The 144179-nt window shown below is 38.5% G+C and overlaps 4 protein-coding genes, 1 long non-coding RNA gene and 2 pseudogenes across 6 annotated transcripts; 3 read left to right on the forward strand and 4 right to left on the reverse strand.

Moving 5' to 3' along the window:
* The first annotated feature begins 2898 nt into the window (after positions 1-2898).
* On the forward strand, positions 2899-61503 carry LOC128738211 (dmX-like protein 2). 2 transcript variants are annotated; one of them, XM_053833176.1, is made up of 18 exons: positions 2899-3126; positions 20661-20878; positions 20940-21085; positions 21149-21349; positions 21485-25647; positions 26226-26312; positions 33376-33501; positions 33562-36862; positions 36947-37216; positions 37271-37387; positions 37450-38014; positions 39176-39275; positions 42814-43083; positions 43143-43212; positions 43272-43346; positions 43400-43533; positions 49059-49142; positions 60199-61503. In XM_053833176.1, the coding sequence occupies exons 1-18, from the start codon at positions 3040-3042 to the stop codon at positions 60397-60399; spliced, it is 10215 nt and encodes a 3404-aa protein (XP_053689151.1). In that variant the 5' UTR covers positions 2899-3039; the 3' UTR covers positions 60400-61503. The 2 variants fall into 2 exon arrangements, with proteins under 2 accessions (XP_053689151.1, XP_053689152.1); XM_053833177.1 differs by lacking the exon at positions 26226-26312.
* A 1517-nt stretch (positions 61504-63020) lies between these two features.
* On the reverse strand, positions 63021-66654 carry LOC128735809 (RNA cytidine acetyltransferase). Its single transcript, XM_053830295.1, has 6 exons — positions 66369-66654; positions 65207-66308; positions 64629-65150; positions 63891-64398; positions 63200-63755; positions 63021-63141 (listed from the first exon to the last, which is right to left on the reverse strand). The coding sequence occupies exons 1-6, from the start codon at positions 66569-66571 to the stop codon at positions 63021-63023; spliced, it is 3012 nt and encodes a 1003-aa protein (XP_053686270.1). The 5' UTR covers positions 66572-66654.
* A 4893-nt stretch (positions 66655-71547) lies between these two features.
* On the forward strand, positions 71548-72610 carry LOC128735810 (uncharacterized; annotated as a pseudogene).
* Positions 72611-72691: 81 nt separating this feature from the next.
* Positions 72692-79003, reverse strand: LOC128735811 (uncharacterized; annotated as a pseudogene).
* Positions 79004-82369: 3366 nt separating this feature from the next.
* On the forward strand, positions 82370-85120 carry LOC128738951 (asparagine synthetase domain-containing protein CG17486). The gene is made up of 6 exons (XM_053834450.1): positions 82370-82460; positions 82521-82917; positions 82970-83157; positions 83212-83648; positions 83703-83883; positions 83950-85120. The coding sequence occupies exons 1-6, from the start codon at positions 82401-82403 to the stop codon at positions 84412-84414; spliced, it is 1728 nt and encodes a 575-aa protein (XP_053690425.1). The 5' UTR covers positions 82370-82400; the 3' UTR covers positions 84415-85120.
* On the reverse strand, positions 84747-86583 carry LOC128738952 (transcription initiation factor TFIID subunit 7). The gene is made up of 4 exons (XM_053834451.1): positions 86369-86583; positions 86099-86314; positions 85181-86047; positions 84747-85119 (listed from the first exon to the last, which is right to left on the reverse strand). Exons 1-4 carry the CDS (start codon positions 86447-86449, stop codon positions 85096-85098), a joined length of 1188 nt encoding a protein of 395 aa, XP_053690426.1. The 5' UTR covers positions 86450-86583; the 3' UTR covers positions 84747-85095.
* Positions 86584-96871: 10288 nt separating this feature from the next.
* LOC128737982 (uncharacterized) lies at positions 96872-97677 on the reverse strand. Its single transcript, XR_008412065.1, has 3 exons — positions 97612-97677; positions 96984-97551; positions 96872-96928 (listed from the first exon to the last, which is right to left on the reverse strand). It is a non-coding gene; the product is annotated as an uncharacterized LOC128737982 (long non-coding RNA).
* Positions 97678-144179: the final 46502 nt, after the last annotated feature.

Consider the following 144179-nt stretch of genomic DNA (forward strand, 5'->3'; position numbering starts at 1 on the left):
ACTTTAAAAGCTCATTGATGTGACGAAAGTTTGATACTGTGTTGCTGCTTTTTCGGAAATCGCTAGTTCAACGAAATATGTGAGCAACCAAATATCTATTAACTAATTCCAAATTATACATTGGTCGCTTTTATGAACACGTAATGATCGATATGATCAGTTAAATTTATTTTCCATTAGCAATTATGTTTTGCTGAGCGTTTATTAATACATAGCAGATCGATAAATTGAATTACAAATTTTAGGAAATTATAACAGCGCTGGAAGCACTGATTACGTGGCGAAAGTGTACTCTGCCAATACAGATGCATTTTAAGGTGCAAAACAATACATGCTTCGAATGGTAGCCATTTACCCAGCCATCTTTGAGCCACTTTCGGTTTCCCCTTAAGAAAAAATATATACCTGGAAAAACATGAAATAATTTCGTGAAAAAATTGCAGGCATTGACAAAAAAACTGTTTTGAAGAACATAACCACATTTAAAAATGGTGAAGTGGAATTATAGTTTTTTCAATTTTTCTTTGGAGTTTTCCATCACTGGAAAATTTTGTATAACATCTTTCCAAATTATATTTTTTCTGGATTGCCAATAAAATTTACTTAAAAATATATGCTCTAATACATGCTTGGTTGCGTGCTTGAATTATCGAAGTAGTACAGGAGATCTCCGAATAAGGCGATGGGTAATGCTGTCCATACACCGGGATTTCTCAGCTAGCTATCGACCAACAAAACTGATTTTTGATATATTGCTAGAGCTCGTTATAAGCTTTTTAACTACCAAAAACCCACCAATTTGACTAAAAGAAAACTGATAAAATGCAGTGGGCATGATAGCACCACTCACCACCTTATTCGGGGGACTGCTGTTTATAAATATTTTATGAATTCGACTTTTTTGGTCATCACTCAGAAATAACACTATCGTGAAATTTTAATCCCTAACAAGCACACAGTTATCAGCTTGTGAAACAAGAAAGAATTATTTTGGAAATGTTCCATAAGGTAGAGTATAGTTTTTCTAAGTTTACTTTGAAATTTTTCGCTTCCATGGAAAATTTTGTGAAAAACTGTTTTCCAGATAATAATTTTGCTGGAAAACTTTGTTACATTTTCATATTTCTTCAAAGATGCTTGGTTCAAGACTTATGAATTTTCAAAATAATGTATGTGATGTATAAGTGAAGTAAATAAATCGAAAATTTTTTCTTGATATTTTCTGAGATTATAGGTGATCGCAAGTTTTTGAAATATTGATTTATTTTATGAGTCCTTTAACCGTGCCCACGTACAAAAGTTTATGAAGTTTTGAGACTCTTCGATCCAGATCTATGGGTAATATTGATAGATTATTGACACATTCCAGCGTTACGTGAAACCATCCCTACTATGTAAATCAGTTGCTATTTCATCAAATCACTGGAATTCAAGTGGAAGATCATGTCTTCTTTAATCAACTATTTTACAAGGTATTAGCCAAAAAGCTGGTGAAACAGGAAGCATTTCTCACAGTAAAAATGGGTACTAATTGTGTCCCGTGACGCTGAAATGTGTCAATTGCTCTAAAAAAAATTTAGGAAATTCATATTTCACAATTTTCCTTTTGCTAAAAAAAAGTTAGCGGTTTATTTAGCGGTACATAAATTTAGCGGAAGCTAACGAAAACGCTAACGGTTTTAGAAATTAGCGAAAACGCTAACCGCTAACCAAAATGTTAGCTGAGCTAATTAGCTGTTAGCGGATTAGCGGAATTGTGCCCACCTCTGATTACGGCGGATAAATCCAAGCATGGCAAAAGCCTTAGAAGTTGTCGCATTTATGTGCTCGTTAAAACATAGTTTGTAGTTCATTATCACACCAAAGTCTTTGATCGACGTAACTCGATCCATGCTGAAACTGTTTACTCTGTAATCGTATTTTAGCGGCGTCCGTGCTTTAGTAAAACTTACCTATAATTACCTTGCACTTCGTTGCGTTCATCTCCATTCCATTGACGGCACACCAACTGACTACGATGATTCCAAAACGTCCAATTCTTCTTGCATAAGGCTACAGTCACACCGTTTCTCAGGCGGAATGTATATGGCGCCAATGAATATACTGTTTATTGTAGTGGATATTTTGACCCACACTGCTTCAAGAGAGTCAGAAACATTCTCGGTGATTAACACTCCACCTCCTCGTTTGTCCACGCTGTTTTTCGAATTTCGGTCGGTATCGGTACGACAGACAGTGAAAGCACAGACAAACAGACGAGACACTCGCGTTAATTCCATCGTCCAATCGAAAACCACTTATTTTTCGCTTCGAGTTTTCACTATGAAACCATACAAATGTAAAAGCCCTTCAGCATAAAACCCTGCAAATGCAAGCTACTCCGCAACATGCATAACAGAGGGTGCTATAGTGTGCAAGCAAAATGTGTTGGACGATGGTTTTTACAGGATTTTCTTCTATGTGTCCTGTCAGTTCGTCAGTGGTCACTCTAATATTAATTATCGATCTTTTCGCGTGCATAATGGCGGCTAGTGGGTACAACTTTCGGAAAACGTTAGCATTTACTTTATTCACGTCAAGTTTATATTTCCATCCTTAATTGTTGTTTGTAAAACTTTCAAGCATACGTGAGCGGAGTTCCCAAAGCAAATAAACATTGTCAAAAACTGTACTCGCTCTAGCCGCCAGCAGGCACGCCAAAAGGTGGATTAGTTTCTGTCGAATTTGTAGGGCTTTAAAAACTTTCGAAATTCATGCACATTTTTAGTTTTCGAGCAGTTGCTGTAAAATCTGACACTTCAGTCAGGCACAGACCTATTGATCCCTAAATGATCTGGCAACTCTGGCTCCAATGTCAATTAATACTTTGACAGCTTTTATAAAAAGTGAAAAAGATTAGTAAAATTATTGAGTTCATCGTTTATCAGGGTGAAAATTTAGTTGAATTGTGCTAATTTGTGCGTAAAAATGCGAAATCATCTTGAAATAGTGGAGTAATATGATAAACTGCACAGAACGTGTATAATCAACATTTAAAAAATGAATTGCCATCAGATACTTAGTGGAGCCTGCAATGCTGGGGATCGTTGTTTTGCAGTTGGTTCCGTCGAAGGGGTTCCATTCACTGTATGTTTGTTAACTATTGTTCCTTTATCCTAGTTTAATTAGACACACCTGAGCAGGTAGTTTTCAAATTTTCTTCCATTCATTATAATATCAATTTTGCTACTTGAAACAAGCGCTTCACGATTAGCAATATAATAAAACTTTGTGTACTTAAATGAAAAAAAAAGTTTAGTGAACGCCTACGTACCTTTATTTTTTGAGTTGCACATACTTCACATAAATTATGGAATTTATTTATCCATTTCAATACGCAAATATATAATTGCGATGTTTTCAGATCTTATCAATAGTCTGAAAGAGTCACTTGACTGATTTTAACTGGTTTAGTACATTTATGCAAACCAATACACTGACATAAGTTGCAGTCTTGTACTTATACAAAAAAAAGTCCAATGGTATCCTTATGATTTTCCAATAAAATGTTAAATAAAAACTGAATTCAAGTAGGTATATCTTTTTTGTGTGATATTAACGTCATTCCGTATATAAAAGGCATATTTTAAAAAGATCTATGCTTATTCAAGACCATAAATGTACCAAAAGTTGAAAATGCTTTGTAATCATCTAAAATAATTTAACATGCAACAATGAAAAGGAATATAAATAAATGCCTATAAATGATATATTTGGAAGGAGATAAAGCATAAGATGAAAAACGTGAAAAAAAATATCTTGTTTTTGAAAAAGTCTATGTCAAATCTTAATTAAAAACGTGATAGAAACATTTGAAATGTTTGTTTAACGGTAATTGATTTTTCAGTTATCTCATTTCAAATTAGATTTATTTCTACAGATATAAATATCAGTTTAGAACAAAAATAACCAATTTTCTTCACTCTCTTTCAAATGCAAATGTTTAATATTTCTTTTAAAAAGTGGTTTCGAATCCAGTTTATCATAACAAATGTGGTGAAATAACAGTACAGTTTTTAGTATTATATTTTACTGTTCTAATGTTCGATCAATAATGATTTACTTTTTTTCTATGCACCGCCCAGCTAGCTTCGAAGTACGATGCTGGTCTAACAAGCCAGTCGTCGTATGTTCGCATATCGACTGAGCGGTGCTTGCTAGATAGAGTCAATACGATCGTTCCACTACCCCTTAATTGTCCTGCACTGTAATAACTGGCTGCGAAGTCTGTCGATAAAGAAGGGTCAAGTCTTAGAAAAAAGTTTAGGCCCAAGGCTTTTATTTTTATCTATGGAGGAAGTTCGATGAAATTCAACAACTGTTTTGAGAAATATTTAAAAAATTTAGCGTGCCTGCACTATAATTAAAACTGTGCCTAATTCTAGACAGATGCAGATTTTTCTTAAATATTGATAAAACTCTAGCTGATTAAACCATTTTAATCATCAGACGTAATAAATAATCGGATTTAAATAGTTTAAACTTTGTCAGTATTCAAGAAAAATCTGATTTAATTAGGATCGATCGGATCTGACTTCAGTTAGGATACCAAGACTGATCATTTTCTTTCACAATCATCGCTTGGATGATTTTGTAGTCGTCTATATTGCCTTTGACGACGTTGCGCTCTCGTCTTATTTTTCTGATTTGTGGTGCTGTCATTCACGATTGCTGCATATTTATTGGTCACGAAGCTCTTTACATTGGATATTTGGCTGCGTATTCTTGGATCAATATATCTTTCGCCAATAGGTAAGTAATTAATTAGTGAAGTCCGTCTCAATAAAGTTTGTGTTTTGCCGCTAAACTGGCCTCCACATATTGTATCCTTGGGTTGTCGTCTACCGGTACCACCAGTCCTTGACGCTTGCTACTCCCCACTCCAACTACCTCGTCTTGGCTCTTTTAGCATTGAGCCCCGTTGGTATCTTGCGCAGGGATGGTAAAAAATCGCCTATAGGGATCAAGGCATGAATATCGCTGTATTGTTCCTTGGTACGGTCCATCCTGGAATACAGCTCGTCCGTCTGGAATCCTAGCTACAACAATAGTGCTGAGAGAATTGAATCAGTTCAACGTCGTTTCTTCGATTCGCTCTGCGAAAGCTGCCCGTTTCGTCTTCCCAGCTACGAAAGTCGCTGTCGACTGATCGACTTAGATCCTCTTCGTGTACGTAGAGCTGCGTCCAGAGTTTTGTTTATTGCTGATTGCCTGCAGGGTAGAATAGACTGTCCCGCACTTCTGGAGCAGATCAACTTGAACGTGCAACCACGAGCTCTACGTAACCATGCAATGCTGAGATTACCACTTCGTCGTACTAACTACAGCATGAACGGTGCCATCGATGGTTTGCAGCGTGCATTTAATCAAGTTTCGTCTTTATTCGATTTCCATCTTCCTCGACGGATATTATGCAGAATATTTACCTACTTTTTGGCGACGAGGGAAAAATTTGACAAAATGTAGAAGGGAAAATCAATCTTCACTGCTTGGTGTTTCAAAATCGGAATGACAATATTTATTCCGTATTAGTTACAGGGAGTCAAGGATACCTAATGCTATACAGTTTACTACGATCCTACAATCTCTCCCCCTTTGCATGAACGAGATGGCTTACCTTTTTTTGCAGTGTAATGTCAAAATAACCAAGAGCTTTTCGGACTTATAAATCATTCTGGTATAACGGAATCTTACGCAGAGGTTATTTTTTTTTCTGCTCAACCTCATTATGGAAGTCAATATCCATAACTCTTAGCATCTTGCTTATAGTTTTGCTAAACCTCATTATAGAACCCAATATCCATAACTCTTGGTATCTTGCGTATATTGCTTATGATTCCATCGATCGAGAAAGGGCTTACCGAAGCAAGAGTATCGACTGAAGTTGACCTCTTCAACTTTAGTAATCGCAACCGCTCTTCTACGACCATGGCTCATGAGATTTGTTGCAAAATCTCACTTTTCTTTAAGTCATGCATTCCGCATTCCGGGTTCTGGTAATTCAAATTCAATTATCACACTGGCCTAGAGCAATAATGATATTTGTGACCAGAAATCAACCCTAAGAACACCAGGTACCCAATGGAAACAACCTTGCGTTCCGTTATACCAATTATGCCGAATTAACATTATACTCACCATTTGTCAAGCCATTGTATTATACTTTTTCAAATTTTTCCCTCGTCGCCAAAATGTAGAAGGGAAAATCAATCTTCACTGCTTGGTGTTTCAAAATCGGAATGACAATATTATTTATTCCGTATTAGTTACAGGGAGTCAAGGATATCTAATGCTATAAGTTTACTACGATCCTACACAGGTTATAAAAAAGACTGTAAAAGATAACCTAGCGAGGGGTTTGAGCCCTTTTGTGTAGATTTCTTCGGATATATTGATAGTGAGCTTAAGGTGGGCATCTTGCCCCGTGCTACCCTACAGACGATTGGTTGTGTGCAGCTTATGGATATCAATACAAGCAACGCGAGTAACCTTTTTTCTAGCAGCTAGGTAAGACTGTCTAGAGAACAAAATCTTGTGATTAATGCACTGTTTATCATGTTTGTCATGTATCAAAATCACTGGTCTTGCGCGACACATCGCTCATCGTTGACTTTCGTGGACACCCTGGATGTATATAAAAATATCACTTCTTAATTACTAACCGGCAATCGCACTCCATTTTTTGAGTTCTAAGAAAGCACATCTGCTGCGCTCATTTATTGTACCGGGTGGCGGATCGCGAGCTAGTTTACAACTTGTTTTGACGGGTGAAATTTCCAAAAAAAAGACGTTCAATCAGAGAAAACGTAATTATTGAAACTGCTTTTTCACTAATATTCTGTTTATATCTAGGTATGCCCGTTTTGTTTGTCGTTTTTCCAAATATTTTACTTTTGTTTATACTCGCTTGAAACTATTCCTTTTATTATAACTGGTAACCGCACTTTGCAAAAATAAAGTCTATTGATTTATATTTTTTATTTCTAGCCTCTTTTTCAAGCATCAATTCAAGTGATGCATCAATTAATGTTTTCATAGGCTATTTAGTTGGCGGAATATTTTGGACATTTTCTTATATATTCATTTCCCAGGGATAATTTTAATTTTTCCCCTTGCTTGTTATATTTTTTTTTTTTTGTTATTATTAATTGTTCTTTGTTTTTGTCATTATTATTATGTTTCCGTTCTTTTTTTTAGTGTAATTATCTTGTTTAATGGTTTTAAATTTTCATAGTTTAGTTTAATTTTCGTGGTTTAGCCCTTCGCATTGTATCATAGCGATTTAGCGATTAGAAATTAGATTCGTGATTAGAATTTTTTCTATGATTATTTCGCGCTTCGTTTTCCTTCACTAATCTGCTTACTTATTTTGGTTTTAGTGTGCGCCGCTTCGGGCATCCGTAATTTTTTCCCAAAATATTCCCTTTTTTTTCGACTTTCCCACTTTAGTTATGTAGTGTCTGCAACTGCTCCCCCTCTGTAGGTGCGTCCACCTATTCTGAGCATTCTGGCAATCAGATACCACCGCTCTCACCACCTGTAGGGTGTGTGTGTGTCATTCCGTGATAGGAGTGCATGTAAATCTCTGAAGCAGCAAATTTAATTTATATGGATAGAACTAAGTGTAAACTCGATTATCTGAACAACCTCTGCAGGTAAAATTGAGAGGACATGAACGGCTAAAAATTTTGAAAAAATTATTTCTTTATTTCAGATTTTGATTCTGCAATCTTTTCCGCTTATTTTGATACTAAATTTGTAATGATCCGACCACGGAAAGTGGCTGAAAAACCATCATACATATAAGCATTCCAGTGCGGCGTGGAACAACTTCGGCGGAATAAAACGCCGCTCCTGGAAAACCACGATTTTCAAACTTTATGTACCTTTTTCTCAGAAACTACCCAACATATTGGAACAAACTTTTTTTTTTGTTTTGTTGGTAGTAGCTTGGCAAAGACTTTTATAACTTTTGAGGTTTGTAAACGAAACACAGCCAGAGAAAAAAGAAAAAGAAGACAAAATTTTATTTTTTCAACCATCTTTTCTTCTTCGTTTTTGTTTTTACAAGCTGTGTTTTATTTATGACACTCAAAAGTTATAAAAGTCTTTGCCAAACTACTACCAACAAAACAAAAAAAGTTGCAAAGGCAGGGTCCGATTTTCCGCTTAAATGCGCCACTGGAACTCCTTACTAGTGTTGTTGCCCATAATCACTAGCGATCCCAAATACACGAACTCATCTGTCACTTCTCACTTCTAGCTTGTCGCCGTCAACAGTTACCGTCCGTGGGAGGCACGTGTTTGGTTTTTTGAAACTTTTTCTTTCATGTATTTGAGCTTCGACGCACTTATGTTTACCCCATCTTCCTAGACTCCGTTTTCGTCGGATAACCCCCTCAAGAGCGATGTTGAATAGCATGCAAGAAAGATGCGAAAATGTCCCCGATTTATGTAAATAAATAAATACAGTATATTTATTGAAATACCTCACTCGATCCAATGTAGTTCTGATCAGTTTGGTCAGTTTGCCCGGAAAACCGTGTTCGTGCATTATCTGCCATAGTTGGCCTCGATTGAGTGCATCGTATGGTGCTTTGAAATCAATCAAGATGTGATGCATAGGCACATTGTACTCCCGATATTTCTGCAAGATCTGTCGGATGGTAAACATCTGATCCGTAATTGCGCGGGCTCTCATTAAGCCCGCCTGGGTTTTCCCTACAAAACCCAGTACTCTCGGTGCTAGCCGGCGTAACAGGATCGTAATGAATTTTTTTTTTGGAAGGCACCCCCTAGGCCCCCTCCAGAGAAGTTACCTAGCTACGCCAATGGAAATAGGTCATACAGAATTTAGATGATCCTACAAAGTAGAAGTTAGGCAGGAAAATATTTATTTCAATTAATATTTTTTTGAAACGGTAGTTCTTTTACAATTAATGTAGAAGAAAATAATGGAATTTCAGAGTGCAGGAGAAATAGCAGAAAAGTGAGAGGGAGGAGGATTATTAGTAGCTACGCTTAACAAGTAGTCCTGTCCAAAAGATTTTTACCACCGCCAATAGCAGTCGCACAAACTCCTGACGGGCTACGGGAAGCCAAGTGCAATCTTTCCCCTCTGTTGCATGCGCAAACAGAATTCTAGGCTCTATAGACTTTATTTGTTGTCTTTTTCTGGTTCACTTTTATCGGCACCAGCTCACATATATAAGATGCACAGCCTCACAACTTACACACAGTCGAAATCATAATTTGCTACCGATAAATCCACTCTGATGGAATAAATAGTTTTAGTCGAGATGCATTGTTCCTCATTACACCGAAAAGCCAAGCAGCAGCCAGTGACGAATTAGTTTTCTTATACAGTCCACAACCTTTAGTCAGTTTGGTTTATCTGAGGAGAGTATCCAGGCGCGGACATTTCTTAGTCCTTCGAGCCGGATATATTATCTGGCTTCGAAGACAGTTCGATCGCGCGATCGAAATTACCACCACCGCATCGCTTTGGGATCAGTTTGGTTTGCTGGTACCCAAACCCTCACCTTCCCGCTCAACGGAGCAGCCGATTGGAATCGGCACAGTGATACTGTGTGTTACTTGATGGCTTGATGGATTTGGAACAGTGCGTCCGAATCCTAAGAAAAAGTGAAAAATTGTGTGTGACTTTGAACAAACAAATGATCGATTGTGCAAAAAACTACTTGAAAATTAAAAAGCTTATTGAAAGTGACGTAATATTGAACTCATTCTATCGGTTCACGGGTAAGCCAAAAAAACCCACCCGTTCTCCTGCTACCAAGTGGTTCCTGCGTTTCCACGGGTTTGTCGTGAAAACTCGTCTGCGTTTCATCGGATTTATCGTGAAAATTCGGTTCCGTTTCCTAAGGTATGGCGTGAAACCCTGTAGTTAAAAGTGCATACTGCCACGTGGTTTGGTTGTGAGATTGGTTCGGCAATGCTGGGAAAAATTAATTGTACGGCGAAGAGCTATCGGATTCTGAGTGCAGGAGTGATTAGCATTGTTTTCGGTGGTTAGTAGAACAGATTCAACATTTTCGTTCTCGATCCGTAATTATCATGTCGAAGCTACGGGAACAGTCGAAGGCCCTGACTGTCACCACAAATTCTATTCTTCTTATTGAACAATTTATACTCAGTTTTGATGCACAACGGGATTGTGATAAAATAGAATCGCGTTTCCTACGCCTCGATCAGCTTTTTGATCGCAATATGACCACATCGATCAGTGTTGAGGTGCTAGCAAATGAAGATGCCGAAAATAAACTTGATCTCACTAAACAAAGGGATGAGATGGAGAAGAAGTATTACTCCTTACGTGATTTTTTGCTATCTCGTAAGCAAGCTCAGGCACCGGCCGCAATTGTGCAAATTCCCAGCCCCGCATGTTCATCTGTCGTGCGATTACCTAAAATCGATTTGCCTGTGTTCGATGGTGATATGAACAATTGGATTCCGTTTCGAGATGCGTACGCAATAACGATGAGCTTGCACCAGTCGATAAATTCCATTTGATGGCTGCTTTGAAAGGACCTGTGAAGAAGCTTATGGATGCAACGAGTGACCGAGTGTCACTACTGATAATTATAAGATCGCATGGAATTTACTCATGGCCGGCGCTATCCAATTTGTCGCTCCACGCAAATTCTCAAAATGGCGCCCCCAAAACAAACGAAAAACAGCCGGCGTTGCTGTTGGCATTTTACTACCTACACACTCGCAAACGCACAGTCTCGTAGCGTCTTTCTGCATAACCACTCACGAGGCAAACAACTCGTGAGCAGCCAGCTGCCCATGAGGGCTTCAGATGTTGCATTACTTTTTGCTTTCTTCTTCATCTTACGCTCTCGATTCTACACGCGGGTGGGTGTGCGAGTCCTCACGAGTGATCGGTATCAGTTGCTCAGGCTGCAATGACGTGCGAGAGTGACGACCGAGGCTGTTAGCTAAATACACACTCGCAAAAGTCGTTGTAGTGCATGAATAAACAAGAGCGGGGGTTCGAAAGGAATGCTTATGCCGGCGTGTTCATTAGAACGAGTACGCGTGGGCTTCGCAACACTGGTCCCAGTCATCCACCATTTCTTTTGAGTAATTGTCGGTTTCTTGAAACCCATTATTAGAAAGATAAACCCACTTATTTATTTAATGCTACAGTTTTTTTAATGTAGGCAAAGTGACGCTCCAAGCAGCTGCTTATTTTCCTTAAGGGAAGCGCCGGCCCTGCATTTACGGGAAGGACGGTTTAACAATAAAAGATTGCTGATAAAGAACCATATTGCTGTGCTGTTTGCAATCGAACCAGTTCGGCGGGAATCATCTGATGCGATTTTAACTCTTGTTGATCAAGTTGAGGGTCACGTGAAAATTCTAACGACATTGGGGGAATCTACTGTATCTTGGAACTTGCTTTTAGTGCATATGATATGCAGTCGATTAGTCGAAATTACTTTACGTGAATGGGAACGTTCAACGGGAGCCGTTACTGATACAATTTGAACTTATGCTGATTTGATACGTTTTCTCCATGTGCAATCTAGAACTTTGCTTTCACTAGGCAATAATACGGTAGCTGTATATCCCACAACATAGGAAAGGCCTCATCTCACAGATGAAGTGTTGCTCACACTTCATCTGTGTCACTGGCTAGTAGTATTCGCTGTGCGGCTTGCAACCAGTTACATCGTATATACGATTGTGAAACTTTTAAATGTATGGCACTCGATGAAAAACAAGATATTGTGCGCAAGAAAAGACTTTGTTGGAATTGTCTCTCGTTCAGTCACATTAGTCGCGATTGTTTATCAAAGCCTTGTTGGAAATGTAACGAGAAGCACCACAGTTTGTTGCACCCCACCTCCACCAGTGGTCGATATGCACGATCACAAGTACAATTTGATACCGTGGATTCACCATCCTTCACCATGAACAGTGCACCCGAAAGTACCGTAACACATCTCAAGCCTGCTGTTCATAGTGTCACCTCCATCACCGCCCTCTCGGCATCTCTAGTTACTGACGCTGTGTATTTCACCAACACGCTCTCTACTGCCGTAGTCAAAGTTTACGGACCTAATGGAACGGTCCCACTCGTCCGAACACTGCTTGATTCCCGTTCTGAAGCAAATTTTATCACTGAGAGAATAGTTCAAGTACTTTGAACTTTGAAGTTCAAGGATTGAACCGATCCAGAAAATCATCGATAATTTCCGGAATGGGATGGGTGTTTCTACCGTAGACAGTACCCACTATACGGTTTCCACATTCAGCGCTGTTGACTCGTCGTTTGCAGAGACGCTCACTTTCAGTATTCTACCCAAGATCACGAGCGATTTGCCTGCAAAGCCAGTTGATATCACTCATTGGAACATTTCATATATTTGTAATATTAAAGCTTGTAAATTAGAATTGTAAGCTTGAATTTTCTAAAATATTATATCAGTTAGTTCAATTTGAATAGAATTAGAATTCCATTGGTGGCCGGTATGTTGCGTGCGCAAACAAAATTCTAGGCTCTATAGATTTTATTTGTTATCTTTTTCTGGTTCACTTTTATCGGCACCAGCTCACCTATATAAGAGGCGCCGCCTCACAACTTACACACAGTCGAAATCATAATTTAACAGTCGAACTTTACATCGAATTTAACAGTCGAAATCATAATCATAATTTTATCATAATTTATTTTCTAAAATATCGAGGAGAGTGTCCAGGCGCGGACACCCTCGATATTTTAATTTTAGTTTTTTATTTTATTTGGGCTGAATTCAATCGATGAATACAAATAATCATACCGAAGGTTTTAAGGTTCTTCCGTATAGCCTATACTGTCCCTTATTCAAAAGTTCCCTGAAAGAGAGAGTTTGTGTCACTTGCGGACCCTATTTCGCATTTCAGGTAATGTAGAATGATCGCAAAATCCGTCAGAAAAGTTCTTCCAACCGGATCAGACGAATTTGAGTGGGTGGATGAAAATTCCGTGGATATGCGCGAAACATTAATCGACGACACATCACCGACTACTGAAGCGTACCCAAAAGCAATTCGAAGCCATTTTTGAAATCCGGGGATCGATGACGAAAAAAATTTCGTTTTTTTTTATTTGTAGAAGTTCATTTTTGGTATTGTGTATTGTATTGTAGAATGATAACTTCAAATAAAAACACGAATTAATCCACCTAGTGGTGTGACCTAGCCTTTCTACTTCGACAATAGCTATTTCTTAATTTCTCAGCAACATCTAAAATTAAGTGTGCTATGTTTTCAAATATCAGTTCCTTATTCCCCAAAATCCTTATTTAACAGTGAAATTCACAAGTCCCTACTGCGTGCAATAATTACCTTTTCTTTCTAAGGGTGCGTAAATATTTGTAATCGTCATTTGATTTACTTTATCAACACCTTATTTTATCTATTTATTTAGTTATCATATTTACTTAATGCCATATATAAAATAATGCCAAATTCTGCTGGGAATTCGTCACACGAATTCGTTTTTGGTTCACTGTGAGCAAACGCGACACCCAACGCGCGCAGAGCTTCTTCATGCCCAAAACTAAATGCACGATATCTCCCATGCGTTACAATGACATGCCTACAGCATTAGCTAGCTCTCTCAATTTCACTTTGGGATCATTCAACATCATATCATGGATTTTTTCGACGTTTTCTGGTGTAGTGACCTCTTTTGGGCGCCCAGATCGTTCAGCATCAACTGTGCTCGTACGGCCACAACGAAACTCGGTAAACCACTTATTAATCGTTCCAATCGACGGTGCAGAGTCCGGGTAATACTTATCCCGCTTGGCCTTGGTCTCGAATATCGTTTTCTAGCGTAGATAGTAGTGTTTGATCCAAACTCGAAACTCAGACTTTACCATATTACAAAAACTCGGAAGTTAGTCGATTCTCAGTGCTGTAACTCGTAAATGCGTAAACATAAATGGCTGAAATTTTAACAGGCGTCATTTGAAGGATCAAGCACAGACTAACAGACGTAACACTGAAGCTCCATTCCATCGCCAATAAAAACGACCATTTCAAATTTTCACTTAAGCCAAGACTCAAACAACAGTCGCTGCGCGAGAACGCCGCTCCCCTGCGCTGACGCTGTCGTCAGCTAATATACAAGTAAATTTATAGCGGCCTGCTCTGCGTAGCCCGAAGACTACACCAGGTGATGCTAGTGTTTTTTCCAAGTTTTAGGGATGTCAATGAAACAGTGTTTTGTTAGAAAATTTGTTCAAAGTGTTACGTCTGTTAGTCTGTGGATCAAGCTCGACAAAAATGGTTCACATTAGTGAATACTAATGCCATCTCTTAGAATTTTCAGGTACTTAGCAGACTGCCTAGTATGATCGATATGATTTCCAGTGCTTGTCATTTTCGATGGCATGAGCGGTCTCATATTTATTTATTAAAACATGATACATGACATTAGACTTCTGTCTTTTGAAGTGTTACTAAGAAAACAAATCGCATAAAATAACTAGCAACCTAAGACTGTCGCAGTGGCCTTTTAACCCAATGCCCTTCTGGCATACAAAAAAAAAAAAAACTAGCAACCTTTTCTTCCTATGTTTCATGTGAAATTTCTAAGCTCTAGCATCTATTGATTGGAAGAAGCAAATATTGATGCATAAAATTTATTTCTAGTTAAATTGCGAGTAATAGTAAGTGAAGAAAATAACCCTTTAAGGGTTATGTTTCTCACTTTTCTTGTATTTCAATGCAAATTTCAAAATGCGAATTGTAAACACATACACAAAGACATCCATGCATACATACATACATACATACATACATACATACATACATACATACATACATACATACATACATACATACATACATACATACATACATACTTCACACATACCATATAGCATATCAGTACAAGAGAAATAAGACATCAATCTGATGTGTGTGTGTGAGAGAGAGAGACAGTGTGTGTGTGTGTGTGTGTGCGTGTGTGTGTGTGTGTGTGTGTGCGTGTGTGTGTGTGTGTGCGTGTGTGTGTGTGTGTGTGTGTGTGTGTGTGTGTGTGTGTGTGAGAGAGAGAGAGAGATAATCTCAGTTTTTGTTATTTCATCTGTATTTTCAACAGTGCAAAGTTGTGTTAAATGGCGGAAAAAAAGTTGAAAAAATGGCGAAAAAAACTTTGTCTCCAAAACGCATGAAAAAGTCTACATTTTGCGACGAAACATTACCTGAAATATAAAATGGTATTTATATGAAAAGTCTATCACAAAAGTCGCTAAAAATATGTAAACAACATTGTAATTTGTTTGTTTAAAACTGAGCGCATGAAATATAAAACCTGCGATATTTTGGCCTTGAAACCGTTCCAAATGACGATTTTGAAGTTCCCGTCACGTTCGAGCTATAATATAATGGATTACACAGATTCACTTCGTTTGGTCCAAATTTAGGTATACCCGGGTCATAATGGGTTACACACACACAAGCACACACACACACACGCGCACACACGCACACGCACACACATAAACGAAAATGCTCAGTTTTCGAAACTGAGTCGAATGGTCTATGACATTCGGCCCGCAGGACCTTCTTTCCATTTCCGGTTTTCCGAGTGATTTCTATACCTTTATCTATACCTATAAAGAAGGATTTCTGTCTGTCTGTCTGTCCGTATGTTCCTTATAGAATCGAAAACTACTGAACCAATCGGCATGAAAATATGCATGTAGAGGTTTTTTGGGGCCAGAAAAGGTTTTAGTGATGGTTAGAAACCCCTCCCCCCACTAAGAGGGGGAACTCCCATACAAATGAAACACAAATTTCTGCATAACTCGACAACTAATCAAGCAAATAGAACCAAATTTGGCAAGTGGGTGTTTTCGGTGACAAGAATTTATTCTATGGTAAATTGAGACCCCTCCCTTCTTTATAAGGGGAATTATAACTCCTCTCCTCTTTAAAAGGGGGGGGCTTCCATACAAATTTCCTCATAACTCGAGAATTAATCAAGCAAATGGAACCAAATTTGGCATGTGAAGGTTTTCGAGGGCAAGAATATTTTCTATAGTAAATTAGGACCACTCCCCACTTTAAGAGGGGGGGCTCCTGTACCAAAGAAACACAATTTTCCTCATAACTCGAGAAGTAATTAAACAAATGGAACCAAATTTGGCATGTGGGTGTTTTTGGAGACAAAAATTTTTTCTATGATGAATTGGAACCCCTCCCCGTTTTAGGAGGGGGGGACCCTATACACATGAAATACAAATTTCCTCATAACTGAAGAACTAATCAAGCAAATGGAACAAAATTTGGCATGTGAAAGTTTTCGAGGGCAAGAATATTTTCTATGGTAAATAAGGACCCCTCCCCACTTTAAGAGGGGGGGGGGCTCCTATACAAACGAAATACAAATTTCCTCATAACTTGAGAACTAATCAAGCAAATGGAACAAAATTTGGCACGTGGGTGTTTTTGGAGACAAATTTTTTTTCTATGATGAATTGGGACCCCTCCCCACTTTAGGAAGGGGGGCTCCTATACAAATGAAATGCAAATTTCCTCATAACTCGAGAATTAATCAAGCAAATGGAACCAAATTTGGCATGTGAAAGTTTTCTAGGGCATGAATATTTTCTGTGGTGAATTAGAACCCCTCCCCACTTTAAGAGGGGGGGCTCCTATACAAACGAAATACAAATTTCCTCATAACTCGAGAACTAATCAAGCAAATGGAACCAAATCTGACACGTGGGTGTTTTTGGAGACAAAATTTTTTTCTATGATGAACTGGGACCCCTCCTCACTTTAGGAGGGGGGCTCCTATACAAACGAAATACAAATTTCCTCATAACTGGAGAACTAATCAAGCAAATGGAACCAAATTTATCATGTGGGTGTTTTTGTAGGCAAGAATATTTTCTATGGTATATTTTCTAAGGATTTCCCCACTTTAAGAGGGGGGGGGGGGCTCCTATACAAATGAAAAACAAATTTCCTCATAACTCGAGAACTAATCAATCAAATGGAACCAAATTTGGCATGTGGGAGTTTTAGATGGCAGAAATTTTTTCTGTGGTGAATTACGACCCCTTCCCCTTTTAAGAGGGGAGCTCCCATACAAATGAAATTCAAATTTCCTTATAACTTGAGAACTAATCAAGCAAATGGAACCAAATTTGGCATGTGGGAGATTTTGGAGTCTTGAATTTATTTTACGATAGTTAGAGACCTCTCACCCCTGTGGTAGGGGGATATGGACTCTCATACAAATAAAACAGAAATTTTTGCGAAACTCAAAAACTAATCGAACTCGAGAAATTCGACACTCTTCCATAAAACATTAGTCAATACAAGACCACAAAAACTATCTATAGTAACACTAGATCATTCAGGACGAGACGGTCGCGAGTGTTGCCGGTGACCCACCGTCGGAAGCGCCGCCCACTAGGGGGGCTTGCAAAACTCGAGATTGTGACAAAGATCATCCGAGATTCATGATTTATGTACGACACAGGTTAATTTGTGGCAATACGAAGTTTGTCGGGTCAGCTAGTACTATATATTTATACTAGCTGACCCGACAAACTTCGTATTGCCACAAATTAACCTGTGTCGTACATAAATCATGAATCTCGGATGATCTTTGTCACAATCTCGAGTTTTGCAAGCCCCCCTAGTGGGCGGCGCTTCCGACGGTGGGTCACCGGCAACACTCGCGACCGTCTCGTCCTGAATGATCTAGTGTTACTATAGATAGTTTTTGTGGTCTTGTATTGACTAATGTTTTATGGAAGAGTGTCGAATTTCTCGAGTTCGATTAGTTTTTGAGTTTCGCAAAAATTTCTGTTTTATTTGTATGAGAGTCCATATCCCCCTACCACAGGGGTGAGAGGTCTCTAACTATCGTAAAATAAATTCAAGACTCCAAAATCTCCCACATGCCAAATTTGGTTCCATTTGCTTGATTAGTTCTCAAGTTATAAGGAAATTTGAATTTCATTTGTATGGGAGCTCCCCTCTTAAAAGGGGAAGGGGTCGTAATTCACCACAGAAAAAATTTCTGCCATCTAAAACTCCCACATGCCAAATTTGGTTCCATTTGATTGATTAGTTCTCGAGTTATGAGGAAATTTGTTTTTCATTTGTATAGGAGCCCCCCCCCCCCTCTTAAAGTGGGGAAATCCTTAGAAAATATACCATAGAAAATATTCTTGCCTACAAAAACACCCACATGATAAATTTGGTTCCATTTGCTTGATTAGTTCTCCAGTTATGAGGAAATTTGTATTTCGTTTGTATAGGAGCCCCCCTCCTAAAGTGAGGAGGGGTCCCAGTTCATCATAGAAAAAAAATTTGTCTCCAAAAACACCCACGTGTCAGATTTGGTTCCATTTGCTTGATTAGTTCTCGAGTTATGAGGAAATTTGTATTTCGTTTGTATAGGAGCCCCCCCTCTTAAAGTGGGGAGGGGTTCTAATTCACCACAGAAAATATTCATGCCCTAGAAAACTTTCACATGCCAAATTTGGTTCCATTTGCTTGATTAATTCTCGAGTTATGAGGAAATTTGCATTTCATTTGTATAGGAGCCCCCCTTCCTAAAGTGGGGAGGGGTCCCAATTCACCATAGAAAAAAAATTTGTCTCCAAAAACACCCACGTGCCAAATTTTGTTCCATTTGCTTGATTAGTTCTCAAGTTATGAGGAAATTTGTATTTCGTTTGTATAGGAGCCCCCCCCCCTCTTAAAGTGGGGAGGGGTCCTTATTTACCATAGAAAATATTCTTGCCCTCGAAAACTTTCACATGCCAAATTTTGTTCCATTTGCTTGATTAGTTCTTCAGTTATGAGGAAATTTGTATTTCATGTGTATAGGGTCCCCCCCTCCTAAAACGGGGAGGGGTTCCAATTCATCATAGAAAAAATTTTTGTCTCCAAAAACACCCACATGCCAAATTTGGTTCCATTTGTTTAATTACTTCTCGAGTTATGAGGAAAATTGTGTTTCTTTGGTACAGGAGCCCCCCCTCTTAAAGTGGGGAGTGGTCCTAATTTACTATAGAAAATATTCTTGCCCTCGAAAACCTTCACATGCCAAATTTGGTTCCATTTGCTTGATTAATTCTCGAGTTATGAGGAAATTTGTATGGAAGCCCCCCCCTTTTAAAGAGGAGAGGAGTTATAATTCCCCTTATAAAGAGGGGAGGGGTCTCAATTTACCATAGAATAAATTCTTGTCACCGAAAACACCCACTTGCCAAATTTGGTTCTATTTGCTTGATTAGTTGTCGAGTTATGCAGAAATTTGTGTTTCATTTGTATGGGAGCCCCCCCTCTTAGTGGGGGGAGGGGTTTCTAACCATCACTAAAACCTTTTCTGGCCCCAAAAAACCTCTACATGCATATTTTCATGCCGATTGGTTCAGTAGTTTTCGATTCTATAAGGAACATACGGACAGACAGACAGAAATCCTTCTTTATAGGTATAGATAGTAGAAAGGCAAAAGGTTAGAATGTATTTTTAACTCTTTTGTTGTGAAGAGGGGGGGATTGACGTAATGTGACGTGATGATCCCCTGGTCATAAAGGTGTGACAAAATGTGACATAGGGGGAGGGGGGTTGATTTTGGTCGAAATGTGCGTGACTTAATGGATGTCGCCTTAGGTGATATTAAAACAGCAATAGGACTCCACACGAACCGTAGCTTTTCAAGAGTTGGCGCTTTTTTAGTGGTAGTAAAATCAAAATTTCTCACTTATCTATGTTTACCTACCTGAAAAACAATCACTAATCATATTTTATTTGTGGTTACTCTGTTATACTTGATTTTCATGACTTCTACTTAATTTTGATAAAAAATACATTTTTCCTATACCTCTCCATAGCATCTTACTATTGACTATTGATGACTATTTTGGATTTAGTATTAGTCCCATAAAGTGACTTCAGAGCGGCTTGGCTCTCAGAACCGAATATCTTCTCTATCAGTTCTTTCTGAAGCTCAAACTGAGTAACAAAACAGTTTGAGTAACAGAAATCTAATTTCGAGAAAAACAAAGTCAAAGTTTGCTACTCTGTGTTGTTTAAAGTTATTAACCGTTCGGAATCATTTCATATATCTGGCTTTTTGTAACATTTATGTAATCTGATTAAAGTAAAATGTAGTTTAAGAAGTTCTTGATCGTCTGCCTGCTATCAATAACTCATTTTGCGACTTGATCTGGTCTGACTTAACACCGACTATGTAGCCTGACAACCACTCCTCTCTAGGAGGAAAGTTACTTGAGAAAGTCCTATAGGGAAAAGTTAGGGAATGCTCCCGGTTGTGAAACACGTTTTGTTTTTTGGTCATAGCTTTTGATCGGATTAGCCAATTTTAAATTTTTTTAAAGCATTTGAAAGATAGAATTCTTACGAATCTTTTTACGAAAGACAATATATAGGTATATTTCGCTAGGAGCAAAACCAAACTTGTTCTCTGCTGCTTTCCACAGACTTCCAAACATTCAAAAATTGCATCTAATGGAGAAACAAGTACCTACCTGCTCAAACTTGTCCCAACATTTTTCATTATCTATACAAGTTTATAACGGATTATTTCAAATAATTCAAACAGGCTTATGCTGCGGGATGCAACATCGTTATATTGGCTAGTAATTTCGAACGCGTTCAGATCATACCAGGAGCTGTTCATAATTACATTAGAATTTCCGCACTTGACTGCAGTACTGATACGGGCAAGATAGCTGCAGCATACGAGGATAAAGTATGTATTTTCGAGCCCACACCATTGATCCATAATGACCGATCTTCTACGCATGGACTGGAGTACAAGTATTTTTAACTATAGATTTCCTAATTGTATGGATTCTTTAAGCATTGGTTTATTTTTCAGGTGGGTTCAAACCGGTAGCTTACAGGCTACTTCAAATATCAGTTCATTGTCTTGGAACCTAGAGGGAACACGCTTACTAACTGGCGGAACAGTTCTACAATTGTGGCATGAGCGTCTATCAAACCAAGATGACGATGAACCTGCTAGTACGTTTTAATCTGCATAAATATATAATTAATCCACTTTTCTATCAATGTCTTATTTTTAAGCTGTCAAGTTCGAAATCGGTGGGGATCGTGACCCCAAAACTCCAACAAATGACGAGGATTCTGACGCATCATGGGACTGTGTTTGGAAATGTCACACTGCATCACCTGTCCATCATATGGCATTCAGCCCTGACGGAACGCTTTTTGCTACATCCGGAAAAAGCGATCGCTTGGTGAAGGTGTGGTACGAGAATAAGCACAGTAAGTATAATTAAAGTTCAGATTAGACTCATTTGCCGGGCATAAAATAATCAATTTGATAATATGCCTTCCAAATGATGTAACAACAATGACAATAATAGTGCAGCGGTGAACTAACGTAATGCATCTTTACAGTTTTGTTCCCGAACAAAAGTTTCGACCAAAACCAGTCACAAAGTTTTAATGGAATTCCGGAAGCCAGCTATGGTTTTGTCTATGTTGCCCATCCTCGAGCCGTAACACATCTTTCCTGGCGGAAAACAAGTAAATATATGCCAAAGGGATCCGTATCGAATATGTTGGTAACTTCCTGCTTGGACAACATATGCCGAGTATGGGTAGAAACTGTTTTGCCGGATGATGGGCTTGTCAATATGAATCAATTCGATCCGTTAGCCTCGCAGAATCCAAAGTTTAGAACCCACAGACACAAACATCGTTTTATGCAGCGATTAAAGCACATGAAAACATGCTTTCATATAAGACGTCATGCTAAGCACAACGGTACTACTGGTTTCAATGGAATGGGAGCAGGATTCGGTGGGCCGGGTGCAAGTGCCGGCTTTGGAAATGCTCCAATACCAACGTTGCCGTCAACATATAGTGTACACGACTTCCATTCCTATGGGTATCATGGAACTGGTATGACGCCAGGATTACATTTTCACCTAGCTGCGTCTATAAATGCAGAAACCGATATTCCGTTGGTGCCGTCAATGCAAACTAACGATCCTTCCACGCAGCCCAACTTTATTTTACACTGGCTTAACAACAAGGAGATGCATTTCTCACTGCAGGCAGAAGCAATTTTACAAGAAATGACGAGGAAAGTGATTGAAAAAGAAGATTTAATATCTGGACCAAACAGCGAAGGCCATTCAGAGGGATTACATGAAGATGAACAAGTTATTGATGAAAATAAACGACGGGCGAAAATAAAAACCACATTATCGCAAGAAGAAAGCAATAGCGATGAGCATCCACCTTACTCAGCTAATCGCTCACATTCTGTAGGTGGAGCTTCGCATGCAGGACTTCCCAATCAACATTCGTTATCAAACACAACGTCAATCAACTCGCTTGTTAACGATAGTAACATTCACGTTACCGATTCACTGGATATGAAAATCGACTGTCTTTTGCGAGACTGGCATCATAATCCAGATTTACTCTATTCTATTCATCCGATCGATGGAAGTTATCTGATATGGGTTGTTGAATGGTTAGATGAATACCATCCCGGCTCATTTCGACAAGCACAAGTGTCGTTTTCTACCAGGATTCCATCAGCGTTTCCGTTGGGCGATGCAATGTCCATGTCGACTACCGTTGCTCTTTATAACACTAGTGGAAACCTTGGTTTTCGCGATATGATTGTACGTGGACCTAAACCGACTAATAGCACAGCAAGTAATCCGCCAGATGTTGGTAGTGACATTGTGACTTCCCTTCCAAGTGTTCAAGAAGAAAATGAGATAAATGAAGAAGACAATGAAGCAGATGCCAATGAAACACAGCATAATGCAGCTAATAAAATCGGTACTGAATCTATAGGAAATGAACATGTAGGTGAGCAAACTGACATTCTCACCGCTCCACCGTCTCCAACGATATCTATGGTTACAAAGCATTCAAATGGTACATTGAATCTGTGGCAGCTGACATTTGCCGATAAAAGTAAATTTTCGCAAGTTCTAAGTATTGGGCACGCTTCGCGCGCTTCCGGTCATCGGTTTCGTGTGAACGACATAACATGCCATCCAGTATTGCCGTTGCTACTGACAACATCACATCACAATATACCAGACATCCCCAATACACCCATTGGATATCCCGGTAAACGCACCGTAAACGGTTCGGATCAAAAGTTGCATCGCCCAAAAGATGTCTGCACACCGTCTGGCTTCTGCTCGGAGTTAATTCTTTGGCGTGTCGATGCAGTTGGTCCACTGTCCCAATCTGGAGGTGTGAGTGAATTAGCGCGAATCAACTCTCCAGAAATTTCAGCCTTCAGCAACGTAGCTTGGATACCTACATTGCTACCCAGTACAACATTGGGAAATTTGAGCAACTCTCCATCTGCCTGTTTCGTTGCTAGTGATGGTGAAAGTCTTCGTGTATATCAAGCAGTTATTGATGCCAGAACTTTGCTGGCAGAGATATCTACTTCAGAACGACGTTTTCGACGATTGGATTCAATGGTGTCCCTTTCGACGGAATCATCACTGGATCAAGCCCCAGATCATTCGGCCTTGCATGATAAAATAAAGATCGTGTCGCAACAATCAACAGCTCGCCCAGGATGCATAATTCAGCTGGATGCGATTGACGATGCATCTCACGACTGGCAAAACACCCAACTGTTGCATGTTTTTCAAGAGCAACTGATTACCGGTGAACGGTCAGAGGAACCAATCATTGTTGGGCATGATAATAAACATTCTGGTTTAATGGATGGACAGATGGGTGCTATGGTTGATCTACAGAGAAATGCACAGTTTGAAGAGCCATTTTATTTGGTTGTACTGGAGCGCACACAAAACGGAACTACGGTCCACATGTGGCGAATTGTCATTGCTTCCCAACCTGCTGTTCCTGATGAGATGAGTAGCAGCATGATGTATGTTCCGGATAGTAATATTGTGCAAGATTTGGACGATCCAGAATTAATCCACAGAGCTTCGATGGCAGGTATACAAATGCCGGACGATATAAAAATACCGGTTGATCATAGCCCACATGTGAATATTTCAACAACGAAAGTTTGTACCCAGGAGTTGCCTCTGCCGGACGGCGTCGATGTTATTCATGCTGCTCCAGCGGCAGGTCATCTCAGCTCATCATCGATTTACCCAGCTTGTTTTGCCCCATACATAATTGTGACCGCTTGTTCAGATTCTACCGTTCGTTTTTGGAAGTGCAAAGTTTTGAAAGAAAAAAGAGAAAATGAGAAAAACCGTCTGAACTACGAGTGGTGCGAATGGGAAATGATACGGAAAGATCAAGAGTCAAATATCGATGTAAATGGACAATTACTGCACATCAGCGCTGCTTACTCAGGGAGAATAGCGTGTGCTTATAAATATGGAAAATCTTTTACCAGACCAACGAAAAGCAGTGATCCTGAGACGCGCTATGTGAATCTGTGCGTAGCCATTTATGAGTGCGAAAGTACTGGCGGTAGTGAATGGGTTCTTGAAGATACAATACATCTGAAGAATATTCATTTACCTAGAATACAAGTAGATCCGCACCTGGATTTAAGCTACTTGTATGACAACAGAACACTACAGAAAAAACAGAGGCTAAATCAAATGTTACAGACATTATCTCATGACGATAATCGTTCTACACGTAATGGCGATGTTACTCCTGAGGGCCATGCCAAATCTGGTTCTAGTCTTCTTGCAGTTCCGAGCTTCAGCACTCTTCAATCGTTAAGAAAAAGTATTACAGAACATGGTAATACTTGTCCGTTAACTCAAAAACATTTAGTTCAGCTCGACTGGGTCTCTCAGGAGGATGGATCACACATTTTGACGGTCGCAGTTGGCAGCAAAATTATGCTTTTTACTCCCGTTTCTAGTGATTTAGCTCAATCTAACATGAAAGCAATGAAAGAATCACAATCAACAAATCGTCCTTTGTTACGCAAAGCGAGTTCATTAGCGCAACCGCATTTCAATGACGAAATAAGATGGATGAAGCTACGCCAGATCGAGCTACGCACAGCGGACAGTTTGCCTCCGTTGCCTATGCAGATTTCCTGGGTTCGCGATGGTATTTTTGTAGCCGGTATGGATTCAGAAATGCATGTATACTCGCAGTGGAAACCACAATTAAACGCAATCAATCACATGGACATAGAGGATCTTTATGACAATCGTTATCTGAAGGATGAAGATCTGCGCTCGCTTGCTCATGAAAATACCCAAAGGCGTCTGGCAAATGTCTCATCGATGCCGGTTCTATCACGAGTTAGTTCCATCAATCTGCAAATGTTGTCAAACGATGGCAAAAAGAGAAAATCAGGATCACACAGTACCGGTCAAATAGTCAGCGGTGCGAACGACCAACAACAACCAATTCACGATTATATGACCGACTATGGACTTTTCGAGGCATCTCGTATCGCGTGCCCTGTTTTGCCACAATACCATCCGAAACAATTGATGGAATTGCTCAACTCGGGTAAGATACGCTGGGTAAAGGCGATTTTGGCACATCTGGTGCGTTGCATCAGTGGTTCGTACAGCGTGCGTGGTGGTGGCTGCGATGAAGAGAGTCTCAACAGACAGGTATATTATGATCCTACATATCTCATCTGATAATATAGTAGCAGTGAGTTTGCTCTAGAGACTTACACATAGCCAAACGTGTGTGGTTTAATATACATCACCTTTTTCCTGTTTTTTTCCTGTTGTGCACATGTTGGACTTTATCTTATTCAAGTTACCATTCTGTTCTAATCGATTTGGCAGCTCATTCATATCGCGCATTTTAACCCTTTTCATTACGAATATGCAATGAGTTCATAGTTTTATTCTATATCCTCTTATTTTCTTTTTATATTGAAGCCTTGCTCATCGCAAGCAGATAAAAGCGATTTTTGATAGTTTTATTTTTTCAATGCATTATCATATGATTATGTTTGATATCAATCAATTCTGTATTACAAATAAAATTCGATGCTTCTAATAAATTCAACATGCCATCAGGAAAACAACTGATCATTTCCATCCACAGAAATTTGCACACGTTTTATGTTGCAATGATTCGATGAGATTATAACTCCGTATATGAAAAAATCATAATTTATCATTATCACTTCATCACTTCGTGTACTATCTACTCTTTTTTGGTTACGTGTTTACAGCGTGGTTGGTCTAGATCTCGCACACTTTCTGTTAGCTGTCCGGCAGGCACTGTTAGTCCTCTTGAACCGAGAGGATCGACGACACAGGTGCGGATTAATCTTATTTTTGCCTATTTCAATCTACATTCATTTTTCTTTTTAAATTGTAATCTATTCTTTTTCCACTATGTAACTTTTTGCTTCATGGCTTATATAATTTCCTTAAATCGATGATACCACTTACCACTATAAATACGTTTTTACATGGAAGATTGCCATGGACAATTGCAATAATAGACGATAGCCTCTCATTTATAAGTACTATTCTACTACCCATGAGTGTCATTGTTCGATTGTTGATCACCTCATAAAATATTCCAAAACTTTTAAGCTTCCTTATGTTAGATCTGAAAGGGAGTATGCAAATTAAACAGCCATGTCGTATCAACTGCTACTGTCACTGTTAATTTAGCGAGATGAAGCAGTTTGCAATGGTCAGAGAAAATAATAAAGCGATACGAATACTAAACGAATGTTTGGAATTTGTTGTTTTTATTGCTCCCAATGCAATGTAAACAGCAAGCTCCCAATCCCAACTACTGTTAAAATATATCGTTGTATGTGATATGATTCGCCCTGTCATAAACTATTTGTTCTGAAGGTAATTTTTAAACAACCGTACATAAGAAGTAGCGGCCAAAATTACCAATTTCACCGGGTGAGAGCTCGTTTCCCGTGGTTCCCCCGCAAAAAATAACTCTTACTCGGTTTGTTTGCATTTGGGTGACTGGTCCTTTTCACACGTTTGTCGAAATACGTTAGGGATAAAATATTCTAGGATAGGACGTCACGTGACTCGTGGCTTCTTATTCTTCTTCCTTTTGTTTTGGTGATTCCTTTTCAAAATTTATTATGGTAACGAAGTGTTTCCAAGAATAACGGGAAAGTATTTTCAGCCTAATAAGCGATGGCATCTGTTTTTCGACCTATGACCTAGTTCTAGTGGAAGAGCAGGTGGTTTTGACGTTCTTTGAATAAAAAATAGTAGATTATTTATAGTCTTGAGAGAATAAGAATAGTAATAACATATTAAAATTGTATGTTGGCAAAGTATATTTATTGGCGAAAGAAAAGGCAAATAGGCTGAATTTAGAAACCTGCTGAAAATACCCTCCCGTACCTACTTAAATTTTAGCTGTGTTTTTCGGTACAACGTGTCATATTCTGTCCAAGAATAACATTCATTTTAGCTATCAGATATTATTGGTTACGTCTATTGCGGCAATCCTACATTATGGCAATCATCTTTCTAGCAATCTTATGTATATGTATGGTTGGCTTTATGGTTGTATTCAAAGAACTAATGAACACGAGCATCATCATTTGTACAGTAATGTTTTACACCGTTTCATCGAAAATCATTCTCCAGAAACTCAAAAGATATTATTCCAACCTACTTCCACTTTCCACTACCGAGAACGTACTATTCCCGAGAAACTATTTTGATTTGATGAAATGCACTACTGTGCTGGGAGTTGACCAAATGTCTTTTTTTCTTCTATGCCATAGAAGCGACATACCTTACATCATCTTGAAGTCAGATGATAGCGGCTCGCACAATGTCTGCTTAAATTTTTCTTTAAAAGCTCCAGAATTTTGCGAGGCATAGAAATGTTTGGGAAGATAAATCGTTTCGATTACCTAGCAATGAAAGTTATTTCAATTTGATTCCACTTTCGTACATTCCTATGCTTTCAACACTAGTTTTAACGCAGAAGCAGATAAGTCACGGTAGGGCTCAGGTCCTACAAATTGATGAGATGATCCGAGTCTTGCAAGCGCATTAACTCTTTCATTTCCATCAATTCCACAGTGACCTTGGACTAAGTTGACTTGATTACCACAAGACAGTTTGTGAAGTGATTGAATACATTTCCAGGCGTGTCGCCAACTTTAAAGTATTTTTTATAATCTCATTTATTTGATTTGGCTCGTTTGTGGTAGCTTAGAGGAGCCGTAAGGCTTTTATAAAAATATTACACGAGGAGCACTGCTTCATCTATGTTAGAAGGTATGATCGATACACCCGATTTTCTAATGTTAGCAGGTATTTACAGCTTTCTTAATATGTAGGGTGGCTGGGAACTTTAAAGTATTTAGAGCTGCTTGAACATGATGCATATATTTGCATGTCTATAGTTCCTGCGTAAGCATACTGTAGAACACTTCAAATTTGCTTGAATTTCAGCTTGGAACACAGTCATGTGATATTATTATCTCAATTTAGAAAAACATGGCCTATTATTTTTCATTTACGGGCAGTATATGAATGTGAGTTTCCTTTTTTTACCAGAGGTAATAGGGTAACCAATGTATTTTGGACCCCATCAGCAGCTTTACATAATTTGGACACTTATGGCAAAATCAAATGGAAGTGTCCAAATTATGTACAGCTGCTGATGAGGTCCAAAATAGGTTAGTTACCCTAATATAATTTATTTCTGGGAATGGTTCTTGTTTAACCTAAAAATAAAAAATAAGAAAACTTATCCAATTTAATTCTACTATGTGTATTTTATTCACGACAGATACGTATTTCGCCTACGACTTGCAGGTTTCCTCAGTGTCTGTTTTCGAACACAGACTGTTCACAGACTGTCTGTTCGAAAACAGACACTGAGGAAGCCTGCAAGTCGTAGGCGAAATACGTATCTGTCGTGAATAAAATACACATAGTAGAATTAAATTGGATAAGTTTTCTTATTTTTTATTTTTAGATTTCGTATTCTACTAAGACGCTCCAAAAACTTCAGTCAATGGTTCTTGTTACAGGGAATGGTACATTCTGGGAAGCGGTCTTTGGGGAATGGTACCTTCTAGAAGATGGTACATTCTGGACAATGTGTTTCTGAGGAATAGTATACAATCGTATAATATTTTGTTTATTTTGTCATAGAATAGTAATTAACAATAGATCACGTTAAATGCGTTTGACATAGTATAAAAGATATGTATGTTGTAATAGTACTAAATTCTTACATATTAACTCCCGATAATCATTTTCCAGACAGCTTGGTATCTCTTTACGTTTACACGTTTACAGCTATTATCACTATTAAAAACTGATCTGAACTAATATTCAAAACAGATTATTTTCCGCTACTTATTTCAAAATATAACTCAACTTGACAAAACTTATAAAAATGTAACAACTCTTTTGTATTTTGATTCGCCTGGTTCGCCCCTATATAAAAATGTAATTTATGGGTCATTTTTAGAAAGATCACTAAATACTCATGAAGCATATCTGTCCCATGCTAGAAAACACGAAAAAGAGACAATCGCACTCAAAGTTGAAATATTGATTTTTGAAATTATTTAGTTTTAATGTCATTATTTGTCCCTCTTTGAGAAAATGTTGAAAAACTTGCATCGATTTTGTGTACATTCATTCATTCATTCCTGTCAGTCGAGAGCCGGGGTGGCTCTCGCCATATCAAGAATTCCTCTCCATTGTACTCGTCCCTGGGCTACTCGTCGTTAATTCATTGCGCGTCTCGACGCACGTAAGTCGGTTTCAACCTAGTCGAGCCTTCTAGCACCTGGTCCCTTTATTCCTGGTACCGGTGGGATTCTTGAAGAAAACGGATTTCATTACATAGTCATCCCGGTGTCCCGGTTTCACTGCATAGTCGTGCATAGTGACTTTCGCCAGGTGTACGTTGGGAATCTCTACAAGCAGTGCCTCGTAGCTCGTGATTCATACGCCTCCGCCACTCTCCGCTTTCCGTTTGCACTCCGCCAAAAATAGTCCGCAACCGTCTTTCGTAAGCAAAGTTACTGTCTCAAGTCCGTAGAGGACTACCGGTCTGATTAGCGTTTTGTACATCGTCAGCTTTGTGCGGTAGCGTACGCTCCTAGGATTTACAGCTTGAATGCGGTGTTAAATCTCCTTACTCATATTATTGTCGGTGGTGACCAGAGATCCCAAATATACGAACTCGTCAACCACTTCCAGTTCTTCGCCGTCGGTCGATAGTCACTGTCCGTAGGAGGCAAACATTGTTTTCCCTGGAGCCCGGTCGACGGATCACACCTTCAATAGCGATATTGAATAAAATACAGGACAGTCCATCCCCTTGCCGCAGCCCTCTCCGTGATTCGAAAGGACTCGAGAGTGCCCTAGAAACGCGCACGTAGCACATCACTCGCTCTAGGGTGGCTTTGATCAGCCACGTCAATTTGTCCGTAAAACCGTACTCGTGCATTAGCTGCCATAGCTGTTCGCGCAACTGTATCGAATGCTGCTCTGAAATCCATGAGAATATGATGCGTGGGCATGTTGCACTCTCAACATTTCTGGAGGACATGTCGGAAAGTAACAATTTGCTCCGTAGCAGCACGGGCCTCCATAAAGCCCGCCTGATACTGTTCTACGAATTCTCTTGCTATTGGGGATAGACGACGCAACAAAATCTGGGAGAACATCTTGTAGGTGGCGTTGACCAACGTGATGCCGCGTTAATTACAGCAATCGAGCCTGTCGCCCTTTTTGTAGATGGGACAGAGCACACCTTCAATCCACTCCAGTAGTTTCTTCTCCCCCCAAATTTTCGAAATTACCCAATGAAGTATTGTTGCTAGCGGTGCTTAGTCATTTTTTTAATTTCGCCGGGAGTTGGTCATTTCCAGCGGCTCTATTGTTCTTCAGCTAACGGATTTCTCGCCGGATCTCTTCAAGATCGGAACCGGCACAATGTTATCGTTTGTAGGCATTCCAAGGTTAACTTCCGTTGTGTCTCCTTCTGTTATATCGCCGTTGATATGCTCATCATGCACTGCTTCCACCTGTCGATCACCTTGCACTCGTTTGTGATTACAGGGTCCCTCAAATGTCAGATTTAGGTGTGTAGCCCTTACGAGTTTGGTTCATCTTCTTGTAAAACTTGCGCGTGTCATTAGCTCGGAATAGTTGTTCCAGCTCCTCACGATCTCTGTCCTCATTCTGACGCTTTTTTATCCTCACGATCGTGGTCAACTCATTCCGCGCTCGTCGATACTTCTCTCTCGTGTATATGCCTAGATAGTATTTCCAAGCTCTTTTCCTCTCTATCGCTTGTTGGCATTCCCCGTCAAACCAATCATTTCGTGCACTCGAGGTTTCCATTCCTAGCACCACGGTTGCGGCTTTGTTGACGGCCGAGCGTATAATACTCCATCCGTTTTCGAAAGTTGAAGCATCTGGCTACATAGAGGACGACAAAGCTTCATCCAGCACGCCCACGTAGGCAACTGGCGGGTTGTTTAATTGCCGAATGTTAAACCGAGGAGGGTGGATTTGTAGCAAGGTATAAACCGTCGATAGTTTTGAGCGCCATTGTACTGCTACTAGGTAATGGCCCGAGTCGATATCCGCACTCCGTAGGAAGCATATGTTGGTGATGTTCGAGAAAAACCGCCCTCGATGAGAATATGGTCGATTTGGTTCGAGGTCCGTTGGTCAGGTGCTTCTGATCACCAAGCCTCGGGAAGCTGAACCCTGTCGCCACCACGAAATTTAGCGATCTGCCATTCCAGGTATCAAGTCTCCATTCCATGTCGTTAGTTCGTTGCGTTTGTCCATACCGAATGGTTATTGGTCCGAGTAGAATTTTCTTGACTTTTTAGTGTTCTGTTTTTAGATAAGTACCCGTACTAGGGCTTACGCTGCCGAGTCTCGTGATGCCTGTGCCTCCTTTTCTGTTGGTATACGGCCTTAGCTACCACCAGGGTTGGTTACCCGATCTCTTCTAAAGTTGCTCATATTCCGGCTGGTACCACGTGCAGGTAGGAATAGGAGTTGCTGGATACGAGGCTAAGGACCACTATGGGGTCTGTTTTACGCATTATCCAACCATTTATCAACCAATTTTGTATACAGATTGAAACTATTTTATAAAAAATGATATATGCAGTAAAACAAATATGCGTGTATTTTTTCAGCGGGACAAATTGTTTTCAAATTTTTTCGAGTTTTTCTAGTATGCCATGTTTTCATTTCGTATTTTAAGGTGAAATTAGTCGTCATTAATTTTGCAAATTTCAAAAGCAGTTATTTTGTTTGAAACAAAAATATTGTTCATGAACATATATTCGCTGTGTTCAGATTGGCAAGAATAATGCAGTGAACGCATTTCTGTAAACAAAACCCCGTTTTTGGGCTAAAAAACTGCTTCTGAAATTGGGCTCTCCGAGGAAAAGTTAATGACTGCTAATTTCCCGTTAAAAATAAGAATAAATTTTTCGAAGACAACAAAATATCGAAAATAACAAAATGTAACATGGGACAGTTTTACTTCCACCGGCAGCATATACATAGTTCCTTGGAGAAAACTGGTCTGATCTCCTTCGAATAAAAATAACAAATCTCTTTTCATGATTTATAGTAAATAATATACATATAAATGAATTTACGGTTAATTTTTTTTAATTTATTGTCCATTATGATGTGTAGTGATTTTTGCCTGGAAAATGAGATCTCGGGAATATTGTATCGTCATAAATGTTTTATTTTTGATGTACGGTGAATATATGTTTTAGCATCTCCCTTTGAATCCCTTTCTATTTGCGCTCTGGGAAAAGAAACTTTGAATTTCACTATTGCAGATGAAAAATACAACTGTAGCTTTATAAAGGGCGTTACGATCAAAATTTGGTCAAATAAAAATGTGTGTAAATTGATTAAGATACTTTCATATGCTTGAAAACGTCTGCCACCTTCCCCCCTCCGGCTGTGATATATAACTCCTGCTCAATAAGCTGGCTTCTTTTAACAATTTCGCTAACCTGTCGTGCTAGGTGTCCGGATTTTCGCAGTGCGCGAACAAAATTTGGCTTGAAAGCTATTTTATTAACTAAAATGTCAAAATCAAAGTAGAGGCATAGTTTTTTAGATGCTCGCCTAAAAGAAATGCGTCAGGCTTAAGGCGTCTAAATTTTGATCATAACACCCTTCATAGGTATACAAATCGGGAGAGAGTTATTCTCCTTTAGACAGAGGGCATAGAATAATAAGCTAATTCGCTTTTTTTTAATTTTTGTAAATACGTTGTTTTGTTTTGTATACAGTTAATTGCATAGGTTAATGTAGATATGTAGACTGCACTGATTTTACATAGTATATTGCATTTAGATTCCAGAGGAACTGACTTTGGATTATGCCGAAATAACTTCGATTCCGCCGTTACCGCTATGGACATTACTGGCTGCTGATAAAGAGACGGTCGGAATAACTGCTCAGCAGAGCGAAGAAGTAAAGGTAATGAATGATTGTTGTAATTGGGCTTCAAATCATTTTTAAAGTAAATTTTAATTGCAGGACTATAATGAGCTCTTCGAGAGCAATGTCGTCGATGAATCTTTAGACGAATTGTTGGAAGAAGAACCAGATATAAGCCGACACACTGATCGACGGTCATCTTTGCCTGAAAAACACTATCTGTCGCATTTTGGTCCCAGGCAGGGCCAGTTACTGTCACGTCTTTTGACCCATACTCATCTTCCAGGTCTTTCATCGCTGGATCAGATGCATTTGCTGGCTTTAGCTGATACCGTTTCTACCTGCAACACCGATTTTGCTGAACGATTTGCTATTGATGCAGCCAAAACAGCAATCGCCAAGGAAAATTTAACTGGTGTTCCAAGTACTGAAAACGTTTCTGCTGACTCTTTGGACGATTGCGGGTTGAGATTTTTGCTTGCAATGAAACATTATAATTACTTGCTCCGTTGTTTACCAATCATTCAGAGGCAATCGTTTCAAAGACAAGGAGTCGGTACAGCAAATATTGTATGGGCTTTCCATTCAGAGAGCGAAGAGGAACTGTTAAATTTGATTCCGTCTTACGCTAAAGGTCAACCAAAATGGCATGTGCTTAAAGAACTTGGTGTTGGTTGGTGGCTGAGAAACAATAGCTTGTTGAGGCAGTGTATTGAGCGGTTGGCAAAGGCTTCATTCCAAGCAAATCAAGATCCACTGGATGCAGCATTATATTATATGGCCATGAAAAAGAAGTCAGTTGTTTGGGGTTTATTTAGATCCCAAAAGGATGAGAAAATGACTCAATTTTTTGCGAATAATTTCTCCGAAGACCGATGGAGAAAAGCAGCTCTAAAGAATGCTTTTGCGCTGTTAGGAAAGCAGCGTTTCGAACACGCTGTCGCTTTCTTTCTGCTAGCTAGCTCGTTGAATGATGCTCTGGAGGTTTGCCTTACAAAACTTCAAGATCTTCAATTAGCGTTAGTCATAACTCGATTGTACGAAGGAGAACATGATCCAACCCCTCCAAGTTTCAAAAGGCTGCTATACGAGGAAGTCTTGGGCTGTGACAAAAATGGCGATAATCAAGATCTCAGCCGTGCGCACCCCGATCCTTTTCTGCGCTCAATGTCTCTTTGGATTCTAAAGGATTATTCCGGCAGCCTAAGTACTTTGCTGAACAGTAATATCGGTAGTATGCATCCTCAGTTTGATGAAGACAATTCGACTTTTCATGGAGAAGGGTCTCACTCTACCAACCCAAACGTGTTCAATTTTTATGTTTATCTAAGGACTCATCCGTTGCTTATTCGTCAGCACATTGCTTCTTCAGCTCAGGATAAAAAACGTACACAAGTAGTTTTAGCTGGTTTCAGTTATGGAGCAGAAGCTGCATCGGTTACTAAACCTAGTCTAGCAACGGACAAACAGATCCAGCTAGAGGATTCTATAACTCCATTAGAACGTCAGTTATATTTCACTACGGCCCATGCACACTTCAAAGCGGGATGTCCGGCATTGGCTTTGGATGTTCTCAGCAAATTACCGTCAAAGGTAATTGATCAGGATTCCACTAGTCAGTTACAAAGCCCTAACGATGCTAAAGATCAGTGTAATTCAATTGCCACTGGCATTCTAGACTGGAGCAGAGGTAGCCAGAATGATTCTGGTAAGGAACGAACTAGTTCAATTGATTGGGGTGCTCCAGCTTCGTCAACTGCAGTTGATTGGAGTACAGCAGGTTCAGGCGGGTTTGATTGGGGTGCACCAGTAACATCGCAACTTTCAAATGGACCAGACGAGTTTAAAATTGAGTGGGATGATGACGATAAACAAGACAATGAAGATGAGGACAGTGATGAAGGTATTCAAATAAAAAATTCCGTTCAGGAAAGAAGTGAAAGTGAAATACAAGACGAAGTTGATTCGAAAGGCACATTGGATATAATGGCACAGCAACTTAAGTTTATTGCATGCTTAAAAATTTTGATGGAAGAGCTATCCACTTTAGCTACTGGATTTGAAGTTGATGGTGGTCAATTGCGATACCAGCTGTACGTCTGGTTAGAACGCGAAGTTGAAGCGCTGAAACAGCTTTGCAATTATAGCAGTGGAGATTCGGATAATACTGCGATTGAGGACAATAATAATGTTGATGCAATAGATAAAGATACACCAGTGCTTTCAAATAAGTTTCCGCATGATAAACCGACCCTTCATGAGATTCTTATACAGGAGAAGCAAGATTTTGAAGCTAAAGTGCAGCGAGCTGCTAGAAGGAAACGTTGGCTTAAAGCCAATGAGACACTATTGAGAACTTTACTTAGCTATTGCTCGCTACATGGTGCAAGTGGAGGAGGATTAGCATCAGTCCGTATGGAACTTGTTCTACTGCTACAAGAACTGCAACAAGAAAAAACACAACAACAACTACTCAGTCCGTTGCCGTTCCCGACAACCCTTCCACTTTTAAGTGCCTGCGTGGCCGGAAATAAAACAGTGATAGCTGATCCGTTGCGTTATTTGCAGTCCCATACGCATGACATGCTGCAAACCATAGTTGATATGCGCAGTCCACCACACGCTCTGCGGACGGGATTTCCGAATGAAATTTTTGTGCTTAGGGACTTAGGTGTGGCCTTATCTGCTTGTATTTATCAGTCTTTGTGTGATTCAGATACCTTCAGCGTTAAACAATTAACCGTAACGGAGGGGTGCCACAGTCCAGGAATGGAAACCATAGCAAAACTTAACGCTAGTTGTCAGAGTACCCACTTGATGGCTAATGCTACAGCGCATCAAAGGCGTAGAAAGTATTCGACTGACGAACCACTCGCTGTAAGTACTCCTCCCTCAAAATGGCCAGGTGTAACCAATCTTCGGGCGCTTCTAGCCCGTGAAAAAGATGACGACACGCCACGATTGAATGTTTTACTGTGCGAATCATTTGCTGCTACCTATATGGCACTGTTTGTATACGCACTAACGACCTGCGACTGTCACATACTATTTCGGCTTGCCGGTCAAAACTTTACTGATTACACATGGTCCACGCTGTACGGCGGAGGTGTAAAAAAGCTTCTCCGTAAAGCAACGTCACATGTACAGGCGGCACAACAGGTAGTGCAAGCGCAGGTTCAACAGGAAAATCTTGATAGTCCAATGGCTGATGGAAGCGTCTGGGGTGCGGTTACTTCACTAACAAAACAGCGAGTGAAACTAAATATGAAGTTACTTGGACATTTCGCTGGACCACAAGGTCCAGCGAACATGAAGGAGGATAAACCAACTTATCGCGAGCAGTTCGTTCCGCCTGAGATGTCGATGGTATCCTATTTCCTTACTAAACCAGTACCAAAGGGTAAGTGTGTTATTTGTTTCTGTTAGTTACAAAACATAAACGGTTAGATTGAAACAAAATGTAAAATATAAATTAACTATACAGGAGATCCCGACGAAGACGATTATGATTCAGCGGACTCGGCAGTGTCTGATTTGGATGATGATGAAGATGACGAAGACGTGTTCAACGATCCGTTGAATAACGATCCGAAAGCGCACCAGGCTTCTGCTGCTGCTCGAAAGCATCGTCGTGAAAATACTGAGCACTCCAATCCCAACTCCTATTCGTGGTGCATTCTTCGCTTGGCACTTATCCGGGTTTCTCAGCACCAGTTGCAAACATTCATCAACATAGCAGGAATTGAAATGCAAGGTAAATGAATTTCATAGAATGCTGGTCTTGTCTTATAAACTGAATCATTTTCAGAACTGCCAGTATGTAGCCCTTTGATTCATGCTGTTCTAAGGTCCCTATCATCATGGCAAGAATTGTTAAAAGAAGAGTTGGAAAATCGAGGACCCGCTTCTGTTGATTACATTCCAGGTATTAAATTTAATAACGGAATTTTTAATTGAAATTTGATGAACTTGCAATTCAATTCATAGGTTGTTTCGTTGAATCCGAGGCAAAAGGTCCCGCAATCTTGAAATATCGCTCGTTACTGGAGAAATCGAACACTCCGTTTTCTCCATGTCTTTCTTCCGCCGCACCTGCTCGGCGTTTATGGAACTATCTTGTCCGGAACGAAAACGTTCAAGATATTTTCATTCGTGCAGTATTTGGTAAGAAAAAACCGACATCCAATACGATTGATACGGCAGTTGGATCGGTGAGCAATTCAGTAAACGATTCTGGCACACCAATCGGGAATGAATCAGCCGCTGTTGCTGGCGCTAGTGGGGTTCAAAACTGCATGCAAAACATTCCAGAACCCGTTAGAATTATCCATAAAGACCAAGAGCAAATTTCAGCATTCTGTTTGAACTTGGTTAACTCAGGGTTGCTAGCACTGGCAACACCAAGAGAAGTACAGGAAATGGATATCTCATTATTGCTGGAATCACCAAATTGGATGGAGGATGAGTGCGAAATGGATATAATGAACCTTACAAAGGATATCGAAACGATACCTTCCAGCAATTTCCTAGTGATACAAACGAGTACCGATAAGTAAGTGTTTGTGATATTTTATTATTGAAAATTATTTACTGAATGATGGTAAAATTTATGTGTAGTTTCGGTTTTAATAATTTTACCACAAACCATTGTTAAGCGTGTAGAGCGCTATATCTCTGCATATTAGCATTGATAGGAGGAAATGGTTATCAACTTAAGGACTATATTGGCTTGTTTCATTATGCTTGATTTTTGTTTTCAGGTATAAGTTCAAATTTGTCACGAGGTTTTCGAGTCACTTTAAATCTCGCATATAAATTGTCAAATTATGGTTGATTGTGTAGTACCGTTACCATTATATTAAATTTATAAAAAAAATGTGATCTTCATTTTCGTGGTACTGGCTTTACAAGAAAAGTTTCGAATATCTGGGTTAGTCTCATACTTACATCTCAAGCCTCTTTGTACACTTTTTTACGATTTTCGAATTATTCCGGGTTTTATGACAATTTTGGAGTTAACATGGTTTTATGACCATTTTTAAATTAACGCGGTTTGTTTACATCATCGAATTGACGCGGTTTTTCCGCGATTTTTGAATTTGAGCGGTTTTTCGACGACTTTGAATCAACACGGTCTGTTTTGTGACGATTTTCAATTAACGTGGTTTGTTTTTACAACATATTTTGTATTCCGGTTTTTTGTAAATATTATAGGACAAGAGTGAACAGAATCATCACTCTATGGGAAATGAAAGATGCGCAGTAGAAAGGTTAAAATAATGCGCTTATAAAAAATCAAGAAAGCATGTATATGGGTGGATTTTTTTAGATCCAAATTTCATTATCAGATGCATTTCATATTAATGCTATTGCAAAAGAGTCAAAAAGGGTTCGGCTGGTTCACCCCGGCTGGATCGGCTGGATCCCCCGCTTGTAATGTAGTCAATTTTGATGTATTAGCTTTAACCAACGTGATGGCTTGTTTAGTAAAAATTCGCGTCTCATAAGTATCAGACAGGACATCGGTTAACACTCCTGTCCATCATCCAGTGCTACACTCATATGTATTTTATTCGAACAATAGAAATGTTGGCTTAGTCGATGTAACTTCACGGTACTTTAAAACAGTGATGTGATTTAGCAAACTAAAAGGAGTGAAAACGTCAATTGCAGAGAAATATACTATAATTATTTAACTAACATTTGTTTGTAGGCATTCACTGAGCGCAAGCCTAAATGCTGCACAAAACTTTGGAACACCGGCTAGTCCACAACCTGGCATTGCCGGACAATCTGGTCGTGGGGCATCTGTGGTAAGTTTCAATAGTATATAACGCGTATATCTGTTATATGTATATTCACACTGACAATATATCATCTGGTCACATTTTGTAAAATAATCACAATGAACATAACTCTCACTTTATTCTTGTTATTAAAAATTCACAACGTAAGTTTTAAAGATTGAATCCGTTAAAAGGTAGCGCAAAACCCAAGCATTACAAATTGTACTTTGAGTCTTCTACGTTGAGCAACTGATATCTAAAAAATGCAGTTCACCCTATGAATTAAAATGCGCTATCTGAAATGTATATTAGCGGACTATCCTATATTGTAACCGACAAAAATGACTAACAAACGAGTACGTTAAAAAAAGGAAACGCGAAACTTCTCTTGATACATATAATGTCATCTTCATTTAGTATTAACAACATATGTGTGATTATTTTATTTCTAATATAACGAATTCATTGTCATGCCACTTTGCCATCAGATCAAAGGAGCAACGTTTCCCGGGAGTCAATGTCCACGCTTCTGCAAACTAGTCATTGAGCGTTCAAAACACTTATTGAAACCGGTACTAATCACTTATTTCCCCCCATTTTGGATGATTATTAGAAATTCTGGTTCCCTTTCGTTTCGGATTATTCATAAAGATATATATATATATATAATTTCATATAATATTAATTTTATGTATGTACGAAATATTTCTTTTGGTGTTACATTTTAAATGGTAGGTATGAATTACTGAACCATTCTAACTAAAGTCACATTTTACGCGATTTTTTACACAACTATTTTTACGTGTTCTACGCGAATTCTGGATTAAACACGGAACTTATGCTTCGCATAAAAAGCGACTAGAGTTTTGGCTAACTCGATCAGAATAGGCATATATTTTGAAAACTGAAACTTCTCGAACTTTAGACTGGCCTTAATTTCATGCAAACCGTAACGTACTAATCCTCTCTGTCCAATGGTAGCGCATGTGATCCAATACTAAAATCCGCAAATATAATTTATAAGACTGATTTCAAAACGTAGTTCAAGCATTGTTCTACAAGTCCTATAGTTATTTAAACGAAGTAAATGACCGTTGTAAAAATTACTTTATTATCTGTTTGTAGAGTATTTTAATACTCTTAAGTTTTAAAGATTGAATTATCGGCCTATCGGTTTATCTATCTGCCTTTGAAGAATTATCGGCCTATTTTTGATATTCATACATGTTTCCATTAAAACAAGCTGAGTTTTGCATAAATCCGTCTTCCGTACCTTTCTTCATCTTTCTACTGTTTGACGGAAGCGATCGCACGATTGTAAGCAAACGATCGCTTGCTTTTCTGGAGGCTAACTCATCAGTAATGTCATACCAAAAGGATTTTTCGATATCGAATCCCGTTGAAAAATTACAGCAAGAACTTTGGGGTCACCTCAAGCGAAGCGTGTCGCTGCCCGAAATTTTAAATGCGTTTTTCTCGCAGCCCTTTTTTTTCGTTGGCGGTACGTGTATCTCAGAATCAAGTAGACATATTTGGCTGCATGTAACAATTTAGGTATTGACCTAAAGCTTCAAAATCATTGTTGAAATCCTTTCTCCGATACTTTGTCGTTTCCCGGCACGTACCGCCAGCAAGAAACTGTTATCTAGCGAGCATTAAAGCGTAATAATCACTATTTTTAAAATACAAAATACATCTTCAAATATACCTTATCCAATAATCAAAACACTCTGAAAATCTGTAAATTTTCGTCCCAAATTAAATTTCTCGTGAATTATCCATGAATTCTGCCAAGACGCTCGAAAATAATTTATAATTATTCTGACGAATCATTTCCTTAATGGTTTTGAGATATTCAACATCTTCAACATTCGGGTAGTCGAATCACATTGATCACATTGATTTTATGGCCAGTCTAATGATTTTACGGCTTCTTCCATTTAACTCTTTGAGGCATGGTGGAACAAAAAGTGTCCCATGAAATATGCTCCACTTCAAAGAGTTAATTATGTATAATGCATCCGCTTTATGTAAGGTCTAATTTATTTTTATTGTGTAGATTTTCTAGCTATTAGTGCGAGTAATCCAAGTTGATAAAAAAAACTTCAGATTTTAGTACGACTCTCTCGAATTGTTTATAAAATTTCATGCACATGCTTACAAGTTTTCGTAAGATAACAATGCCAAAAGATGTAATCGCATTCTCCATTACTACTTTAATTAGGTATTTTTTGCCGTAAGAAAAATATGCATTCAACATATTCTTGGCAAAAATTATGCGACAATATTACGGCAATAATGGCATGTTTATTTGGTTCTGGTTGGCAAGCAGAACGCACCGAATTTCCAGAATAGAATTAAAGGGTGTTATGCTCAAAATTTAATCAAAATATTTTTCTTTTTGAAACATTATTAGTATGTAATACAGAAGAAATATCCGTATTGCCTGACTTTTAACTACTGTCGCCATGTTCTGTACAGCATCCTCGTCTACTTTATTTACCGCAGAACGCTAGTTTCGCCTAAGCTGCTTCTCGTTTTCAAAAGCTTTTTTTTGTGTCTCCTGATTCCGCTGGACTGATAGCTCAATATCTCGATTCGGCAAAGTTCAGACGTATTGGGAAGGTTTCTGTCCTTGGGCACCACTCGCACGTTGTTGGCGGAATACCGTAATAGCAGAATGACGAATCCGGCCAAAAGAATACGGAACAATAGTGTTCCTTCAGAAAAGGCAGAAGACGTTTTTCCAAACATTCGTTCACGTAAATTTCCTGGTTGGCGTTTCTGCTTGCAATGAAAATGTCACTTTTAAAGCCAATGGTACAGATTCCCTGGCAAACCAGATATTTCTTAGCGAACTTCGACATTTTCATATAGTTGAAAATATCTGTCAGCTTTCCTCTTCCGGTTGCTGGACAAAACATCAACCCTGGAAGCTGTTTTATGTTTCATTCATCATCGATTCGTCAGTATTGTCAGTCATGTACTGCTACGAAAGTTCAAAATAATGAAAGTAGTCAACATTCTCCAACATTAGAAAAAATTGTTGCTTCCAAGACCGTATTTTTTGGCTGTCTTATTTGGTCGTGATTTGGATTAACTAACACTGCTCTAACAACCAAGTCGTCGTATGTACGAATCTCAGTTGGGAGAAGTTGTTAGAGTCAATAGGATCGCTGTCAGTTTGGAAAACGGAATGTAGCACCTAGGTTTTGCTTTAGGGGTCTGAGAAAGCCCCAAATTAAATACAAAAGTATACGTTCTCCATAGCTATTAACTTTACGCCGATTGAACTGTTTCTTTTTAGACTTCAAACCAAAATAAGATAAATACCTAGTTAAAATCTTATTTGTTTTTCTCTGACACATCATGCATTTGGTCAAATTTTTCATCGGATAACGAGAGGGTCGTGCTAATTGTTTTTGAAATTGAAATAGAATTGCTCGTGCCTTTTAAAGAATTATCCTGTTAAGTTTTTTCGTTTGTATAAATTGTTGATAATTTTGAATGAAAAAACTCTGTATGATTCTATTTATTCTTTTGTTTGTTCTTCTCAATTGTCAAGGTGCTCAAACATAAAGTCGACAATATCAAACGTATGAGTGCTCATCCACTGATGCCGCTCTATCTCACCGGTGGTCAAGATGGTTCAGTCCAGTTGTGGGAATGGGGACACCAACAAGTAGTATGTACTCCAAGGCCTCCGGGAACTTTTGCCAAAGTAACACGCTGTCGCTTTTCACAACATGGTAACAAATTCGGCATTGCTGACGGAGACGGTAACTTGAGTCTTTGGCAAGTGGGACTAGCTAGCCAGAGTAATAGACCATTCTTTGTAAGTTCACGTCCATCTAATTGCAACAAACATCCTATCATATTAGTTTTTTTTTTCAGACATACCAATGCCACAATAAGGGAATAACAGATTTCGTTTTCCTTGGATCCTGCAGCTTGGTGGCGACATGTAAGTTCTAACAAACAAAAAATAATAGTATTTAATATTCACGGTCGTAATATTTATAGCTGGGCATAGTTCTGAAAGTAAAAATGTTGCGATTTGGGACACTTTATTGCCCCAGAAGAAAGCACTAGTATCAGGTATGTTACAATTCTTATGCAAATTATAGAAAGGTAATAGACTTTTTTTATAGCATTCAATTGTCATGATCAGGGAGCATCTAGTCTGGCATATGCCCCTCAGCATCAATTGCTTATATCGGCTGGCAAAAAGGGAGATGTGTGCATATTTGACGTACGTCAACGCGTACTTAGACACCGTTTCCAGGTTAGATATGCAGTTTTAGTTATTTGAAAAGTTCCGAGTGTTGTAAAATGCACAAACATAGAATACTAGCTGACCCGACAAACTTCGTATTGCCACAAATTAACCGGTGTTGTACATAAATCATGAATCTCGGATGAACTTTGTCACAATCTCGAGTTTTGCAAGTTTCTGAGGAGTTCAACCTTAGATGATTCATTTTGGCAGTTACGTAACTATGAAATTATCCCAGGTAACCAATAAGCATCACCAATGCTATTCAAATGCAGGTCAATAAGCCTTAAATGCTATTTTGGTAAAATATACAACTACTTTACTGATAATCTTAACTTATAGTGCTGACAATGCTAATTTACAGCTAATTTACCGACACGAAGAATTTGAATACAAATTGGGATGCCAATTTACAACACCTATGCAATCAAAAAGCTAATATACAACAACCTGTAGTATAAAATGCCAGATATGCTGATTTGCTGCTTATGTTAATGCTTATTAGTTACCAGGAATGAGTAGTTTAATATACAAATTTGCAATTTTTCCTCACAGTAAAGTGAAAAACAACTCCCCTGTCCCATAGCCAGAAAGCGGATAGTAATATTCGCCATGATTGTACAACATTTCGCCGAATACCATTTTGCGAAAAACCTTAAACGGAATGTACCATTTCACGGAAAACTTTTTCGTGGAAAGTACCATTTCACGGAAAACTTTTTCGTGGAAAGTACCATTTCGCGATCCTTTCCTTATTGCTGTCGCTCGTTCCAGGAAATCCAGGTAGACCTAGGAAAACAAATAAACCTAGACAGTACAGTGGACCCCCGTTCGTTTGAACGATTGCTCATGCAAACTAACGGGGTTAGTTTTTAATTTGAACAACTGGCAACTCTACATATGCTGGAACTTGTGTGATCTAGTCGCCCTACTCTTTCCCAAGTAGCACACGTTGTCACAATTGAGTCGCAGCGGCTGATATGCGACAAATTTAAATGTAAAACTTCGGTTACAGTAACCTAAAATATAACAGTTGTGTAACCGAAATAGCGCAACTTTTGTAACTAAATCTGGTTGCATTAACGGTTACTCAATAACCAATATGTAACATGTATAGTTACAAAATGGTTACTATTGAAGTTACACATAAACTGTAAATTGACTTTCAATTGGTGGCAAATTAGTTATCTTGTAACTTTTATTGCATAGCGAAAATGTAGCAGGTTTATTATTTCAATCTATGGCTGTCAACGTCAAGCAGTAAATTTAACTGTTGAATATAGAAGAGTGTATAAATTATTATTTCAACACAAATTTTAATGCAGTTTCAAATTTATGGTGAAATGCATGATTCTACCTTTGAAAAATTCACGCGCTCTTATTTAATATAGCTTTTCGTTACTTACTTCTTTGAAAAATTGATGTTTTGTAAATCAAATATAAAAATTTAAATTTTAATTTTCTGATTTTTTAAATTTATTCTTAGCAATAATGAATTAGTGGAGCATTCACCTAGAAACCATTAAAAATCAAGTTGTTTTCGCTATCACTTCTATCACAGTAAAATTCATAGCCATTTTGCCTTTGGTTCTAACTACTACACCATCGTCCTTGAAGTTTTGTTTCGTTTTCGGCATATTGCATGAAATGATTTTTGCAGCCATTGTTCATTGTTCACATTGTTGATATCGGGAAAAGGTATTTTTAGTGATTGTTGTGAAAAGAAAGTGTTAATTTAATATCAAAGAATAGTTTCAGTTTGAATAAAACAGCTACCACCAGTGTTAATCATAGAAGGTTACATTTCAGTTACATTCTAGTTGTACATAACCTTAGCCTTCGACCTGGTTACGGTATCGGTTATACGGTAACCAATATTAAATCTGTTGTAGTCACTTATTTCTTATGTCGTCATTTCTAAGTTACACTGTAACCTATTTTCATTGCCGGTTTCGTTTCGATGTAACTTGATCGTTTTGACGTTTGAGAATAATCATCATTTGTTTACTTAATACCAATGTCTGGGCGGAGAAGATTCCAAGTACCATCAATTAAGTAAATAAACGCATTTACAAGAGCATTTCACAACCCGTGTACCAATTGTTTATCTTTACCATTAGCAATAATCTTCAGGTCTAGTTTTTCCTTAATCCGTTGTGTTTACAAGGAACAGTGAACAAATTGTTGCGAAAATGTTACATAACCGACTTTTTTTGACTTCGTAACTGCTCGTAACGGAAAATTAACTGTTTTGCGACTAGCAAGTTGATGACAGTTTGGAAAAAGGTTTCATTTGTGTCACTTGATAACTATTTGGTAACTCGTAACTGAAAGGTGACTGTTTTGCGACGACCAAATTGTTGACAGTTCGAAAAAAAGGTTTCAATTTGGTCATTTGGTAACTACCTGGTAACTTTTTGAGATTTTTGTCACTAGAAAACTAAAAAGTAACTATTTTTAATTTTATGTAACCTAATTCGTTACAAGTATCCTAAATGTAACTGCTGTGCAACCTTTTTGTATTTTTTTATTTTTATGATTAGTTACAAGTGCTACTTGGGTTGTTATTGTTTTGGTGGTTTGATTCAGTTGGAAGTTGGAAGCAGCGAATATTTCATTATCCGATCGAATTTCTATCATAATCGTTGGGAAAACGCAATGTGAAACAGATTAAACACACGAGATCAGGACAAACAAATCGCGTATATGCGCATTGTCTGCATAAGCAAATGATGTCATGTTGAGAATGACATTTGATTCATTTTTAATTTGCACGTTGTGCAAACCAACGGGATGCAAATTGAAAAGTGTTCAGATTAAAAGCGGTCAAACGAACGGGGGTCCACGGTAGTGATTTCTGCGGGGAGTTGCCTCCCCCCGGTGGGCGGCGCTTCCGACGGCGGGTCGCCGGTAACACTCGCGGCCGTCTCGTCCTGAATGATCTGGTGTTACTATAGATAGTTTTTGTGGTCTTGTCATTGACAAATGTTTTATGGAAGAGTCTCGAATTTCTCGAGTTCGATTAGTTCTTGAGTTTCGCAAAAAATTCTGTTTTATTTGTATGAGAGTCCATATCCCCCTACCACATGGGTAAGAGGTCTCTAAATATCATAAAATAAATTCAAGACTCCAAAATCTCCCACATGCCATATTTGGTTCCATTTGCTTGATAAGTTCTCGAGATAAAAGGAAATTTGCATTTCATTTGTATGGAAGCCCACCGTCTTAGAGGGGAGATGGGTCATAACTCGCTTTCTAAAGGAGAGGGGTCTCAATTCACCATAGAAAAAAATCTTGCCTCCAAAACCACTTACATGTCAAATTTGGTTCCATTTGATTGATTAATTCTCGAGTTATGAGGAAATTTGTATTTCATTTGTACAGGAGCCCCCTCCTAAAGTGGGGAGGGGTCCTAATTCACTATAGAAAATATTCTTGCCTACAAAAACACTCACATGCTAAATTTGGTTCCATTTGCTTGATTAGTTCTAGAGTTATGAGGAAATTTATATTTCGTTTGTATGGGAGCCCCCCTCCTGAAAAGGTACGGGGTCCTAATTTATCATAGAAAAAATTGTTGTCTCCAAAAACACCCACATGCCAAATATGGGTCTATTTGCTTGATTAGTTCTCGAATTATGGGCAAATTTGTATTTCATTTGTGTAGAATCCCCCCTCTTAAAGCGGGGAGGGGTCCTAATTCACCATAAAAAATATTTTTGCCTCCAAAACCCTCCGCATGCCAAATTTGGTTCCATTTGCTTGATTAGTTCTCGAGCTATGAGGAAATTTGTATTTCATTTGTATAAGAGCCCCCCCTCTTAAAGTAGGGAGGGGTCCCAATTCATCATAGAAAAAAATTTTGTCTCCGAAAACACCCACATGCCAAATTTGGTTTCATTTGCTTGATTAGTTCTCGAGTTATGAGGAAATTTGTTTTTCATTTGTACAGGAGCCCCCCCTCTTAAAGTGGGGAGGGGTCCCAATTCACCATAGAAAATATTCTTGCCGTCGAAAACCTTCACATGCCAAATTTGGTTCTATTTGCTTGATTAGTTCTCGAGTTATGAGGAATATTGTATTTCATTTGTATAGGACCCCCCCTCCTAAAGTGGGGAGGGGTCCTAATTCATCATAGAAAAAATTCTTGCCTCCAAAAACACCTACATGCCAAATTTGGTTCCATTTGCTCGATTAGTTGAGGAGTCATAATTCCCCTTCTAAAGAGGGGAGGGGTCTCAATTTACCATAGAATAAATTCTTGTCACCAAAAACACCCACATGCCAAATGTTGTTCTGTTTGCTTGATTAGTTCTCGAGTTATGCAGAAATTTGTGTTTCATTTGTATGGGAGCCCCCCTCTTAGTGGGGGGAGGGGTCTCTAACCATCATTAAAACCTTTCCTGTCCCCAAAAACTTCTGCATGCAAATTTTCATACCGATTGGTTCAGTAGTTTTTGATGCTACAACGAACATCCCGACAGACAGACAGAAATCCATTTTTATATATAAGATTGTTCTTAAACGTCGTTTAAAAAAATTTCGTTATATATTCGTTACAAATTATTTTTCCTGGCTTTTCAAATGCATTTGAACACATGTATCCCGCATTTTGCACCTTACTGGACACCGCAGTCTAAAAGTGCGACTGGCACAAAAAGTGCGACAATGCGAATGCTGTGAGTGAGAAAGAGAAAGAGTGACAACTGCTATGTTGCTGTTTTGTTTTGTCATATACATTGGCATTAGAGAAAATAATCTGGATTAATCCAGGTACAGCTGCAAAGCACAATAATACTTTTTGCATATATCGGCGAAAATTTGCGTTGAACTTTTCGTTGGAGTGTTCCAACGCCGTGGAAATTTCGTGACAAATTTTTCCCAAACGACACTTACGTTTTGAGAAAATGTGCTTATGTTTTAGTAAAAAATCCTTGTTCTACGATTCTCCATTAATGAGATATGAAATTTTGAAATGGGCAAATGAGGAAAAACGAGTATTCCAATCATAACTCTGGAACAACAAAAAACGCTATTGTAAATTTTTTATTATTAGAGATTATGAATGCACAGATTGATAAATAAAAACATATTTTGGAAATTTTCCACGATTTAAAACATAGCGCAGTGACCACACTAGCAATTAACGGCGAGTGTATAAAAAAATTGTGTTGATATTATTTTTACTGCAAACAGCTTCAGCGCTGGCCCCAGCTTATGTCCAAAGTTTATCGAGTGGATTACTTCATGGGTACACGAGTGCCACTATTATACTTGTCTACGGTTTATGAGGTGTGTTGAAGCACTTACTAAATGATTATTGTGGTAGCTGGTAGTAAACTCTCAAGAATAGTTTGATAAAATATATTCTAAGTTCTAAAAATTGACTGATTGATTTGGCTAAAACTACAACCTCCTACGCCTCTATCTAACTATTTTTAACCATTATACAACATTGGAGGTACGACTCATATCGCTAAGACTCTTTTTCTCATTTGAATAATTCCATCTAAAACTTGTATTTATTTTTATAGGCCCATGAAAATCCGATCAAATGCCTAGCTATAGATCCCCACGAAGAACACTTTGTGACAGGTTCGGCAGACGGCGATGTGAAGGTGAGTAATAATATTGCGATTATTATCTAAAATTTTTCTTTCGTCGGTTTAGTTGTGCGCCTAACAGTTGCGCGCAGCTCTGTTCTGGTTGCTCGCAGTCAAAGTATCTCTTCTACACTCTTACGAAATCTCGTGAGAAACTGTCAACGCAAGAGTGATGAGAAAAACAACAATATTTCTCTCTCGCTCATCAGCTGAATGCTAGGGTAGCTTGCTTCGTGTTTGCCCGTTCAAACATGGCCAAATTTTTCACAAACGCAACCAGCATTTAAATTTTATCATTTTCGGTTAACGTAAGACATTGTAACTGTGTTGTTTGTAAGTCTGTACGTAAAAGGACAAAACAAATGTTATCTAAGCAAAGAATAAGAGCATAAACATAAAAAACTTACACGTGCTTACACTGTCAATAATAGAGTAGGGCGGGGCATAAGTGCGATGTTTGAAGTTGTCATCAATTTTCGCGAGATATAAAGAAGAACAACAACAAAATATATTTTACAGTGATGCAGCAACTCAATGTCTTTACATTCAACTATAAATCATCTGGAATAATAGTGTTATTGAAAATAAATTCTTCATTCTTCTGAACAAGTGCCGATTCGCACTTTTACCCCACTAGCGGGGTAAAAGTTCGATTACCGCGGGGCAAAAGCGCGAAGCTCGAATCCATGAAATTAGCACAGCAGTAGCTAACAAAACCATATTATCGTCAATCTGCGGTATGTTTCGGTAAGGAATATTCTCAATTTACACCTTTCCTATTTTTCGCTGGTGTATTGCAGCCTCCGACAGATCGAAACTTTCCCAAACGTTTGTTTTATGTTTCATCAGCGGAAAAACATTGTTTTCCTTCGACCAACATCTGTAGAACACAGTTTTCTGCAGATCTTCCATTTCTAGTATCTGTAATATAGTGCCAAAAGCTGTATATAAGCTATACATTTTTGCCCCGTCCGTGAGTCGCACCTTTACTCCGCTAGGCGCTTGACGGGGTTTGATTAAATTATGGAAAAGCGAAACTGTTATTTTCTTGATTCAAATAGAATTTCGTTTCGAAACAAAAATATTTTTAGGTTGTTATAAAAATTTCGTTTGAAACAAACGAATTTTTTCGCTCCGTGATAGAACTAGAACTCCTTTCCCGAACAACCCCGTTGAGAATCGCGGCTATAACGCTGACGGACGAGCAGCGTCGCCCGCAGTACCTTACAAGTCGCAAGGACTTGCATAGTGTTGTCGTCCCGTCAGTAAAATGAGTTAGATTCTCGATCCATGAATCGAACTTTTACCCCGTCAATAAATCGAACTTTTGCCCCGCTAGGCGCTTGACGGGGTTTGATTAAATTATGGAAAAGCAACATATATTTTGTAAATTCTTCTCACCGCAATTTCAAGAGAGATATCTGAGTGATGTAAAACGCTGTTACAATTTGTGAATTAGTAATATCCTCCTGTTGATATCGTATTTGCCGTACAACGAAATATTATATCAAAACCGTTCTAAAATAACTTTTACCCATAACTCAGCAACTATGATTCGTAAACAACAAATGTTTATGATGGATTTAAGCTGTCAAAGTACTCACCCATCCATGCCAATGTAGTCAATTTACTCGGAATCCGCACTGATAAATCATTGAATCGCACTTTTACCCGCATCGTACTTTTACCCCTCCTTACTCTATATGATTTACCTTTGCGCACAACTATATTAAACTGGCAAACGAAATATTTTCTCGGGAAGCACAATATTAACGGGAAATTAGCAGTCATTAACTTTTCATCGGAGCGCCCAATTTCGAAAGCAGTTTTATGCCCAAAACCGGGGTTCTGTTTATAGAAATGTATTCACTGCATTCTTCTTGCCAATCTGAACACTGCGAATATAATTTCATGAACAGATTTTTTTTCCAAACAAAAAAATTGCTTTTAAAATTTGCAGAATCCATGACGATTAATTTCACCTTAAGAATCAATATGTTACATCTCTTAAAAAGAGAATATATTCAAACGAGATTTACTACATCACATAATAAGAAAAAAATATGAAGGTCTGTCACATAATAAAAAAACTATGAAGCTATGTATGCGTGACATTTTACAAATGTTCTCTATGTCATTTCTGTTCGTTCGTTAGAGTTAGTCAGGTTTAAATATTCTAAATGCTGTGCATATCATATTTATTAGCTTCTTAGAGTTTGTAGTTACACTGAGTTAAACCATGTCTGCTGTCCTATTACCTTACAGAAATCAAGAATTGTATTTATTACCAACACTTCCCCCCGTAGAAGACAATTTACAAATTCGATTCCTTTTTATCAGTAGAACATTTTCTTTTCATTACTCTTTTAATGAAATGGTAAACGTGCGCACTGCGCTTACATAAAGAAACATATTATCGAACACTACACTACCGCTACTCGCATAACAGTCTCAATTATATAGGCAACTCCATGGAAAATTGGACTGTAGCGCACTTTTTCCACACAGATATCAAATTCGCTTAGGTTTAATCGTTTCACCGTGATAAACTTGCGATCTGTTGGGTCAACAGACTTTTGTCATTTTTTTATCACACTTCCCTTACACAGACATCAAACTGGTCAAGGTTCAATCGCGGTCGTTTATAAACATTGTGTTGGTTGTTGGATCGTGGAGACTATTCCACCCTTTCTGACGTGCTTCCCAAGCAAAGACTTAAATTGGACTAGGTTCAATCGCGGTGTTAAGAAACCTTGTTGAGAAAAGGAGACTTTGTCATTTGTTTTGATATACTTCCCAAGCACAGATATCAGATTAGGCTAGGTTAAATCGTCGCAAAGAATCTTAAGACTTGTTGGGATGGGAAGACTTTGCCAGTTTATGTTTTTTCTAAAAACACGTTAAGGGGGCATAGTAGTACTTTTTCAATTCCAAAAAATCGTATTTTTTTATTAATTAATTCGAAAGATTAACATTTGAATAATATGTTGTTGAAGCCGTTTGGATGAATTCTGAAAATTGACAAAGTTATAGCTATTTGTACCGCGCATGTTCGGAACGATTGCACTGCGAATAAAAATTTCAATGCCGTTTTTCTCGAAACCAGGTTTTCAAAGTCGGTACCATAAATATCTCAAGAACGGTGAATGATATTGTATCGGCTCATTCGATTGAGAAGTTCCAATCTAGGATAATCTTGTGTATTCATTGCCGAAAAATTTTGAAGTTCTGGTAATTCTTCTTCCGCTATAGCAATCGGTTCGTCAAAATATCCATCGGGACATCGAAGAATTGATGGGCCATTCCTCCACAAATCATGCGTTATCAAGTTTCCTGGCTGCATGCATACCTCTGCAAATCGTATCGGCAGAATTAAATTTAGAAGGAATGTATTTCCAGTGGAATCGTTCCGTGAGCTGTTGAATTTCTTGAGCTCTGTTCCCGACGTAAGCAGTAAGAGAGTCGGGAGGGTTACGTAACCAACACAGGACTATCTGTGAATAGCTCCAAAGCACCACGGAATCGAATCTGACATCAAGAGCATCCATTTGTATCACTGTAAGCCTTGAAAGAAGCTGAGCTGCTAAGAGTTCCGCTCGCGGCGTGGTTATCTCCTTCTGTTTACCCTTTTTTCTTGGAAGAATCTTGGACTTACTACAGATCAATTTCATGACCGTCATCTTTCACTAATCTGGTGAATAGACAGGCGTCGTATGCCAAATCTGACTCGTCTGCAAATCCGTGGAGCGTTATAATGCATGTTTCGTTAGACAAAATCCATCTCGGTATCGTGAATTCATTTAAGGAGCGTAACGGTTTTCGAAAATCTATCCAGAGATTCGCCATTTCAGTGGGGACAGGTTGATCCCAATCTAGATTGAGACCCACAAAACCCAACGGATCAAAAATCTTCGTGATTTGACTGAGTATCAACCGCTTCGTGAATGCATCATGTTCTCCAAATACAACCTCTGGAACAACAAACGTGAAACAATCCTCCTGTGGACGCCAGGCTACACCTAAGGTTTTGATTACTGTGTTTATGGTGGGATCCTGGAAGTCTATACTACATTCTCGCATTACTTTCGGTACATCTTCCAGTAACGCTTGTGAATTTGAACAGAATTTGTGGATACTGAAGCAACCTTTCTCTAGTAATGCGATAATCTGATTTCTGAGATCTATCCACCTTTTCGCGTGCTTAATGGCGGATAGTGGGCGCAACTTTTGGAAAATATTTCAATGCTTTTGGCAACTTTGCTAACGTACGCTTGACAGTTTTGCAAGCAGAAAATGTCAACTTGACGTGAGCAGAGTTGCCAAAAGCATGTTATTTTTTCCGATAGTTGTACCCACAAGCCGTAAAGCCATATAAATGTATATCTTTATAGGGCTTTAATTAACCGCCATTAGGCACGTGAAAAGGTCGATTGCTTCTTCCATTGTTTTTGCTCCAGTCAGTACGTCATCGATATAAAAACACTTCTTGACTACAGAGACCGCAAGAGGAAACTGCTGCTCCTCATCGTTCGCCAACTGGAGTAGCACCATCGTAGCCAAGAACGGTGACGATGCCAACCCGTATGTTACCGTTTGTAAATCATACGTCCGAAGGGGCTGATATCTATCATACCTGTTGACAATCTTCTTCTGGTATCGTGTATCATCTCGATGTATCCGAACTTGACAATACATCTTAAGTAGACGTACTTGAACACCCTGAAATTCGACACTATGCTCATCAAATCATTCTGTACTGTAGGCCCGATCATCTGAGTTTGTTTAATGGAAATACCAGTGTTCGATTCAGCAGATCCATCGAACACTACTCGAAGTTTTGTTGTAGTACTGCTAGGCTTCAAGACATAATGATGTGGAAGATAAAACACCGAATTTGGATCTTCATTAGTCGTGTCATTGTTCAATTTAAGGTGCCCAAGATTCTCATATTCTCGTAGAAATGCCATGTATTGCTCTTTTAGCTCTGGGACTATTTAACCTCTTCTCGAGTGACAAAAAACGTCTTGTAGCCATCGTTCGTGAGTCACCTAGTTGGGATTTCAAGTCGTTAAACGGAAGACGAACAACAAATCGCCCCTCTGTAGTCCGCTCATGAGTTTTACGAAAATAATTTAAACAAGCTTCTTCAGTCGTCTCAATTCGCTTTTCAGAATCACTCAATGTCTCAATTTCCCAAAATCGCCTGACAAGTTTATCAATATCTTCTTCAGCTCATGTGCAAAACGAACTAGGGGATCCTTTGCCTTCTTTAACAGGTACTGAACCGCTGAGAACCCATCCAAATTGGGTATCTTGAAGCACTGCTGAACAATTCGACAAATGTAGACGTCCTGATTTCAACTCGTAGAATATTTCAGCACCTAAAAACATATCGATCCTATCTGGAGTCCCAAAATACGGATTAGCCAACTGCACGTCCCTAGGAATCGTTAGCGATTTGGAATCAATTTTGGTAACTGGGAGCTCTCCTGTTATTTTCGGTACCACAAGCAATTCTAGGCAAGTAGTGTAATCAGTTATTCTGGATTACAATTTTGTGTGTATCTTAAATCGTACCTTCGTTTGCGTTCCGTTTAACCCACCAATCGAACAGTTAGCAGGTTGTTTTTTCAATCCCAATAACGTAGCAATGTGTTCCGAAACGAAGCTGATGTGCGAACCGGAATCGAGCAGTACTCTGCATGGGAACGGTTCGCTCGCTTTCCCATACACAAGAACCACAGCTGTTGAGAGTAATATTTATTTACCCGTCTTTGGCCGAGTACAAAAATTAGATTGCCGTTCTTCTTTACTGGTTTCAGGACTTGAAGTACTTGGTTCAGTCGATGTACCACGGTCTTGCCCAAGTAACAATTTCAGGCTACACAGGATGTACAATACGTTAGAAGTACCAGGCAAAGAAACAACTCAACAATTCGTGACAATTCCCTATGTTGCCGGTTTAGGTGAAAAGTTAGGCAGATATTTAAGACAATTTAAGATTAATGTTGCTTACAGACCAACCGACAAAGTAAAAAACGTATTATTTACAAAAACCAAAGACAAAATTATAAGAGATAAAAACACAAACGTCGTTTATGAAGTAAATTGTGGTCAGTGTCAAAAGTCGTACGTAGGAGAAACAAGCCAATTTTTACATAAACGAATGGAACAACATAAATATAGCATCAAAGCAAAAACAGTTGGTGGTACAGGTTTAACCCAACACACCATTGAAACAGGTCATGTTTTTAAATTTGACGAAGCCAAAATCATAGAGAAAATAACTAAACATAACACTAGACTAATAGCGGAAACATTTTACATTAAAATTAAAGGTGAGAACAATGTTGTGAATAGGCAAGTAGATTCCGCAACGTTCAAAGCTGCATATGACCCTGTAATCAAAAAACTTGGGGGAAAGAGAAATAGAAAGTAAGACATAGCAAAGAGAAAGATAAACGAAGTAGAACCTAATGGACGAAAAAGTGTAAGTTAAGAATTTGTAATATGTTTTATGTTGTAAATGTGCCTAATATAGTGTTTTAGTGTCCGCAGATGATGAGCGAAGACCAGTAGTAGCTCGAAACGTCCGGACTAACTGGTAATTTAAATCTTCATACTTATTTCGCCGAAAAACGTCGATTAAATCGAACAAAGAAAATTTTCAGGCTGACCAAACGCTTTTATAGCTGATTTTATTCAACCTGTGGCTGATCTATGGTTTAGGTTTAGAAATAGTAACCTTTTTTCAGCTCTTAAACATCTAAATCTGGTGATTTTATCAAGCTTCAGGCTAATTAATAGCTGCTTTCGAAGCTGCAATGAAGCTTAATAGAAACTTTTTTGCCCTTTTAAATAGCCAATTTGCGCAATGCTGTCAATTCTATTTTTAGAACGAGAAATAGTTTTGCAATCTGCTTTTCCAGTCGCTTAATCAACGCTTCGTCAACCTTTATGCAGCCAAAAAAAATCTATTTTTAAATTTAAAAAAATGGAACGCGGCCTTTTTTATTTTGCTGTGAACATGTTTCGAACGCGATATTTTTAATTTCGAATATAACTTTAATTCGAATAATTAGGGCTAGCTAATTAAAAATGCATGTCTTTTTTCCGGGAATTGAACCGCCATCTTTTGATCCATAAGCGCTCATCGTATGATCCTCCCCATTTGCATCTGGAGAAGAGACAGTGAGAATATCTTTACACCTGAAGCCTAGCGTGAAGCAGTCGATAATGTCGATACCTGACAAACTTTTGCTGTCAGCCAAATTGCGAAATTCTATGATCTGACAGTATGTGTGCTGTGAGCCGAAAGAAAACTTGGTAGAAGTTTGTAAAACCACTTTAACACCTTTAAGCAGCCTTAAAGCAGTTTGAAAGCTGTGAGCCTAATGAAAGCTTCCACTCTACACTTTAACACTTTTAAGCAGCCGTAAAACGGTTTGATGTTTATGGCTGTTTATAAGCAGATTTTGTAGTAGAAAACTCCGCTATTAAGCTTGTTCGTCAGCTTTTGTGAGAGAACTCGTTTGCAAAACTTAAAGTAGCTTAAGCATCGCTTATTTAAACACCATTTAGGTGCTTACTTTAAGCAGCTTTGATCGCCTTAAACCAACCCATAAACAACCATTGCTCTTGCAAATCAGCTACCGTTGTTACTTGGGTGGTTCTGCTGATCGTTTTTTGAATTCGTCGATGCTATGGATAAAGTTTCATTTCTTTTTGTGGAAGGCTCATTCGGGTGCAGGAAGATATGATGCCTTTTCTTGCACTTCTTGCATGCGTGTTCTGATGAACATTCTACTGTTCGGTGTCCCTTTTGAAGGCAGTTAAAGCACGCTCCGATACGGCGAAGGGTACTGTACCGATCCGAGAGACTTGCTTTCTTAAAAACGTCACATTTCCATAATTCATGGCTATTCGAACACTGTGGACATTTTTCGGCAGTGGCAACTAAAAGAAAGTTTTGAAAGTCTTAATGGTGCGTTGGATTTTGCGATGCGCCTCTTTTCCAACATTCGACATCTGTCTTTCAGAAATTCCATAGTTGTTTCATAATCTGGTATATCGTTGGCCGCTTGATTTAATTCCCAAGCTTTGCGTGTTTCGTCGTCTAACTTTTTAGCGATTCGATTAATCAGCATACTCTCTCCTAATCCCTGTACTGGGAGCTCGAGATTTTTAAGAGCATCAACATTTCTCGAATAGACGTCTATCAATTTTCGTAAATCAGTTGCATTCTCACTCATCATCTTTGGAAGATCGAACAGATTATCAACATGCTTATCAATGATTAACCGTCTGTCCTCGAATCGTTCAGTTAATGTCGCCCACGCCGCGGCATAATCGTTATTATTAATTATCTCGTCATCAATTATTCCTGCTGCCTTGCCTACTAGGGAATTGCGAAGGTGGTACAGTTTAATCGCTGGAGATTTAGACTGATAGCGGTTCATAATAGTTTCGAACATCGATTTGAAAGCGAACCAGTTCTCATATGTCATTTGTCATTTATATGCCATCAAAGGAAGCCAAGGGCACCCTGAGCGGAAGTAAACGCATCGATACAGCATCAGCTACTGGAAACGACGATACTGGATTTAGTGCTGTTACTCCCGGAACATTTTCACTTTTGACGATATCATCCAGCAATTTAGTAATAAAAACGTATAACTCACCATGTTGCTGCTCAAATTGGACTTACATCACCTCCGATTCTTCGCGAGCATCATCGCTTACGTCCAAACTGTAGAGACGCTGCTGATATGCGTTGTATCCACTTAACGCCTCTTCAATCGTTTTCAGCTGCAATTGCAAAAAATGCCTACTTCTCAAATTTATATTCGGTTCTTCGGCATTCACTTCGAGGGCTATATGCACCCTATTCAATTTTCTTCTTATTGCATCCAATTGGATTTTGATCACTTTTAGTTCTTCATTAATTTTCTTCTTTTTTCTTTTGTTTTTTCTTTCGCGTAGGTTTGTTCGAATATACAGTCCACAATTCTTTCCCGTGTTGTGCAAGAACATTTCTGGTCCTCAAACCGGATTTTAGTGATTATCGGGAAGTTGACCAACTTTCGTGCTAAGATAGTTGGATTTCGTGAGTGTACCGGACGTTTCCGGGAAATCGCCTAATGTAAAAGGCAGAACCGCTTCTAGAAAGTGACGCCATTTTATCCGGTTCGAAGGACCAGAAATGTTCTTGCACAACACGGGAAAGAATTGTGGATTGTATATTCGAACAAACCTACGCGAAAGAAAAACAATCTCGTCTGTTCTCTTCAACGGTACAAAATCAACTATTTTTATTTCTTTTTCTTACATCGTGGAATTCTCTCTCTCTCTTACAAATCGACAGTGTTACGGCATATTTTGTTACGTTCAACAAACGGCTCAAGCAATTCTCTAGCTTCTTTTTTTGTTTCAAAGCTAACAAAATTATCTAGTGTTTGACCCATCCTTTTTTCGATATTGCAATTTATGTATTTTTTGGAAATGTTTAAAGTCAATTTTTTCGACTAAAAACCTGACCTTTCAAATTCAAAAGGCTAAAATGTCAAAAAAGCCAAAAAAAAACGAAAGACAGAAAAATCATATTAGGTTAAAATTTGTTATTCGATGTTTCATTCATTCCACTATTTGAATTATTTGGTCACATTAGTCTGAGTAACTAGTATTGTTACCGTTTGCATGGACTCGATAGTACCTAAGGCAGGGTCCCCTGCCTTATATCGGAGGATAACTCGGGATCGAAAATTTTTACCTCGATATAGGCTATATGACTAAATATGACTAAACATCCCCTGACATAGGCTGACTAGACTAGTGTCCAGCATTGATTAAACTTTTTTATCCTGCCAGTTGAATGTTGAAACTCTCAGAAAAAGCTACAGATAACTTCTAAGAGATTCTCTAGGAAGAAGTTCTCTCTTTACGAAATATTGTTGAAACTAGTGTATTTAACTGAAAAAAATATATAATTTTGAATTATTTATCCCTAAATAAATATGTTATATACATACTAAAAAAACAATTTAGCAAATAACACATTCAATATGTTCAGGCAGTCATCTCCATTAAATTCGATCTTGAGCCACTCGGCGCCAATTTTTAAGGTGGCTCAGAAGTCAAAAATTGCCTTCGACCTGGTCGAGCTATCTTGCACGTTCCAAGCTGTAACTGTAGCTTGTGATTCGTACGTGTTAGAGGTAATAGAATATGAGGTAATAGAAACGTGGGCACTTTCTCGTGAATGTTCTGTAACAATATATGAGCGGCAGTGTTGCCGATTTATGGATTACACAGCATTCACTACTCCGCTTCCAGTTTGCGCTCCGCCAATTATCGTCTGCAGTGTCTTCCGTTCGAACACGTCTAGGGCGGGAATGTCCTTGTGAACCGCGTGATAGCTTCAAGTTCATAAAAAAAACTGACGGTCTAATAAGGCTTTTGTACAATGTCAGTTTCCTACGGCGGGGTATGATGGTTGTTGATCGTAGCGTTTGAAAGCAGGTTAAGTAGGTCCGATTTCCCACTTGAATACACCGCTGGATCTCGTGTTTTTTTCCTTTAAACGGAGCAACGCGTTTGTCTCCTTTAAGCCTCTTCTGATTATATATTTGGTCTTCGACGCATTTTGTTTTACCCCATTGCTCCTAAACTCCGCTTTCAGTCTGGCATAAATTACCTTCGCCGTTCCAAATTTCTCCAGAAAAAATCTGGTCACTTTACTCTGGCATATTTCCCGACAATAGTCGAGTTAGAGTTCATCTCGAAAAAGACTTCTATCAACGATAATGCCGCTGCGCACAGTCCCAAGTAGCCTACTTTGATGATAAGAAGGTTTTCAACGTTCCAGGTGTATGGTTTGTTTTGTTTTACTTAATTGCAGCATCTATTGCATTTCAAATTTCGATGATAGAAGCCAATAATGGTTGCCTGTATTTATAACTTTCTATCATATAGTTTTCACCTAAGTTTCTATGCAATTAATAAGCTACCTTATGGGGCAGATACGATAAGTAATATCTACAACAAATTTATTCTTTAAACACCTTTTTTTCAGGTCTGGGGACTAACGGTGCACACATTGCTTTACAGTTTTATGGGCGACCATGCGCGTAGCAGCTTCTTCAAGCACATCGGTCAAGGTGTGACACAATTGCAGATCGATCAATGTGGTCGTCTTTTCTCATGTGGTGCCGATGGTTCCATGAAAGTTCGGCAACTTCCGGATAGAGAATCGATAATTCATTCGTTGTATTAAAAACATGGCCGTATTAAGACAGATAAAAAATGTCATTACGAGGTAGATGCTGTCGAGAAAAATCCTATCCTGAGGAATACGTTATATATATATAGAGCAATAGGATATTCTGTGGCTAAATTCAGCATGGTAATAAAAACAAAGTAGCTTGACAGTAAGTGTTATTACTATTATAAACAATATGAGGATAAGCCACTCATGTAAGCGCAATATCAATGGGTTTTATCTATGAAAAACGAGTTGCATTCGAAAACATTAACATAAATAAAACAGACATCTTTCAACCCCAACCTCAATTCTAACACTATTATTCTCAAAGTTAATGAAGCATCAACTAAAATTAGATAAATCACTTACCGCTGACAATACCCAAATTATGACATATTATCTTATTAACGTTAACGAAAATACCAAAACAAAATAGGCATAAAATATACATAATGAAACTATTTAAAGACAAATGTGATTGAGCAGTGTAGTCAAACAGAAAGAAAATAAACGATTGTTTTATTACGGAACGAATAGATAAAGGAAAGATGATATTCTCTATTCAGATGTTTACCCTTTGTAAGTGAATATATTAATTATTTAATATTGATATTTTGTGGTTTGCGGATTGGGTTATTTCTGTAATCTATTTCTAATATGTATTACGAAAATGTTTTTCATTGCTATACAATTCAACTAGTTTATACCTGATTAAAATATCTATTTGCTTATCCGGGTTTTCTTCTTTGCCTTGCTTTCAAAGTTATTTACTATGATTTCGATTGATAAAAAGCGTAATAGAAAGTGAGTGCACGCCATGTCCTTGAGATTTGTTGTTATAGTGTTGTTGACCATAAACGTAGATTAAATAATCGAATAAAAAATCAAAGTCAAATCCAGCACACCCCAATAATTCAAATCTATCGTAACCCTTCTATGCAAATGTAAAATATACACCTGCAAATTTCAGTGATAGATGGATAAAAAGGCGTAAAGATTCCACCTATTTACAGTAACTACTAGTTATCGATGATCATGTAGAGAATGATCACAATATGGTAAAATATAACGTGCATCATATATAAATATGCAAACGAAGAATGCAACACATAAAATTTAGGAAAAATTTTATTTATTTATAAATAAATGTTATTCGTTGACTCCAGATTTATTAATATGAGAAAACTTTCCCACAATTGTATATTTCTAGTAATATTTACTGTTTACTGACTTACTTATTGGTGCATGTCGGCCGGTCCAGCAGAACAAAGGGATGAAATTAGAGATCTCCACTACCGACGGTTATCCGCCATGGCAAAAGGTACTGGTTCCATGAGCCTCTGATTCTACAGAGCTCGTTCGCTCCTTTCAAGGTGTGCCCGGTCCACGTTCACGAATTTTTGTTGCTATCGGCCGTTGAAGATATCGACGATAGAGTTCCTCATTGGATATCCAGTTGCCAAGCCACCAAGCACGAATGATATATCGCAGGCAGCGATTAATAAATATCTGCAGTTTAAGCTCCGGTGAGACCTACCACGTTTCGCAAGCATACAGCAACCCGGATTTAACGTTAGAGTTGAAAATTCTGGGTTTAGTATGCACAGTGATTTGGTTTGAGCGTCATATGTGATTAGTAGAGTGTCCCAAAATAGCACTGTCAGAAAACCCGGGGGCAGACCCGTCAAATGATAGCTTAGGGTGTCATAACAAAACTTTTATATGACGTCAACATTGGTTGACGCGATTTAGGAGTCGCTCATTTGAGTTTTATGAAAAAATGGCATTTTTCAGGAGTAAATTCAGAAATTTTTAGAATATTTTTAGAAATGTTAAAGTAGGTGAAACAGGGTAGTTAACTATTTTTTTCACAATCATTGAGATCTGATACATTCATAAAAAAGTTATGGTGGCATGTCTGGAGTCATATTTGGTTACATAATTTATTGAATTCGGTAAAAATTTAAAATTATCGAAATTTCATTTAAATAAACGTTAAAACAATATCGAACAGTGTCTCAGAGTAACGTAGCTATACTGTATAGATTGGAAATTTTATGACGAACAACTTTGCCGAAGAAAGTATGGACGTATGTTCAAATCGCGCTGAGGTATTTTCGTTTTTCTGAAGGCGGAACAAAACATACTTTCGCAATTTTTAAATTTTAGCAGTTCCACGTGAAAAAGGTAAATGATAAAACTTGAACTATTTATTCTAAACCTCACTTACGTTTTTGATAAGAGGAAATATGCACCTTCCAAAGAATTTGACACATTTGAATTCCCAAAAATCGATGAAGTTTTGCTTGTGAATATTAAATATACACGAGCAAAACTTTCCTCGATTTTTGGGAATTTCACCAACCTGCGGGGCAAGATGACCATCCTTTCCAAAAGCTATTAAACCTTCACCAATCAACATTTGAAGAGCAAGAGTTATTTTTTGCTGGAGCAGCATAGCAAAATGAACTCTCACTCGTTCTGTTTGACAGTTGGCTTATCCGTCCTTTTCAAATGTTGATCGACATTTGATATGTGTTATAACTTTTAGCACCCTTCGGATATATTGATAGTGAGCTGTATGCAGTATGCAGAATTTTATTTTCATAAAATTATCATTCGCACACTTGCGTTTATTTTTTACTTTTAGCATATTTATGTTTTTTCGCAAAAGCATGCTTTGCTTTCTTACTGGGACGATTCGGTTCAACACCAGAAGGTTGACTATTATCCTCAATCATTCTTTTTTCACCACTGAAATCGAATCAAATTTTAAACATCAATTTAAAAACAAAAAATTGTAACATACTACCTCTTGATGGATATAATTGTAGGTTTACTTGTTTTCAAAACATTTTTCCACTCTTCGTCTGTACCTTTGATCGCATATTCTTTCATGTCTTCTCTTTTTAATCGTGCAAGATCCTTCTTTTGTTTCTTTCGTAGTTGTTTCACGTCGTCAGCTAACTCGTCGTTTATTGTTTTATCTAACATCACCAAGTCAGTACCAGTGTTTAATTCACTTTCATTGACCATCGTACTTTCTATGTTGCGCTCAATAGTCGAATTAATATATTTAGTAAGCTTTTTTATGCAATCATAAAATTTTGCCAATACTTGACTGTTCGGCATATTGAACTCCTCGGCTAGTTTTTCAATGCTTTTGTGTTGCAGACCAACTCCTAATAGAATAGCTTTTTGTAGCGGATCTATTTTGGCACCTGCCATTTTTGCTTGGAAGAAAAGTAATGCCAAATCTGAGGTCAAATCCATGATCAGTTTATATTCAACTTGGTTGCGGGAATACATTTCAAGTCGCTGAATGTCGTGCGGTAAAAAGTATTCATCTATAGTTTTTTGTGTTAGCTCTAGAACACGTGTATACAATAAAAATAATAAAAAAAGCAACACATTAGTATTTAGGAACAATATTTCAAAATGTTCAGTAGAAATCAACTGAGTCGAATTCCTTTTTCTTTATTAATTGAAGAAAACGAACATACCTTGTCCACTGATTGCCGAAGCTCTGTTATCCAATAACGAGAGGCACATACCCGTACCGAATTGTTTGAACGACTTGCCGAAAAGTTTAACGATTCGTCTTCGAAAATCTGCAAAATATTGATTCAACCAGTCACTGGTTTCCAATTTTTCTAGATTTTTATGAATAAGTGAAATCATTATACAGGAATGCTCGCCCGTTAAATCATTTTCTTTTTGACTGAGATAAACTGGTACATATCTCTGGCTTTTCCAAAACTTGAGCAATTCGCTGGTAAGACCAAAGGAGACTCCCAAATAATCTAAATGTTCAGGCTGACGTTCGCAAAGGCGTTTCAGCAGCGTCGGAACATTGCTTCTCGGTTCGATTAGTTCTTTCAACAAATCCACTTCTTCATCGTCGATACTTTGAATACCATTGTCTTCTTCGTTTTGTTCGTCTGAAAACGAAGTAAACTCTCCTTCATAATATTTCCTCAATAATTGGAGAGCACGTTTACCGTAGCCCATCTGAGAACAAAAGCAAGCTATTAGTAAAAATATTTGCAAAGACAAAAAGACTACAAATTTCAACTTTAAGCACCACTTTCATAAATTCGTTTGGCACTATAAATTATACTGTTGATATACCGAAATACCTCCCCTGGAATAGTGTAATAACAGGTGACGAAAAAATCAAAGCTATGACAAGGTTTTTCTACGTATATAGTCTTGAATAATATTGTGTTGAAAAAACCTACCCTTTGATAATTGGGATGCGTAGCGATCCTCACAATCCTAGCTCCACTTAGCTTAGGAAAGTGGCTATCACCATACTGTTCAGCGATGTTCCACGGAATCAGATCGCCGGCGGACTTCATTCCACGAGCCAAGGAATTTTGTACTGACTGAAAAGATATCTGTCCTTCGAGGCATAGCTGTATCACTACCAGTATTTCCGGCAGCTCGTCTTTTTTGGTAATAGGACCAAGCAGACAGAACAGGTTATGAGCTGGAGCATCGCTCATCATCTGCAAATCGTTGGGACTATTTTTGTAGTGTGATGAAACACATACAGACACGATGCGCTGTAAAAATGCTTCTGCTGCGCGGTGATAGGAAAACAGGGCATCTCGGTCGATGTAGTACAGTTCGCATGCTTCGGGTGTTGGACATCCAGATATAAGATTAGGAACCACGGCTGCATCCAAACAAAGAAGGGCAGTAAGCCAAGATTCTACAGGATCATGCGGCCGGTATCGAATTGACTCATCCAAGCTAATCTGTATTAAATGTATGTAATATTATAAGAGCATTTTATAACATAATCATATCCTACCGGTGGAGGAGCCTTGCTATCTTTTTGAATTTGTGATATCAATTTTAAACTCAAAGATCGTCCGGTTCCCTCGTACCCGTTGATAGTGGATGCCATAAACACAAGATATGGGCCAAGCATAGCTTTTACTAATGGTAAAGGGATAGCAGCAGCCTCATCAATAATTAACAAATCAGCAGCGTTCAGCAAATGCGCATCCGATGGCGATATGTATTGGATAGTTTGACGATTATTGCGAGTTATGTTAATTCTTATAATAGCTTTATTAAAATCCGGATTTGTTGACCGTATGATAGTATAATCCGTGTGTTCCTGATATTCAAGAGCATCAAACCCAATCATAACGAACTCGAACAAAGTTACCAAATTTTCCGGAGACGGTGAAGTCACATATATGTTAACATACCCAAAGGCTACTGCTGCGGAAATAGCTAGCCCCATAGCGGCCGATTTACCACGACCTCGCCCAGCGGTTAGAGAAGTTGGCGGTTTCAGTTGCTTTTCTGCTAACGCATCAATAAACTGAGCTACTGCTTTTGCCTGATCGTATGTTTTACATAAATTTACGATGGGTCCGGCCGGCGGAGTATCAGACAAACTATGCTTCAGCTCTTCCAACATTTCATCGTTGGTACTCTTTTTTATACACCCGGTCTCTACGGGCTTCACCTCCGCTGTTCGCGATGACAGAGGTAAGACAGTTAAATCGTCGTTGACTAAAAGACACCGCGAGCAATCTGCTAAAGATAGTATTAATCTTTCGTTGAACCTACACGTTACATTTTGATGAGCCTCGGTACGGTATCTTTTATGAACATCCATGCTCATTGTGTACAACTGCTTCAAGGAAGATAAAGTTTTCAACAAAAGAATAATCAAACCACCACCTTCTACAGTTTCAATTGTTCTTGCAAGCAAGTTTGGTGTCAAGGCTTCAAAGTCCTGCAGGACACAAACACCATAAGTTTTGCCAAGAATAGTGTGGGTATCCTTATAGTAACGTCCGTGAATTGTTGTAGATATTCTGAAGAGATCAAACAAATCCGATTCGTTGATATCAATTTTCCCCGCCTGAATTTTTTTGGCACGTTTTTTTCCATGGCTAAAAGAATAAAAATAAATCAAAAACGCAGAAACCAATTAATTTCCAGAAGTAACATACTTTGAAATAGCTTCATCCTTGTTTTTATAGCACCATAGCACTGTGGGTCGTGCTTTTACAGAGGCCTTCGTAAGTATGTCATACAAAATCGGTACCTGATCACGACCCTTATCACCGACAATCACGAACATGGTTCGATGGCCAAGTTTAACACCATTTTCGATCATAACCCGGATTCGATTGTCTATTTTCTTCTTCGTCATGATTATTGGAAGTGAATAACCGTAACGTACAAAATTAAATGTTATTTACAGAAGACTAGCTTAACAAAACAAACGCACGTGTTGCTACACGGCACCTTTAGCTTTATAATGATAATGAATGAAAATAAATTGAAATTATTTGCGAGCCGGTAAGGCGGTAAGCAGCAATGTAATATTCATGCAGGTGTGGCAATGTTGGTTAAGTGCCCCATAAAAAGTTTGACAGATGAAGATAGCATTAACAAAAGGGCGAATGTCGCAAATATAAACAAAACGGGTGAGAGTTATTTTTTGCTGGACCATCAGCATAGGAAAATCAACCCTCACTCGGTTTGTTTACGCTTGCGACATTCGCCCTTTTGTTAATTCTATCTTCAATTTTACGCGTCTACCGACGAGGGTGCTTGACATCTAGGACAGGACGTGCCAAGTGTCAACCGCGGCGTTGACTCAAAATTGACCCAATTTCTGATTGGCTGAAAGTAACGAGCAACCGTTGACTGGAAAATATAACGCGGTATCGCTTTCAGTGTTGCTGAAACTCATTAATGGGAATACGTCAATAAGTTATTATTTCCGAATTTTAATTTCTTTTGTATTCTGTAGTTCTATGCTTGGTTTAATATTAGTTTTGTTTGTAAACGAATTTTAATATTCAAAATAAAATGCAAAACATGATTTTGGTCGCATTAACTGTGGCGTATTCGGGAGCTGATTATCGGCAAACGAAGTTATTTTTAAAACAATATGTGCAGGCAACAGTGGTGCAGAGTGTACAAAGAATATTCAATCGGGATGGCGGTCATAATGAAAAGAAGAGTAAGAAGCCAGATGGCACGTCCTGTCCTAGCTTGACATAACCTATTAATCAACCGAGGGGCAAGACACTGTTGAAAGTATATTTATACTTTTCCCTTGACCACAGACAAACACACGAGACACTCGCGTTAATTCCATCGTCCATTCAAAAACAACTTATTTTTCAAAAAAGCATGTTTCGCAACATGGCCACATCGCGGCGCTTCGAGTTTTCAGCATAAAACCATACAAGTGTAAAAAACCTCCAGTGTAAAACCCAGCAAATGTAAAAAACCTACAGTATAAAACCCTGCAAATGCAAGCTACTCCGCAACATTCATAACAGAGGGTGCTAGTGCGCAAGCAAAATGTATAGGACGATGGTTTTTTAAGGATTTTCTTCTATGTGTCATGTCAGTTCGTCAGTGCCTTGACTTTTGCCTATGGAAATATTTTTTCAACCTTAAGCCTATCCAACTTTTTACGCGCTATAATGGCAAACGCTATAAATTGTGTTCGTAATATGTGAACAATCTTTTTGACAACTCTGCATACATCAAAACTGGGCACTCTTCTCCTGTACGGCAGTGTTGCTCTTTCTTTCGTTTACGTCAAAGAAGGAAAGCAACTGTGCGAAATGCAAACAAAACTTGTTTGCATTTCGCACAGTTGCTTTCCTTCTTTGACGTAAACGAAAGAAAGAGCACGGTATTGTCTCGCCACCACTAAATCGAAGTTCGCGAGTCAGACTCGCGACGCGAACTTGACTCCCGACTTAACCCAGCAAACCAGGTATCGTATATTCATGTCGAGATTTAATCTTATATAAATGGATATCACATCGGACTCGTATAAATGTACACATGTTGTAAGCACATTGTGTAAATTTCGTCGTATGTAATGCACACGATGATTGATATACGAATTAATAGTAAAAATCGTAAATAGGTCGAAAGATAATCGGGTTATGCTTAGCGAATATCCCATATGACGATTTCTTAGATTTAGTTACCAACAATGACTATCATGAAGATGTAATCGTATTTAATTACAGTTTTCATCGGATTATGTTTTGCAAAATGTCTTATATGACATCGTTTTAGATTTATATACAAGCAGTGATAATCATGAGATTCTAGGTGCATTAAAATATGATTTGCATCAAAACACGTTCAAATTAGTTATTTCTTTACAACAAAAACAACAAAATAGAGAGATTTCAAGGATACGTTCTTAATGCAGATTTGTCAACCAAAAAAATCAACGATTTCTTCGCTTTTATTTTAAATTTAAATATCTATTTATTTCTTTTGTTAAAATTGAACTTATTTTTATTGTGGCGGAATATTCAAAAAACTATTATCTGGTTTGAAAAACTTTTACAATTACCTTTTTAACTATTTTAAAAATGTTAATAATTAAAATAAGCCCGCCTAAATATTAAGCAGCAAGCATATAATGATTAAGTCATACTGACAAGGCAATAAAAGATCTTGTTGAAAAAGCACTCTTGGAGGTGTTTGATTGTTTTTTTGGCGTATTAAAACCACGTAACGTAACGTTTTAAAAATGTTAAAAATAGAAACTCATAATTTTTTAGATATTTCTCTGATAGGTAAGTGAACGAACGGAAATCTTAAAATTTACCAAGGAGAGTATTTCTCAGACCTGGGCAAGTCTAAATTATGATCCATTCCGCTAATCTAAATGCCTTAATATCTTATGGCTTTTCAGAAGAAATGCAAATGTTAAGTGGAATTGGAAAAAGACATTCAGCATTAAACTGGTACAGTAAAAAAAATCAGAGGGGTTGTGTACAAGACACGACCGCATATATAGGTGACGCAGGACTACGTAAGTCTCTATGTAGTGATAGTAGCATGTATTCATGCTTGTAATCATTCGATTCTTCATGTATACATGCTATATGCAACATATATACATGCTACATGCGGTGTATGTAACATTTATCAAAGTAGTAACATTGCATACGTTCAATTCTCAAAAGATTGTGCATTTCAAAACAATTTAACAAAATCAAGAACACGAACTATTGCTTTTTTGCTACCTTACTGAAATTAAAGATTGTTTTTATTACCCATGGTTCCCACGTTGAAGGGATTTTACCAATTCAATCCTATTTTATCAACAGCACATCTTTTCAATACACTTCTAATGAAACGGTAAGCATGCGTATTCACGGGAAACTAGCAGTAATTGACTTTTCGTCGGAAAGCCCAATTTCGGAAGCAGCTTTTCGGCCCAAAAGCGGGATTGTGTTTATAAAAATGTATATACTGCATTCTTCTTGCCAATCTGAACACAGCGAATATATTTTCATAAACCGAATTTTTGCTTCAAACAAAAAAAAACTGCTTTTGAAATTGGCAGAATCGATGATGACTAATTTCACCTTCATACAGAGTCGTATTATAACCGAACACTACAGCTGTAGCACATTTTTCCAACACAGATATCAAATTCGCCGAGGTTTAATCGTCTCGCAGTAAAGAATTTGCGATCTGTTGGGACAACGTACTTGTGTCATTTTTTCTAGCATACTTCCCTAACACAGACATCAAACTGGACTAGGTTTAATCGCGTTCGTAGGAAATCTGTTGGCACGAGGGGGCTTTGTCACTCTTTCTGGCGTAGTTCCCAAGCAAGGACATCAAAATGGTCTAGGTTTAACCGCGGTGTTAAGAAATCTTGTTGAAATGAGGAGACTTGGCCACTTCTTTTGGCTTACTTCCCAAGCACAGATATCAAATTGGTATAGGTTTAGATCATCGCAAAGAATCTTCCAACCAATCACGAAGCGAGAATTTTGGTAAAACATAGGTTCATTATTTTCAATTTTTCAATAGTTCAACATCAAGAATCCATACTTTTCTTCATTTGGGTCAATTCTTAGAAGATTTTCCGATCGATTGATGTAAGAATATTGAAAATCGATAGGAAAACCGCTAAGCTATTAGCGCTCAAAACCTTTCATTTTTCGTGACGCTCGCATTTTTCGATTTTTTGGAATGACACCCTATCTCAAAACTTGCCGTAAGACGTAGTCCTACGTCAATAACGTTTGATGCTTATTGTTGTAAGCAATTTTGAGCTGTCCTATAGCATCTAAATGTTCAGCATTCTATTTTAAATAACTTTTAATTTCTTTTTAAGAGCTTCTGAAATAACAGACAACATTTTTGTACTAGAGCTTTAATCATATTATCTCCATGTAATCAAATGCATATAACATGATGAATATGCATATAACGTATTCTAATGTATATTTAGAACAATCTGTACCACGGAATGCTAACAAAGGTACTGCATATCATTCCATGAAGTCAGCATTATCATTAAAATAAACGATCAAATACAAACTTATTTACGACACTATAATTCAGTCACAATTGACACAAACTCGTATGTCGGATGAGAATAAATCAAATCCGTACTTACATGTTCAATGCATCAGATAAGATCTAATTGCTTACATGTACGATGACTTCGCTTTAAGATGTGCAAAAATATCATTGAGGTACTGATGTACCAGTAGCTTAAAGGTAATGAACAAATACTGCGAACGGGTGGTTCTTGGTTCTAAACCAGGTGAGTACAGCTTTGTTTTAAATGATATAGACAAAAAAGTTAAATATTGTGACAGGGTCGGTAATATCCTGGAAGCTTATGAAAAAAAGCTTTCAGCAAAGCTTTTTACTTTTTTGTCTCATTAACTTTCAGGGCGAATATTTGGCTGTAAATAGCCTGCTCTGTATGCAATTTTTGACACTTGCCATTTACCACATGGGGAAAGGCGAAGGGTAGAGTAGAAATATTATCGTAACTGTATCGAAATGCAATCCAGTCAATCGGCTCAGTCGTATAAACTGTTTTGTTTTGTCGGTATTTCAATCATTCTGAAGAACTAAATTATGTATATCGCCTCCACTTTTGCATGTATATGTCGTTTCTGCGCATGATATATGATTTGATAGACCTTATATGTTGACGTTTATCTCATTTAGAATTAAGTTATACAGACCAAAATGTTTGCTGGGAACTGTCAATGCTTTTGACACATGTGTCATTTGTTTTCGATGACGGAAAATTCAAATGTGTAAAGTAATTTGGGTTTCAAATTATTATTTTTATTATAATCCGCGTTTATATAACCAATAATGTCCAATATTATTATTCAAAATGTACGCCGACAACATGCCAGCGTCAATACAATGTATCATGCGTTATATGGTTATTATTTTCTAGGAATTTCTAAGAAACAGCTCGCCATCATCTACGGCAAATGCTTGTCCACGATTTGTTCCTGGTTTTCCAAATACGAGAGAAACGGATTGTTTCATCGCAAGCAACGCGAACAAATTTACAAAAAATTTACTATTGACATGCGCAGCTGGCTGATTCAATTATATATGAAAGAACCTATGTTGTTCCTTGATGAAGCCAAGCTCCGATTCCAGCTAAAATTTCACACCTCTATTAGTGTATCTTCAATTTGTGCCATATTGCATGAGTTCGGTCTTACGCGCAAGACAATTGAACGCCGCGCCATCCAAATTCACGACGAAGAGATTGTTCGATTTGTCAAGGAAATGATGTCGATAAAGTGGGATATTTATAATCTGGTTTTTTTTAGATGAAGTCAGCTTTGATAGTCGTGATATGCTACGCCGGAAGGGGTATGGAGTAATTGGCCAAAAAGTTGTATATCGTGGTGAGTTTTGTCGCAAGCCTCGCGTATCGTTTCTCTGTTTTCTGGGTATGAGTGGAATGTTAGATAGCTTTTGGACTCAAGGAACATTCACCAGAGCAAAGTTTTTTGAATGTTGCAGAGACTTCGCTCTCCACAATAAGCAAGTTCAACGCTATCCCGGATTCCATTCGATCTGGATAATGGATGGAGCAAGGATTCATTGTGATCCTAACTTGATAAGATACCTACGGTCAATTGGCATTATCCCAATATTTCTTCCGGCGTACTGCCCATTCTTCAACCCTATAGAAGTAATCTTTGACTTAATAAAGAAAGACCTCATTAGAAATAGACCTGAACATTCTTCAATCCTGCATGAAGTTTGCGAATCGATTAATCGATTTAAGATTTATCTGTGTACAAACATATTTGAGCATTCCGGATATTTTGCAGGGGGAACGTTTTTACCTGAAAAGGGTCTTGACCAAGATATAAACAGTTTGGATTTTATTATCGATAATAAAAATTAACATATTAAAAATATATCAAGTGATTTTTTATCAGACAGAATATTATTCTCTGAGGTATTCTTCATTATTTATCAATAAGTTTCATTGATGATCCACGTCCGTACAGTCCACTACCTTCGCTGATAGTTTCTGACTAATATCACTTTCTTCAGGCTGCGTTGCCGATGACATCGCTGCAAATAGTTCAGATTCACCCTTCGCTCGAGATTCCATTGCATTAAGTTTGTCGACAACTCTCTGAAGCACGGTTAGCGCTAGATCGATATCTTGCCTTACTTCGTCGATTTGCTTTGTCCATCCATCATTCACAGTTTGCGCTACCACCACAAACTATACAGACACCACGCGTAGAACAAAAACTTTAAATTTTTAGGGACCAGATTCATTTCAAAGTGAGTGAATCTCGTCCTGCACATCTCATGAATTCATTCGTATCTCAGAAACTCAATACGTGCGCCGCAATCTCAGTAGCCCAATTACCATGTTATATTTTACTGTCATTTGTGCAAAATTGATACAGTTAAAAGTGGATGTATGTGGAATAAAACAGAATAAATTAGGTATACAAAATTGGCAGCATATCTCATACGATTTTCTTTAGATGTACATGACAATTCCTGTAATGTGTGAAATATCGCCTCATTGGAACTGCAGCTGAATCTTATTGGTTTGAAACGTGTAATGAAATGTGCGATCAATGGTGTCCAAAAAACTCGTTTGGATTTTATAAATACACTGGATCTAAGCCGTTAGGGTCACAGAAGAATGCTTTTGTCGGCCGGAGCACAGTAATGTTTAAGTCCGTGATACATGTAATACCATGAATGCTCATTATCGGATCTACATTTTCGCCGACGTAATGGTTTGCAGAACTAATGCGGAAATAATTCCTGTGCAAAGAGGTCCCAAATTGGATCCTGCAAATGAACACCGATTCTAGATGATCTGTGCCCTGTGGATGTCACAATTTTCATTGTATATAAATAATTGCTGAAGAGTTTGAAATAATCGCTGCACATGACCCGAAATCATTGATTAATAATTGAAACGATGCCGGTGAGCAGGGCTGTCATTCGCTTACACTATGCGCCCAATGTTCCAATATTATGCCTTGTCGCACAGAGCGATTCGGCAACACACCTTTACAGCTAATATACACACAGCGTATGAGCGAAACCGGAGTGGGAGCGAACGACAGCACTCGGTAAAACTCGCCTAGTGAGTGATCATCCAAACAGCACTTGGTGCTGCCGTTTGCCACACTCCGTGCGGAATTAACGCAAAAAAATTGTTTTGTATTTACAAATTTTCTGCCCTTTTAAAAGAGAAAATACACGCTGCACTGAACAACTAATATGGTCTATGTTAAGTTAGTACGGATCAGGCGACGCAACAGTAAAAATGTTTTTTTCCAATCACATCGCTTCAACTGACCCAGCGCAGGGTGTACAACCCATCCGCGCAGAGTGCGGCTCTTGGTGAGGGTAAAGCACGCAGCAAATTTATCACACTGCGTTTGCGACTGCCTTTTCTTGGTGCCCGTATAACACGAAAGAGCGTGTTTAGCAGAAGAGACACTGAAGGGAATTTTTGGGCGAACACACACCGCATGGCGAGTGTTGTGTTGTTTAAGAATGTGTGTCTTTTGGTCTGCGTTGCGGTTTATGCCATCTCTGCCGGTGAGCTAATTGTATCAATCAAAGTGTTGTATAAGGACAAGTTGCGGAAATCGGAAAAACCATCGCCAAGTTTTCAAACGACTCTCACGATGGAAAGGAAAAACGGGCGCCGATTGACTGCGAATACGAAACTAATAAGATTTATGATTTTAATACCGGAGCTTCCAATCCCTGCTAAATATTTTTGCTGAATAAACCCCTTATAAAAGACATGTTTTTATTTAATTTTCGATTGAAGAATCGGTCAATTGCTTATTGAAAATTTTGGTGTAAACATGCCACTTTATCATGTTATTAGATTAGATTTTATCGTTGGTGATTCATTTAATAAATTAACCATTCAAATATGTTCCAGCTTTATAATAATGCTTTTTTTAACCCTTTAACGGGTAAGACCGTCTGTAGACGGCCTTCGCTTTTTGAGCTCCAGAGCCGAATAAGAAATTTGTTTTGAATTGACAATATGCAAAATGTGTTCAAAACAAATTAGTTGACATTTTGATATTAATATCAACATTCTGAATATGCATTCAGAAATTATCATCTTTCAAAAACAAAAATTCCGAAAAACTTCGGAAATAATTAGGTAATCAGGACATCTAGAACAAAATCATTAACTTTCAAATTTTTGTATGAGTAAATTTCATGCTTTATTTAAATTTTGTAATATATCTGAATTGAAAAAATATCTGTGTAGAGAGTTAGACATGAAAAACGAAAAAGAGAAATAGGGCTTTTTCTAACCTGGTCCTCCTCCAGATAATTGTTTTTGTATGAAAATCAGAACCTAAGGTTCTTTTGAGTGTACTTTCATGATAAAATAGTCATTAGTTTGATTGCATCGTTTTTCGTTGCCCGTTAGAGGGTTAAGCATGCGTGTAATCCCAACAAACATTTTTTTTAATAGTAGCTTATTCAACCATTGTATAGCCAATTATCGCTTAATAAGCCGGGCAACAATCGCTTAATAAGCTGTTATCCAACAAAAATGTTTGTTGCTCCGGATGCTCCGAACCTGGTGAGATTCATTCAAATGGACGATTCTATTTCGATCCAAAACGCCTTATTATTATTTAATTTTTCAAAAATCACCACTTTCATGGCATATTTTATACTTGATTTTATACAGTATTCGTGTATTATTCCATGATGTGAACTATTCTTCTGTCCTTCCTTTGACATTTTCATGGTTTTCCAGCATTCAATAAAGATTGAGGAATTTGCTAATCAATTTCTCATAATATATAAACAAAGTATAATTAGAACTCATGCTGGATGCCAATAGAAGCTATACATTCCATGAATCTTTCAGAAATGTTCCTTGCCTTTTCTAAAAATTCCATGTCAGAAACGAACTGACGAGGCTTGGGTTGTAACATCATAAATGGATGTAATTGTTTGGTCCAAGACATTGAACTTACACACTTAAACTCGCATTTTAACTAAACGATTCCTGGGACTGTGTTTCTTTAAACTCATTGGACATTTTCGTACCTGTGATATAACAAAGATTTTTATGACTACAAATTACAATTTATATATTGGTTGTACTCATTTATAATATTATCCAGAATATCATCGTTTGCAATGGGTAAGGTTCTAATTCCCAGGTTCTAATCATAAGATAATTTTGGCATTCAATTAAAACGGAGTAGCTTTTCATGTGGGTAAGTCCCGTATCTGAAGCGGATTCATAAGTAAATCGATGATTCATGAGTTAATGCTTCCAGTTTATCCAGGATTCATAAGTCCTTTTTGGTAAGATCCAACGCCTTTTTTTGTTGCAGGCACTGAAAAGTATCAAAAACCCAAGCAGCACTTGCAACATCTTCCATGTGGCTATTAAGTCTTGTTTAAATTGCAAAAAACTTCACCGGTTACAGTATTGAAACACGCAACAAATAAGCAACTTCATGTTATTAATATGTTGGATTCAGGTTATCCAATACTTATACTGGCTGTCACAAATATATTAGTCTATATCTAGTAACATGAAACTTCATCGCAACATCGTGTTATTATAATGCCATTGCTAAACAATAATGTCACATGATGTTGCATCATGTTGATTACGGCATATTGTTAAATAAAATGTAACCAAACAAATACAACCAATGTAACATCATATTCTGCCATATTTTTATGAAAAAATATTTTTCAACGAAGGAATGTTTTTATTTTAACAATAATTACACGAACATTCATCAGGAATCCATGGCATTTACTAAAATATTTTTTGATTGCAGTATCTAGTTCGATTTTACACCGCATTTTTCCATCGTAAACGAATTCTTAATCTGGCTGGGTTAATTCTTTAAACTTGAAAATAAATAAATTAATAACTTTCACGAGGCGCATCAAATAATACAAAGCAAAATTATATTTTGCACGATAAATTTTGAATGGCATGGAGATTAGCTCATAATAGGCCCAAAAAACTAAAGTCGCATTAAGAATATTAATATAAATAATTTTCGTCTTGGAGCCCTGAGAGGAAATCCCGGTTCCCGCTAAACATAATTCGTGATGAAGTTGCTCATAATTGTTTGGTTTTTGTGCGAGGAAAAAAGAGAAGAAAGTATTTTTGTTTTTGTTTTCACGCAAGTTTTGACAACGCGGCATAGGATTTCGTGGGAGTGCGAACAGGCTTAAAATCTCTTTTAGTATCGTAGTCGCGAATGGATAGATAACGCGCATTGATGTTCCATAAAACATCTGTGTAACAATTGGTTGCATATAGGCTCCACCTCTTGCGCTTTTTCAATCACATAACAGTTCGATAAAGGTAACTGATGCGAACTTTTACCATATTTGAATGTTTCAATTAGAGTTGCGTAACCCTTCATGCAACAAATGGTGCTGCTTGGGAAAATTATTCAGTGTTTTTAACATAGTGATGAATGATACTTTCGGAAAATGTTGCTGCCTGCTCAAAAAAAAACATTGTGAAGAACGAAAGTACCATTTCTGCAAATTCTTAATGCCTTTTATAGTTTATGCTTGCTATCTTGGCTTGGCAGGGAAGTGTTTTGCATGGTTTCCAAAAACGATTGTTTAGCGTTGCCATATTAACCTATTGATGAACCCAAACTCTTTGGAAAAGAGAGAAAAATGAGTGCTTGTGAAGGGACCGTGAGTGGCTTTCTCACGTCCCTTCTGGTACTTGGAAAAATCGCTCGCGTGTTGTCTATATAGTTTGTGCTACCACGATTCCTCTATGCAACGACTGCAATCTTGCTGCTTCAGATATAGCCGTCCAACGAAAATATTTCGCCAGTTCTAACGGTGGTGCCTTGGATGTCTTCAGTTTATCTCGTTCGTGTACCGGAGAGGAATTGATTAAGTTGGCCCAAAGCAGCCATGAACTATGATGCCCCTCGATGTCAGGATGTTTGCTGTGAAGCTCAGCGGCTAGTACAGATTCATCCACAGTACTGTTGGCACCAGATCGATCCGGGTTTTGTGGTAAAATTAATTTCTTTAAAATTTGTTGATACTGTGTGTTATTTTCGACATATGTGGAGTAGACTGTAGGGAACGAGCCGAGTTAGATGAATCAGCGTAAAGCAAATCTAATGAAACTGAATTATTTACTTGAGTGTAACTGAAATCCCTTGCATAGGAACACGGTAAAAAATCGTCACGCTTAATTGAAGTGCTTTTGCACTTGATTCAGTCTGACACTTTGCACTGTAAATTAAAGTGATATACCTTTGATTTTCAGGTGATTCTCAATTTGTAATGAAAACATCTTCGATTGAAAACAATTCAATAGAAATCACCATCGAATTATAATGCATTTCAATAGAATTATCACTACTGTCTTTGCCCATTGAAATCTAAATTGTTCACATTTCACAAGTGTCAAAAATGTACATGTCAGCAAAAAAATTTCACTCGTGGCAGCAGAGAAAAATTATGTATTTTAAGTGATAGAAATATTGAATAGAATCGCTTATATGCTCTTCAGGGTGAGTATACAAGGAACAGTAACTGTGATTAAAATTTATAAATTAGCATTTGGTTTTAAGGTCCCGGAGCTGATTCCAAGTACCGGACAATAGCAATCAGTCCGCCAACCAGGCCAACCACTATGAAGATTGGCTATTATTTACCATTCTTCATTATATACATTACATGGTATTTATGTGACGCATTTCATTACATATGTAATTAAAGAAATTATAATAAATAACATAATTTTAATTGATTTGATTACCTGTCCAGTTTCAAACCACAGCACGTGAACAAAAATGTATAAAAACATTGCAATTGAAGTGATTTCTTGTTGATGTCATCATGTTTTGTATTGATTCATTTCAAGGGATCTGTATTTCGTATTGAACTGTTTGGCAAGTAGTGCGAATTCAATGGTAAATCACTTTTCTTCAACGTGATCTTTTTTTGCCGTGAAGAATACCGTCATACGAACGGTAAGAGACAAGGAGAGAAATGTATCGTTACGCATACTGTGTTACGCATACTGTGGCAAGATATAGCATACTCTAAACAAGAGTCAGTTTTTGGACGAACGTAGACTTTGACGGACGTTGTTCCGTATTCTGGAGGGCTCGGTTGGAAATAACCGACGGACACGACATAGACGTAAACAAAAATTTTAATCGTCTTATGTCGCCAATTCCGCAGATCTGGGAGAAACCGATGACACATAATAGAGCTTCTTTTTACACGCATCTTGCAATGTTACAAATTTTTGAATTTGGCCCACCGTAGCCTGCTAACTTTCGCTAGATGTACGATGGGAGTCTCCGCAAGCAGTGCCTGTAGCTCGTGATTCATACGCCTCCGCCACTCTCCGCTTTCAGTTTGTACTCCACCAAATATCGTCTGCAGCATTTTCCGCTCAAACACGGCAAGGGCGCGTATGTCCTCCGTAAGCAGCGTCACGGCTTCAAGTCCATAAAGAACTACCGGTCTAATAATGGTTTTGTACATTGTTAGCTTCGTGCGGCGGCGTATGCTACCTGATCGTAGCGTTTTACGAAGGGCAAAGTAGGCCCGATTTCCCGCTTGGATGCGCCGCTGGATCTCCTTACTAGTGTTGTTGTCCGCGGTCACCAGCGATCCCAAATACACGAACTCTTCTACCACTTCTAGTTCGTCGCCGTCAACGGTTACCGTCCATGGGAGGCGCACATTTGTTTCCTTTGAGCCTCTTCCTTTCATGTATTTGGTCTTTGACGCATTTATTTTTAGCCCAATTCTCCTAGACTCCGCTTTCAGTCTGGCGTAGATTGCCTCCGCCGTCGCAAAGTTCCTGGCAATGATATCGAAGTCATCTGCAAAGCCTAGAAGTTGGCTACTCTTGGTAAAAATCGTGCCTCTCGTTTCGATGCCCGCTCGTCGGATCACCCCCTCAAGAGCGATGTTAAACAGCATGCAGGATAGACCGTCACCTTGTCTCAACCCTCGTCGCGTCTCGAAGGGACTCGAGAGTGTCCCAGAGATGCGTACGAAACACATCACTCGATCCAATGTAGCTCTGATCAGTCGCGTCAGTTTGTCTGGAAAACCGTATTCGTGCATTATCTGCCATAGCTTGTCTTGATCGACTGTATCGTATGCTGCTTTGAAATCAATAAAGATGTGATGCGTGGCCACGTTGTACTCCCGACATTTCTGCAAGATCTGTCGGATAGTAAAAATTTGGTCCGTAGTTGCGCGAGCCCCCATGAAACCCGCCTGATAATTCCCTACGAAACCTTGTGCTATCGGTGACAGCCGGCGTAACAGGATCTGGGAGAGTACCTTGTAGGCGGCATTTACCAGCGTAATACCGCGATAGTTGCAGCAGTCTAGCCGATCACCCTTTTTGTAGATGGGACAAACCACTCCTTCCATCCATTCCTCCGGTAGCTTTTCCTCCTCCCAAATCCTCGAAATAACCCAGTGTAGAGCCTTTGCTAGCGTTTCTCCGTCATGTTTATAAAGCTCTGCCGGTAGGCGGTCCTTCCCAGCGGCTTTATTGGTCTTCAGCAACCTGATTTCTCGTTTGACTTCTTGGAGATCAGGTGCTCGGACATCACTATCTTCCATGGGCGCTCCTAGGTTAATTTCCGTTCCGCCTCCTTCTGCGACTTCGCCATTGAGGTGTTCATCGAAGAACTGCTTGTTGCGAAACATGCTTTTTTTGAAAAATGAGTAGTTTTTGATTAGACGATGGAATTAACGCGAGTGTCCCGTCTGTTTGTCTGTGATTCAACTTTACCTATTTATTCGTTATTTTTTACGTAACGTTGGGTATTTCTGTGGTAGAGTGTCAATGAGGTTTAAAAAGGTGTGGCAGATGAAGACATTTGATGGTATTAGTAGCGAAAAATTAGAAAACGACGTCAAACTACAAAAACAAACCGCGTCGGACAATGGGGTTTGCTTTTGAAGTTTGACGTCACGCTTCATCGTGATTGGTCGATTTACGATTCCACCCACACCATGATGATATTTCTTCATTGCACTAACACCACTTAACCAACATTACCACACCTGTATGTATCGCATTGGTAAAGTGTGCCCTTTTCAAATGTTGATCGACACTTTGTTACGGGGTATAGACACTCAAAAAAATCAGCACGTCAAGTTTACGTGAAAACATAGGTAATTCTCATCCATCACACTTTTCATGTAACATTCACGTGAATTGTTGGTAACTCGCACTCATACTAACCAGTTTACGTGCGATCCCGGTAAGTTGTATCATTTTTCCCATTAACTAGTACATGAAGCTCACGTAAGTTGCTGAACAGAAGTTTACATGATTTTTCACGTGGATACGACGTGCCGATTTTTTTGAGTGGACCAAATCATCATTCCGTCAATTGACAGATACTGATGGCGTCCTTGTTTACATTTTGGAAAATTTTCCTTTTCGTTTCTAGCGAATCTAGCGTGTGTTTTAAGGTTTTAACATTTTATAGACCAAATCAAGGTGACGTCATCTGGCAGATACTGGCGCCCTTGTTTACAAACAGACCGCAGAGTCCAAAAAAGTTTCAGTCGTTTAAACGGCAAGTTTGTTATTTAAACCGAGTTTAAACAGCATTAGGACTAAATTTAAAAGCCATTATGCCTGTAAAATGTTAAAAAACACGCTACATTCGCTATCAACGGAAAAGAAAGTTTTCCAAAATGTAAACAAGGGCGCCAGTATCTGTCAATTGACGGTATGATGATTTGGTCTATAGACCAAATCATCATACCGTCAATTGACAGATACTGACGGCCTTGTTTACATTTTGGAAAACTTTCCTTTCAGTTTATAGCGGATGTAGCGTGTTTTTTAACATTTTACAGGCATAATGGCTTTTTAAATTTAGTCCTAATGCTGTTTAAACTCGGTTTAAACAACAAACTTGCCGACTAAACAGCTGAAACTTTTTTGGACTCAGCGGTCTGTTTGTAAACAAGGGCGCCAGTATCTGCCAGATGACGTCACCTTGATTTGGTCTATAGGCATAATAAGGTTTTGCACGGGCGAGCATAACCTCACTTATTTGACGTCTATCAGTGGTTTGTTTACATGGACTTAGAACATGGGTTAACATGTTGAAACTGAATATTGCTTAAAGGCCTTAACGGCAGTCAGAAAAGCACAAAAACTGCCATTCCGGGTAGTTTGGAGGGCGACATTGCTGGATAATACGCTTTTAAAACGTTTAACTCCAATTTATGCATATCGCGTTCGCCTAACAAATAGTAAACAAACCACGAGTGGATGTCAGATGGATGAATTGCGTTCATTCCGCTTCATTCGTGACGTCACCTTGCAAAACCTTATGGCGTTTTAAATTTATCCCTAATGCTGTTTAAACAACAAACTTTCCGTTTAACAGCTGAAACTTTTTAGGACTCTGCGGTCTGTTTGTAAACAAGGGCGTCAGCATCTGCCAGATGACGTCACCTTGATTTAGGGGGTAGAGATCATGCGACACGCCATGCGAGATGCGACGGATGCGACCATCACTGACGTTCCGTTACGATACGTTGCCGTTGATGTTCACTGACGGCCAGTGTGATTCCAGCTTAATATCGTTTTTGGTTTTCAGCAAACAAAAATATAAACAAAAAGGATAGAGAGCTAACGACTTAACGTGATGTGTGGAATTTTTTGCTTTGTTTCTAATGGAGAGTCGATTGCATTCGGCGAAGAGTTTGTAAGTTATTTACATATTCTTCTGGATCGAAACAGATTTTCCAAAATGTGTATTTTCCAGCTGGTACAATGTAAATGCCTTCTAAATAATAGAGGTCCTGACACTTCGAATTGGACAGTGTATAATTCGAGAGTGCTTATGTTCGGTTCCGTTTTATGGCAGCAAGGAGCGGTGGTTTGTAGTCAACCGGTCGAAAGAGATAGATTTGCCTTGCTGTTTAATGGCGATATGTATAACGAAACAAGAGACACTAGCTGTAGCGATACATTATGGTTATATGAAAAGCTTAATGCAATGAATGATATCATACAGCTGTTTAAAAGTTTGAAGGGTCCTTACAGTATAGTTATACTGGACAAAATATCGCAAAGGATCTACTTTGCGAGAGATAGTCTAGGAAGGAATTCGTTATTATTCGCTCGAAGTCAGGATGGAATTATTATCAGCAGCGTGTTAGGTATTACTGGATATAAAACTATTTTCCAATTAATATTGCCTTTTCCTTTTAGCTAAAAATACTGCTCTATTCGATTCCATGGAACTACAACCGAGTGGACTATATTTTGTGGACTTGAAAGACCCAAATTTCAAATTGAAACTCTTACCATGGGCTAAAAATTTGGTTGAGACAAATTTTATTTCAGTTCTAGATGAATGTTTGTTCAGTCTTCCATGGCATGAATCCTTGGTCTTTAAGGTAATACAAATAATAATAGCTCTGTATATCTTATTTTTGAAACATTTTTTTTAGCAAAATTTTAGTTATCATGATATCTTAAAAACTAGAAGGCAAAGCGACGAATCCGTATTTGATTTCTTATTAAAGGTACCTGCCATTTCACAAACATGCGATAAATTGATTGAATTACTGGAAAGATCTATTAGGGAAAGAATTATCACCACTCCCAATTATTGCAAATTATGCGTGAGTTCACATAACCCATGCAAACATGCACGGCTAGGAATTCTGTTTTCGGGAGGTGTAGATTGTACTATCATTTCATTGATAGCAGACCGATTTGTGGACCAGAACATTCCGATAGATTTGTTGAATGTAGCCTTTGAAAAGGTCAACCGAGTGAAACCGAATGTGAAATCTGAATCTCTCGAGTCGGTTGATTGGAACGTTCCTGACCGATGCACGGCAAAACAAACTTTATTAGAACTGCAGAACCTTAAACCTTCTCGGTGAAAAATGAATTATAATTTAATAGATTGCTAATAACATATTCAATATTTTAGTAAATGGCAACTTGTAGAGATCAATATAACACGCCAAGAATTGAATGGCTATAGAAAGCGAATTTCTGACTTGGTTTTTCCATTGCAATCAGTACTGGATGAATCGCTAGGAGCTGCATTGTGGTTTGCTTCGCGTGGTGTTGGCATATCAGAAGGTACCAATTATTCTTGTCAAAGCAGAGTAGGTTAAAACTTGACCACTATTAAAAATGCTCTTAAAAATGTTTCATATTACTTGTTTTTGAAGATTTTGCTTTTGGGATCAGGAGCCGATGAACTGTTTGGTGGTTATTCAAGACATAAAGCGGCATTTTATAGAAACCTCAGTACTATAAATGCGCAGTTCACTGACAGTGATATTCAGGAAGCTTATGTTAATCTAGAAGAGGAACTTGAATTGGACTGGAGACGGCTGCCCAGCAGAAACCTGGCACGGGACGATAGAATAATATGTGATCATGGTGTAACGCCACGGACACCTTATTTAGAGGAGGACTTCATTTCGTTTATAAAAAGTTTAAAAGCCTCACAAAAATCTTATTACCCTTTAGGGCCAGGTATAGGGGATAAGATTATTTTGCGATTATGTGCGCATAAGTTAGGCCTGAAGTCTGCCGCATTGTTGAAAAAACGTGCTTTACAGTTTGGATCAAAAATTGCTGATCGCAAACAGAATGCGAATGATAACTCGACCTTTCTCCACACAACGTAACCAAAATGGTTGCAACACATTCCCGAAACCCACTTCCTGTTACCTGAGCTTAGCATTTTCCGATAAAAACTCAATTACTATGACATTAAAACTTAAAACCCCTCACTTTTAAAATTTTTTATGCTGTCGATTCACGGTTTTGCTCGAGTTTTCTGCTTTGTTCACCAAATTTTACAAACTAATAGATACTGTTTTAGATTTTACATATCAATGTATTTACGGATAGCAGACTGAAAAATATACAAGTCAATAGTACCATAATAATCAAATTGGCGGACAAGACACAAACACGTATCACTCTTACAACATCCTTATCCTTAAATGTTGTAAGAGTGATACGTGTTTGTGTCTTGTCCACCAATTTTATTATTGTGGTGTTCTTACGGTGGCACGAAAGCAAGAAAAAGTCAATAGTACCAATAGTGATAATCGTTTCTGCAGGCTAGTTTAATATATAAAATTTATGAGGCTGCGTAAACGTTATCATAATTGACAAATCAGATAAACTTAAGGTTATAGAGCGTTGAAAGAATAATGTAATGCCCTTAGTTGAAATAATTTCAAAAAGTATAGTTTAAACCAGCCTTAAGCTAGCGTTATCTCTAGAACACCACACACACAGCAGAAAGTGTTGCATAAATGAAATTGATGAAACAGTGATAGTAGCATCCAAGTTCAAATCTACATCATCTCCAGTTCTTGAACCTACAACAGAAAATATAAAAAATAGTAAAATGTTTATGATTTTTCAATTTTTCTTAGTGACCTCCATTTCCTTCTCGACAATCTGGCTCAGTAAACTGTCCAGATTATCTTGCAAACGTTGGCGAAGCGTCTGGTTTTCGATAGTGCGAATTTCTTGTTCTTTTTGACTTCTCTGTGTTTTTAAATCGCTTAACTGTCGTCGAAGTTCATACATGCGATTGCTAATCAAGTCTCGTGATGATGGCGTGAAATCCGTTGAGTCATTATCTGAATCCAGCCGGGAATTATCGCCATATTTAGACACTGAGGCCGTTTCGAATTTCCGTGAGCGTGAACCACCACTGCTAGACACAGTGCTGAACATGCTCTTACTGAATTCAACTGTAAGATTCTTATCTGACGACTGAGTTCCCTGACAGGAACTTGAATCGGACATACGGCTATCTTCAGCTTCTGCCGATAGTCGGCTACTTTCATCGATATCGATGTTCTTATTAATAGGGTTTTCGTCCTCGTCTGAATCGGAAACTTCCTCTCCAAAAATTTCATGCTCTCCCACGTCTTTGCTGGTGGTAGCTCCTTTTTTACCTGCTTTCGAAGGACTTTTATTCGGAGCACTTGCATCGTGTTTCGTTTCCGAGACAGCTTTATTTGGATCCTCCTCTTCCGTAATAAGATCCCACTTTACATGCACTGCCTCGTTATCGACACGCAGCAAACGTTTAACTTCCTTTTCAATTTCTGGTGCTTCAACATATTTTTTCTTTAGTGTTTTCCGAAAACGACGCTTGCGAACATTTTTACACGGAGGCGTAATTCCGTGCGGCCACAAAAACTTTTTATCTACCTTATTTGGATCTTTTTTCTTATTTTTTGCTGGTGACTCCTCTTCAGCAGAAGGGAGATCAGGTTCTTCTTTACAAATCATCTAGAAAAAAAAAATTAAAAAACGTTGCACGATATCTTCATCTTTACTGACCAGTTGGCATAAATCAGCTGTTTTATAAAAGTTTTTCCCGTCGATAGTTTTTAATGTTTCGACGATAGTCGGTAGATCAACGACTTTAGCATGTAGCAACCAATGGTCTAAACGAACCTCACCGTACCGTAAATCTGTATCCAGACGAATATTGAGACGATCCTTTAGATTATTTGCTCCACTTTGGATTGCTTCTCGCAAAGTTTTGGCCGGTTCCTAGTAAATTGAAATATATTATTCTCTGCCAAAAAGTGTATTATAACTACGCACCGGTGGTATCCGCATTATGAATTGCGTTTCCAGTTCAACTTCATCCCTTTTCGGCTCAGATTTAATAGGTTTTTCTGGCATGTTAAAACTAACAATCACCAATTTAAATGTCACAAAATAAAATTCTTTCACAGCACAGAAGCCGCCAGAGCCAATCGCTATGTAAAGCCTAGTATCCAGCTGAAAAGAAAACAGCTCTAGAAAAAATCCTGCTATTTATCGAAGAAATTTTGACAACTGCAAGGCAAGCAATTATCTGTCATTTTTTCTTGTGGTATATAAATATTCCGTTACGGAAAAGTGACGTTTCAATTCACTTGCATGTAAAACTGCGCCATCTGAAAGTAAAACAATATTTCTTGTGAGGTGCATACTGGTAAAGAAATCGCGAACGGAAAATCTTTTCCTTAGCATTTCTTGGCCTATCTTTTTGCCCATTCTTTTCAGGTCGATACTAGAGTGACTATATACAGAGCGGCGACAATGTCAAAATTGGAATGATAATTATCTGTCAGTGTCATTCCAATCGAGCAGACGACCTACACTGAGAAAACTTTTCGTATAGTTTCTATGTGTCCCACACATAGATTTTTGCAATATGCCTAGTCAATGAACTTTATATGCCACACAGTTATAATTTATGGGTACGCGAAACTTTTGCACATACTATTCATATGCGCATATTTTTTATGTGTATAATTGCACATACTATTCATATCCGTATAATTTCTATGTATATTTCTAGGCGGATTGTGTTTATATGCGGCACATGATAATCATCTAGAATTTCATATGGAAATTTACCATTAGTTATGTGCAGAATATTTTGAGTGTATCCAACGCGCATGCAGGAAAGAGAAAGAAAAACCTTGTAAAACCCGCATTGCATACATTTGGGATGACTTGTCGCCACTCTGTATATAGTCACTCTACTCTCATGGAACTGCCATATCGAACGTTTGTGAAGATTTCTCGCGTCACTTTTGATTTCGTCCAATGTAACAATTCCACCATATTGAGAAAAACGAGATCGAAGTTCTTCGAATTGAACTTTAAATTGTTTCAAAATGAAATAATTTTCAGTCATTCACTCAACGTGGTTGATGAATCAATATTCAACGGAGATTTTAAAAATCTAATTTAAACTAAGCAGTTTTGGTTTATTATGGAAAAAGTTACATTGGACTGTTTACCATCTCATGATGTACTTTGGACTTTTTTATTTTTCCAGGCTATTGCACATAAATTAAGCGAGATCACCGTAAAATACGTGCGTTGCCGTGCTACGCTATTTTCGAGGTTATTTTTCAATATTAGGCCGCTTGTTTCACTTAAAATGCATAAATAATGCGAAAAAAACTTTCACTTGCTAAACGTCCAATGTACAGATTGGGTTTGTTTTGATTTTTTTTGCACTTTGGACATCAGATGAGAATGACCGAAGTAACAGTCAGTCATCCGTAATTCGAATGTGCACATTGGACATTTTGATAATGCTAATTTTTTAACCTCAAAATAATTCTATTTGGGCAGGTGTTTTTGTATAACATAGAGTTTAAAAAGAGCAATAATTTGTTGTGATAAACCGGATTTGTTTACATTTCTCGCGTCACTTTTCATTTCGTCCAATGTAACAAATGGAAAAATACACGCTTAATAAATTTAACACACGAATGAATAAGATTAACGCTGAAATGAGTAAAGGCCCGCGCAGAATTAAGGCCCAGACACATTCAAGGGATTTTACTACGTTGCGGTAATTTGACAGTTTTTCCATGGGTTTTCTGTCAAATATCCGCAACGTAGTAAAATCCGTATGCATTGTGTTTGGGCCTTTAGTGCTTTACGGTTGCGTTTGGGTTAATTTGACAGTTCTCCTATACCATTTTACAGATTATCTGTTAGATATACACAAACGCTACCTGTTACGAATGCAGCCTGAATTCGTTAATTGGGCCACGACTGCACTCTAGCTGATTCGCTAATTGGGCCGACTGACAGTTGTTGGAAATTTCTAAACTCGAAAATTCCATACAATGTTGACATTCAAGTTGTCACATAGCCCAATTAGCGAACACCCAATTAACGAATCGCCCAATTAGCGAACCACCAATTAACGAAACTTTGCTGTAATTCTGCGCGGGCCTTAAGATTCGACTCACTTTCACAAAAAGTGGAACCACAGAGAACAGACATCCAAGCGAAAGGTCCCCACTTGGATAAAACTTATGTCAAATTAGTTGGGAAACTATAGTCACAGAGAACAGACATCCATTCAGGAACAAATTTTTCGGGAATTCTTGGATAAAATTTCAAATTAAAATCACCTAATATGCTAGCGTCGCCACCACTATAGTTTCCCAACTAAATGATTCTTTTGATTTGCACACTGACAACCTTTGGCTCCTCTGACGCTAGTATATATGGACTATAAGCGTTATGCTAGCGCCAGAAGCTAGCTGTTGTGAGTTTAGTGTAGAATTTTATGCGCCGTTAGCGACATCATCACTATAGGCGAATTCGAGCAAAACTAAGAGCAACCGTTCGCTACCTGGTTGTGATTATTGGAACTACAAAAAAAGTGCAATTCCCAAAACGCTTGCTGGCACCTATATGGAACTCGACTTTAAATGTAATATTTTATTGAATTATCAACAGTGGGAATGATGAAAATGGATAATAAAGGTAAGAAAAAGTATTACCTTTCACTTGATATATATTGTTGCTGTTTCGGGAGATTATTAGAGCTTCGCAAGTGTATTTATGTTTACGAACTGATAGGTTATATGTTTGGTTCTTGGTGCAGATTATGCTAATCACGAAAAAAAAATTGAAAACACATTGGAAAACACTGGAAATAATTGGTGATTCTCTATCCAGGATATATAAACTTTACAGCTGACTCTATGTACTTTTGTTTCATGCGGTACAAAATCAAACATTAACATTTTTCTGCCATAAAGTTAATTAATTCGAATATTTTCACTTGCCTTAACGTAAATAAACAAATTTCTTCCAATATTTCGCTATCTAAAATCCTGACAATTGAAAGGGTTAATCAAAAACTGCATTTTATTTCAGCTTTTTTCAAAAATGTATGGAGTTTGACAGCGATTTTACTTTTCATCACTTTTTTTATGCAGCGCCTCTAAGCGGGCGATAGCTTGTCAAAAACGCCTATTGAATTACCAAAAGTGGGAATGATGAAAATGGATAATAGACAAGGGGTCGGTCACTCGGCACAGCCGTTTTTATGTTAGACGACTTGAAACGAACTGAACTGTGCCGATGCTGTACCGAAAGTGCCGAACTGCAAAATTTGTTAAATTCGTTAAAATCTGATAGATCTGGCAACTGTGCGAGATGATTTTGACAACTGGCAGTGCTCCCATTTCATATGTAAAATTGAACCGGAGGTGTGTAAAGCCCTATAAATGTTATTTTTATAAGGCTTTAGAGGTGTGCCGTTTGATATCTCTGCAGTGCCGGGGCACTATGTGCTGAGTGTCCGACCCCTTGATAATAGAGGTAAGAAAAAGCATTACCTTTCATTTGATATATATTGTTCCTGCTTCGGGAGATTATTAGAGCTTCGCAGGTGTATTTATGGTTACGAACTGATAGGTTATATCTGGTTCTTGGTGCAGATGATGCTAATCAAAAAAATAAATCCGTTAGCACTTAAAAACACATTGGAAAACGCTGAAGACTGAAAATAATTGGTGATTCTCTATCCAGGATATATAAACTTTACAGCTGACTCTATGTACTTTTGTTTCATGCGGTACAAAATCAAACATTAACATTTTTCTGCCATAAAGTTAATTAATTCGAATATTTTCACTAACCTATAGCCTATAGGCGTTTTTGACAAGCTATCGCCCGCTTAGAGGCGCTGCATAAAAAAAGTGATGAAAAGTAAAATCGCTGTCAAACTCCATACATTTTTGAAAAAAACTGAAATAAAATGCATTTTTTGATTAACCCTTTCAATTGTCAGGATTTTAGATAGCGAAATATTGGAAGAAATTTGTTTATCTACGTTAAGGTTAGTGAAAATATTCGAATTAATTAACTTTATGGCAGAAAAATGTTAATGTTTGATTTTGTACCGCATAAAACAAAAGTACATAGAGTCAGCTGTAAAGTTTACATATCCTGGATAGAGAATCACCAATTATTTTCAGTCTTCAGCGTTTTCCAATGTGTTTTTAAGTGCTAACGGATTTATTTTTTTGATTAGCATCATCTGCACCAAGAACCAAACATATAACCTATCAGTTCGTAACCATAAATACACTTGCGAAGCTCTAATAATCTCCCGAAGCAGGAACAATATATATCAAATGAAAGGTAATGCTTTTTCTTACCTCTATTATCCATTTTCATCATTCCCACTTTTGGTAATTCAATAGGCGTTTTTGACAAGCTATCGCCCGCTTAGAGGCGCTGCATAAAAAAAGTGATGAAAAGTAAAATCGCTGTCAAACTCCATAGGCGTTTTTGACAAGCTATCACCCGCTTGGAGGCGCTGCATAAAAAAAGTGATGAAAAGTAAAATCGCTGTCAAACTCCATACATTTTAAAAAAAAGCTGAAATAAAATGAAGTTTTTGATTAACCCTTTCAATTGTCAGGATTTTAGATAGCGTAATGTTGGAAGAAATTTGTTTATCTACACTGAGGAAAATTTCAGAGTGAAAGTCATTAAAATTCCTTATGAAAATTTGCCACAAGGCAAAAATAAAATTTTCATCAAGTTACCTTATGGAATAGAAACATAATTACTTGATTATGGCTTTCATAAAATGTCACTATGAAATTCTATCTGAAGCCTTTTGTAGTTTGATTTCAAACCGATTGAACATTCAAATGTAACATTATGAATAGATCAATGCTGTTTTAAGGATTTCATTCAACCACCTTATGAAACCACTCGAAGGAAAAGAAAATTCCATTACATTACCTTATGAAACCACTTGAGTAAAAATCAAATTTCATTACATCGCCTTATGAAATTTATACACTACAAAAAAGAATATTCCCATTTGGCCCATGCTTGGCTCCCTCTTTTCGCTTCGGTTTTGCTCTTTTTACTACAGCGCCTTAACCATACGAAATTCGAAAAAGTGGCGTATGGGAAAATTGTAGAACTAGTCATTATCGACAAGTTGCTAAAGAACGTATAGCTTAATCTTTTATATCTATGATGGGGCTGCTTCCCCGTTGGTAGGAAAAAGAGCGCTCTTTTTGCTACCAACTACATATGTAGCGCTCTATAGCGCTATAAATACAAATGAAAAGCTAAGAATACGTTCTTTGGCAATATTGTCAATAATGATTAATTCTTAATTGCCCTACACCACTTTTTCGAATTCCGTTAGGCTGAGGCGCTGTAGTCAAAAGAGCAAAAACGAAACAAAAAGAGCATGTTATGCCTGTTTGGGCCAATTGATAATACAATATAGTTGCCTAAATAACTTTATTTTTATTTTTACTGTGCTCAGCAATCGTTATTATGCAGCGCAAATAAAAAATTTACATTATTATGAAAAAATGAACGCATATTCGTAACGCGACTTTATTTTTCAACCTTCTCTTAGCTAAACAAGCATCAAACAGCGTTAGTGCGATCAGGAAAGATGGCATTTTGAAAATCTTAAATAACGCTAAAACAGTTTTTCGAATTCATCGTTGTGCGTAAAACACGTACCTAATAAGATATGCCACTACAGTAAAGTATTCAAAACCATCTAATAAAAGCTCCCATTGAAAATTTTGCTTCTTTTTTCTCACTCTAATGCGCTGCCAAGAATGGCTGATGCGTTGTTACTGGCGGTGTTTTAGCTACATTCGGAGGACTCTGAGAACCCGATTTTTGTGGAAGCTTTGGTGTGCTTTTGTTGGACTGACTGTAAAAGGATAAAACTAATTAGAATCGGTCGTGAATGGGTTAGTCTAGTTTTACCTTTCTCGGTGCCAGAAGCTGCAATAGTGTTGCTTGTGTGCTAGATAAGTCTTGGTACTGGAGAATCGAATATCACAATTAGAGCAGTAACGATTCCTGGGGGGCTGCTGCTGCTGAATCTGTTGCTGCCGTGTGTTGAAGCACAACGGATGCTGCTTGTGCCTGAAATTGCAGATGCAGCTGTTGACTAGCGGTACTTATTCACCATTAGAAGTGTTGCAACTAAGCACCGGTGATGATTGAAGCACGTGCCGATTTAGACTTTCTTGTCTGCGCTGTACGACCATTGAGTACAGGCGTACTGTTTACCGGTTTTGGCAGCCTTAACTGGTGGTTCCGACCCGTTCGGATCGTTGGTGTGAGCTTTTAACACCTCCGGCAGTCTCGTCGGCATCCTTGCAGTGAGAACAGTAATGGAGTTTGGTGAGCTTCCAGCGTTGAAGCGGACGAAAAGCGAATTCCACATAGTTCACACATGGACACTGATATCTGAGGGCAAATGAAAGTTGATTGGGATTGTGACGTATTCGGCCTTGCATGGCTTTCGAATGACTGCAGCTGGCTGGGGTTGAGGAGCGGCTCTGGGGAAGTCCGATTCGATCGATTTTTTCAACTGACGGTGATGTTTTTAAGATCTTTTGCATTCAGATAGATCGCCGGGTCAGAAGCTATCGCAATTTTTAGTCTAAGCATAGGTAAGCATAGGTCCAAGGTGAGCGAAGGTGAGCTTTGGAGATTTACTCTCTTTTTCCTTATCCGCTTCGAGTGCAGCTTGTTGGTTCTCAATCAGTAGGTCGGATTCGATTTTTATTTCCACCTTTTCTGGAAGAGACAAATCTCTGGCGGGTTCTGGTTCGAACATTGTCGAAGCGGTTGGAGATGTCGTAGGGAAGGCTACAGATGATGTCCGACTACTTTTTGCTGCCACCTTTGGTGACAGTGTAGAATCTTCGTAAGAGGGATGCTGTGCTGCTGGCGGATCCTCTTCCGGATCGATTTGATTCGATGGCGGACGAGAGTTTATCATATCTGTTTCGGGTGCTGTTTGATGTGCTACTACTTTTGGTGCTCCAACTGCTGCTGCTGCCGCTACCGGATCAGGAATTCGGTTGGTGTTCCTGTGGTAATGTTTGCTGCTCATCAACAGCTTCCTCATTGTCTCCTATATAGAAGAAAAACGGAAAAGAATGTTGGCATGTAGTAATCAATAGGGAAAGTATGATAAATGAGTTTTTGCCTATAGATTTTCGAAATGAAAACTCCGGGTAAGACGACACCGCGGCATAACAAAGAAACATTTGCTTGCGGTACGTACAATACAGCGATTCAAATTGAATCGTTCATCATTTCCATACAATAATCAATCATTCCACACAATAGTTCAATCGTCATAATTAAGTGTTGGGGCGAACCAACCAACGGTTGAAAGCCCCATCAAATAGTAAATAAATAAATAAATAAATAAATAAATAATTAAGTCTCACCTCAGACAGACCCCAGTCTCCTTGTAGTTTAACATAATTTTCCATTAGGTAGCTTCACAAGCTTAACAGGAGCGTTAATTTTAAAGGAAGGTTTATACAGATGGCTGGGGACAATTTTGTGCACGAAAAACGGCTGTAGTTTCAAGCTGTAAAAAAAGAGTGGTATGTACATTTGTGAGAAATCATTGTTTAATAGACTTACCAGCTGCTGAGAATATTGCATTTTTGCTCATACCAGTTTGAATTGGGCGCTTTTTTGCAACCGAGTTTTCCCCTATCTTTGGAGTCTTAAGCTCAAAAGCCGTTTTACCATAGTTCATTTTGACGCATGGCGTACTAAACTACGCCAATGCGTAAGCTTTGTCCTCTGCTTGCTCCATTTCCCCGTTGGCATTGTGCTGTTTCTGAATTTCCGTATATCAACTCACGTACCGTGTCGATCTGTCCAGCAGAATCAGTCGGCAGATTTTGTTCAAACATCAACCGAAGACATTCATCCCAAGTATATTTAGGATTCAACTGACCAGTACAACTGCCTGCCTGTTTCGGCCTTTTGTTTTTCGGTAACCACCATCGTTGTCGTTGTCATCAAGATTCTCTAGTACCAGTTCGGTATCACCGATAGTTCCTCAGTGGGTAGAAGTTCTAGGAGAATCAAATGACTGCCGACAGTCGAAGCAAATTAAGTCCGCATCAGGACATACGCAAACAATCTGAAAGTCGGTCTCGGTGCCGTTTACCAGTAATCCATCTCGAAGTATAGAAGCTAAATTGAAAACGCCTCCAGGTGGAACCAGTTATTGGCTTCCTGCAAAATGTTCTGTTCAAGTCACATTATTAGTATCGATCGAAAAGGTTACACCACACTCCTACCAACAAGTCAAGAACCCTGCGTTTCGCACCTTTCAATTTGTTTAAATGAATAGTCTCGTGAATTGCTGGTATTCTTGTTTTGAAATTACGGGAAATTTCGCTTTAGGAAGTTTCGTAGCGTGAATTAAGATAGATTCATCTACCTTCATGCGACCAAGCACAATCAGCGCATAGTAGAAGATTACTGTAAGAATAAATACACCTGTTGGGGAGTACAAACCGCACTAATGGAGGCCTCACTTTACCCGCCGTGAGTGACCAGTGATTTAGTGACGCTGCCGGCTTAGCGCACTAATGAACAATATGGCATTGTAAGGCATTATTAAAAATAAGTACGCATAACCCACGACAATTGCGGATCGAAATTGAAATGGACGTTGTTTGTCATCTATACCTATAAAAATGGGTTTCTGTCTGTCTGTCTGTCCGTATGTTCCTTATGTGAGGTGTCCACCAATATATATATCACATTGGCATTTTATGCTAGGGGTTATACCCCTCGCATTTGACAGCAGTGCTGGAAAGGCTTATTGACGTATCGCAGGGTTATCCCTCGTTGGCGCCAAACGACCGAAGCAGCTGTCACTATCGCCCGCCATTGTATTGCAAAGTGATGTAAAGGTAAGTCGTGCTATCTGCGGCTGCTGATATCTCGGGATATCCATTCTTTCCCTATGTCGGGTGATTCCACTCCAGTAAGCAGATCTCACATTTGGCGACCGTGACAGGACCCACCTGCTCGCATAATCAAATAACTTATAGAATATGTGGAATCACTCGATATAGGGGGAGGAAAAGTGTTGAATACAATGTGGTAGGTATATAGAACGATATATTTAGTAAGACTGTTCCTGTACAGGAAACAAGCGTGTTGGGACAACCGGCTTAGAATTACAGGCGAGACGGGACATCCGCCTAGAATTATGAAAGAGGCGAGACGGGACATCCGCCTAGAATAAAAAATGGCGAGACGGGACATCCGCCTAGAATTATGAAAGAGGCGAGACGGGATATCCGCCTAGAATGAAAAATGGCGAGACGGGACATCCGCCTAGAATTATGAAAGAGGCGAGACGGGACATCCGCCTAGAATAAAAAATGGCGAGACGGAACATCCGCCTAAAATTATGAAAAAGGCGAGACGGGACATCCGTCTAGAAATATGACAGAGGCGAGACGGAACATCTGCCTGGAAATGTGAAGGAGGCGAGACGGGACGTCCGCTTTGAATTATGAAAAAGGCGAGACGGGACATCCGCCTAGCCTAGTATCGTGAGCGGCGATACGCGATAGCCACCTAGAGGTTGAAAAAGGCTCAGGTCCAGGCAGCCACCTAATTTAAAGAGACCGGTTAGGTAAAGACTAGGATAGCGATCGAGGATATTTTGCACACTGTTTCGCGACAATGGTGGCGTATCTGAGGATTGTGAGGGCGGTAAAGGGCGTGAAGAATGTTGAGAGGTGTCTTTGAGTACCGGAGTTTACTGAAATAGAAAACTGGATCGTTTATATCATCACTACCAAGTTGTGACAAGTTTGGGTTGTCATTGCAAGATCACCTGGGCCGCCATCAAGCATCATTTCGCTTTTGCAGGCAGGCACGCTAGTGCGGCGGAGCTTGAACGATTTTCCGAATGGGATACAGGCGGCGAACGTATCAGTCGAGCTGCCATATTCGGCTGGAGGCAAGTGTGGTTATGCGGTTATATGGGTGGCTATCACAGGTGCTTAATTATAATACAGCTGCTTGGGCAAAGTCAGGTTCTTCCAAAGGGCAGGAGAGCATTCATAGAGCATCTAAGATAAGAGCGACCTTAGTCGCTGATTTCATCAATCGATCTCTTGATCTATTAAAGAGAGTAGTTCGCCATAGTTTGTAAAATGTGGCAACCGAAACGAGTTTACTATCGGTGAACGAAGCAGTCAGGCTCGTATCGTCGTCCTAGATGCAATCGAGCAACCTAATGGTATCATGCATCCAACCTGTCAGGACAGTCATTAGCAATAAATAAATTACCTAATATAGACGAAACAAAACAGGTGGACGAATTAGCGGAAAATATATTGCTTACTCACAGTACTGTAGGATATGTATCTTTTTTGAAAAAATTGCATTCTTAGGAAATGAATTAGATTAAAACGGATTTCTTGTTCAAAAACCGAAGCTTTTCGAAATTTAATTGATGTCCGTCAACCTAAGGAAAAAACCTTTCCATGCCCAGCATTTCCCGTCGGCCTGCAGTTACAAAATATTATAAACTCTGTTAAGAGATGTAGGATCAGAGCTTTACTTTTTAAGAAAACAGCGTGGGAAACAAGCAAAAATTTAAAGTAACTGATAAACTCGCTATATTTATTTAGGAAGCTCAGTTTCAACTGATGTTTCATTTATTGCTTTGGCAGCCATTCAAATGAGCTTTCCAGCAACAGCTCTTAGCTGTTTGAAAATTCCTATAAATTAATATTTACACGGTGACACTTCAATTTTGTACAAGCTTTTCGATCCAACAGTTTACTTGCTTTTGGTAGCAGAAGCCTGATTAATAATTTTGTTGGGTTGCTGTGTTTCATAAACTTGCCGAAACTTGTTCGTCAATTAGGAATGCACGGATGCCTCTTTTTCGCGCGGACAGCGATGGCAACAAACTCCACAAAAGCTAGTGGTAACGATTTTAAACGGGCGACACTTCAAGGGATTTGAAGATTGACTGTTTTTTTCATGTTGTTTCTTTACGTACAGGTCAACAAGCTGACCTCCTGGGACGCGGCACACATCTCTTGTTAGATTTGGACAAACGGCGTCGCAGTGCTGATTGTTGCAGCATGCTTCGCAAAACGCGATTTTATAAACTAAAGTAACTGTAAAAATAACACCATTTTAATATTTTGGAAAGCATACTTTATATGAAATCTAATTACCGTCCTGTAATGCCTGTAACCTTAAGCTTCATCCAGTCGCTGTCATGGTTTGCAATTTGCGGTCTATGTTCGTGTTGTTATGTTTGTTTACTTTCCTCATTCTGCAGCAGATGCGTCGAATGCATCTAAGCATATATGCATCCATGGGCAGTATAGGCGAATCTCGAACAAATCCGCACATCTGAAATCCATGCTGCTAGTACCAAGTACAATCGCATTGTTACAAGGGGTTCTTCCTTCCGGCGAGGCGTTGTAATCAGTGATTACTATAAAAAGTTTTAATGATGTAACTATACACTGAGGAAAATTTTTATATTGTTTCTATGTGTCCTATGCATTGCATCACACAAAGATTTTTTGCAAGATATGCCCAATAAATGATGATTGTATGCCAAGCACACGTCCGTTATGTGTGCGCACGGAATACGCGTATAGTATTCATGTATACTCCTGGGCGGATTTTTTTTTTCTTGCTAGTTACAGTAATGAAGATTAGGATTTTTTTTTCCTGTATGGACTCATCACTGCGACCATTATGGTTAGATCTATTGTGATATCGCCCGGGTGTTTGTTGTATAACCCGCACTGCATTTATTTTGGCTATAGTCGCTATTGAGTGAGCGATATGCTTATTGAATTTTTTTTTATGCGTGCTTGTGTGTAATTGGGTACCCTTCTTTCAATACTTTACTCTACTTTACCCACCTCGTTCCACATGACAGCGCACAGTCCCCAATTATAGTCATCCCTGGCGTAGCAAACCAGTGCATTTTTACTATAAGGGTCTCATTTTTGCACTGTCAATAGGCCATATCGGGATAATATAGAACTCAGCATGAAGGAAGGGCGATGAGGGGCCTGAGAATAAACCCATGCTAAAGTCACTTTGACATCGAATGGCCTGATTCTACTAAGATTCGAACCCATGACCATTCGCTTGTCAAAGCAGACTCGGTAACCTTGCGGCTACAGAGCCCCTCAAGATTAGGATAGTAACACGTATTACGCGTGAAGGGGAGTTGCTGTTTTATTAGAGAAGGAGGGGGATGTGAGGTGTCCACCAATATATATATCACATTGGCATTTTATGCTAGGGGTTATACCCCTCGCATTTGACAGCAGTGCTGGAAAGGCTTATTGACGTATCGCAGGGTTATCCCTCGTTGGCGCCAAACGACCGAAGCAGCTGTCACTATCGCCCGCCATTGTATTGCAAAGTGATGTAAAGGTAAGTCGTGCTATCTGCGGCTGCTGATATCTCGGGATATCCATTCTTTCCCTATGTCGGGTGATTCCACTCCAGTAAGCAGATCTCACACCTTATAGAATCGAAAACTACTGAACCGATCGGAGTGAAAATTTGCATGAAGGGGTTTTTGGGGCCAGGAAAAGTTCTTATGATGATTAGAGACGCCTCCCCCCACTAAGAGTGGGGCTCCCATGCAAATGCAACACAAATTTCTGCATAACTCGAGAACTAATCAAGCAAATGGAACAAAATATGACATGTGGGTGTTTTTGGAGACAAGAATTTTTTCTATGGTGAATTGAGACCCCTCCCCACTTTAGGAGGGGGGGGGGGCTCCTATACAAATGAAATTCAAATTTCCTCATAACTCGAAAACTAATTAATCAAATGGAACCATATTTGAAATGTGGGTGTTTTTGGAGGCATTAATTTTTTCTATGATGAATTAGAGAATTGGTGTTCCGCAAAATGGTATTCGGTGAAATGGTTTGTAATGATGGCGAATATTTATATGCTATCCACTTTATTTTATCAGGCTAAGCAATTGGGGGAGTTGTTTTCTACTTTACTGTGAGGGAAATTTGCATATTAAAACACCCATGAACTCCCCAGAAACTTGCAATACTCGAGATTGTGACAAAGGCTATCCGAGATTCACGATTTATGTACAACACAGTTTAATTTGTGGCAATACGAAGTTTGTCGGGTCAGCTAGTAGATTATATAAGGCACTAAGCGACATGCTTAGTCAGTCCGCGTCCTTAATCCGCCAGCAGCCGTCATGCTGTCTGTGCCTATAGTTAAATATGTATCTCTGTTAAGTGTAAATATAGTTAGTCCAGTATATAAATTTGGGGGGGATTTGTATCCCGAGAACCCGTCCAATCATCTCCACCGGCGCAAAGACGCTCCAAAGGAAATTACCTTAGGCCTTAATTGTCTAGGACAGCCATTTCCCCAAGAACTACGAGACATCCCACCCGGTAATCTGTGCTGATGGAGGAAATTAACATACTCAACGACAAACATAAATACGACTCAAATGGCGGCTCAAAACCAAAAATGTTAAAAATATTTGGAAAGAATGAAATTATAGTAATATAGTATTATAGTATTATTATTATAGAAATTATACTTAAAGGCACACGACTTCCCCTTAATAATTACTATTTTTTTCTATACTACTAAGAAAAGGTAATAATTTCACACGAAATATGAGCATGCCAAAAGCAACTTGTAAAACGTCGAATTACGAAACTGTAAGTATAGGGTCAGGTGCGGTAAGACGGGTCACGAGGTAAGATAGGTTAGATGCATTAAGATGAACGTTTAAGCTCAATCCAAACCAGCAATCTTTTTTGTGGCCGCCCATTTGCCACAATACCATTTGGCATAATCCATTTCGCATATTCATAAGGGGCCATTTGGTATAATTTCTAAAACATTTTTACTGCCTCTTGTTAATACTCACTAAACAAAATCAAATTAAATTATAAATTATGATTAATGACTATGCTATACGGGGTAGCCTCGATTTTAATCTAGTACCTTTAGTCATGTTCTTCTATAATCATAAATTATAACTTATCATTTACCCATTTTCGATAAAAAAAAAAATCAGAGGGGTTGTGTACAAGACACAACCGCATATATAGGTGACGCAGGACTACGTAAGTCTCTTTGTAGTGATAATAGCATGTATTCATCCTTGTAATTATTCGATTGTTCCTGTATACATGCTATATGCAACATATATACATGCTACATGCGTTGTATGTAACATTTATCAACGTAGTAACATTGCATACGTTCAATTCTCAAAAGATTGTGTATTTGAAAACAATTTAACAAAATCAAGAACACAAACTATTGCTTTCCTGCTACCTTACAGAAATTAAAGATTGTTTTTATTACCCATGGTTCCCCGCGTTGAAGGGGTTTTATGAATTCAATCCTATTTTATCAACAGCACATCTTTCCACTAGCACTTCCTCGGCAAGCATGCGTATTCATACAGAGTCGTATTATAACTGAACACTACAGCTGTAGCACATTTTTCCAAAACAGATATCAAATTCGCCTAGGTTTAATCGTCTCGCAGTCAAGAATTTCCGATCTGTTGGGACAACGAACTTGTGCCATTTTTTCTGGCACACTTCCCTAACACAGACATCAAATTGGAATAGGTTTAATCGCGTTCGTAAGAAATCTGTTGGCACGAGGGGGCTTTGTTACTCTCTCTGACGTACTTCCCAAGCAAGGACATCAAAATGGTCTAGGTTTAACCGCGGTGTTAAGAAATCTTGTTGAAATGAGGAAACTTGGTCACTTGTTTTGGCTTACTTCCCAAGCACAGATATCAAATTGGTATAGGTTTAGATCATCGCAAAGAATCTTCCAACCAATCACGAAGCGAGAATTCTGGTAAAACATAGGTTCATTATTTTCAATTTTTCAATAGTTCAACATCAAGAATCCATACTTTTCTTCATTTGGGTCAATTCTTAGAAGATTTTCCAATCGATTGGTGTAAGAATATTGAAAATCGATAGGAAAACCGTTGAGCTATTAGCGCTCAAAACCTTTCATTTTTCGTGACGCTCGCATTTTTCGATTTTTTGGAATGACACCCTATCTCAAAACTTGCCGTAAGACGTAGTCCTACGTCAAAAACTACAAGATATACAGCTCTAAGGGTTGTACGGAAGGGTGACGAAGGACTATATCAGATCATTAGATCAAAGACTAATGTGAACTGCATTTCTGGCATATATTTGTTGAGAAGTGGCTGGCTGATTGATTAGGGATTTGAGCGTCGTTAAGGAAATTAACCGCTAATGGTGCTCTAGCGCTGTTTCGTAGAGACCTAATTAGAAGTGTCTTTAACGACGGACTAAATCGTTCGGATTATCAGCACAAGCTAGGTAGGTACTTGGTGAGAGAGAAATAAGTGAAACGCTGGTCGTGAGTTTACGATTAAGACTAACTTTATTAATACGATACTGAGGTTTATATAGCTAACCTGAATTTCCTAGAAGAATCATAAATTTGGACTTGCCAGAAAGGGTGAAAGAGATAACAACATTTTACTGGTTTTCTAATGCCCGAGACGATCGGGTAGCCGTGATTGAAACTTTCAAAGGATTGCAGTAACCACGCCTATTACAACAAAGGCGGCAGACAGGTATTTCCCAAGCTAAATGAAAGACTAAATTATTATAGGTTTGCTTAGGATTAATCAATTCTCTTTACCTGCTCCTTTGTAATGAAACTCGTCTGTGAAAGCTATATCTACTAAGAATGGTTACCTAAATTATGTTTCATTTCACTTTTATTTACGCCCTAGACTCCAACTCCCTATGCAGGCTGATTATCGCATTAGATCCTATTCCTATTCGTCAACCGTTTCAAGTTATGAAACGGGCTACCTGAGTTGATGCAGACTGGTTCATTAGTGATTGTCTACTTTGCCTTTTGTTCTAATTTTATGTGAACGTTCGGTTAAAACTTTTATTCTGCCTGGCCTACATAATTCATAAAGTGATCTTTGTTAATGTCTAGATACAAGGAATTTCTTGGGTAATTCCATTTTTTGTCTGATCTGTTTAATGAAAATTACGTCCTACTTTATTCTGGTTTTTCCTAACGAGATTTAAATTAAATATCAAAACTTTTTCAAATTAACTAATCGATCCGTTACAATATTTGTTTATAAGAATCTGTGCCATTGTTTAGGTGAATGTTTAAAAGAGAGCGAAATATTCATATTTAATTCCTCATTGAATGCAATGGTGGCAACGCCTGCAAGCATTGAGACATAGAAGATTTCTTTTAAAAATCACTTGTGTGCACAATGAAGGTTGAAATAGTAATGAATGACCAGCCTCCAGATTATTGTATTAAATATGATTATGCATAGCTTGACATGTTTCAACCATCTTACTTTTACTTGCTTGTGGCCTTTAAAAGAATCATTGGTTCAGGGTGTCGACTCAAATCCAAAAATAAAATTCCCTGACTTTCCCTGATGCTTCAAATATTTTTCCCTGACCCTCAAAACTCGAATGTCAAGCTTATTTGGGCGATTTCTGGCTTAAGTTTTTAACCCTTTAGCATGGCTTATGCGAGCTGCTGAAAACTAAAGCTAGATTTCTTCATGATTTAAGAACACATATCAAAGATTCTTAACCTATTTCTCACCAGCGTTTCGAAAACGCCCTCTTCTATCGAGTCTAGGGACAGTTATGTTTGAGGTATCAACTTGAATCCAAAGAAACAAAGATTGAGAAACAATCTAATCGACCTGTTTTTGCACAAAGCTTAGATGTTACATAGAACAAAATTACAGCCGTGTAAACATAACAAATCTTGCTAATTTTCAGTCAGCTCAAACTAGTAACTTTGCCGCTGGAAGGTGGACACATGGCTGCGGGTTTTCAGTTAAACTAAAACAAAACTTTCCTGGAAGTTTCAGCTTTGCTGCAAAAAATACGGGGTTAAGGAGATGAACCGTGTCACCTAGGTAACAACCCCGTGCCACCTAAGTGACAAACCGTGTAACCTAGGTGACAAAGCGAGTCACCTAGGTGACAAAGTGAGTCACCTAGGTGACAATTGTCATCTCATTTACGGCAAACTGAAAGATAATCGAATCGCCACTAGACATTTTACACGAAAATTGATTTGATTCCAAAGCTGGTCAACAATATTGCCGGGTAAACAAAATTTCCCTGATTGAATTTCGAAATTCCCTGATTTCCCTGATCCAAAAATGAATTCCCTGATATTCCCTGATTTTCCAGGAAATCGACACCCTGTTGGTTACAAATAACATTAAAGCCAAAGCACGTATGATGTGCCATTCGAATGTCCTTCTCTTTTGACATGAATGGCAGCAGGCACGTAAGTTAACGGCGTCGATTCACTGTCTTTAGCTGCGAGAAGGTTTTACTAGTTTACTTTCACAGCTTACCGCTTGTTACATAGCAGAAAATATGGCACATACGCAAAAATTTGTTTTATTTGTATGAGAGTTCTTATCCTTCTATCACAGGGGTGAGGGGTCTCAAACCATCATAAAATAAATTCATGTCTCCATAAACCCCCACATGCCAAATATCCATTTGCTTGATTAGTTCTCGAGTTAAGAGGAAATTTGAATTTCATTTATATGGGACTAGCTGACCCGACAAACTTCGTATTGCCACAAATTAACCTGTGTTGTACATAAATCATGAATCTCGGATGATCTTTGTTACAATCTCGAGTTTTGCAAGCCCCCCAGTGGGCGGCGCTTCCGCCGGCGGGCCACCGGCAACACTCGCGACCGTCTCGTCCTGAATGATCTAGTGTTACTATAGATAGTTTTTGTGGTCTTGTATTGACTAATTGTTGAGTGCGCCCTGTCGAGATGTACGTATCGATCAACCATCGTCCAACACATTGATCCAGCAACGTAACTACACCCTTGCTCATGCGAGGGATCGTTTCGTCAGTGACGGGTAAATAAAGGGCAATTCGACTGTAAACAAACCAGAACAAAGAAGCTATAGAAACGAAAAAGTTCTGTAAAACTTATTACTAAGAAATTTCTGTTCTTAAATTTACTTAAAAGATATTCTAAAGTTTAAACTTAAAACTAGTTAAATAATTATAGAAAGTGCACTTATATTTACAAAAAGTAGCTTGAGCGAGGATAGAAGGTGAGAATAATAAAGTATCAAGCCAGCTTACAGCATTTAATATAGTTTTAGGAAGCATAAAACTACCTAGAAGCAGAAAGTGCATTGGATTCACGGATTTAAATTAATGTTCCTAAAAGCAAAATCACTAAAAGTAGGTTTAACATAAAGTTTCTCTATAATCACTATTCTGTTATCATTCTTATGCAATTTACTCGGCTACAGGAATTTTATAATTTATATACGTACGAGGAATAAATTCATAAAATTAACAACTATATTCGCTTACGGAACACTAATGTTTTATGGAAGAGTCTCGAATTTCTCGAGTTCGATTAGTTTTTGAGTTTCGCAAAAATTTCTGTTTTATTTGTATGAGAGTCCATATCCCCCTACCACAGGGGTGAGAGGTCGCTGACTATCGTAAAATAAATTCAAGACTCCAAAATCTCCCACATGCCAAATTTGGTTCCATTTGCTTGATTAGTTCTCAAGTTATAAGGAAATTTGAATTTCATTTGTATGGGAGCTCCCCTCTTAAAAGGGGAAGGGGTCGTAATTCACCATAGAAAAAATTTCTGCCATCTAAAACTCCCACATGCCAAATTTGGTTCCATTTGATTGATTAGTTCTCGAGATAAGAGGAAATTTGCATTTCATTTGTATGGAAGCCCACCCTCTTAAAGGGGAGATGGGCCATAACTCGCTTTCTAAAGAAGAGAGGGGTCTCAATTCACCATAGAAAAAAATCTTGCGTCCAAAACCACTGACATGTCAAATTTGGTTCCATTTGCTTGATTAGTTCTCGAGTTATGAGGAAATTTGTTTTTCATTTGTATAGGAGCCCCTCCCCCCCTCTTAAAGTGGGAAAATCCATAGAAAATATACCATAAAAAATATTCTTGCCTACAAAAACACCCACACGATAAATTTGGTTCCAATTGCTTGATTAGTTCTAGTGTTATGAGGAAATTTGTATTTCGTTTGTATGAGAGCCCCCCCTCTTAAAAAGGTAAGGGGTCCTAATTCATCATAGAAAAAATGGTTGCCTCCAAAAACACCCACATGCCAAATATGGTTCCATTTGCTTGATTAGTTCTCGAATTATGAGGAAATTTGTATTTCATTTGTATAGGAGCCCCCCTCGTAAAGTGAGGAGGGGTCCCAGTTCATAGAAAAAATTTTTGTCTCCAAAAACACCCACATGCCAAATTTGGTTCCATTTGCTTAATTACTTCTCGAGTTATGAGGAAAATTGTGTTTCTTTGGTACAGGAGCCCCCCCTCTTAAAGTGGGGAGGGGTCCTAATTCACCATAGAAAATTTTCTTGCCCTCGAAAACTTTCACATGCCAAATTTGGTTTCATTTGCTTGATTAGCTCTCGAGTTATGAGGATATTTGTATTTCATTTGTGTAGAAGTACCCCCTCTTAAAGTGAGGAGGGGTCCCAGTTCATCATAGAAAAAATTTTTGCCTCCAAAAACACCCACATGCCAAATTTGGTTCTATTTGCTTGATTAGCTCTCGAGTTATGAGGAAATTTGTATTTCATTTGTATAGGAGCCCCCCCTCCTGAGGTGGGGAGGGGTCCCAATTCAACATAGAAAAAAAATTTGTCTCCAAAACACCCACATGCCAAATTTGGTTCCATTTGTTTGATAATTCTCAAGTTTTGAGGAAATTTGTATTTTATTTGAATAAGAGCCCCCCCTCTTACGCCGTCCATAAAATTACATTTTCGTACCTCCTTAAAATTGCTGATCATTTTATCTTTCCAACGACATATAAATTGTTCAGTTTCGTTCAGTAGTTTAGTAGTTATTAGCATTTGAAATCTTTCATTCCGACGTTACACTTCCATTTTCGTTTTCACAAAGTGCTACCCAGTCCCAAGGTTAGTCAAGAGAGGTTTTCTGATGTTGAAATTTGTTTTTCACCCCCTGGGGGGGGGGAGGCTCCCCTTGACGATCACCGAAATTTTCAAAGCGGAAACTGTTGAATGTATAAACAACGTCGATGGTTGCTAACCCATCGTTCCGCGCACTTCTGTTCTACAAACTGTGAAAACTAGATCACCTATTTTAACTCACCTTGCCCAGTCCCAGACAGTAAACAAAGACGTAGTCCTACGTCAAAAATTCTGTTTCTGTTTCTGTTTGCAGCACAAGGTGGGGCAGTTAGAGCCAAGTCTGTCCAGGGCTGAGATAAGGTGGTTGTGATAATGTTAAAAGAATCCGTGCGGATTACGCTAGCTCCATAATGTGTTGGTGATTATGGATTAATGGGCGGAAGAAGAGTGACAGAACTTGGCTTGATATAATTGTGTGCTTGGTCAATATAGCATAAGATGGCTTGTACTTATCTTGTTTTCTCCTTCCTTTGTTTGTTTCCTCGTCTTGCTCGAACCTTTCTTACAACTTGTTCATTCATGGCATCACGGCGTCCTCATCCATCGTTGTCACCAGTGTGGTCATCTGTGGCTGGTCTCTTGCCCCCCCTCACGACAACATTGTTGTTGCCGTGAGAAAAAGCGATAGAGATCAGGCAGAAAAGGGAGAAAAGAAAAGAAAAGAAGAGAGAGTTTTTAGTCGCATGCTAATTGTAATTTTCAAGTTAGTAATATCACGAGAATTCTATGTCTGTCCATCACCTATGCTACTACCGACTAACTACTCGCTAGGCTGGACGCTACTCATCTCCCAAATACCCATGTCATCACGATTGACCCAGCGCTGTTCAACAACCTATGCTCATTAAAAGCCACAGCCGCCTCTTTATCTACCATCTTTGCAGTATTGTAGCTGATGGCGTAAATTTTCGAATATTTTGTGCGGAATATTATTCAAGAGCAATATTATCGCTCAGAACTATCGAAAAACTACTTGAACTTCCGAAAAATAGAGCAGATGCGATATAATGGGGACTGGTACTCGCTCGTATTATTCCCGGTGGCATTAATTGCTTATTTGTAGCGGTAGTCAACCGATTTGTCGGTATGCTCTTCAGACCGTGGTCAATTGAAATGATTCTGTAACTAAGAAGGGATGAGGTGGATCAAAAAGAACTTCACTTGGAGATATGTATATATGCCGTGTTAGGTCTTAAGTGCAAGCTGTCACTTAAGCAAGACTTAATAAGATGTTAACGACGTTGATAATTCTGTGAGGATGGTATTGAATCGAAAAAAAAAATCCTCATACCACGGCCATATATTATGTACTATGACCCCATTTTAGGAAGTGGAAATGATTGAGGACAGCCCTTCGCTATCGCTTGAATCAGCCAGAGAATCGAATACCTGTTTTTACTTGAAGAAGTTTTAATTCTAAAAAGATTTAGTTAGAAATAGAATTTCAGTTGAAGTCTGCCAGCATTGGGCAATGGACAGAACAAAATATATATCGAGGCTATAAAGCTTTTCGAGAGATCCACTAAGTCCGACCGCGACGACAGCCGCAAGAATGGAGAGGAGCAGGCCGCCGGTGAGTTGCCACCGTTCGACTTGATGGACTCTCCGACAGAGGCTCATCAGCATTAGGAGGGCCCTTGGGAGACAAACAGCGTCATTCATGATCATTTTATGTTGTTAGTTGAATACCGTTAACGCGGTTAGTCACAAGACACGCAAATCATTCTAATAAAGGAGGGAAATAAGAAAAAAAAAAAAAATTATAATTACATCCAAAACAATACAATAGAGGTGACAGTAACAGCAACGATAGCAATATTAGTAATAATAGTAATAGCATAGGAAACTGACACAGGAAACACAGCTACTGACTATAACTTCCTGCCCATTAATAATTGTAATTTGGCAGCATAGGTATAAGAAGAATTTCCGACTCATCATAGAACACTCAAACATATATTCATTCGTACCTATGCACCCATGCACACTCATACATGCATACACATGTATACATGTACGTGTGTGTATATTTTTCAGTGCTGTGCTGTCCATAATCGCATAACAGCCACAAATTCTATGGCAATCTCATAGAAAATGTCTCGATTACGCAAATAAAGACATCACATCATTTTGAACACTCGTTCGTTCTAACTAGCGATAAATTTTAATTTTCATGAGTAAGTCAAAATCTCATGAATGGTGGGTAGGATTTGGTTTCAGTTTTCTAGAGAAATTTCTGTGCATACCAGCAATTCATCTAGGGAACTGAGTAAGCCCTCCCGGTGCTTCGGCCCAAACGGATTGAATTTAAAATCAAATCCGTTCGATTTCGCTCCATTCCGCTTTACGAGACACATGCTACACATAAAGCTAAATTATGCAATACTACATACTACACATATATCCAACTTAAACTATAAACATTCTACATGCGGAACTAAGAATTTTTAGGTCGTTTAGCCGAAGTACGCGTCAAACCACCTACCCATGGGAGGGACGTAGTCCTACGTCAAAAATTCAATATAAATCTCTGCATTTCTTACGCGATGTATGAAATAAGCAAAATGAAGTGGACGTATCTGTAATCTGTAGGGGGTTGAGCGCATTACTTCTATACTAGGTCCGAGGGGTGATCTCCCAGATTCATTTCTGCCTGCCCAGACAGCTCACGACAGCCAGTAAAACGCAGTAGCGAACTGACTCTGGAGATTCCAAGATCAGACAATGTCAAGTGCTTGGTCATAAAGCCACGTAGTAGTCTAGTTATCGCAATGTTGTATAAAATGGTAAGCGTTTGAAGCTAAGAGATTCATATTCCGTTCCTCTTAACTTTTTATGATGGATTTTACCTTAATTTAATAGGAGTTCCCATTCCCATTAAAGCCGTCATTGCCTTGCTTCCATCAAGTGCAGCTATTTTTGCCCTGCCTTATTAATACGTCCTGAGCCATTCTGCCGCAACTATTTTCATTACTTTCCCCTACCGTGCCTCGATCAATTGTAAAACCATGGTTTCAAAAGAATATTAATATTAATGCCTGACCGCACTTCAAGGTCAAAGACTGAAAAAAACGAGTTTGGACTATAGAATCAAAAGTTTTGATCTTAATGTGATGAAATTGATGAAAATATCACCTAGTGCGCGGCGACCTAAACATGCGCGGCGACTGGTGCTTTCACGGTATCTCCATAGAAAATGTTTCGGTCGCGCAACCATGGATCGTGCATCAACTTCGAACATTTATCCCGGCTGACGTAATTTATACCCAACTTCCATGAAGTATCAATAGATTAGATATTTACTGAGAGTTATGCGACTTAATATCAGACAATTTGCCTCAGTACACGGCTTGAGCTACTCGCCAAACTTCACAGCACCCAATTTCCTTAACTTTTAAAAATGAATCCCTATTAGGTTTACAGGACGACAGACTTGCCTTGCCAATGTAATTCCCTCAAGTTATATATTAATATGAACTTCATCCTTAACCGAGTCATCAAATGCTCATAGATGAATGTGGCAGTTCATAAAAACTAGGAAGTCGTCGCAGCCAACTGTCGAATAAAGCCTCTGGTAGTCGGAGGCCTATTCTAAACTCGAGCATACAATGACTGGAATTGAGACCAAGTATAGTAACCCAGATCTAGCTGGAAAATGAAATGGGTAGACCTTAGCTTCAATTTTACTGTGGACCCACTGAACGTACCTACAAGATATCTGAGGCGGGTGCGCCACGAACATCATGCAAACATGGCCAGCAATCCCCAGAGAATTTAGTTGACTCTCCCGGTGCCTTTAAATTAACCAGGTCAGAACTGAGTAAGCCCTCCCGGTTGATCCTAGACGGGTTTGGTTTAGAATCCGATTCAGATCCGTTCAGTTACGCTTTACGAAACCCATACTATACATACAGGTGAATTATGCAATTCTACATACGCATATACCTATCTAACTTACACTACCGTGCTATGGTATCCATGAGCATTATTTACTTTAACACTTTTTTTCGACCAGAGTTACAGCAGTAGGTGCTGCATGAGCTAAAGCGAAACAAATAAATCAAGTATCGTGCAAGTACCATATTCAAAACAGTACCTAATTCTGAACAGCTGCAATTTTTTCTTATATATTGACAAAACTATAGCTATTTAAGCCATTTTAATAATATGAAATGTGTAGTGATTAAATAGTTTAAAATTTAACTGTTCAGAATTAGGCACTGTTTTCAATATGGTGTTTACACTTATATTAAGCTTACCTACTAACAAGGTTGTGTGGCTCAGCCGTCATCCAAACCCGCAGTTTTTTAGATGTCGCTCTCATTGCGGGTGTTCTTTTTCTTGACCACCCGACGGAAGCAGCTATTGTTAATGCGTTTCGGCAGCCTGATGTTCTTCACGTTTGATCGGGTCTTGGTGGCAATAACGTAGTTCTGCGGAATGCATCGGAGCGGGAAGCAGTCCCGATTTAAGAACCCTCAGCAGGACAACACGACCAGCCAACAGGAAACCATACCCCTGTTTAACGTCTTCCGGATGTTACGCTTGTGGTTGCTGAAGCACTGTTTTCCCGTACGCTTGCGGAAGATAGCTTTAGTCGCCAAGTAGTTCTTGTTTTTCTTCAGAAGCACTTTGTGTTCGCTACCGCCAACTTGGCTTCTTGTCACGCACTTTCTTGTCAGATTTTCTTCCCCTGCACTTGTTTTCGCTTGGAAAAACGATGGACGCCATCGTTGTTAAATTTAAAGTGAAACACACTCGAATAACACAAAAACCCGTGATGAAAACCGAATTGTCAAAACTTACTTTTTATTTCGCACGAAAACAAAAACGAATCGCGTGTTGAACTTGACCGTCCGAATGAGAATGACAGATGACACCGAGAAGAAACACCGGCGAATATAAACAACAAAGTAAAATTCATAAGGTATAATATTATAAATTCATCGAATTTACCGAAGTGGTGCCAGTATGTTTTTCATATTCAAATGAGTTATATTTACCTTAATGTGTTCGTACAAAAAGTAACAGTACATGATTCAATAATTTTATTGTTCTGTTAAGAATTCCATACGTACCTTATGAAATTGAAAATTATTGATTTTTCAAACGTTCATAAGGCAAATCTTATGAATTTTGTCAGGTTATTTTTCTGAGTGTACGTTAAAGTAAGTGAAAATATTCGAATTAATTAACTTTATGGCAGAAAAATGTTAATGTTTGATTTTGTACCGCATGAAGCAAAAGTACATAGAGTCAGCTGTAAAGTTTACATATCCTGGATAGAGAATCACCAATTATTTTCAGTCTTCAGTGCATTCCAATGTGTTTTCAAATGCTAACGGATTTATTTTCGTGATTAGCATCACTTGCGCCAAGAGCCAAACATATAACCTATCAGTTCGTAAACATAAATACACTTGCGAAGCTTTAATAATCTCCCGAATCAGAAACAATATACATCAAATGAAAGGAAATACATTTTCTTACCATTATTATCCATTTTCATCATTCCCACTGTTGTTAATTCAGTAAAATATTACTTTTAAAGTTGAGCTCCATATAGGTGCCAGCAAACATTTTGGGAATAGGCGTTTTTGACAAGCTATCGCCCGCTTAGAGACGCTGTATAAAAAAAGTGATGAAAAGTAAAATCGCTGTCAAACTCCATACATTTTTGAAAAAAACTGAAATAAAACGCAGTTTTTGATTAACCCTTTCAATTGTCAGGATTTTAGATAGCGAAATATTGGAAGAAATTTGTTTATCTACGTTAAGGTAAGTGAAAATATTCGAATTAATTAACTTTATGGCAGAAAAATGTTAATGTTTGATTTTGTACCGCATGAAACAAAAGTACATAGAGTCAGCTGTAAAGTTTACATATCCTGGATAGAGAATCACCAATTATTTTCAGTCTTCAGCGTTTTCCAATGTGTTTTCAAATGCTAACGGATTAATTTTCTTGATTAGCATCATCTGCGCCAAGAACCAAAGATATAACCTATCAGTTCGTAACCATAAATACACTTGCGAAGCTCTAATAATCTCCCGAAGCAGGAACAATATATATCAAATGAAAGGTAATGCTTTTTCTTACCTTTATTATCCATTTTCATCATTCCCACTGTTGGTAATTCAATAAAATATTACATTTAAAGTCGAGTTCCATATAGGTGCCAGCAAGCGTTTTGGGAATTGCACTTTTTTTGTAGTTCCAATAATCACAACCAGGTAGCGAACGGTTGCTCTTAGTTTTGCTCGAATTCGCCTATACATTTTTGAAAAAAGCTGAAATAAAATGCAGTTTTTGATTAACCCTTTCAATTGTCAGGATTTTAGATAGCGAAATATTGGAAGAAATTTGTTTATTTACGTTAAGGCAAGTGAAAATATTCGAATTAATTAACTTTATGGCAGAAAAATGTTAATGTTTGATTTTGTACCGCATGAAACAAAAGTACATAGATGTAGTAGATAAGCGAGGTATTAATAAAAGTTGGCATCCGCAAAATATGTATGCCCGCTATATACTTCGAGTCACAGGTCTCAAGCGCACACACGCACACAGGCAGACGGCAGCCTTTCCAGATAGGAAAGAGTGGAAACCCATCAAATATGATATGCGAGAATAAATTGCGTGAGTCGTAGCATTCGCGTTGGCGGTCTTGAGCGAACTCTTGTCTACTTATAGAGCTGCGCATGTGTGAGTGTGACTGAGGATTTGCGCAAGTTGGTTTTGCCTCGAGCGCTCTTTGGCGGGAGCCGATCCCGACTTCACACATACAATATCGGTTGAAGCCAGTAACGTATTGCCATCAATAAAGATGGCTAACCCGATTACTAAATATTCTCTAACGATGTTATTGGCGGGAGAGAAATTGTATGAGCGGAAGAGAATCGGTCGGTATCGTTGATTCTTTTGAGCTTTCGGGGATCGGGTGATAAAGAGAAGCAATTCGGCTCTGAGTTAGAACAACAGCTAAAGGTTGCTAACAATTAAAAAGGGAGATGATTCTCATTCTGTTGGCGAAGTTTGCATTGAATGCACGTATTTGTCGATAGCACCGTTCGCGAGTGAAATTAATTTGAAAATGGCTACGAAACGGGTTGATAAGCACGACATTGGCGCAGGACAAGCTCCCGACCGGGAAGTTGGTCTACGGTCACAGGTGTTTTAATTGAAGTGAATGATAGCGGTTAGTGAATTATTAGTTGCGGGGGGAAATATATAAAATTATGCTTGTAGAAGAAAATGGTGCGCATATAGCCGATTGAAAAAAAAAAAAACGAAATCGCGAATGATAGCGGATAGTGAATTATTAGTTGTGAGGGAAAATATGTAAAATTATGCCTGTACGAGAAAATGGTGCGCAAAAAAAACGATTGAACGAGCGAATCGCTTGGATTTATTTGTTGCCGAAAGAGCGGAATTGTCAAGTACAAGCGGGGGGTAGAGTGCAAAAAAAAAGGAAAATGGCTTCGGAAGCGAAGCGATGATTAATAGCGGAACGTATGGTTGAGCGGCCATTAGATGCTTTAAATAAAGTGGTTGATAGTGATGTGTTAGTGTCGGGGAGGGAAATTCATGTAAAATTAGGCTTATAAAAGATAATGGTGCGCAAAAAAAAAAGCTGATTGAAAATCAAATATGGCGAGTGGTAGCAGATAGTGAATTATTAGTTGCGGGGGAAAATATATAGCATTATGCCTGTACAAGAAAATGATGTGCAAAAAAAAAACCGATTGAACGAGCGAATCGCTTGAATTTATTTGTTGCCGAATGAGCAGAATCGTCAAGTACATGCAGGGGGTAGAGTGCAAAAAAAAAAAAGGGCTTCATAAGCGAAGAGCAAGCGATGGTTTATGGTGGAACGTATGGTTGAGCGGTCATTAGATGTTTTAAATAAAGTGGATGATAGTGATGTGTTAGTATCGGGGGGTAAATTTATATAAAATTATGCTTATAGATGAAAGGCAGTTTCAGATTTAAGCGGTAAACGAAGTCAACGACGCTTTAGTGAAACACACACGTTTTATTTATGAAGGTAGTGGTTTGGAACAGGACGTTTGCTTACAGGTAAAATTGATGCGGTTTATATATTGCGCAAGAAGGAACTATAAAATAAAAAAAAAAAAAACTGGTTTCGCCTATTTCATTGACCCTTTTCGCGCTGATGATAGATTTATTTCCAAGTAAATTAATAAAAGAAATAAAAGGGATACATTTAATACACTTACATGCGATGTGAATTTACCATTAGGAAAGGGTTAAATAAAGCTTAAAGGCTCGAAATAAGGAGCAGTTGGACTCCTAAGGCATAATTACGGAATATTGAATTAGGAAGCGGTAATTGAACACTGAAATATTTGTATTATTTCATGACTAGTAAATCAGATAAGAGAATTAAAGGCAGTCCGTTTTATGAGTAAGAGATTCACGCATACGGTCCAATATATTTGGTTAAACATTAAAGAGGAGTCATTCAAAAGTAAATAAAGGAGCAATTGGACTCCCACTGGATAAATGAAGCAAAAAAATAGCAATCGGATTCGTAGTATCGATGCAATTGGACACTATATGTTTCAATTTATCTTTAGTTTTTCCCCTACATAAAATAAGAATGTGATGAAGTATAAATGTTGAAATATTAAAGAATATGAAGTATGAATCTTAAAAATATTGGCTGTTATGGCTGTGGTTATGGTTATGATAGTCAAACAAAAGGTGGAAATGATTGTCTAGATATCTTTAATATTGAATACAGCTCGTGTTGAATACCGCGTACCCCCGCTGGAATGACCTGACTTAATCTGAACATTTTTTGATCTGAACCCCGTTGGTATGAATGCGTTCACATTAAAAAAAATGATCAAGCGTCATACACAATTGACAGTTAAGTTGACCGGGCAAGTTGAAGGAAATCAAGGACACTTAATACGTTTCCTCTTGCTCAGCAGTTTTGGCAATACAGCTCATATGCAACTTATTTCTCTCCAGCACTCAAAATAGACCATTTTAGTTGATACTGTCGAGCCAATTTCCTCATGGCTCGAGAACTAATCATGCAAATGGAACCAAATTTGGCATGTGGGGGTTTCAGAAGGCAGGATTTTTTTCTATGGTGTACTGAGATCCCTTGCCCTTATAAGAGGGGGGGAAGCTCCTATACTAATGAAATACAAATTTCCGCATAACTTTAGAATCAAGCAAATGGAACCAAATACAAAAATGGAACCAAATCTCATACAAATAAGACAGAAATTGCGTATCTGACATATTTTCTGCTTTGTAACAAGCGGTAAGCTGTTAATGTAAACTAGTAAAACCTTCTCGGAGCAAGAGACAGTGAACCGACGCCGCTAACTTACGTGCCTATTGCCATTCATGTCAAAAGTGAAGGACATTCCAATGGCACGTCATATTTGCGATGAACGTGTTTTGGCTTTAATGTTATTTGTAACCGATGATCCTTTTAAAGGCCACAAGCGAGTTAAAGTAAGATTATTGAAACATGTTAAACTACGCATAATCATATTTAATACAATAATCTGTGGGCTGTGTGCATTCATTACTATTTCAACCTTTATGTTGCGCACAAGTAATTTTCAAAAAAAATCTCTATGTCTCAATGGTTGAAGGTGTTGGATTTATGAACTCCCGTCCACGTATTTTTAAAGCCACCATTGCATTCAATGAAGGATTGAATCTGAATAGTTCGCTCTTCTCTTTTCAACATTCCCTTTAACAATGGCACTCACAGATTCTTATAAACATGCATATGCCAGAAATGCAGTTTACATTAGTCTTTAATAATTTGATATAGTCCTACGTCACCCTTTCGTACAACCCTTAGGGATGTATACCTTGTATTTTTTTCAGAAATTTAAAAAAAAAACAGAGGTTGGACGTTACGCAGGAATTGGCTGAAGAGAGATCTGCCAGAATCCAGTTAAGCAAACAACTGGAAAAAGCAAACGAGACAATCTTGGCTCGGCAGGCTAGATTGACATCTACCCGTAGCGAAAGCGTGAATAGTTAGTATTTTCGGGAGATGCGGGTCCTTCTAGCACTAAGCAAACACGTAACGAAACGGGAATGGAATTATCACGATTCAAGCAATTGGACTCCTTATAGCTGAAGAGAGCGTTATACTCCGTAGAATAACAGCGAGCAAATGGACACCTTATCGAAAAGGTGCAGTGGGACTCCTTATGAATGAAGAGAGCAATTGGACTCTATGGTTGAGAGGAGCAATTGGACTCCTTATAGTTAGAAGGAGCAATTGGACTCTTTATGGTTGAAAGGAGCAATTGGACTCATTATGAAGGAAGGGAGCAATTGGACTCCCTATGGTCGAGAGGAGCAATTGGACTCCTTATGGTTGAAGGAGCAATTGGACTCTTTATGGTTTAAAGGAGCAATTGGACTCTATGGATGGAAGGAGCAATTGGACTCTTTATGGTCGAAAGGAGCAATTGGACTCTTTATGGTTGAAAGGAGCAATTGGACTCCGTGAAAAAAAGTAGTAGAGAGCAATTGGACTCTTTATAGAAAGGAGCAGTAGGACTCTTTACGATGGAAGGGAGCAATTGGACTCCCTATGGGCGAAAGGAGCAATTGGACTTCTTATGGTGGAATAGAGCAATTGGACTCCTAATGCAAAAAAAACAAGGAAAGAACAGAAAAGAACACATAACAAGAACAAGGAATTCTAAAGGTATTTGTTGGAAGTTTTGGTGAGTATACGGTATTATATTTAAAATATTTTAAATAAATTTTTTGCTTTTTATAATGAATTCAAAAATACCGACTAAATATTTAAAGTTTACAGCACAGAGTAGAGGTAAAGGGTATTGTAGTAGATAAGCGAGGTATTAATAAAAGTTGGCATCCGCAAAATATGTATGCCCGCTATATACTTCGAGTCACAGGTCTCAAGCGCACACACGCACACAGGCAGACGGCAGCCTTTCCAGATAGGAAAGAGTGGAAACCCATCAAATATGATATGCGAGAATAAATTGCGTGAGTCGTAGCATTCGCGTTGGCGGTCTTGAGCGAACTCTTGTCTACTTATAGAGCTGCGCATGTGTGAGTGTGACTGAGGATTTGCGCAAGTTGGTTTTGCCTCGAGCGCTCTTTGGCGGGAGCCGATCCCGACTTCACACATACAATATCGGTTGAAGCCAGTAACGTATTGCCATCAATAAAGATGGCTAACCCGATTACTAAATATTCTCTAACGATGTTATTGGCGGGAGAGAAATTGTATGAGCGGAAGAGAATCGGTCGGTATCGTTGATTCTTTTGAGCTTTCGGGGATCGGGTGATAAAGAGAAGCAATTCGGCTCTGAGTTAGAACAACAGCTAAAGGTTGCTAACAATTAAAAAGGGAGATGATTCTCATTCTGTTGGCGAAGTTTGCATTGAATGCACGTATTTGTCGATAGCACCGTTCGCGAGTGAAATTAATTTGAAAATGGCTACGAAACGGGTTGATAAGCACGACAATAGAGTCAGCTGTAAAGTTTATATATCCTGGATAGAGAATCACCAATTATTTCCAGTTTTCAGTGTTTTCCAATGTGTTTTCAAATTTTTTTTCGTGATTAGCATAATCTGCACCAAGAACCAAACATATAACCTATCAGTTCGTAAACATAAATACACTTGCGAAGCTCTAATAATCTCCCGAAACAGAAACAATATATATCAAATGAAAGGTAATGCTTTTTCTTACCTTTATTATCCATTTTCATCATTCCCACTGTTGTTAATTCAATAAAATATTACATTTAAAGTCGAGTTCCATATAGGTGCCAGCAAGCATTTTGGGAATTGCACTTTTTTTGTAGTTCCAATAATCACAACCAGGTAGCGAACGGTTGCTCTTAGTTTTGCTCGAATTCGCCTATGTTCTATTTTTATACTTCTACCTAACTTCTATATTCGTTGCATTCACCTGCTGTTGGGTTTGAACCCGAGCGTTCCGCGCTGTAATCCTATCCCGATCCACTGCGTCATATTTGCCGTATATAAGTGATGTGAACTTTGCCAATAAGTTATTCTTGAGTATAAATACGTTTTAGAACATTCAGCAGCTTTGTGCAGCGTGAGTCAATTATAGAACATTAAAGTTCGGAGTCAGGCAATCAAGTAATAGTGAAATATTTACCTACACCCGAGCCTTCAGCTATGTTTTTGATATGCGCATAGTTGAAAAATAATGAAAAGCGTTGCATTTTAATTTATTATATTTACTGATTAGACATGTGCTCTGATTAAATTTATTTGAGTGATGGAGTGAAATGAAAATGTTTGCTGGTTTGATCACTAAAAATGTAAACATAAAAATAATAACAATCATTTCGTGGCCAGAAGCATACAAGCAGAACTTGTTAGCAACTAAGGTTACTTCAAAACTTCATGTAGCACCCTAAAAGCTTTGAAGTATCTATGAAGTACTTACAGCACTTCTTAAAGCATTTAGTTCTACGTACACTTGATATACACTACTAATCAGCAAGGAGGATCTACGGAACTGAAAATGAACTAATTGTGTACTTTTGAGTTCGCTTGTCAAGTAATATTCGAACTTTTGGTTACTTGGGAAGGCCCGCGCAGAATTAAGGCCCAGACACATGCAAGGAATTTTACTACGTTGCGGTAATTTGACAGTTTTTCCATGGGTTTTCTGTCAAATATCCGCAACGTAGTAAAATCCGTATGCATTGTGTTTGGGCCTTTAGTGCTTTACGGTTGCGTTTGGGTTAATTTGACAGTTCTCCTATACCATTTTACAGATTATCTGTCAGATATACACAAACGCTACCTGTTACGAATACAGCCTGAATTCGTTAATTGGGCCACGACTGCACTCTAGCTGATTATCGCTAATTGGGCCGACTGACAGTTGTTGGAAATTTCTAAACTCGAAAATTCCATACAATGTTGACATTCAAGTTGTCACATAGCCCAATTAGCGAACACCCAATTAACGAATCGCCCAATTAGCGAACCACCAATTAACGAAACTTTGCTGTAATTCTGCGCGGGCCTTAAGATTCGACTCACTTTCACAAAAAGTGGAACCACAGAGAACAGACATCCAAGCGAAAGGTCCCCACTTGGATAAAACTTATGTCAAATTAGTTGGGAAACTATAGTGATGATGTCGCTAACGGCGCATAAAATTCTACACTAAACTCACAACAGCTAGCTTCTGGCGCTAGCATAACGCTTATAGTCCATATATACTAGCGCCAGAGGAGCCAAAGGTTGTCAGTGTGCAAATCAAAAGAATCATTTAGTTGGGAAACTATAGTGGTGGCGACGCTAGCATATTAGGTGATTTTAATTTGAAATTTCATCCAAGAATTCCCGAAAAATTTGTTCCTGAATGGATGTCTGTTCTCTGTGGTGGAACAGCGCAAAAATCTGAGTAATTTGGCAAATTTCTCAATAGGAGCTTTCCAGTGATAATTGTGTTAGTGCGTTTTCAAGCACAACAAAACAGTAAAGAGATGCATTCTTTTGTCACTAAGGCATGAAATAAGTTTCATCTTCCGCTACTTAGCCTACTGTGTTACCTGACTCATAACGAATATACGTTATATACGGGGGAGGGTCTCGTAACTCACTAACTTTGTAGTTTTTCGTTTAATTGATCATAAATTTGAATAGAGCATACAAATATCAACTATATAACATAAGAAATTACATGTTTACTCCAAAAATAAAAGCATGCGAGATTTTAGAATTTCGGAAATAGGGGTGCGTTATGAGTCAGGTAACACAGTAGTGCTACTGTTTTACCTGACTGTACTGGAGTCGCCTGCTACACTGAGGAAAATTTCAGAGTGAAAGTCATTAAAATTCCTTATGAAAATTTGCCACAAGGCAAAAATAAAATTTTCATCAAGTTACCTTATGGAAAAGAACCATAATTACTTGATTATGGCTTTCATGAACTGTCACTATGAAATTCTATCTAAAACCATTTGTAGTTTGATTTCAAACCGATTGAACTTTTAACTGTAACCTTATGAATAGCTCAATGCTGTTATAAGGATTTCATTCAACCACCTTATGAAACCACTCAAACGAAAAGAAAATTCCATTACATTACCTTATGAAATGACTCAAGCGCAAAGAAAATTCCATTACATTACCTTATGAAATTTATACACCATAAAAAAGAATATTCACATTTGGCCCGCAGGCTTGGCTCCCTCTTTTCGCTTCGATTTTGCTCTTTTGACTACAATGCCTTAACCAAACGGAATTAAAAAAAGTGGTGTATAGGGCAATTGTAGAATTAATCATTTATATTAATCATTATTCAAAGAACGTATAGCTTTATCTTTTGTATTTGTGACGGGGCTGCTACCCCGTCGGCAGCAAAAAAGCACTCTTTTTTGTTACCAACGATGTATATAGCACCCTATTGCACTATAAATACAAAAGAAAAGCTATACGTTCCTTGATTAATGATTAATATAAATGCATAATTCTACTACTGCCCTACCACTTTTTCAAATTCTGTTTGGTTAAGGCGTTGTAGCCAAAAGAGCCAAATCGAAGCGAAAAGAGGGAGCCAGGTCCTTTTTGGGCCAATCAATAATATATAACTGCTTAAAATAACTTTATCGTTATTTATATCCTTTAATTCTACTACTGTGTTTTATTGATAAATACGTATTTCGGTCTCGACGTGAGACCTTCATCAGTATCTAACTAACTTAGACTGTTTAACAGTCTAACTGTTAGTTAGATAGTTAGATACTAACTATGGAACTGTTAAACAGTCTAAGTTAGTTAGATACTGATGAAGGTCTCACGTCGAGACCGAAATACGTATTTATCAATAAAACACAGTAGTAGAATTAAAGGATATAAATAACTTTTTGTTTTTCTTCTTATTTATTGTTTCAGGAATTCAACTAAGACGCTCAAATAAACATTAGTTAACTTTATCGTATTTTTACTATGCTCAGCAGTCTTTATTATGCAACGCAAATAAAAAATATTTTACTTTATTATGAAGAATTGTATATGCATATTCGTAACGTGACTTCATTTTTCAACCTGGGTTAGTTTTGACTCAATCAATAAACCTATATGGATAATAATAAGTGTAGGTTTGTCCTATATTTATACCTATTCTAACAAAATATTGTAACTATTATTTTAAATTTCTGGTATTATGAATTGGTGTTTTCTTGGATGTCCCTGGTTTCGTAAAATTGTTTTCTTTGATTTTTTATTGTTTTTTGATTTTTGAGTTTTTATTGTTCAAAGGTTCACCACCTTTCGTTCTATGAACCTAATAAACGTTGCTTCAATGACCTTCCCTTACCTAAAATGTCTTTCCCCGTCACGCCTTATTGGATTCTGTTTAAATACTATAAACACCTTTTATTTCATTACTTTCTTCTCTTCTTTCTACCATTTCCACCGTCTATTGCAAAGACTACCGTTATAGAACAATAATCAATACCTGACTTCAAAAAAGGTCAAGATACCAAAACATGAGGTTGGTCAATTATTTAAATGTTTTAAAACCCTTTATAAGGCAGTGGCAACTATATTACCACCAACAAAAAAATTTTATTTTGCTTCTATAATTATATTAATGTCATTATAGACGCAAAACAAATATTTTTCGTTGGTGGCAATATAATTGCCACGGCCTTATAAAGGGTTAATAATTATATTTATCGCTTAAGATATGAATAAAAACTTTTGCAATTTTAAGATACAAATATAAAATCTAGTGTTCGAATTTTAAAGGGATCTAATCTCCCACACGTCGATCTGCATAAAGTAGCGTGGATTGCTATCAACCAATGCGTAACATATTTTAAATCCTCCAGATCCTTCCTTCAGCAGATTTTGTTTTAAACTTTAACAAAGAAAGTTGACTTTAGTTATAACAATAAATGGAACTGTTTCCTAGAATTGAAGTAAATATTTTGTCATAGTGATAGTTGTTTAAAATATAATAAGAGTAAAATTAAAGCAAACAAGGATAGCAATATGCACCTATATAGAAACCTTATAAAATAAATTAAACTATTCACTGCTAACTGCTATGATGACATTTTGTGAGTTTCAAATTAGTACGTCTGCTGTGGGTGTTTACAGAACGAAGTTCATGGATTTAATTCAGTTCCAGAAGTCAGCTTAGAAATCTCAAATACAGTGTCATCCACCTGCATGGATCGATGGCCAGCCTTGAGCGTTGACTTTTACTTTTTTTGTTGCAGAGCTGCATTCAGAGAAAATTTCAATTATTGTAGGTACATGATTGAAACTAGTAATTATAATTAGGATTCACCTCAGACAGACCATAGTCTCCTTGTAGTTTGACATATTTTCCTATTAGCTTCACAAGCTTAACAAGAGCGTTAATTTTGGACAAATGGTTGGGGCCAATTTTGTGCACGAAAAACGCCTCAAGCTGTAAAAATGGAGAGGTACGTTAGTAAATGTGACATAACCGTGAGAAATCACTGTTTAAGAGACTTACCAGCTGCTGAGAATATTGAATATTCACTCACACCCATGTCTGCAACCGAGTTTCCCATATCTTTGGAATCTTAGGCTCGAGAACCGTTTCACCGTAGCTTCGTCCTCTGCTTGCTCTACTTCCCCGTTGGTCTTGTGCTGTTTCTGAGTTTCGGTATATCAACTCACGTACCGTGGCGATCTATACAGCAGAATCAGTCGGCAGGATCCATTCGAGAGTCAGCCGAAGACACGCAACCCAAGAATATTTGTGATTCAACTGACGAATAGAACTCCGACGATAGGCCTTTCGTTTTTCGGTAACCACCACCGACCGGACGCTGTGGCAAAATACCACCGATAACTAATTCGTTGTCATCAAAATTTTCTAATACCAGTTCGGTATCACCGATAGTTCCGTAGTGGGTAGAAGTTCTAGGTGAATCAAACGACTGCCGGCAGATGAAGCAAATTAAGTAGCCCGCATCAGGACACACTTTGGTACGCAAATAATCTCAAAGTCGGTCGCGGTGCAATTTTCCAGTAATCCATCTCGAAGTATACAACAGCTAAATTGACAACTCCTCCCGGTGGAACCAGTTCATGGCTTCCTGCAAAATATTCTGTTCAAGTCACATTATAAGTATCAATCGAAAAGGTAACGGTACGCTCCTGCCAACAATTCAACGACACCCTGCGTTTCGCATCTCACACTTTGTTTTCTTGTTTTGAAATTACGGGAAAATTCGCTTTAGGAAGTTTCGTACCGTGAATCAATATAGATTCACCTACCTTCATACGACCACGCACAATCGGCGCAAGGTAAAAGGCTACAGTAAGAATAAATACACGATACACCCACTAATAATTACTATTATCTTTACTACTAAGAAAACCCCATAATTTCACAATATTTGCATGCCAAGAGCAATTTGTAAAACCTCGAATTGCGAAATTGTAAGTATAAGGTCAGGTGGGGCAAAACGGGTCGCGGCTCGCGGGGCAAGATATGTCAGTTACGTTAAGATGAAAGTTTAAGCTTAATCCTTATCAACGATTTTTTTTGGTGGCCGCCCATTTGTTATAATACTATTTAGCATAATCCATTTCGCATATTCATAAGGGGCCATTTGGTGTTATTTATTACATTTCTTACTAACTCTTGTTAGTAAGCACTAAACAAAATCTGCTTAAATTATAAATTATGTCGAAAAGTCGTTATGCCAAAGGTTTTTATGCTATACGGGGTAGCCTCGATTTTCATCTAATACCTTAAGTCATGTTATTTTATAGTCATAATTCGTAACTTAACTTTTAATCATGCATACCTATAACAGTGGATTTCTGTCTGTCTGCCTGTCGGTATGTTCCTTATAGAATCGAAAACTACTGAATCGATCGACTTGAAAATTTACATGTAGGGATTTTTGGGGCCAGGGAAGGTTCTTATGATGGTTAGAGACTCCTCCCTCCCTAAGAGGGGGGAGCTCCCATACAAATGAAATACAAATTTCTGCATAACTAGAGAACTCATCAAGCAATTGGAACCAAATTTGGCATGTGGGAGTTTTAGGTGGCAAGAATTTTTTCTATGGTAAATTTAGACCCCTCCCCTATTTAGAAAGGGAATTATGACCCCTCTCTCCTTTAAGAGGGGGGGGGGCTTTCATAGAAATGAAATACAAATTTCCTCTTATCTCAAGAACTAATCAAGCCAATGGAACCAAATTTGGCATGTGGGGGCAACATTTTTGGAGATAACATTTTTTTATGAATTAGGACCCCTCCCTGTTTAGTAGGGCGTAGGGGGCAAAAAGCAAAGCCTGGGTGCTAATTCCGTTATCGAAATTTGACCTTCTGTTTTTATACGACAGACTTCGCAACCAGCTGTTAGAATACAGGACAATGCGGGGTCAGTTCTACGATCCTACTGACTCTAACAGCCTTTCCCAACGGAGATTCGAACATACGACGACTGGCTTATTAGACCAGCGTTTTACCTCGAGGCTAACTTGGAGGGAGAATTTGCCAAAATCGCCATTTTTTCTTTCTTTTCGTCGGTTTTGTGGAAAACAATCTATACCTATAAAAATGGATTTCTGTCTGTCCGTATGTTCCTTATAGAATCGAAAACTACTGAACCGATCGGCGTGAAAATTTGCATATAGGGATTTTTGGGGCCAGAGAAGGTTCTTATGATGGTTAGAGACTCCTCCCTCCACTAAGAGGGGGGCTCCCATACAAATTTCTGCATAACTCGAGAACTAATCAAGCAAATGGAACAAAATTTGACATGTGGGTTGTCTGGAGACAAGAATTTTGTCTATGGTGAATTGAGCTGCTACACCAAAAAATAACTCACTCGTTCTGTTTGACAGTTGGCTTATCCGCCCTTTTCAAATGTTGGTCGACAAATGGAACCAAATTTGGCATGTGGGTGTTTTTGGATGCATGAATTTTTTCCATGATGAATTGAGACCACTCCTCTCTTTAGGAGGGGAATTATGACCCCTCGCCTTTTAAGAGAGGGGGCTCTCATACAAGTGAAATACAAATTTCCTCAAACCTCAAAAACTAATCAAGCAAATGGAACCAAATTTGATATGTGAAGGTTTCTGGGGGCAAGAATTTCTGCTATGGTGAGTTAGTAGGGGGGAGGGGCTCTCAAACAAATGAAATACAAATTTCCTCATAACTCGAGAACTAATCAAGCAATTGGAACAAAATTTGACATGCGAGTGTGACAAGAAGTTTTTCTATGGTGAATTGAGACCCCTCCCCCTTTTTAAGGGGGGCTCCCATACAAATGAAATACAAATATCCTCATAACTAGAGAACTAATCAAGCAAATGGTACCAAATATGGTATGTGGGGGGTTTTGGAGGCAGGAATTTTGTACGATGGTTTGAAACGCCTCACTCCTGTGGTAGGGGAACAAGGACTCTCATGCAAATAAAACAGAAATTTTTTCGTAACTCAAAAACTAATCGAACTCGAGAAATTTTAGACTTTCATAAAACATTAGTCAATAACAAGACCACCAAAAACTATCAATAGTAACATTAGATGATTCAGCTTCAGAGATCAACTCTATCTAGGTTTATTTATGTTCCTAGATCTACTGACCTCTATTACTTTCCTTCAGTTGGGTTTTTCGTGAAATGGTATTCTGCGAAATTCTATATTCCGCGTTATGGTCAACCGAGAATCGGTGTTCCGCAAAATGGTATTCGGCGAAATGGTTTGTAATGATGGCGAATATTAAAATGCTTTATTTTATCAGGATAAGCAATGTGGAAAGTTGTTCTCTATTTTACTGTGAGGAAAATTTGTATATTGAAGCACCCATGAACTCCTTAGAAACTTGCAAAACTCGAGATTGTGACAAAGGTTATTCGAAGTTCACGATTTATGTATATGTATATATATAGATATATATGAAAAGCAAGAATAGATTTGGCTTTCTAATCTAATCTAATCTAATCTCACACTAACGCAGCCAATACTTGAAGGCATAATAATCTGAAAAACTGCGAATATTCTTTTCCTTGCAGTTGAAAAAAATGCACCATTCATCTTAGTCTCATCATCGAAACTTTATTTATAGAAGAAATCAAATTATAATATTTAGAATTTTTCAAAAGTAATAATAAAAAATTATTTAGCTCTCAAAAAATATGAAAAACTAGCTCGTTGACGCGAATTTAGAAAACAAAATATTTTCTACGTTATATAAAAAAATTGTTTTTTTTTTTTTTTTGTGGGGTGTTGAGTTGGAGCTGCTTGGCAGCTTGATTTTCAAGGCTCAACCCAAAAGAATAATAAATTTTAGCTTCTATCTTGCAACAGTACTTCCAGACGGACTAGCCTATGTCGGCCGGTTGAACACTGGTTGGCCAGTACTGTCTTTGGATAGGTTTTCAAAATAAAACAAATTGACTGTGGTGCGATGTAGTTGTTCATGGTGGCTGAATATGAGTCTGAAGGCGAGTGATAAAGTCAGATGAGTAGGTACGTCGCGTCGAACGTTTCTCCTTTCTTAACTAAGAAACAAGTCGGGAAGCAAATTTGAATTTGGTAATGCTTTATCGATTTTAAGATACTTTATAGGGTTTTAGAATTTCTAAATCTTGTCTTTTTGAGTCTTTAGAGGTAATGTCACCCACTAAAATATTGTTTTACTAACATCATGCGCATATCTCCATCAACAGTGTACATACTTGATATGTGCATAATGGCAGTATATGCATTGCGTTGACGTGAATCTAAACTTTGTTCGCTTAATACTTCTAAAAACTACTGAAAAGAAAACTCAATTGATTGACAAATGTATTAATGAATTTTTGAGTTACTGTCGACCAATCTAACACCCGCTTCTAGGCAAGTTTTCATTCAGTATGCAACCATGTAATGTTTTTCGCTGAAGAAATAATAATAAACTTAGTAATATTTAAACCTATTAGAAAACATTATAAATTTTGAATATCACTGGTTCGCTTACCTTTCTCTTGCCTTTTTCTTTGTTAGCTTTACCTGGATTCTCTGTAGCCCGTCACATCACCTGAATCAGTTATTGGTCCATATTATTGTTGTTATCATGTTGTTCCAGATTCTTTTCTTGTTCAGGTCGTGTTAGTTTGTCGACATTTACTTGGTCTTCCAGCGAAAACAAACTGAAAGAAGAAAAAAAGACGAAAACCCCTTGGGCAACTGCCCTGGATAGATTAAAATTCGCGATTCGGGCAAGCCAAGTCAAAGGTAATATCTTTGTGATTAACCTTACCAAAAGCCCTGAATCAATAGAAAACAGGTATATGTATATAAATTAAGATTCGTAAATCGAATCTTCGAATCTTCGAACGTCTTGCTACCATTTTGAACGTTCTGCCAAATAAATTGATTCAAAAATACTTTTGGTAGGCTTCACCACATTTGGCATCACTAGTGTGCATCTTCCATTTGTGTAAAGATACAGACCAGCCCTGGGACCTGGTTGCAGTTAAGCAATCCTCAAGGTTATGCCATGCCCAGGGAAGACGCTCCATCGTTACGCCGCTGGTTACCGGGATGCACCGATTCTAGCACTTTGGGAACTCCTGACCCCCCCGCCGTAGTCGCGCCTATCCTGCCTGCGTTCAACAGCCATCCTGGTCCTACGTGCGGCTCTGGGGAACGGGGTTTCCGAAATTGCTTTCATGGCAAGTACAAATTTGTTAGTCCGCAACTCACCACTGACCCGCTCTGCGCTTCTAGCCTACTGAATTCTAACGTCAATGGGTTCCATCTGGATAGAAATGTTAATGCCGTCTCCGACCTTGCTCCAGCTCCACCACTACTCCGGCAGCTACCGGGATGCACCGATTTTAGCATTGTGGGAACTCCTGACCCCCCCGCCGCAGTCGCGCCTTTCCTGCCTGCGTTCAACAGTCGTCCTGGTCCTACGTGCGGTTGCGGGGAACGGAGTTTCCAACATTGCATTCATGGCAAGTACGAACTTTCAAGCCCGCATCGCACCACTGATCCGCTCTGCGCTTCTAGGCCACTAAACCCCAACGCTCCTGCCTTCCATTGACGACGCAGAACTGGTACCTCAACATTAGAGCCGAACAATGCAGCTGTTGCATCTAGCGATGTGGACGATAACCGTCCCATGCGTTGTTACTATCAGAACGTACGAGGATTACGGACCCGTTCTTTTTGGCAGCTAGCGAGTGCGACTACGATGTTATTGTGTTGACCGAGACATGGCTGGACGAATGTTTGTACAGTGCGCAACTGTTCGGCAATGGCTTTGCTGTCCATCGCACCGATCGTAACCCCTTGAACAGTAGAAAAACCCGTGGCGGGGGTGTTCTGATTGCTGTTTCAACTCGATGGAACAGTTATATCGATCCAACACCTGTGTCCAATGTTATAGAGCAGCTATGGGTCAGAATCGCTACGTCTCGTCGAGTTGTAAGTGTGGGTGTCATCTATTTACCCCCGGATCGACGTAACGATATTAACAGCATTCATGAGCACGTGGACTCTATCGGTGCTGTTTTCTCCAACTTGGACCTCAGTGACTATGCTCTGCAGTTTGGGGACTATAATCAACCTCAGCTCCGATGGTGCAAGTCGAGCGACGGGTCTTTCCAGGTCGACTCCCTAATGGCTTTATCTGCGGCCAGCTCTACACTTATCGACGGTTTTGCCCTACATGGGTTGATGCAAGTCAATGGTATTGCCAACAAAAACGCCAGATTTCTTGATTTAGTCTTGAGTAACGAGGCCGCAACGCAAGTCTGCACCGTTTCGGAAGCAATTGAGCCTTTGATCACGCTCGACGCAGACCATCCTGCTTTGGACGTCCTGTTGAATCTCCCAACGCCGATCATTTTTGAGTCTACCTTCGGGAATGAGGGTACACCGGACTTTCGCCGAGCTGATCATGATGGAATCAGATCCGCTATCTCTCGCGTTGACTGGCAGACAATAAACTCTGCTACATGTATTGACGACGCCGTCGATTATTTCCAACGAACAATCGTAAACCTAATTAGTGAATTTGTACCCGACGCCCACCCGCCTTTAAAACCTCCTTGGTCGAACAATCGTCTACGCAGACTAAAACGGCTGAGGGCTAGAGCTCTACGAAGATACTGCCGGAATCGTTCTCACCTTACAAAACAGGAATTCAACCGTGCGAGTAACGACTACAAGAAACTGAATAGATTTCTGTACCAACGCTATGTTCTCCGCACACAGGCATCTCTGTGCAGGAACCCAAGGCGATTTTGGCATTTCGTAAATTCCAAGAAAAAAGAGGCTGGTCTGCCAATGTCGGTTCACCTTGGGGAACAAGTTGCTAACTCTGAACTTGAGAAGTGCGATCTTTTCGTCCAACACTTCAGGAATTCGTTCAACGAACGTTCTGCCTCACCTGAACAAGTCGCCATTGCCATCAACGACTGTCCTAGTGATACTTTTGAGTTCCGTCCATTTCACATTAGTGAACAAATCGTAATGTCTGCACTCCGAAAGTTAAAGCTTTCTTATGCTGCTGGTCCCGATGGCATTCCAGCGTCCATTCTAAAGTTGTGCTCGGAGGTGTTAGTTACTCCACTTACAAAACTGTTTAACAGGTCACTGCAAGAGAACAAATTTCCTGAACTATGGAAATCCTCCTTTATGTTCCCTGTTCACAAGAAAGGTGATAAGAGAGACGTTCGGAATTACAGAGGCATCACCTCCTTATGCTGCTGTTCTAAAGTTTTTGAGATTATTATCAATGAGGCGCTTTTCTGCTCATGTAAGAACTACATTTCAACTGCTCAGCATGGATTCTATCCCAAGCGGTCTGTTGCGACAAATTCGACCGAATTTGCATCACTATGCGTTCGCACAATGGACAACGGTGGACAAGTTGATGCTGTCTACACTGATCTCAAGGCAGCATTTGATCGAGTGGATCACGAAATACTGTTAAGGAAACTAGAAAAACTTGGAGTCAACAGATCCTTAGTCGCCTGGTTCAGATCCTATCTGATAAACCGATCGCTTCGCGTTAAGATCGGAGCTTCTAGTTCCGAAGTGTTTACGAATGTTTCGGGTGTCCCCCAGGGCAGTAACCTTGGGCCACTTTTGTTCTCGTTATTTATCAACGAACTTTCTGTCATACTGCCATCTGGTTGCCGCCTGTTTTACGCCGACGACGTCAAAATATATAACATCATCAACAGTACTAATGATTGCGGCTACTTGCAACTAAGTGTAGATCGTATGCAGAGTTGGTGCTCCCGGAATTTTTTGACACTTAGTATCAACAAATGCAATGTGATAACCTTTCACCGTAGACAGAAACCGATCATGTTTACTTATTCAATTGCTGGACACAGACTTCAACGGGTCTACCAAATTAGAGACTTGGGAGTTACTCTTGACTGTGAGTTAACCTTCAAACCTCACTACAACGACATTCTGACGAAAGCCAACAGACAACTTGGTTTTATATTCAAAATCTCCGAAGACTTTCGCGACCCGCTGTGCCTACGGGCGTTGTATTGTGCACTAGTCCGCTCAGTTCTTGAGTTTAGTAGTGTGGTATGGTGTCCATACCAAGCGTGTTGGATTGCTAGATTCGAGCGAGTACAAAAAAGGTTTGTTCGCTACGCACTTCGTTGGCTACCATGGCGTGATGCTACGAACCTGCCTTCCTACACTGATCGCTGTCGGCTACTTGGAATTGATACCCTAGAACGGAGAAGATTCACTGCACAAGCTCTCTTTGCTGCTAAGATCATCACTTCGGAAGTCGATTCGCCTGAACTACTCCGGCAGTTTTACTTCTATGCTCCAGAGAGAGTTATACGTCAACGCAACTTTTTACACCTCGCAGCTCGTAGTCGACAATACGGACAAAATGAGCCAATCCGTGCCATAACCAGTGCATTCAATCTCGCTTACAGCATTTTTGACTTCAACATTCCATTGCATGTTTTTATGAGAAGACTATCATGATCTTGTGTTCGTTTTATTTTTCATTAAGACAATATTTTGTCAGATGAATTTTATTCAATAAATAATAATAATAATAATAATAAAAAAATTGTTTCAACCCAATATTATTCTACAATATTCATAGAAGTATCTAACGTTTGTTGTCAGTACCATTAACACCGGAACGGTTCGGTGATTCAAACGTCTTAATTTTTTCTTTAGTCTTTAGACCAAAATGATGATATGTGTGATTACCCTAATTCAGGAGCAGGCCAAATCAAATACACGACAGTAAAATTTTTCAGATAAGGTTCAAGTACACATAGTTTAAACAAATCTGGAGTAGCTTTAATTCGCAATAGGACTATTTTACGTGGAATTGTTGTATTAAACAAAAAAACAAAAGCATGTATATAAAATAAAAAATTAATACTATTACATAAATTTTCAACGGAAGATTTTTGCGTACAAATGAAAACCATTTGTAAACAGTGCCTTAAACATAAAAACTGTCCAATACACATGCATAATGAGAAGTAATGTGGTTTTTTCATGCTATGTCAGTTCTTGTACAAGCTTAGGACCATCGTTGCTTTATTGTCCAATGATTAAACAGTCAAATTTTAATACTTTAAAAACTATAAATAATTGTTTATTTTGCTTGAAAATGTTGACAAATAGTGCATAGATGAATATCATTAGCTATGAACAGCATGATATAGTAATAATTATTTTAAACGTTAATTAGGCTGATGCAAATTTGAAAAAAAGTTTATGTCACCCCCCCCGCCCCCCTTTGAAAATTTTCGAAATGTGAAGGGGTAAAAAATAAAGTGTCATATTAGTCTGTTGCATTTTTTAGTGATAAGGGGATTTTTTCACAGTTCAATGAGTTTACATCTCTAAATTATCCAATATGTGCAAAGTTATAGTTATCTCGTTAGTCTCGATCAACTTTCTTTCACCAACTAAGCTTTCTGATTCTGCTGCAAGTCATAGGCAACTGTTGTGCTTAATCTTTAAGTTCCCGACGTCGAAAATTGGTGTGCTTGTAATCAGACTTTCGGCTTGATTCCATTTTAATTTACCATGTTTTAAAAGAATTAGATGGAGGCAACAATCAATTAAACATTATATTAGTGAAATTTGGTACCGCTTTTGACGGAGATATTCCGATTTTTGATTTGCAGTGGGGTTATTTTTTCCCTCAAAGGTACTAGATAAGATAAAAATAGAAACACAATTTTTCGGCTTTTCGGGGCTCAAAATTGGTCGTTTTACTCCGTAATGTCCAAGTAACTACCGTAATTTTGGAGGTACGGGACATAAAACTCAACGATACAGTTTTTACCATTCATTGGATGCATGCAGCATGCAGGATGTCACTGAACTGTTCGAAACTTGAAAATTTCGAAACGGTGTGCATCCTTAATAGACAAAGAAGAGGCCTCCCGAGCAAGGATTGATAACAAAAGTATATCAAAATTATTACATATTCTGCTGTTGATATCAACTAGAAAACATGTTTTGTTACCAACTCAAAATGGCACTTATGATGTCAGATTTTGCAATCATTTTGTTTTCATTTTTATTGAAAGAAAATTTGTTGACAGATTCTATTTATGATGTAAATAAACCTTCAATATTTAAATTAATCCATTTTCATATAACTTTTTTTCTAGTTAAATGGTTGGTTCAAATTATATGATGATAGCAAAATGATGATGATATAATAGTAAAATGACAACTAATACTGCTTTCCTATTAATATTGTGTAACAGCAAGATAAGTATTCCGTTTGATATTTTTGATAACAAAAGTAGTATGTATTCAATTTAATTTCACGGCTTGGAATTTTTGCAATCATTTTTGATATTTTAACCGCTAAGCCGACCAAAATGAAGTCACACCGAGTATTCAAAATCCGTTACATCAAGATATCAAATTTTGTTTTAAATTTGCTCTAAAACTTTGCTCGGGCTGATATTCATGACTAAAAGGTTGACCAAGAAACGTGAATAGCTTCAAAGATTTATTTTCTTAAAACATGTCGATAGCACAGCATAAGTGTTCCAAGTAATAAAGTGGCAGGGACCTAAACTGCCATTTTCACACTATGGTTAGATTACGATACTATGTCGTGGTTACCGAGTTCTGAACTAGTAAGTGACACGGATTTCGATTATTAAAAAGGAAGGTAACTAACCGAGTGATACGGAGGTTCAAAACAAAATTAAGATCAAGTAATACGTTTGTGGCTCTCTAAGGTGATCCTGTGGCACTCCACTATTATCAAACTGCTTCATCTCTACCAGGATGCTTACTTACAGGATGTGCTTGGGTCGAAAATTTTTGAAGTTTGAAAGGGTTGAACTAAAATTTAACTACTGTACAAAATATTTGTATTAAAATTTTAATAAATATGGAAAAATAAACGCTGGTTTCTTCTCTTTTGTTTGGTTATTGAAGGTTTAATATTATTATTTTTTTCTTGCCCCCCCCCCCTCCTTCAACAATATTTTGAGACCAGGACATAAACTTCTTTTCAAATTTGTATAAGCCTTAGTGAGACATGTTTCTTATCTGAAATGCTAACAAAGTTCAAGATTATAGCCCATATTGTATATGACAATGTTCAACTTGAATTTTCGTTATTAAATCATGCCTTATGTAACGCTATTGTTACAATAAATTATCCACAACTGATCAAAGTGAGTAATTTGTGCACTTTGATAGAATTTGAGTGTATATGTATTCTAGAATTAGCGTTTTATTGGACGCTGTCCAATCATTGGAATCGTTCAATGATAGGCAAAATACCCTATGTATATTTGATTCACGACAGATACGTATTTCGCCTACGACTTGCAGGCTTCCTCAGTGTCTTCGAACTTAGTTCGAAAACAGACACTGAGGAAGCCTGCAAGTCGTAGGCGAAATACGTATCTGTCGTGAATAAAATATACATAGTAGAATTAAATTTGATAAGTTTTCTTCTTTTTTATTTTAGGTTTCGTATTCTACTAAGACGCTCCAAAAACTTCGGTCCATTTGCTTGATTAGTTCTCAAGTTATGAGGAAATTTGTATTTCATTTGTATGGAAGCCCCCCCCCCTCCTTCTAAACAGGGGCGGGGTCCTAATTCATAAAAAAAATTCTTGCCTCCTAAAACCCCCACATGTCAAATTTAATTCCATTTGCTTGATTAGTTCTGAATTTGCATTTCATTTGTATGAGAGCCCCTCCTCCAAAACAGGGGAGGGGTCCTAATTCATCGTAGAAAAAATTCTTGCCTCCGAAAATCCCCAAATTCCAAATTTGGTTCCATTTGCTTGATTGTTTCTCAAGTTATGAGGAAATTTGTATTACATTTGTATGGGAGCCAATAACCAATAACAAATCATAAGAACCTTCCCCGGCTCCAAAAGCCCCAGCATACAAATTTTCACGCTGATCGATTCAGTAGTTTCCGAGTCTATAAGCAACATATAGACAAGCAGACAGAAATTCATTTTTATAGGTACAGATTATAAAAGAACGTTACTTGATATCACACTGTAGGAGCTTACGACGACTGGTATGTTGACATAGTATCGTACCCCGAAGTTAACTACAGACCTGAACGACCAAAATGGTTAAAAGTTTATAAATAAATAAACATTGCTGATTGCATGGAAAATTGTACCATATAAAGTGCGAAATCGTTCATAAAAGTGCGATCCAGCAATCGTTTCGGTATCTTCGGCGCACTTTTTCGTTACATTTCAACCAGAGGCGCACCGAAGAGACCGAAACGATTTAGACCAAGATAGCACTTTTATGAGCGATTGCGTACTTATTGAATAGACAATCTTCCTTGCCATCAGCAATATATATTCACAAAAAAAGCCGAAATCAACTGGTAAGTGCGTAGGATATGGCTTCAATTTACAATAAATCCACTGTGCACACCCATCTGAGGTGTATGTCTACAGACATGCAAGCATATCCAAGCAATCCGCATCAAATTTACAAGGCCCTCCCTGTCCTTTCATATTGAGCGGATCAGACCTGTCATTCTGCATTGCTTGACACATAAATATAAGGCGAAGTGATAAACCCATAAGTCAAAAAATCTACATTAGAATATTAATAACATAAAAAGAAGTATAGCAAATAAGACTTACCAACAAAGTTGAAAGCTTGATGTATGATTTCAAATTCCAAAATCTATCTTTGGCACGTGTCCTTTAGTGACAAGCTGCTAATTAATTATACAATTCTGCTGCCCGGAGGTGTCAATCGGAACCATATCAACATTAGTCTGAAATAAATTAAATTATAAGCAAAAAACCAACTAATTTATCGTCTCAGAAAAACTCACCGTTCTATCGACAACGGCAACAAAAATCACATACGCTTTTTTTATTGGAGTGTATTCTTCTTTCACGTTATTGTTTCATATTTCCAATCTACTGATTGAGTCTCCTAATATTGGACTCCAGCTTTTCGGCGTTTGCGCCGGAAAACGATTCGACCATGGATTTTTCCTTGGGGAAGAATTTTGGGATGCTAGATGTTGTATGCCAAATCACACTCACTCTCGTTCACCTTGATGACAACGATCTTGTTGGTAATTCGGTCTGGAATTCGTCCAACTTAGAGGCAACCGAGGGGCAAGACACTGCTGAAAATATATTACTTTTCCCTATGGAAATATTTTTTCAACCTTAATATATTGACCCTTCCCACCCATAATATAACCTAAAGCCCTATAAAGTTACATTTATTTATACATTTATAGGGCTTTAATGGAGCGTAATATATTAATATATGATAAATATTATGAAGTGTCTTCCCCCTCGGAGGCAACCACCTTGCAAGTTGCAACGGCCGCACCAGGTTGCGAAAAAGCCCACCAGGACCAGCTTATCGCATGCGGTCTCCAACCAGCTGCCGAAATCAGTAGCATCTTCTACGATGTACACCATTGTGAATTGTGACTAATAACCAATAATTGTGACCCAGTAAAGTTGAGACGTAAAGTAAAGTCACAAAACTGAAGGTACACTTTTTTAAGACGAAGAAAACGATTACATAGGTACTAACGAAACGAGCGGTCTGAAAACAGGAAAAAACGAATCGCGTCTTGTCTTGACTGACCGACTGAGACTAACACTGACACCGAGAAGCGAGAAGAAACACCGGCGCGGCGAATAAACATCAAAGTAAAATTCATAAGGTAACATTATAGATTTCTTGGATTTGCCCGAAGTGGTGCCAGTATGTTTTTCATATTCATATAAATAATATTTACCTTAATGTGTTCATACGAAAAGTAACATTGCAAGATTTAATAATCGTACTGTTCCGTTAAGAATTCCATACGTACCTTATGAAATTGAAAATTATTGATTTTTCAAACGTTCATAAGGCAAATCTTATGAATTTTGTCAGGTTATTTTTCTGAGTGTAGAGATGTAACACACCTTGCACCGTCTGATAGAATACATTGGGTTACGAGCGATGTATCTGGTGTAGCCACGGGAATGACACTTCCAATACCAACCTATACAAAAAAAACGTAGCCAACATAGAGCGGGCCCAAGCTGACAGCTTCATAGATGGGCTCAAGCTGACAACCGAGTCGGATGTATAAATTGTTAAATTTTGTTAGTTTTAGTTCGATTTTAGTCAAGGTTTTAGCATCACATAGCCAATTTCAGGCAGACAATTGATACGAAATACATGAAACTGTGAAAATGGTTAGATAAATTCGTTTTGTGAAATCGCTTTGCGTTTGCCGCCTTTTTCATGTGAGTAACGAAAATGTGACGTCATATCAGCCCCCTGGGTGTAGCTCTTATGTGATGGTTACCGAGAGAGAAAGATCGCTTGACAGCCGAGCAGAGAATCGGATTTACGGATAGACACGCAAGGGATCAGATCAGTACAAATGGCGACGAGAATAAAAATGAGTAAGTTCAGTGGATAAAAATAGTAGAAATTAGTTAAGTGATATGAAGAATACTTCCCGGTAAACTAGCCGGTAACGAATAAGTGAATCGTACGTGATGTTCGCAATATATTACACAATTTAGCACGGATAAAAATCTGGTATCGCCGAACAAAAAGATGGCCGATGAAAGCAAGGGCAGAGCGTTACTTGCTGGATAAGCCGCGTGAGTGAATTGAGGTTTGTTTAGAACGGGTCAGTGCGAGCTTTGCTTTAGTTGAGTAGCCTAGTTTGATTATGTAGGTGTGCTGCGAGACGCACTTCATGTTTGATTTCAGCTTCGGTCATGAGCTGTAGTGCCGTCGTCCGGCGGGGAGCATTAGGAGAGGCACTTGTAGTATTGCCTTTTACTGTTGAAGCTGATGTTGATTTTCAATTTTTCATTTGCTATTGCCTGAGCAATAGCGGTTGTTCAGGCGTTTCAGTTGTGGCATGCTTTGCTGGTGGGGATGGAGTGCACTTCAATTGTTTTCGTGTCGAGTTTGGTTAAGGGATTTGTTGGATGTTTCAAATAAACAAACAAACAGATGTGCGACAATCCTGTGGAGTGTCTGATTTGTGAGTGATTTTATAGATATTTCCATTTATGTGTGTGTTGGTGCTTGAAAATGAGGCAAACAGGCATCAGCTCTTCCCCAAAATGAGGCAAATATCATGTATATACACGCGTATTTCGTGTTCATTAGTGTGGGTGCTTGAGCTGTCAGAAAACTCTATATATGGGCAGGATATATGAATCAACAGAAACCTATTTCATGAAAGTATATGGCCAGAGGTTGGAAAACTCGCAAAATGAATAGATGCGCCGAGCATCGGCAAACGGTTTTTATCATGATAAAACGGCTACGCGAGTGGTTCAATTCGCTTATAACAATGAGCAACATACACTCACGCTTCATAGCATCGCTGAATATACGAATATCGTGAGCAACGCAAAAGTGCAAATTACTACTTTCTGCTGCTTGTAAAGCCACTAACACTACTTTAAACTATTCCCTTTTCGTGGTAATATTATTTTGAATACTTTCCGGCGTCCCCGGGCATTCTATCTATACCTATAAAGAAGGATTTCTGTCTGTCTGTCTGTCTGTCCGTATGTTCCTTAAAGAATCGAAAACTACTGAACCAATCGGCATGAAAATATGCATGTAGAGGTTTTTTGGGGCCAGGAAAGGTTTTAGTGATGGTTAGAAACCCCTCCCCCCACTAAGAGGGGGGGCTCCCATACAAATGAAACACAAATTTCTGCATAACTCGACAACTAATCAAGCAAATAGAACAAAATTTGGCATGTGGGTGTTTTCGGTGACAAGAATTTATTCTATGGTATATTTTCTATGGATTTCCCCACTTTAAGAGGGGGGGGGGGGCTCCGATACAAATGAAAAACAAATTTCCTCATAACTCGAGAACTAATCAAGCAAATGGAACCAAATTTGACATGTAAGTGGTTTTGGACGCAAGATTTTTTTCTATGGTGAATTGAGACCCCTCTCTTCTTTAGAAAGCGAGTTATGGCACATCTCCCCTTTAAGAGGGTGGGCTTCCATACAAATGAAATGCACATTTCCTCTTATCTCGAGAACTAATCAATCAAATGGAACCAAATTTGGCATGTGGGAGTTTTAGAAGGCAGAATTTTTTTCTATGGTGAATTACGACCCCTTCCCCTTTTAAGAGGGGAGCTCCCATACAAATGAAATTCAAATTTCCTTATAACTTGAGAACTAATCAAGCAAATGGAACCAAATTTGGCATGTGGGAGATTTTGGAGTCTTGAATTTATTTTATGATAGTTAGAGACCTCTCATCCCTGTGGTAGGGGGATATGGACTCTCATACAAATAAAAGAGAAATTTTTGCGAAACTCAAAAACTAATCGAACTCGAGAAATTCGAGACTCTTCCATAAAACATTAGTCAATACAAGACCACAAAAGCTATCTATAGTAACACTAGATCATTCAGGACGAGACGGTCGCGAGTGTTGCCGGTGACCCGCCGTCGGAAGCGCCGCCCACTGGGGGGCTTGCAAAACTCGAGATTGTGACAAAGATCATCCGAGATTCATGATTTATGTACAACACAGGTTAATTTGTGGCAATACGAAGTTTGTCGGGTCAGCTAGTATCCGATAAATCGAACACACTCAATGTTCAATATTCAATTTTTGACCGAATTCTGATGTTCACATTGAGGTTCTGTTCGTGATAAAATTCAAAGCTGATGCGTGCATTATCGGCGAGGCAGGCGAATAGTGTGTGTTCATGAGGGATGTTCATCGATTCAAACGATCACTTTTTCGCGAATTCTCCAACCACTGTATATGGCACAAGAACTGAGTATGTGGATAATACGCATTATGTATGTGGGTAGCACATAGCGGTGCATGTATGTGAGCAGCACATACCGATGCAAATATGTGGGTAGCACATACGGAGGCAAGTATGTGGGTAGCACATATGTAGGCAAGTATGTGGGTAGCACATACCGGTGCATGTATGTGGGTAGCACATACGGATGTAAATATGTGGGTAGCCCATACTGGTGCGTGTATGTGGGTAGCACATACGGATAAGCCGCCGTAGGGTTGGCTCTCGCCGATGTAGAAAAACATTGGAGTAGCACAGTTGTTGATGTGTGGGTAGCACACACTATATGTGTAGGGAACGCATACAGATAAGCTATCGTGTGGATGGCTAATGTGAGTAGAAAGATATGTGGGGAACACAAGGGTGGTGTGTAGATAGCACGCGCATGTAGCACGTTTTCGAAACGTCAGTCGTTTGACCTTTCGAACCAGGTCATGGCACCCGGTTGATGGCTTAAATGGAGTTATGTTTTAGAATGTTTGGTATTGAATAAAATTGCAGTAAAGGGGGATGGTAGAGCCCCTTGTTGATTGCCGGACGTATTGATTTGCAAAATCACTATGGTTTTACTACTAGGTTGTCGAGTAAAGATGAAAGCGGAAGCCACTGAGCGGACGAGTACGCTTTAATAACCCCTTCGGTTGATAACAATTATGCCCCTAAAACGGGCAAGCGAAGTGAAGAATACTTGGACAAGTATGAACTGTTTGACGATTTTGACAACCTCGTAAGCGATTTATCAAAAACGGAGCAAGTTTATTGACTAGAATGATCCTGAGGTAGATCAGATCAGAATCGTTGCAGGTTGTCTCCCAAGCTTCTAAAAATAACCAGTTGAATAAAAGACCTTTGAAAAAGTTTTAAATAAAGGGTATACTTGTTCAGAGTGGGTTTATACGTGTCCGAAAAGTATTACAATAAACTCCGTGCGACGTGTACAACCGGTCGCCGGATCGAGCGTGAACGTGAACGTTGAATACAAGCGGATAGGACATATCGCCACAGAGAACAGACATCCAAGCGAAAGGTCCCCACTTGGATAAAACTTATGTCAAATTAGTTGGGAAACTATAGTGATGATGTCGCTAACGGCGCATAAAATTCTACACTAAACTCACAACAGCTAGCTTCTGGCGCTAGCATAACGCTTATAGTCCATATATACTAGCGCCAGAGGAGCCAAAGGTTGTCAGTGTGCAAATCAAAAGAATCATTTAGTTGGGAAACTATAGTGGTGGCAACGCTAGCATATTAGGTGATTTTAATTTGAAATTTTATCCAAGAATTCCCGAAAAATTTGTTCCTGAATGGATGTCTGTTCTCTGTGATATCGCATATGACCATCACGCATTTACTGCAAACGTAGTAGAGCTAGTGGTTTCTCAGAACAGAAGGTGGATTATTTCAGGATTTGTTGTCCAAGCGTTGAAGAACCTCTGAAAGGACCGAGCCTGACAGGCTGTTCCAAGGCGATGACTCGTCACACACTATTCTGTTTAGCAGGGCTTTTGAAATAGATAGGAATACAGCAATGATTCGCTGATTGAGGGTTCGTTGATTGGGCGGTTCGTTAGTTGGACCATATCACAACTTGAATGTTAAAATTCTATTGAATTTCTGAGTTTACAAGTTTCTAACAACGGTCAGTCGCCCCAGTTAACGAAACAACTGGAGTGCGATTGTGATCCAATTAACAAATTCAGACTGTACCAGGAGAGGAACACGGAGTTTGGGCTTGTGCCCACGGACAAATTGTAGACTGCTGTATTCACCTTTGGCGTCTTTGGAATTGATTATGGATTCTGCGCGGTTTCAAGTCCTGGACCGGATGCGCCTGCTACATTCCCAAAAGAATCAAGGGCTTGATTAGGGATATACATTGAACCTTCCGTCTCATAGACGTAGAACGGTAGATACAAGCGTTGTTTGCTCAAGAGGTTGTGGATATGGTCGAAGATACGTCCAGTTGGGAGTTTCTACCACTGCTGTCTATTCAGGGAAGTGATGCGGGGTTCCGGTTTTGCGTTGATCCAAGAGCTGCGCGTGAGGCGGCTCTCTTCTATTCACAAAACGAAAATATTATCCGCAAAGCGCGGAGTGTCTGTATTATTTGGACTAGGGAGAAATTATAAATGCTGTATTTTCAGAATTTTCCTTTTGAGGCACACTGTGCAACGTAAGGCAAGGTGTCGCTAACGTTTTTCGACACTCTGTTCATGTGAAGGTAACGTGAGACAGGGAGCAGGTGTCATTAGTTGGATTTTGGATAGCACCTGATATGCGATCGTGTGGTGTTGAATTGGTGGATCAGACCTGGACAATGCTAGTGAAGGGAAGCTAACTTGAAGGCGATTCGTGAAGCGTTGTCGTCATGTGATTGAACTAAAGTTCCAGCCCAGTACAGGATGATGGTGATTGAAGAGCAACTTCCTTAATACGGGCAGGTAGTCCTAGCAGGCCAACGAATCTTCTGGCTCCGCAACTGGGAGTTGCAGATACAGCGCATTTGTAACCAAGAGGCGTTGTGAAACACATTAAGAGTCGAGATCGTGGTTTTCTAATTAGACGACTCAATCGAGAAGGTACTAAAAATGTAAAGAATCTGCAATGATGTCAAAGACTGATCCGCCATACCCTGTGACGCGACGATTTTCAGCACTGTCGCGGTAGGATCTGGCAATGGATTTCATCGAAGGTTTATCTAATGACTACTCGATGTTAATTGTGCTTTGCTTTACAACCCGATATACCATGGCCAAACCAATGAAGTACTCTATATGCTCAATGGTAGTGGAGGCACCAAGGAGCTCATAAAGCTCTGGTTCTTACAGGACAGTCCGTGCTATACACTGAATGTTTCATTGAAGGGGCAGTGGAGGTAGCGCATGGGGCTGGGAGTGGGTAAAACGGCTCTTTTGTGTGAGCGGTTCTGAAGCGTTCGTTCGCTGTTGCGAACCGATTCAAATGAGCGGCTCATGGTTCACCGGGTTGACAGTTCAGTTCACTTGAACGGCTCGTGGGTCGTTCGCCCATTTCTACTTCAGGCAAGGAGCGAAGGAAGTTACACGCAGGTGCAAGACATGCTAAAGATGGTGACTTTCTTGTTGGCGATACACGTATTTATGCGAAGCTTAGAGCTGAGATCAATAAAATTAAGGTTTCAAGCGGTAAAGTTGGAAGTTGCCAGTGTGTAGGGAGTGAGATTGCTGCCTACTCAATGAAAACTAGGAGGGAGTATGAGGTTTGTGCCGAACATGCTACGTGGTACAGATGTTCGACTCTAAGGCAATTGGCGAATTACAGCTGGAAACTCAGCACCAACATAACCACGGATCGAAAGGGGACAGATTTGGAGGCACAATCCGCTCACGTTTAAGGTGTTTCTGCAGAAAACGTGAATCACCCCGAAGACGACGGACCGCCCCGGGAAAATGTAAAGACATTGAACTGTATCAATGGTTACTTTCTTTGTGATATAGCAATACTATAGGGAATGGCCTGTAAGTTTATAGTATCGAATAATATGTTATCGAAGACTGAATACAGTTCTTAATTTGGGGAGGGATGTACTGGAGTCACCTGCTAGAGATGTAACACACCTTGCACCGTCTGATAGAATACATTGGGTTACGAGCGATGTATCTGGTGTAGCTCTTATGTGATGGTTACCGAGAGAGAAAGAGCGCTTGACAGCCGAGCAGAGAATCGGCAGTTTACGGATAGACACGTAAGGGATCAGATCAGTACACTGACTCACTGCGAATATACGTGTTATTGAAATAAAACGTAAACATACGTTTTATTCGTTTATAACACATATACAGCTAATATCGATAACAAACGATTTTTTATAAGTTGTGCTTTTGTTATTGCATTTAACTTGTAAAAAGTTGCATAGATATTGTCAATTGCAAGGAAAATTGTCCAATCAGTAAGTGCGCAATCGCTCATAAAAGTGATATTTTAGCTTAAATCGTTTCGGTCTCTTCGGCGTACTTATTGCTTGGAAGATAACGAAAAAGTGCGCCGAAGGTACCGAAACGATTTAATGCAAAATAGTACTTTTATGATCGATAACGCACTTTGGATGATTTTCCTTGCAATTGACAATAACAATTCAGTTTCACAATACATATACAATTACAGCCTTGATTACAGCAAAGTTTCGTTAATTGGTGGTTCGTTAATTGGGTGTTCGCCAATTGGGCTATGTGACAACTTGAATGTCAAAATTGTATGGAATTTTCGAGTTTAGAAATTTCTAACGACTGTCAGTCGGCCGCAAAAAGTAAAATCTGGAGTCCGAGGGTGGAAAAGCTGACGAAAGAGAATCTGAAGAAACTCGAAGAAGTCCATTGAGAATATAGTGATT

The sequence above is a fragment of the Sabethes cyaneus genome, chromosome 2, assembly GCF_943734655.1.
Source record: "Sabethes cyaneus chromosome 2, idSabCyanKW18_F2, whole genome shotgun sequence".
Lineage (NCBI taxonomy): Eukaryota > Metazoa > Arthropoda > Insecta > Diptera > Culicidae > Sabethes > Sabethes cyaneus.

Bases quoted from the DNA above. Each gene is read 5' to 3' on its own strand.
- LOC128738211 (XM_053833176.1), top strand. From the start codon at position 3,040: ATGAATTGCCATCAGATACTTAGTGGAGCCTGCAATGCTGGGGATCGT. The intron at 21,350-21,484 runs GTAAGTATAATT...GCATCTTTACAG, and splicing joins GTGGTACGAGAATAAGCACA to TTTTGTTCCCGAACAAAAGT. The intron at 39,276-42,813 runs GTAAGTTTCAAT...TCAATTGTCAAG, and splicing joins CTGGTCGTGGGGCATCTGTG to GTGCTCAAACATAAAGTCGA.
- LOC128735809 (XM_053830295.1), bottom strand. From the start codon at position 66,571: ATGACGAAGAAGAAAATAGACAATCGAATCCGGGTTATGATCGAAAAT. The intron at 64,399-64,628 runs GTAGGTTTTTTC...TTTTGTTCTCAG, and splicing joins CGCATCCCAATTATCAAAGG to ATGGGCTACGGTAAACGTGC. The intron at 63,142-63,199 runs GTAGTATGTTAC...ATTCGATTTCAG, and splicing joins ACAATTATATCCATCAAGAG to TGGTGAAAAAAGAATGATTG.
- LOC128738951 (XM_053834450.1), top strand. From the start codon at position 82,401: ATGTGTGGAATTTTTTGCTTTGTTTCTAATGGAGAGTCGATTGCATTC. The intron at 83,158-83,211 runs GTAATACAAATA...CATTTTTTTTAG, and splicing joins ATGAATCCTTGGTCTTTAAG to CAAAATTTTAGTTATCATGA. The intron at 83,649-83,702 runs GTGAAAAATGAA...TCAATATTTTAG, and splicing joins CAGAACCTTAAACCTTCTCG to TAAATGGCAACTTGTAGAGA.
- LOC128738952 (XM_053834451.1), bottom strand. From the start codon at position 86,449: ATGCCAGAAAAACCTATTAAATCTGAGCCGAAAAGGGATGAAGTTGAA. The intron at 86,315-86,368 runs GTGCGTAGTTAT...TCAATTTACTAG, and splicing joins TCATAATGCGGATACCACCG to GAACCGGCCAAAACTTTGCG. The intron at 86,048-86,098 runs GTCAGTAAAGAT...TTTTTTTTCTAG, and splicing joins CAGCTGATTTATGCCAACTG to ATGATTTGTAAAGAAGAACC.